This window comes from Eumetopias jubatus, unplaced genomic scaffold (assembly GCF_037043125.1).
Source record: "Eumetopias jubatus isolate StellerSeaLion01/CBP00866 unplaced genomic scaffold, mEumJub1_p1.0 scaffold_15, whole genome shotgun sequence".
In the NCBI taxonomy this organism is placed as follows: Eukaryota; Metazoa; Chordata; class Mammalia; order Carnivora; family Otariidae; genus Eumetopias; species Eumetopias jubatus.
Window position 1 is genome coordinate 28,402,956 of NW_028274821.1, and position 130,772 is coordinate 28,533,727.

The 130,772-nt window shown below is 44.0% G+C and overlaps 2 protein-coding genes across 2 annotated transcripts; both read right to left on the reverse strand.

The window, feature by feature from the left end:
• Positions 1-22,987: 22,987 nt before the first annotated feature.
• FBP2 (fructose-bisphosphatase 2) lies at positions 22,988-50,358 on the reverse strand. The gene is given in 7 exon segments (XM_028122302.2): positions 22,988-23,182; positions 26,278-26,397; positions 32,631-32,768; positions 34,931-35,071; positions 43,602-43,694; positions 45,969-46,131; positions 50,189-50,358. Coding segments are annotated over 7 exon segments (1,020 nt in total).
• Positions 50,359-60,517: 10,159 nt separating this feature from the next.
• FBP1 (fructose-bisphosphatase 1) lies at positions 60,518-86,001 on the reverse strand. Its single transcript, XM_028122281.2, has 7 exons — positions 85,703-86,001; positions 75,337-75,499; positions 73,166-73,258; positions 67,400-67,540; positions 63,920-64,057; positions 62,730-62,849; positions 60,518-60,890 (listed from the first exon to the last, which is right to left on the reverse strand). Exons 1-7 carry the CDS (start codon positions 85,870-85,872, stop codon positions 60,699-60,701), a joined length of 1,017 nt encoding a protein of 338 aa, XP_027978082.2. The 5' UTR covers positions 85,873-86,001; the 3' UTR covers positions 60,518-60,698.
• Between the last annotated feature and the right edge of the window lie 44,771 nt (positions 86,002-130,772).

Consider the following 130,772-nt stretch of genomic DNA (forward strand, 5'->3'; position numbering starts at 1 on the left):
AATGGTGGCAGCACAGTTTTGTCCTGCAGGTTTGTAACATCATAAGCATCTGTCTGTTCCTGTTGAGCAAAACATTTGTGAGGTCATGTGGCCCTGACCCTAAATGTGTGCCCTGGGGCAGGAAAGCTTCCTGGAATATGAGGCAAGGGAGTAAAAATGGAAAGATGGTGAAGGCTGTACAGGTGAACAAGGTCAGAGCCAAATAACACTGGATCCTGAAGATTCAAGACCAGATTTGTCCTGGGTATCTTATGCCTTATAAATGAATCCTGAACACTGAAAGCCTCTAGGGCAGGGCTTCTTAATCTGATGTGCACTGACCGCTTGGGTTCATGGATAGACTTCAGGCAGCCTTTATTAGTCAAGGTTCTCCCGAGAAGCAGAACCAACAGGATGTATGTAGAGAGAATGAGATTTATGATAAGGAATTGGTTCACATGATCTGAAGGCTGAGAAGTCCCAAGATCTGCAGTCAACAAGTCAACAAGCCGGAGACACAAAAGAACCCAAGGTGTAGGTCAGTCCAGCTGGGAAGACCTAAATACCAGGTGTTGGACCTGGAGAGCCAATGGTCCAAGTTTCAGGCAAGCTCCAGGCCCAAGATGAGTCCAAGTTTCAGTTCCAGTCGAAGGTCAGGAAAAGACCAATATCCCAACTAGAAGTCAGGCTGGCAGCAGGAGTTCCCATTACTCAGGAGAGAGTCAGTGGTTTTGTATTGCTTTGTATTCTTTTGTTTTGTTTTTATCTATTCAGGCCTTCAACTGGCTGGATGAGAGTTGCCCACATTAGGGAGGACAAGCTGCCTTACTTAGTATACCTGTTCAAATGTTAATCTCACTCCAAATCCCTCTCACAGATCACTGAGAATGTCTGAATGTATGTTCGAGTATTTTCTGACCTGGTCAAATTGACAAATAAATTTAACCATCACAATTCAACTCCTTGTCCACTTGGCATATATACACATCCTCTCAAACCATAATTTCTAATTAAAGACAATAACAAGGTCAGAATTCTGCCTAACATGATCCAACTAAGCTGACACAACCAAAAATGCCCTAAGGCCTTTCCCCGAAGAGGAAATAAGGTTCTTGAGTGATATTTATTCTTCTCCTTGATACCCCATAACTAAAATATTATGACATAAAATCAACAATACCTAAATACTATGACACAAAGTCAATACATCTTATGTTAGGCAGTAAAAGAATAAGAGAGGGGAAAAGACAAAGATATTTTATGCACACATACACATACGTATTCATGAGAAAATAGGAAGGAAATGCTCATGAAAATGACAATCCTCATTTCTGGAACTGGTTATGTGGTCCTACATATCTGGTATTTATAACTACTTTCTTCCACAAGTTCCGTCCCCTTCCCCGATACTAGAGATGGATCTTTCTATATTCCCTTGGCCCTCAGCAAACACCTCAGCTGGTCGTGATTCTTTACCTGGTGTGGTGACCCAAAACTTCATCCCTGAAGGGTCTTGGGCCATAACCAGCCTGCTGCTGGAGTGGGTTGCTGTAATTTTCTGTTGGCTTTAATCATAGGGCAGCCTAAGGTATCTCTTGTATTCCAGACATACTCTCCCTCACTTTCATTGTGGAGTAGCCGTCCATTTCTCCTAGGTAGTGAGGATCATTCACCACAGCCAGCACCAGCACCGTAACTCCCTTCTTTGCGTGTTGACTCAAGGTGTGAAGAACCTAAGTGGCTGGGCAGGAGTCTTAACTTCCAGTTCAATGGAATCATTGTGTATATTCCGGTGGAAGCCTTTCTCCCTCTGGAACTAGGACATCTAGGGCAGAAGAAAATAAGGTGGTAAGAACAGGAAGCATAAATTTTATCAGTGGATTACTAGGGGCAGTAGTGAGCAGTGCCACTCCCATCCCTTAATTCTTGGACCTTTGAATTCTGGTTATTGGAGAAATACCACCATACTAGATGCTGATTCAGTTCACATACAGCCTCCTAGAGAAACTTGCCTCAGTCCTGCGAGATATTGCCACCAAACTGGTGCTGTACCTGAGTCTTCAAAAGTCCATTCCACCATTCTGTCAAGCCAGGTGTTTTGCATGTTAGGGAACATGATAAGACCAGTGAATTCCATGAGCATGGGACAATTGTTGCACTTCATTGGCTGTGAAGTGAAAGTCCTTGAACATAGCAATGCTGTATAGAATAGCATAATGGTGGACAAAGCATTCTGTAGTAAACGGATGGTAGTTTTGGCAAAAGCATTGTATGCAGGGAAGGCTAATCTATACCCAGACTGTCTATTTCAGGAAGAACAAAAAGCTTCCCCTTCCAAGATGGAAGTGGTCCAATATAATCAACCTGCCACCACGTAGCTTGCTGATCACTCTGGAGAATGGTGTCAGAGACTCAGTGTCCATCTTTGCTGCTCTCAGATGGGGCTCTCAAGAGTGGCCATTGCCAGTTACCCTTGTAATAGAAGTCCATGTTGCTGAGTCCATGCATAACCTCCATCCCTACCACCATGGCCACTTTGTCCATGAACCCATCAGGAAATGGGAGGGGTGGCTGTGGAAAGAGGCTGACTGTTTATGCACAAAATGGGTCATCCTACCCACTTGATTACTAAAATCTTCCTCTTCTGAGCTCACCCTTTGTTGAGCATTCACACAATACACAAATATCTTCACACTTTCTACCCATTCCAAAAGGTTTTTTCCACATACTTTCCCACCAAATTTCCTTGGAGTCACTCATCCAGTGATGATCCTTCCAAGTCTCTAGTCATACTACTAAACCATGGGACACAACTCATAAATCAAAATATAATAACACGTTTGGCCATAACTCCTTCCAAGCAAAATGAACCACCAGGTGTATAACTAGAAGTTCTGTCCCTGGGGAGAAGCTCCCTTTTCCACTGTCTTTTAGAGATGCCCCAGATAGGACTGTAGGGCTGCAGCTATCCACTTTCAGGTGAACCCTGTCCACTGTGCAGAACCACCTGTAAACCAGGCCTGAGTCTTATCTTTCTCTGTCAATAGGACTGTAGAGAACTCCCAGTGAGGCCATAGGAGCAGGCTGGGTGAGAGAAGGGAAGAGTGGGGGCCTTGGGCATTTGGGCTGCTCCCTAAGGTAAATTACTCATGCCTTCAGGGCCTGCATGGACCTAATTATGCACATACCACTTCCATTTGTTGAAGGAGTGTTGCTGTGCATGTCCACAACTTTATGGCTTGCTGTATCAGATAACATCCATGCATGATGGGCAGCCCAGGTCTCACTGTAACATGTTGACCTGGGGTTAAATGTTCAGTCTCTACTAAGGCTCAGAGCAGGCCAAGACCTCTTTCTCAAAAGCGTATAGAGCTTTCCTCCGACATCCTCAGTGTCTGTGCTGTGACTCATCTATGGGGGCCTGCCAAGGGCTCCACTCTGCCACGGCCACGTCAAGCATCACTGAATGAGACCCAAGTGTCAGGGCAACCACACAGTTATTGCACCTGTTGCAGAGCTCCTCTTGTTTCTGAACCTCACTCAAAACCAGGCTATTTTGGGTTACTCAGTAAACAGGCAGGACATGACATCCACAGGAAGAATAGGTTGTTTCCAAAATCCAAAGATGTCAAAACCCAAAGGAAACCTTGCACCTCTCTTTTGGTTTGTGGGGAGACCAGACGCAATACCACATCCCTCTCCTTAGGAGAGATCTCTCCTCCAGCCCCACACCATTGGGTCCCTAGAAATTTCGCAGAAATTGAAGGTCCTTGAATTTTTGTCGGACTTATTTCTCACCTTCTAGCACAAAAATGTCTTACCAACAAGTGTAGAGTTGTTGCTATTTCTTCCTCACTAGATCCAATCAGTAGAATACCCTCAGTGTAATAAACCACAGTGATATCTTCTGGAAGGGAGAACAATCATGATCCTTGTGAACTAAATTATGACATAGGGCTGGAGAGTTGATATATCCCTGACATAGACCAGGGAAGGTGTGCTGCTGGCCTTGCCCGCTGAAAGCAAGCTGCTTCTGGTTGGTCTTATGGCAGAGATGGAAAAAGAGACATTTGGAGACACCAAAGCTATACACCTGTACCAGGGGGTATGTTAATTTGCTTAAGCAATGCAACCACATCTGCTTCAACACTGTGATTGAAGGGACCACCTGCTTAAGCTTATGATGATCCACTATCATTCTCCAGGATCGATCTGTCCACAGGCCAAATGGGAGAGGTGAATGGGGATGTGGTGACAATCACCACTCCTGTGTCTTTCAGGGCCTTGATGGTGGCACTGACCTCTGCAACCTCTCCAGGAATGCGGCATTGCTTCTGGATTACTACTTTCCTGGGTAGAGGCAGTGCTAGCGGCTTCTGCTTGGCTTTCCCACCATAATATCCCTCACTTCATAGGTCAGGGAACCAATATGAGGATTCTGCCAAACACAGGGCTCAGTTTATCTATTCCAATTATGCATTCCAGAACTGGGGAAATAACCACAGGATGGGTTTGGGGACCCACTAAGGAGACGGATTTGTGCTCAAACTCCATTGATCACTTGATTTCCATAAGCCTACACTCTGGTGGACTACAGTGACATATTGGGTCCCTTGGAATTAGTGTTGATTAGGAGTGAGGGTCCAGTAGTCCCTGAAATATCTGATTATTTCCAATGTAGTTACCCTGGTCAAAGCCAAAGTTACCTTTAGGAAAGGCTGGAGAAAGATTAACAGGAAAAATCTTTGCTAGTGTATCAGGATCCTTCCTCAAAGGGAACTGGACTTCATTCAAGGGTCCTGGGTCTATAAACTAGCTCAGGTCTGGGAATTGATTAAGGGATGCAGTTCTCTTTTATGATTCAGGTTAGACTTTTGTTCACTCTACCTGGAACTTTTATGCTTAGTTAAAATTTATTTCACATCTAGGAACACATCTAGGTGATCAGCTAGCCCACGCCACAGGTCTGCATGAGTCAGACTATTCTGACTGCTGCTTTGAATGCTGTCCATTACAGTGACCACGCCCACCCTGCTTCGGGCTGTTGAGTGCTGCCACTTGGACCCTCACAAATTCATTTCTCACAGAGTGGTACAAAGTATGTCTTCTGCATCCTCCCAGTGTGGGTGAGAATGTCTTCAGTGACAAGTCCAATCTAACATTCCCATCAGCCTCACCTATAAATCCCTTCCTCTACATTAAACGAGGGCAGGACTGGCATTTCCAGCTCACTCTTTATGGGCCACCTTTTGGTCCATGTTTTGCAACCAACCAAACACACTGTGAGACCCTTTCTGAGTCCCCAGGTTGCAACATTAAATGCAGAACCTCTTCTTAGGGAGCCCATATCAACCAATCCATCCTAATCCAAGTTCATGTTCTTCTCCCCACTGTCTCACACCGTTGATATCCATCCTCATACATGTTTCCCAGAACTGTTTGTATAAGATAGAAAAGTCAAGTAGTTCCTTTAGGAGTGTAGTGCACCTCTGCATGGGTCCCACTTTGAACCTCGCCTCTAGGGGCCTCTGCTGAGAGCTGAGTTTAGCTATAGTAAAGAGGGGAGGTAGAGTTATATCCTGTTTTTGTCTGCCTGGGCTGCCATAACAAAATACCATAGACTGGGTGGCTTAAGGAACAGAAATTCATTTCTTGCAGTTCTGGAGGTTGGAAGTTCAAAATCAACGTGATGGTTGATTAGGTTTCTGGTGAGAGATCCCTTCCTGTCTTGCACATGGCCACCTTCCTGTCGTGTCCTCAGAATGGACTTTCCTTGTGTGCATATGGAGAGAGAGATCAGGTTCTCTATATCTTCTTATAATGCCACCAATCTTATTAGATTAGATCCCCACCTGATGATCTCATTTAACACTAATTACCTCTTAAATGCTCTATATCCAAACACATTCACACTGAGGGTTAGACCTTGAACACTGAATTGGGGGTGGTACACCATTCATGGCAGAGGCTATGAATCTATAAAAGGGAAAAGAACATCTTTATTTTTTTCCTAAACTTTAACCAAAACTTTGTATTCCCTTCAAGCATGTATGTCACCAACAGACCGGGATACTAGCAGTACTCATGACTTTGTCATCATGAGAAATGAGATGTTTCGTATCACATTACAGTTGGTCCATACATCTTAGGAAATTGCTTATGCTTGTCATTATTTCAAAATTACACCACTTAGAGGATCTTCCACTGCAGGCACACATATTATCATGTTACCAACGTATTTGTATTTTGGTAAATGTATCTCAATGTCTGATCACCTTGTAAATTCACGTACTTTATTACAAAGATTTAAAAGCATTATCATGAGACAGGATCTGTGGGCATCTTCAGATTGCCAGAGGAGCTAGGGCTGAACGTCTCCTATACAGGGAAACCTGTATATTTAGGTTTTTTGACGTGGGGTTGTGATCCACTGGTTCCTAGTTATTCAGGATCACCCAGGTTTGTCTCAGAAGTGAGGAGTGGAACATTGAGCTGACATTTAAACCAGGAGGTCCTTTTGACAAGAAAGGAGTTTAGCGACCAGGCTTCTAAATACAGACTTGTAGGGCACTGTGCGTGGTGGCCAGTACAGCACAATCATGGCCAAGAACTCTGCAACTACGTTGAGGATTATTGAAGCCTTGAAAATAAGGGTAAGATTGACCAATCTTTAGCTAGAATTATTAGCAACCACCTTTCCTAATAGAACTCTGCTTTGTGGCATTGTTTTATACTGATCTCACATTAATGGAAATTTCTCTAAAATAAACAAGTGGTTATTTTCTGGACTGTGAATCAAAGGTTACAAAGTTTCCTCTTCTGAACAGATACTTCTCAAAAGTGGCCACTAAACACATGAAAAGGTGCCCAACATCATTAGTCATTAAAGAAATACAGACTAAAACCACACTGAGATCCCTCATTCTACCTACTAAGATAGCTAACATTAAAATTACTGACAAGACCAGATGGTGAAGATACAGAGAAACTGGAAATCTTACATTGCTAGTGGGAGTTAAAAATGATACGTCCACTTTGGAAAACTGGCTGTGTCTTAGAAAATTAAACTACAGGTCTCCATCATAGTTGAGCGATTCACTCCTAGGTATTTCCCCAAGAGAAATGAAAGCAGGTGTGCACGGAACTGCTTGCACTAGATTGTTAATAGCAGCTTTATTTGTGATAGCCAAAAGGAGGAAAGAATCCCAATGGCCATCGACAGGAGAATGCCCGGATGAGTGCGGATATCCGTGCCTTGGAGTACTATCCAGCCATGGGAAGAGAGACCTACTGACGGGAGCAACACCGTGGATGAATCTCACTGACAGTATGTTCAGTGAAAGAGCAAGACACACACAAGAGTGCCTACAATGTGACCCCACTGATATGAATGAACAAACATGCACCAGTGACCTGTGGTGAGAGAGATCAGAACACTGCTCGCCTCAGAAGGTGCAGTGGGTGGACATTGCCCGCAAGACTAGCACAGTGGATGGTCCTGTTTGGATTGGATGTTCTACCTTCTGAGGTTGATTTTGTTCACGCAAGTGAATATGTTTACCAAGACTCATCCACGTGTAACATAGAAGCACTTTACCTCAATTAAACATATACCAAAATTAAAACAAAATGAGACCTGGATTCTCCCATATGGTAAACATAGGAGAACATTTCTCATGCCGAATTTTTTTCTCTCTGTAAAGTAGAATTAATACACATGCATAATAGAAGACGTGTGTATCTGGTCAGTGTGGCCAGAGTGTCAGCCTGGAAAATGTGCCTGATGGACACAAGCGGAAAAGACAAGAGTTGGGTGGAGGGAGGAAGGAATGCAGGTGGAAGGGGCATTCTCCAGGACACCTGCCCCAACTTAGGAGAAAGGATCAAAGAGGACACATGCTGATGTACGAGAGGTTGTTGAGATGTGTCAGAAAAGTTGCTCTATGTCGCTGAAAATGAGAACTGACATTAATTTTCTGTAGGGGAGATAGTGCTAGTCATATTTTTCAGACTTATATTTTGCCCAAGAAATTTCCCTTTGAGGCGAGAGTTATTTTTCCCTACAGAAATATGGTTTATTCATCTTTTCTTCTTAATTTAGTCTCCCCAGCTTTAGAACAACTAAAGCTGATTGATTTCACATGTAAAATATTTTTAAAAGAATAATGGAATCCTATAAAAGGCTCCACATGAAGTATTTCTGGAATGCAATGAGACATTCACACTTCTGCACCAGGGAGCCACAGAGTTGGCTGGGGCCACAGGCAACTGTGATAGTTCAATAAACTACAAAACAAAACAATGACCTGCCATTCCACCATTAGGCCCCTGTTCCTTGGGTGTGAACGGGAGATAGCATTCATTCATTCAACAAACACTTATTTAGGACCTATCATAAGCCAGGTGAGTGGTGGACACAATGATTGCCAGGCAAAAGCAGACAATAGTCAAATGAACAAATATGTAGTAATTCAGGCCACTGATTGTGGAATTAAATAATTCTGGGTTCAAATCTTCATCTGCTTCTTAACAGCCATATAACCTTAGGCAAGACCCTTTACCTCCCAGAGACTCCATTTTTTCCGCTGTCACAGGAGATTAAAAATGTCTACTTCTGGGAATGCAAGCCGGTGTAGCCACTCTGGAAAACAGTATGGAGGTTCCTTAAAAAGTTGAAAATAGAGCTACCCCATGACCCAGCAATTCCACTACTGGTATTTACCCCAAAGATACAAATGTAGTGATCTGAAGGGGCACCTGCCCCCAATGTTTATAGCAGCAATGTCCACAATAACCAAACTATGGAAAGAGCCCAGATGTCCATTGATAGATGAATGGATAAAAAGATATAGTGTGTGTGTGTGTGTGTGTGTGTGTGTGTGTGTGTGTGTGTGTGTGAATATTGTGCAGTCATCAAAAAGATGAAATTTTGCATTTGCAACAACATGGATGGGTCTAGAGGGTATTATGCTAAGCGAAATAACTCAATCAGAAAAAGACAATTATCATATGATCTTACCGATATGTAGAATTTAAGAAACAAGGCAGAGGATCATAGGGGAAGAGAGGAAAAAGGGAAACAAGACAAAACCAGAGAGGGAGACAAACCATAAGAAACGCTTAATCAAAGGAAACAAACTGAGGGTTGCTGGAGGGGAGGGGGGGTGGGCAGGTGGGATGACTGAGTGACGGACATTGGGGAGGGTATGTATTATAATGACACCGGGTAATATTTAAGACTGATGAAAAAAATGCCTACTTCTGAGGGTATCGTGAGGATTATAGAGGATACGTTACATAGTGGTTAGCGTACAGTCCCTAGCATGTAGCTACTACTGTTATTCTTAATGATGCTCTGGAATCTGGATCTGGAGGGCCTTTAAACCATCAAAACACCCTTGTTGGGGTCATACTTTTAGATATATCGCTGAAGATTATAGAATTCTCAGACAACACAGAAAAATAATAGAACATGTGACAAGGCCCTGAGGTCTAGGGAGGGCTGAGCACCTGAGGTCATAGCAGAGATGGACAGAGGATTAGGAAAATGAGACCACAACTCTCAGCTGGAGCCATTCCAACACGTTGCCTCAGGGGTGCTCTGTGCTCCAGGTTGGATGGAGAGTCAAGGACTAAGGTGATCTTGGAGTCTCTCAACCAAACCAGCTTCCATCATCATGGCATTCGCCCCTGGCTCCCCCTGCTTGTTGAGCTCCCGAATGCACACGGTACACTGAAATAGGGCATCTGTGGGCAGAATGTTGGCAAAATGCAATGCTGTGTTCAGGCCTGGCTTTGGTGAACTTTGCTAATCCATGATCCATCCGGGAAGCTGGAGTTCTTCCCCCTCTTCTCTTGCATGCTCTCAGAAAACCAAGACAAAAACAACTTTAGAGATTTCCAGTGGGTTCACTCTCCAAATGCTCCTGGCAAATTGGAATTGTCAGAAGACATGACTAAATGATTACCTTAAAATTTCAGTCTCTATGTCCTGGACCTATCCATAATCTAATGGAAATGCAGGGATTTGTTGTTAAAGTAAAAAGTGTGAATGTTTCACTACCAAGGGGAAAAATTAACCAAACCAGTTACCTGGCACATGAACAACAGTGTCACACAGTCCCATGCCGTGCTCCCGGGCATGGGACAATAATGCATCATTGCCCTGGCTTGTCTCCCGTTAGAGCGTTAATGAACCACTTAGTAGTGGCTGTGTTCAAGGATTCTCAGGGGGATGTTGGGCATTATCCTTCCAGCAGCTTCTTCTGTTGCTTTTTCTTATTTTTTTAGTTAAAAAACAAAACAAGTAATCATTGTGAAAACTCTAGGGAGTGTACTTTCTAAAAAATGAAATGAAATGAAATGAAATGAAATGAAAGCAAAATGGAAAAAACATGTAACCAAAATCCCAGTCAACCTCCTTGTGGGCTCTTGACGCCCGTGGACAACTGGGATACACTCACAGACGCTCTGCTTTGGATGATGGCCTTTGTGCACCATCACACTCCTTATCCCATGTTCCAGATGAAGGAACTGAAGCTTGGAGAAGTCTGGCAGCTTCCCTGGTAAGCAGGGAGCCAGCATTGGATTTCAGGAGCTGTTTACTCCAGACAAGGCAGCACGCAGGGCTGGGCCAGACCAGACCCGAGATTGAAGGTTGGCCGTCGGTAAAGATCATTAAAGAGAATTGCAGAGGACAACAGTTAATGCTTCATGCTACCGTCCTGGGCAATAGCAACCAAAGGACCACACTCCTCCCTGGGCCCCACGTCATTACCCCAGGCACAGTCCCCAACCCTCCGCCATTGGGTCCACTGAAACATTTCTGGAAAGTGTCTCCTGTGCTCTGTGGTTGTGCACTGACTTCTGGGGAGATCCTCTCCTCTCCCTGCAGGAACCATCACCCTCTACCCCCAGCAGAAGATCCCCCACTCCTGAGTTATTTCCTCTAGAGCAGGTTGGGGTGCAGTTGGCAGGGCTGTGGGCAGACTGTATTTAGATTCTGAGGGGGCCCTGTAGCCACCTGCGGACCTGTATGAGGCAAAGGGAGTGATACTTTCTGAATATGTCAGTGTTCTTTTCCTGTTTGTGCTCCATTTCCAGGGACATTTCCCCTCCTCCGCCAGGGACATCCTTGTTTCATGGACAATCAGGATTTCAACAGCAGGAATGCAAAGAGGAAAAAGAGAAACTGTTCGGGACTTGACATCCCAATTAGAATTCCTGAGTCCACAAGGACCCTGAAAGCCAAACTTTGAGGAAAAAAGGAAAAAAAAAAAGATTTCCTAATCCCAGGGAGAGAGAATTCCTCCTATAAAGTTGCTGTCATCAACGATGAAGTGTCCATTGCCTCGTGGAGTGGGAGGAAGAGGGGAGAAGCATCTCCCCGACCCTGGGAGAGGGTCAGGGGTTTCTCAAAGGGTCAGGGACCTAGCCTGCTCTCACTCATGCTGTGCGAGCCTGGTCTAGAGAGGGTGGGCTCCAAGCACAGCCATGGGCAAGGAGGGGCCAGATCACACATCCTGGGATGACTAAGGGCTGCAAAAACACAAATTGTTATAAAACCCCAGGACCCTCGCTCAGCCACGGGGAGAAAGAGAGGCTCCAAGAATGAAAGAACTAGATTTTGCATTGAGGGGCTCTAAATCACATTTTTTTAAGAAGAATAAAGGAATATGATAGTTCTTGATAGTGTGGAGAGTAATTATGCCCAAAGTCTGGGTTACAGTCATGGGTGACTATGAAAAAGGCTGATTAACTTATAGAAAATAGAAAGAAGTGGCAGAGGGTTGATGCATCTGGGGAACTGAGGTTTATACGTTCTGCTTAGGCTTGTCCTGTGATTCCAATGGAATCACCTTAACCTCCACTTCTACTCAGATACTAACAAGATTAAGGTTAACAAACATTAAAAGAAAATGCCAGAGTCTCTCTAATAGGTTAGGACATTTTGGTTGCATCAGCCAAGTGCGCTCAGATTGTAGTTTCTCAGTCCTGGCTGGGGAAGTCCTTCCCCATGCCCCACTCTCCTCCACCTGAGGTGTGTGCATTCCCGCAGCAAAGGACAACTGTTCTAGGCTGAGGCCCCACGATTTGCTCAGTACAGAGCTCGCTGAACTCAAAACCCAAGTCCTCTGGGCACGAATCCTACCCAGGCCGTGCCAAACGGTGTTACTAGAATGGTCAGGCATGGTGCCAACAATCTCTTGTGCAGGAGGAGAGCCCAGCCCCAGGAGCACGGGGTTTGGGTTAAACGCAGGTGAGATGTGACCCCACGGCCCCCTCCTCCAGGCACCTGAAGGCAGTCTACACAGCACCTGAGCTGCTGCAGGTAAGGTACACAGCCCGCTCCTCCCCTGCTTGCTCGGAGCGCAGGAGGGAAGACGGGGGAGGCAGACAGAGGTCCTGGCTGGCTGGTCACACTCACACACTGAGGACATGGACAACGGGAATATCCAAGGGGAGGGAAGAAAGCGGGAACACTTACTCTTGAATATACTTGTTTCTCTGATTATAAAAGTGGGACACTTGGCAAACAAATGTAAGGAAGAAAACAAAGTGACTCAACTCTCAGTGCCAATGTAGTCCACTTTTCAGTTTCTATGCAGACTGTTAGTCCAGGCTTGACAGGCTACGGGGTTTCAGAAAAACGAGTTTGTCCAGTCCCTGAGCCTGAACCCTGTGTCACAAGGGCCATGGTCAGGAGACTTACCTAGTGCACGGCGGGCTCGTGCTTGCCGAGAGCAGACCAGATTGGTACGTGACAGGTACTCCTGTACCTTACCGAGTTCTCATTGGGAGACTAAGGATTAGAATAGACTTTGTGTACAGCATCATGAAAATAATAATTTCCCGGGGAGACCGTGAAATCATAGCAGGAAATCGTGGATTTTGCTGACTGCCGACCCCTAGTGGTGACAAGCGGCAGGCCCGGTGGAGGGACCACCCCTACCCCTGAGCAGAAGACAGCGCCCCCCCAACCCGCCCCCACCCCCCGCCCCCGCTTCCTCTCTGGGGACAGCAGGCCGCCTCCCCTGCAGCGCTCCCCCTGGACACCCGCTCCCCCTCTGCTCCGGGCATGTCCTTCCTGCTGCAGCCCCACAGTGCGCCAGCCACGACCCTCCACTGGCCACAGAGCGCAGATGTGTGTGGCCGCAGGACAAGCAGTGTGGGGGGACCCCCTCCCCCGGGCCCGGAGTGGCTGCACAGGGAGGCAGCCAGCGTCCACACGGGTCCCCCGCTCCTGCGTCCTGCCCGGTGGCTCGGCCCTTCCCGTCCTGCATTTTCAGGAGAGGACAGCGCCATGGGCCTGGTGTCTAAGGCACACCCAGGACCTGCTGTCAGAGTGATAGAAACGTGCCCCTGGGGGCATCTGTCCCCGAGAAAGGAGGCAGGCCCGGCCATTCTCGCGGGGCTCAGGGGGACCAGAGCTGTGGATTAAGAGATAGCACATGACCCCCCAGGCACAGCGGAGCCTCTGGGCGCTGACAGTGCAGCTGTGTTCATAACACCTCCTTCCCCGGAGCCTATAGTCAATCCAAGGAGCCTGTCCGTCCCCTCCTCCACCCCGGTCTCCCCCGGGGTGGCCCTCCTACCCTGCCCATCTCGCTCTCCCTTGGGGTCCCCAGATGTCTCCAAGGGGGCAGGGGAGGGCTTCTAGTTTGCTCTGGGGAGAATCAGGGATCTTGTCAGACACCACACCCAACCAGGGATTCATGCCAAACTGCCTGGATCCTTACTGGCATGGTAAGAAAAGGCCTCAGGTTAGCCGTTCCCAAACCTCCTCGCACACTGGAACCCCGGGGTCTCTAAGATCTCCCGCAGGCTGCACGCGCCCACTCCCTTCCGGATGCTCTGCTGAGTCTGGGCGTGGCCTGGACACTGCGGTTGTAAGCGCTCCCGGTGATTCCGGCATGCAGCCAAGTTTGGGGACCACTGTCCTGGTTGGAAGAAATCTGAGCCTTGACTAAAGTGTCTGTCTTTTGGGGTCTTCTGGCCACAGCATTTCTCTCGGAGACCCGGGATCAGCACGTTACACGGGCAGAGGACCCTCAGTGACAAAGGTTACTGTCCATCATAGAGCCTTTCAAATGACAGGAAAACCACCATCAACCAAATGTCCTACAGTTATGCAGCGCTTTACAGTTTGCAAAACACTTGGCCCTAAGAGACACTACTCAGGCTCCCAAAAGAAAGGCCTGCCAGTGTCATGGAAAGTTTGACCTTTGGAATCAGAAGGACGAGGTTTATGTGCTGAATCTGCCCCTCACCAGCTGTGTGGTCAGTCACTGGGCCTCCTGGAACCTGGGCTTCATCTGTAAAGGTGGAAACCGGGACCCTCACCACACAGGAACTTGAAGCAGATTAGGGAACACCAAATGAAAAGAACCAACAGTGTACTGGTCATGGAAAAAGGTAGCAGCAATAATTACTAATAAAAGAGCTAAGAATTTCCCCAAACTCCCTGCCTTTCTAGGAGGGAACAGGGTGGGAGCTGGATGTTTGCATTCTGGCCTTGCCCTACGCTGTGCCCCTGAGCCAGGTGCTAATGCCCTGGTAGCTTGTCACAAGGAGCAGGCAGGACCTGCAGAGAAGGCCAAGACAATGGATTTATGGGTAATTATAACTCATGTCATCTGGAGGAAACCACCAAGAGTAAAATTCATGTTATGGGGTGGGTAGGACTTCCTGTCCTTGGAGACATGAGGACCCCAAGCAGCTCATGTCATTGCCTCCCCTCCCCCATTCATTGTGAAATAAAAAAAGTCACCTCTACCCATTTCTTGACATGTCCTGTGGGGAGCCACCCTCTGTAAGACCCTCTCATGTGGATCCTAAACACATCCCTGGTGAGAAGTCTGTATATGCAGAGCAGGGGGGTGGCCTCACGCTAACTCTCTCTCTCAAATAAATAAATTTAAAAAAATAATAATAAATAAATACAAGTAACATAATTAACACATAGTGTATTAGTAGTTTCAGAGGTACAGTTCATTAGCTCATCCATTGTATGTAACACCCAGTGCTCATCACATCACGTGCCCTCCTTAATGCCCATCACCCAGTTACCCCATCCCTCCACCTCTCTCCCCTCCAGCAACCCATAGTTTGTTTCCTATGATTAAGAGTCTCTTGTGGTTTGTCTCCTTCCCTGATTTCATCATGTTTCATTTTTTTTCCTTCCTTCCCCTATGGTCCTCTGTTTCGTTTCTTGAATTCCTCATATCAGTGAGATCATATGATAATTGTCTTTCTCTGATTGACTTATTTCACTTGGCATAATACCCTCTAGTTCCATCCACATCCTGGCAAATGGCAAGATTTCATTTTTTTGATGGCTGAGTAAAATTCCATTGTGTGTGTGTGTGTGTGTGTATCACATCTTTTTTTAAATAAAGATTTTATTTATTTATTTATTTATTTATTTATTTATTTATTTATTTGCCTGAGAGAGAAGGCACAAGCGGGGGTGGGGGGGGCAAAGGGAGAGGGAGAAGCAGCCTCCCCATCCAGCAGGGAACCCAATGCAGAACTTGATCCCAGGACTCTGGGATCATGACCTGAGCCAAAGGCAGATGCTTAACCAACTGAGACACCCAGGCATCCCTATACCACAACTTCTTTATCCATTCATCTGTGGATGGACATCTGGGGTCTTTCCATAGTTTGGTTATTGTGGACATTGCTGCTATAAACATTGGGGTACAGGTGCCCCTTCAGTTCACTACATTTGTATCTTTCGGGTAAATACCCAGTAGTGCAATTGCTGGGTTGTAGCGTAGCTCTATTTTCAACTTTTTGAGGAAACTCCATACTGTTTTCCAGAGTGGCTGCACCAGCTTGCATTCCCACCAACAGTGTAGGAGGGTTCCCCTTTCCCTGCATCCTCACCAATATCTGGTGTTTCCTGACTTGTTAATTTTAGCCATTCTGACTGGTATGAGGTAGTGTATCATATGGGGGTTTTGATTTGTATTTCCCTGATGCCAAGTGGTGTCTGTTGGCCATTTGGATGTCTTCTTTGGAGAAATGTCTGTTCATGTCTTCTGCCCATTTCTTGATTGGATCATTTGTTCTTTGGGCGTTGAGTTTGATAAGTTCTTTATAGATTTTGGATACGTGCCCTTTATCTGATATGTCATTTGCAAATATCTTCTCCCATTCTGTTGGTTTCCTTTTGGTTTTGTCAACTGTTCCCTTTGCTGTGCAAAAGCTTTTTATCTTGATGACGTCCCAATAGTTCATTTTTGCCTTTGTTTCCTTGCCTTTGGAGATACGTCTAGCAAGAAGTTGCTGCCAAGGTCAAAGAGGTTGCTGCCTGTGTTCTCCTCTAGGATTTTAATGGATTTGTCTCACATTTAGGTCTTTCATCCATTTTGAATCTATTTTTGTGTATGGTGTGAGAAAATGGTCCGGTTTCATACATCTGCATTTGGCTGTCCAATTTTCCCAACACCATTTGTTGAAGAGACTGTTTTTTTTTCTATTGGATATTCATTCTTGCTTTTGTCGAAGATTAGTTGACCATTCCATTTCTGGGTTCTCCAACTGTTCCACTGATCTATGTGTTTGTTTTTGTGCCAGTACCATACTGTCTTGATGATTACAGCTTTGTAATAGAGCTTGAAGTCTGCAATTGTGATGCCACCAGTTTTGGTTTTCTTTTTCAACATTCCTTTGGCTATTCAGGATCTTTTCTGATTCCATACAAATTTTAGGATTATTTGTTCCAGCTCTGTGAAAAAAGTTGATGGTGTTTTGATAGGGATTGCATTGAATGTGTAGATTGCTCTAGATAGCATAGATGTTTTCACAATATTTGTTCTTCCAATCCATGAACATTGAGCATTTTTCCATTTCCTTTTGTCTTCCTCAGTTTCTTTCATGAGTGTTCTACAGTTTTCTGAGTACAGATCCTTTGCCCCTTTGGTTAGGTTTATTCCTAGGTATCTTATGGTTTTGGGTGCAATTGTAAATGGGATCAACTCCTTAATTTCTCTTTCTTCTGTCTCATTTTTAGTGTATAGGAATGCAACTGATTTCTGTGCATTGATTTTATATCCTCCCACTTTGCTGAATTCCTGTATGAGTTTTAGAAATTTGGGGGTAGAGTTTTTTTGGGTTTTCCACATAGAGTATCATGTTATCTGCAAAGAGTGAGAGTTCAACTTACCTTTGCTGATTCGGATGTTGATTTGGATTTTATTTCTTTTTGTTGTCTGATTGCTGAAGCCAGGACTTCTAGTACTATGTTGAACAACAGTGGTGATAGTGGACATCCCTGCCGTGTTCCTGACCTTAGGGGAAAAGCTCTCAGTTTTTCCCCATTGAGAATGATATTCCCTGTGGGCTTTTCATATACGGCTTTTATGATATTGAGGTATGTTCCTTCTATCCCTACACTGTGAAGAGTTTTAATCAAGAAAGAATGCTGGTATTTTGTCAAATGCTTTTTCTGCATCTATTGAGAGTACCATATGGTTCCTGTCCTTTCCCTTATTAATGTATTGTATCACATTGATTGATTTGCAGATGTTGAACCAACCATGCATCCCAGGAATAAATCCCACTTGGTCATGGTGAATAATCCTTTTAATGTACTGTTGGATCCTATTGGCTAATACCTAGCAGCTTTAGAGGATGAGAATGAAAATGGCAGCCTCACAATCTCCAGCCCCTGAGCCAAAAGCTAGGGGCCCCACTCCTCAGTGAGCCCTCAGAGAAAAGCAGTCAATCACTCCTGTCTCCCTGGTCTCCAGCCACACTCCTTGTTCACCCAGCTTGTGACCAAGCACTTCTATCTCAAGCACACAACCCCATTTTGAGTCTCCAAACACTGCAGATCCCTGCAGTGCACTCCCGTGTCGCTCCTCCTAGGGGAGGAGGGGGGTCTCACCGGTTCTGCCACTTGTTGGGCCCCAGCTCGTAGAGCAGTGGCCCAGCTATGCCCCGGTTCACAGTTTATGGCAGCCCCGAGCTGAGAGTCTACTCCTGGACTCTCTTTAAAGCCAGCTTCCCCACTCTGATGCCTGGGAACTCTGCTGCACTCAAGCACCCCTGGTCTTCCTGTGACCCCAAGAGTCCTGAGACCACACTGTCCCAGCTAGGGTTCCACCCCTGCTTAGCAGCCTGAGCCATGTCCCTCACCAGAGCAGACTTCTAAGTTCTGATTTTGTGCTCTGCTGCTCTATCACTTGCCAGTAGCTGCTAACGGAGGCTCCCTCCACCCGCGGTCTATCTTCCCATATATCACTTCTGATTCTCTTCTCCGCACCTCCTACCTTGCAGAAAGTGGTCACTTTTCTATTTGTAGAGCTACAGCTATTCTTTTCTTAGATCTCTGGTTGAGTTCGCAGGTGGTCAGAATGATTTGATAGCTATCTAGCTGAATTCCTGGGACTAGACGAAATTAAGGTCTCCTACTCCTCCACCATCTTGGACTCTCCTCCTCAAATGCTTTTTCTACCATCAACTGAGAGGATCATATGGTTCTTGTCCTTTCTTTTATTAATGTAGTGTATCACATTCATTGATTTGCAGATGTTGAACCAACCTTGCAGCCCAGGAATAAATCCCACTTGGTCGTGGTGAATAATCCTTTTAATGTACTGTTGGATCCTATTGGCTAGTGTCTTGGTGAGAATTTTGGCACCCATGTTCATCAGGAATATTGGTCTGTAATTCTCCTTTTTGGTGGGGTCTTTGTCTGGTTTTCGGATCAAGGTAATGCTGGCCTCATAGAACAAGTTTGGAAGTTTTCTTTCCATTTCTAGTTTTTGAAACAGCTTCAGAAGAATAGGTATTAATTCTTCTTTAAATGTTTGGTAGAGTTCCCCTGGGAAGCCATCTGGCCCTGGGTTCTTGTTTGTTGGGAGATTTTTGATGACTGCTTCAATTTCCTTAGTGGTTATGGGTCTGTTCAGGTTTTCTATTTCTTCCTGTTTCAGTTTTTGTATTTTGTATGTTTCTAGTAATGCATCCATTTCTTCCAGATTGCCTAATTTGTTGGCATATAGTTGTTCATAATATGTTCTTATAATTGTTTGTATTTCTTTGGTGTTGGTTGTGATCTCTCCTCTTTCATTCATGTTTTTATTTATTTAGGTCCTTTCTCTTTTCTTTTTGATAAGTCTGGCCAGGAGTTTACCAATCTTATTCAGTCTTTCAAAGAACCAGCTCCTAGTTTCATTGATCTGTTCTACTGTTCTTTTGGTTTCGATTTCATTGATTTCTGCTCTAATCTTTATTATTTCTCTTCTCTTGCTTGGCTTAGGCTTTATTTGCTTCTCCAGCTCCTTCAGGCGTAAGGTTAGGTTGTGTATTTGAGACTTTTCTTTTTTCTTGAGAAAGACTTGTATTGCTATGTACTTACTTCTTAGGACTGTCTTTGCTGCATCCCAAACATTTTGAACAGTTATGTTTTCATTTTCATTGGTTTCCATGAATTTTTTAAATACTTCTTTAGTTTCCTGGTTGACCCATTCTTTCTTTAGTAGGATGTTTTTTAGCCTCCATGTATTTTTCTTTCCAAATTTCCTCTTGTAATTGAGTTCCAGTTTCACAGCATTGTGGTCTGAAAATATGCAGGGAATGATCCCAGTCTTTTGGTACCTGTTGAGAACTAATTTGTGACCCAGGATGTGATCTATTCTGGAGAATGTTCCATGTGCACTCGAGAAGAATGTGTATTCTGTTCCTTTAGGATGGAATACTCTGAATGTATCTGTGAAGTCCATCTGATCCAGTGTGTCATTCAAAGCCCTTGTTTCCTTGTTGATCTTTGGCTTAGATGGTCTGTCCATTGCAGTGAGGGGGGTGTTACAGTCCCCTACTATCATTGTATTAATATCGATGTGCTTCTTTAATTTTGTTATTAATTGGTTTATATAATTGGCTGCTCCCATGTCAGGGGCATAAATATTTATAACTGTTAGATCTTCTTGATAGCCTCTTTAAGTATGATATAGTGTTCTTCCTCGTGTCTTATTACAGTCTTTGGTTTAAAATCTAATTTGTCTGCTATAAGGATTGCCACCCCAGCTTTCTTTTGGTGTCCATTAGCATGATAAATAGTTTTCCACCCCCTCAGTTTCAATCTGGAGGTGTCTTTGGATCTAAAATGAGTCTCTTGCAGACAGCATATTGATGGTCTTGCTTTTTTATCCAATCTGATAGCCTGTGTCTTTTGATTGGAGCATTTAGCTCATTTACATTCAGAGTAACTGTTGAAAGATATGAATTGAGTGCCACTGTATTACCTGTAAAGTCACTGTTTCTGTATATTGTCTCTATACCTTTCTGGTCTATGTTATTTTGGGGCTCTCTCTTTGCTTACAAGATTCCCTTTAATATTCCTTGCAGGGCTGGTTTAGTGATCACAAATTGCTTTAGTTTCTGTTTGTCCTGGAAGCTCTTTATCTCTCCTTCCATTCTGAATGACAGCCTTGCTGGACAAAGTATTCTTGGCTGCATGTTTTTCTCATTTAGCACCCTGAATATACCATGTCAGTCCTTTCTGGCCTGCCATGTCTCTGTGGATAGGTCTTCTGCCAATCTAATGTTTCTACCCTTGTAGGTTAAGGACCTCTCGTCTCAAGCTTCTTTCAGGATTTTATCTTTATCTCTGAAATTTGCAAGCTTCACATTATATGTCAGGGCATTGATCTCTTTTTATTGATTTTGAGGACGGTTCTCTGGGCCTCCTGGACTTGAATGCTTGTTTCCTTCCCCAGATTAGGGAAGTTCTCAGCTATAATTTGTTCAAATAAACCTTCTGTCCCTCTCTCTCTCTCTCTCTTTCTTCATCTTCTGGGACCCCTATTATTCGAATATTATTGAACTTTAAGGTATCACTGATTTCTAGAAGCCTCCTCTCATGATTCTGTAGTTTTTTTCCCCTCTTTTTCTCAGCTTCCTTACTTTCCATCATTTTGTCTTCTATATCACTGACTCTCTCTTCTGCCTCATTTACCCTAGCAGTTAGAGCCTCCATTTTTTACTGATCTCAGTAATAACACTTTTTATTTTGACCTGATTAGATTTTAGTTCTGTTATTTCTACACTAAGGGATTCTTTAGTGTCTTTTATGCTTTTTTCAACCCCAGCTAGTATCTTTATAATCGTTATTCTGAGTTCTCCAACATCTTACTTATATCCATATCGATTAAATCTATGGCAGAGAGTATTACCTCTGCTTCTTTATTTTGTTGTGAACTTCTCCTTCTAGTAATTTTGTTCAGAAAGGAAAGGAGGAAAGAAAGAGAAAGAAAAAGAAAGGAAAAAAGGAAAAAAAAACAGCAAAAACAGCAATAATAATCAACAACAACAACAACATCTTCAGAAAGTGATTCTGGTGTATGCTCTGTACGCTCTGCTCTTGTGTTTTGGATGCTCTTTCCCACTGGTACTTCCTCTACAGAGTTCCTCCTTGTTTGTAGTGGGGGGTGTTTGTTCCTTTAAGTAGGTATGCTTTGATTTTTTTGTGAAGTTAAGCTGGAAGCTGATGGAGTTTTCTTTAATCAGTGGACTCAGTATATGCTGGGGTTTGTGTTTGTCTTCTGAGGGAAAGGCCTGCTGTGCTGGCTCACAAGCTGACTTGCCCTCAGAAAGATGCTCCTGCCAGGTCAGGGAGTAGGGTTTACTGTAGGGGATTCAAGCCTCAACCCGAGGCTCTGTGTTTCTCTCTGGAGTCTGTGCTGGTGGGCAGGAAGAGGGTGTCATGGTGGAGAAGGTAGAATATGGTGTCACCTCATCCCTTTGTCCCTGGGAGGGCAGAACTCCCAGCAGCCACTGCTCAAGAGGCCCTCCCAGAAAATTGAGCAATCTCCTGTGGCCCAGGCCCTCATCAATCTCTTGCCTTAACTTGTCTGCCTCCAGGTCATTGGCATGCCCAGAGCCACAGATCTCCTGTATTTTATCTCCGGCCAGTGGCTGGGATTCAAAACTCCAAGTTTTAAAGGGCCTGGTAAGGTGTGCATACCCACTGCTGTCCCCAGGCAGGGAGGATCAGGGTGTGCCCAGCACCGATGAGTCCATGAAAAGCCTTTGCACAGTGCGTGTGCAGAAGCTAGAGTTTATTGTAACACTGAGCGAAAAGGTGGAGCCAGGCTATCAGTCATCCGCACTTAACTCAGTCCCCTACTCCCTTTGCCCTAGAAAAGCCATCACAGAGACTTGTTTCTGTGATGATTGTGGCTGACAGCAAAAAGCAGCAGCAATGTTATCCAAGATGTTATCCCTGGCTGTCCCTTTGTCTCTGGCGAGGACAAATAATGCTCCTCAAATGCCCTCTGGAAAGAAGAGCAATCTTTCCCTGAGTGACCCAGGAATTCACTTGCCACAGCTAATTATGGGGTCACAAACCGCTGCAACCTTTCTGATTTCCTCCCTCTTCCTGACTTTGCCCTGCAAACCGGGCTTACTCCTCTTCCCCACCCCATGGCTTCCCAATCCCCCAATTCAGGGCTGTGAACCATGCTTCCGCCAAATTCACTCATTCAAAATGTGGAGATTGTTTCCATACTCCTCCGACCCTGTTCCTAGTTTTTCAAAATAGTTCAAAGTTAGTCTAATTATATTCAAAACAAAGCAAGTTCAGGGTCCCCCTAGTACTCTGCTCTCTTGGGAACAGTCTCCACTAAGTTCAAATTTTAAGCCAACCAAGACAAATTTTTAACTGTTCTCTAAACTTTTTGTTTAGTCCGTAGCTGCGGATTCCCTGGCTGAGAGACTTGGAACTCTAACCCTGTTAGCTGCTGCTCATGAGAGAAGACAGATCAAAGTTGTTCTTTTCCCACGTGAGTTTTTAATTTTGAGCCCTTCGCACGGAGCACAGAATCGCCTCTGGCTTCTAGAGCTGTGCGGAGCACGTCACTGCTGCTCTTCTGGGGGGGACTCAGGGGGGCTTTGCCTTTTGTTACTCATCACCAGTGTTTACAATGATCGTTCCCTTAGGGCCCTTAATAGAAGGGACAAGACAAAGAAAAGGCAGCATTCAGGGTGAAACCCACTACCTGCCTGCCTAGCTTTTCTGTACACAGGTGAGGTATTCCTTCACATCATCCGGGGACCCCAGAATGAGGGGGACTCGTTGGTGAATGGACTCCGGCTTCACATCCAGCACAGGCTGGGTGCCTGTGGTCGCCAGGCCTCCAGCCTGCTCTATGATATAGGCCACAGGATTGCACTCATACAAGAGCCGGAGCTGTGGAAGAAAGAGAGTCAGGTGGACAAGCTTGGCAAGGGGCCAAAAATCCCGAAGCCACACCCCTAAACCTTGCTGGGGAATTCCAGGAGGTGAACTTCTGTGTCTTCTTAGCATGAATACACTGGGTTCATCACCTTGTCTTTGGGACACTGCTGGTCAGTCTCTACCTGTCTTGTGACCTTTGTGTTTATGAGAGGCCTGCCTCCTCCCTTAGGAGTATGAGATCGAGACACTTGTTTGTTGTTGGTTCAGCAGTGAGGCAAACTGACGCTGAGGCCTGGTCAGGAGCCTCTGTATGTGAGGCCTTATGGCTAGTGAGGAGTCCAGCTTAGATGAGACGGAAGGTCACCTGGAGAGTACTAGGTGGCCTCTCAGGATAACCTCAGTGTTTGAGATCATGTGGCAGAACCCCACATCTCAAGTGTCAACGTGACCAGGTAGTTTGCTGGGGTTTAGACGGCCTTTTCTCTTGGCCCCCAAGACTGAGTTAATGTCCACTGCTTGCACTGCTGTAGCATCCTGCACGGCCCTCTTCAGTTTGTCACACTGAGGTTTGCTTCATATCCTTACACGCTCACCCTTGAGGGCAGGGACAGAGTCTGTCTGGGTTGGCCACTGTGGCATCTCCCTTCCCAGTAATGTCTGACACAAGGAAAGTGTCCCAACAAGGCTACTGTGTCCCTTGCCCCAGGGCTCCCAGTGGAAGGCAGAAATGGGCAGTGTGGGGAGGGTAAGGTCAGCCTGTGCCCTGCTTTTCAGGTTGTGCCTGTGGACCCAGGGCTGAGCCTCTCCTGAGGAAGGCCTTCTTTTTCTACCAGGCACTATGGGAACTAGCAGGCATCTGCCCTGCATCCGGGGAGTGGCTGGGGAATTAAATTGAAATGGGCTGAACCCAATGCCTTTTTAAGGCCTATTTCAGTGATTATGCTGTGATTCCCTCCTGACCACCCCAACCCCCACCAGACACACACGCACATCACATTAGATTCAGGGTGACAGTCGGCTGCATGTTCTAACTCAGTATCATACTATCTTCCCCTTCCTTCCCAATAGGAGTAAAATCTGTATTTAAGAGAAAACAAGTTCCTCTCTAATCAGCTTACAAAGTGGTTGAGCCAGCTTTCTGTAGCCTTTTCTTTCCCATTCTTTTCTTCAAATCCATTCTGAAGATCATTTGAAACTCTTCGAGAAGCAGTCATATCTTGTGCTAATTTTTGAATCATTGTTATTTCATGGTGAGAAACAAAATATCTCTGGTCTAGGTTAGAGAGCCAGGCATTCAGGAGAGAGTAAGTTAAGACTCCAGGGGGCATACTGCCATTTTGGTAAAACAGTATACACTGCCCTCACCTTAGACCTCCAGCTCTTGGAGCAGTGGGTACCCTGGCAGGGTGCAAAGAAGCCCCAGTGGGTATGGACACACTTGGATCTGCTAGTTTTGTCCCTGATCATCCACAGGAGGGACACTGGAGGCCAATCAGTCCTGGACAGCTACCTGTCAGCTTCTAGAACTCAGCTCTTTCTTCCCCTTTTCCTTGCTCTGGGTGCTTGAAGATGAGGGGTTTGGGATGTCAGACAAAGTCTCAGACTGTAATTAAGTAGCCTTTGTTTGTACTATGTTGATTCAGATACTTAAAAGAAAAAGAAAAAAGCACAACATCCTCACATAAAATTTGCCTTTGAGCCAAGGCTGCCTTTCACCTAAAGTTGCCCTTGTAGTAAATTCATCTCAAAACACAATGTACAGGTCTTCATGTTGCTTTGACCTGCAGTCCATGTGATCTACTTTTTTTCTGCAGTTAAAATCTAAACAGATATACAGAGACAAGCACACATAGGTGAAAAGGCATACACACCTACCGCACCCCCAAAACACACACCAATGCGCTCACAGAGACCACAAAAGCTAAAACACAGAGTTCAGGAGCCAATGATACTTTCAATAGGGCTGGTGGTGATGGTGCTATGAATATATAGATCTATACATGGAATTACATGTACTTATGGAAATGTCTCTATAGTTACATGGGCATATTTTCTGGCTCATTGTAAATCATTTTAACAATTATTAAGAAATAACCTAACATTTTCTGTGTTGGAACTGAGTAGGCAGCAAGAGTGGTTCTATGTAGGCATTCTCTCATTTTCTAGATCTCATTTACTACCCCGTGCCAGCACCCATCATGAAGACTTGGCTGTGATTCTTACTTCCAAAAGTTATAATATACCTAAGCTCAACACTCACATGAAGAGAAATTCCTGACACAAAAATCTTCCCTCTGGTCTCATGTGCTCTTAGATTTCTTATCATGGCTTTGAATCTGGCATTCCAATAATTCAAACTGCACACGCTGGGAGACAAATATACATGTGGCCAGTTGTTGGTGTGTCTGAGAATACAGTAGATTTTTGTTTTGATTTGTCTACTTACCTACGACTTCTGTGATTGGCTAAAAATCAGACAGGTTTCCATGGGAGGGTCTATTCAAGATAGATGCATTTGGATCATAAGATTCCCATCTGATCATATAAGTATTTTGGGGTTTGTGTCATAAAGTTGCAGTATGATCACCCAGGAGCTACCTTTCCAGAAGTACGAAATAAGTTCTGACCAGAAGCTCTTATTCTGGAGTTTGGGAACTCTCTAGAGGATTCATGGGTAGACTTCAGATCATCTGTGAACCCCCTAAAAACGTGTGTAAAATATATGTTTATGTGCATTTTTTTTCCTGGGAAGTAGATCCATACCTTTCATTAGATTCTCAAAGGGTCTATCATCCAGAATCAGGTGATGCTGAAGCTACAAGTCAGGCACAGGATATAGAAAACAGTAGATGAACACAGCTGACTTATGGTGAATGATGGGCATGAGGCCTGGGAATTCCAAGGCCAGTGTAAATTGCCAATAACAACTTCAGCTTCTACCACAGCCTCAAAATTCATTAATGGGAAATACACCTCTTTTCTCTTCCACTGCCCACTCACAAACAGATGTGAAAAGGACAGAGCAGTAGCCAAAAAGCAGGCATGAAGGGAAAGGGAACTCCAACCAGCTTACTGAGTGATATAGCCAGGGGACAAATGAGAATTACCTTGCCCTTAGGACTTTTCTGATTCGCCGGGTACAGGAAGATCCCTCCATAGACCAGGGTGCGGTGCACATCGGCTACCATAGAGCCCACATACCTGGCCCCATAGGGAGCACTGCCATCCTAGAAGGCAGAGAGAGAAGAGACAAGATGTTCACCTGGATTACATACTCCCTTACCCCACATATCCTGCCTTAGGAGGTTTGCAAAGCAAAGAAAAGTAACTATTAAAGGCTTTTAAGGAAAGAAGGAGACATCAGCAGCATGTAGGTTTGGATTAAACAAGCAAGAGATATTCACACACACACCCCAAAAAAAGGATTAAATTGCAATAAAAGCAGGCAGTGTAGGTGATTCCAAACCCTGAATATTAGGTGGAATGCCAAAGTAGTACTGTTCACAAATCATGTGTAAACTCAGCTCAATAAATAATTTTTTTTAGCATTTTATTTATGCCTGGCACCAGGTTGGGCCCTGAGGATGCCAAAAATAGGAAGACAGTCTCTGCCCCCAAGGAACTCACCAACTGAAGGGGGAGACTAGCATACATAAATGAATAAAAATAAATGAATTTACTCCCCACCACTCGGGGGTGGGAGGGATGGGGTGGCTGGGTGATAGACATCGGGGAGGGTGTGTGCTATGGTGAGCACTGTGAATTGTGTAAGACTGTTGAATCACAGTTCTGTACCTCTGAAACAAATAATATATTATATGTTAAAAAAAGAAGAAGAAGAAGATAGCAAGAAGGGGAAAATGAAGGGGGTGGAAATCGGAGGGGGAGACAAACCATGATAGACTATGGACTCTGAGAAACAAACTGAGGGTTCTAGAGGGGAGGGAGGGTGGGGGGATGGGTTAGCCTGGTGATGGGTATTAAAGAGGGCACATTCTGCATGGAGCACTGGGTGTTATACACAAACAGTGAATCATGGAACACTACATCAGAAACTAATGATGCAATGTATGGTGATTAACATAACATAATAAAAAAATGAATTTACAATTTTATGATAAAAAGATGAATAACCCAATTTTAAAAATAGACAAAAACCTACCTTACACCACATGACAAATTAATTCAAAGTGGATGGAAGACCTACATATTAAGAGCTAAGACTATAAAAGTCTTAGAAAATATCAACAGACTTTTTGGGGAAGAAACTTGAAAGAACTGGTATCAAAATTTTCTAGCAAAGAAAACAGGAATATTTGTGAAAATGAAGAACAAGGAAAAGAGTATCTCTACCAAATCTAAGAGCATACACTGAACTAACAATATTTGCATATGCAAAGAAGAAATGCAAACACTGACCAGTAGATCAGAATAGAGACCAGTCCTGAGCCTAAAGATAGATGAGAATTTCGTTTATGCTGAACAGGACCTTGCAATCAGTGTGGGAGAGGACGATTAGCGAACAGCGCTGGGCTAGCTGCTTGGAGAAGAGGATCCCAACCTCATTCTTTACAGCCAAATTATTTCAAGATGGAGAGAGTTAAAAGGAGAAAATCAAAAATAATTTAGAATAAGGCTGTCCAGTGAAGTTCTCTGTGGTGATGAAAACAGTTTTTAGCACCATTGTCCCATATAGCAGCCCCTGACCACGTGTGACTGTTGAGCTCTGGTAACGAGACAGGTGTAGATGAAAACAGAATTTTACATGTTATTTACTGGCAAGTATTTTAAATTTAAATAGCCACATATGGCTAATAACTATTGTATTGGACAGCACAGAAGAAGAAAATATGAGTACATTAATTTATAATTTGGTACACAACACCCATTAGATAGAAAGAAAGATAAATTTGATAACATAAAATTGTAAACACCTCTATGGAATCAAAAGCTGAAAGGCTACACATATTTCTAACATGAATAACAGATAAAAGGCTAGTTTCCTTCATTTACTAAGTGCTTATACAAGGCAACAAGAAAAAGATAAATAATACTAATTAAATATTTGCTAAGAACAGAAATAGGCAATTTACTAAGACAAAAGTAGGTGCTCAATAAATACAAGGAAACAACAAAAACCATAATTAAACATGTGCAAGTCAAGCCACAAGGTTCACCTTTTTACCATCAGATGGACAAAAATTTAAAAAGATTCACCATATCTGCACTGGCAGGGACACAAGGAAATGGGTACTCTTCCATATCATGCCAGAGGGTATAAACTGATGCAACTTTTCTGGAAGAATATTTGGCAACATGAGCACATGAAATGCTCATACCCTCTGACCCAGCAACTTCAGCAAGATATGTGCCCTACAGATATACTTGCAAAGGTAATGAGCGTACACTTTTGGGATCTCCATTGCAGCTCTGTGTCTCCTGATGGAAAATCAGAGACAAGCAAAGCTGCTTTCCATAAGCAATTAGCTCGATGTGTCCCGTCAACACAAGGCTGGGCAGCCCTTTCAGTCAATGCCACAAATCTGTATGTACTTGTATAGAACAATCTCCAAGTCATGAAAGAGAAAATCAGATGAAGCTAATATGCTCTACCTGATGTTCTTAAAGGGTGGTGGGGTAGATATGGAGATGAATGTGCATTATCCCTCCCACCGTCCCAACTCAAAGAATAAAATCAACACTTGGCAGTGGTCATCCCTGGAAAGAGCAACCTGGCTGGGGGTAAAGGAGAGAGGAGACTTTCACCTTTAATTTTGTATATTTCTGTATGTTTTACATTTCCTAATCTTAGATTACTTTCTAAAATTGAAGTAAAATTCACATCAGATAAAATTAACCATTTTAAAGTATATAATTCAGTGGCATTTAATACCTTTGTCATGTTGTACAACCATGACCTCTATCTAGTTACAGAACATTTCTATTACCTAAAAGAAAACACTAAAACCATTAAATAGGCTTTGTCCTCCCCTCCCCCAGTGCTTGGCAACCATTAATCTGCCTTCTGTCTCTATGCATTGACCTTGTCCTTGCATCTGGCTCCTTTCACTCAGCATAAATGTCTTTGAGATTCATCATGCTGTGGTATTTCATCAGTACTTCATTCCTTTTCACAGCTGAATAATATTCCATTGTATGGATGTACCACATTTTTTCATCCGCTCATCAGCTGATGGACATTTGAGTTGTTCCTGCCTTTGGTTATTGTAAATAATGCTGCTATGAACATTTGTGTGCAAGTTTTTTCTGAATATATTGTTTTCAATTATTTCAGGTGTATACAGAGGACTGGAATTGCTGGGTCATACGGCAATTCTATGCTTAATTTTTTGAGATATATTTCTTTTAAAATTTTGTTAACAAGAATAGAAATTGCAGTTTCAATCAGTTGGAAGCATTATGGACTATTTAGTGTTTTCTCCCTTGGGCCTTTCTGTATTAAAAAATAGTAATTGAAAGTATTTAAAAGAGAAAGCAGCAGCTTCATGCCAACACCCGCCAGGCCATCCTCTCCTGCGTTCATCTCTGCCCTTCTCTCTTCTCAGAGAATTGCTGAGGGAAGGGGGCCCAGATTATTTTCCCTACTTTCCTTTTAATCTTTCTAAGGGATCACTGCAAACCTCCACCATAGCCAGGAGGATGCCCACCCCTCTGTTGAGGGTATCCCCATTTGTCCAAAGTCAAAATTCCTTTTTGTATCTATAGGTGGAAATCCTAGAAAGTAGCATTGGGTTTCATTGTATCTCTGTTGTCTTATCAGTTAGAATTGGACACTCCCAAGACCATCAAGCACTTCCGTCAAAATGATCATTGTTTTCATATCAAGAAGTAAGTCCCTCCCTGGACTCTCAAGCCTTGCCTGAGGAAATTATCAAGCACTCACACTGGTTTCCTGCTATTACATGTAGACTAAACTTTCTGGGCCAGAACCAACTAATATCTGGTCTTCAATTTATGGAATTGTAAGGGATTTTATGTAAAAAGCAAGCAAGAAAAACCAAAACTTCCTAGAGACAAAACAACTCCTTTTATGCTAGGGACAGATGCATATTAAATCTAGAATTTTACATTAAAAAACAACTGGAGGATTCTGGAGACTTGCCTTGTGTTGGGGAATATATGCCTTTGCTGTTGAGAAGGGTCTCATCTTTGAATCAGTAATGAAATACTGATTAATATGTTGGGCTCAAAAGTCTACAATTTCCATGATAAGTGAACACTGACTTTCTATTTTCTAAGAGATACTACTCCCCTGAACAGCTATTGCAGAGTGAGGAGGAGATCAGAATAACCTGCTGTTTAGATCCTACTGCATGAGTCCCACCCGTTCAGCATACTGGGTGCAATAATGGACAGCCAACTACGGGCTATTTGAGTGACGTTAACCTGTTCTGTATGTAATGCATACATTCCCGTTTATTTTATTTTTGTCTCACTGTCTCCATTCTAAATCTGTAGATTAATTTTATAATGTAGTAAAATGTCTAAGAAGCTGCCCAGTGCAGCGCTTTCTCAAGTGTGGATGGAAATCCATCAATGGGTTATAAAATCCATTTAATGGGTCATTACTAAACATGTTTTTTTCAAATGAAATGCAATCTAAACAAATGCAATGGAACAGAACAGAAGAGATCAGATCAGAACAGAATAGAATTGAATAGAAAAGAATGAGAAAATATCTTAGAGCACAGTAGACAGTAAGGCAGTTTACTTTTGTTTCAGTGGGGCATGTGTGAGTGTGTGTGAGCATGCTTGCACACATGTGCTCTGAATTAAACACATAAAATGCATTGTTATTAATGGTCACAGTCAAAAATTCTTCAGAACCACTGGCCTAATGGACCCTTCTTATTCCTGGGACATCTCTTGTGAAACTGTGTAGATCCTCTTAAGGAATTTACTCCATTTTGTAAAATTGCAAAATGTAGCTTTACCTTAGAACCTAGCATCTTTCTTCTAGCTGTAGTCAAACTATCTAAGCTGGCCTGTGAGAAAGGATACAAAAGAAACATCTTTTTTAAAGAGCAGAGAGCATTATTTGGGAGGAAAAATAGTTAAAATGGAATTGAGAAAGATCTTAAATATCTTCTAAGAGTTCCAGTTTTACTGCGAGGGCAAGGGATTTATGTTTCTTCCTTGACTAGCATAATCATGCTCTTTGCATGGTTTTCCATTTGGGAGCCCAGCCTGTGGTAAGATTTACAAGGGGTCCTCATGGGGTCAGCCTGTTCACCAGCTGTCGGTCACTCATGAGCTGATGCCTTTTTTCTCATTTGAAATCTCCCCTTCAGAGAGATTTATGGTATTTTTTTGTGCAGGCCTTTGATTTTTTAGTGGTAACATAAATATCTTCTTTTATGGGCTCAAGGAGAGGTACCTTTTAGCTTAGAATGAGAGCCACTATGAAACATCTCCAAGATCAGAAGCATGTAAATAATATTGACTTTATCAACCTTACAATTCACATCCTGTTACTTTTGCCCTCAAGACATTGGATGGGTTTGTGCGTGATGGCAAAATACAACCCTATGAAGGAGAGTTACAGGAAACTGCATTTTTGAGAACTTCACTTAAAAAACAAATGAAAGAAAGTAGAAAGTTCTCGATAGCTTCAGCTTGGGGCCACAAAGCAGGTCCTGGGATCCTGTTGACTGACTGCCTCTTGGTCCCATGGAATCATGAGCTCTTTTTCCTTGGAGTTTATGAGGACTTCCAGGGACAGCCAGGCAGGTACACCATACCACTGCCTTCCCACCACAGGATAAAGGGCCTCTCTTGTGACATCCCCCAGAATTTGTTGAGAGTTGGTCCCACTTGTAAACAAGCTTGCATTCCTCTTCCAATTTAGAACAGACTTTACGCTCTTGATCTGGAAATTCTTTGACTCTGCTTCCACACCTGTCTTAAAAGCTCTCTTAGTATGGTGAACATACTGAATGGATTCTTTGGGCTGCATTAACAGACACATGAAGTCCAGAACTTGGTAATCCCGTTGAGAGACAAAGACCATCCTAAAGCTTGGGGTAAACACAGAACATACGAATGGGACTTTCAAATATAATTACTACACCTAAAAGCAAATATAAGTGAGTGACCAGAATCTATATAGGTGCTCAGAATCTATATATATATTGCTCAGCAAGCAAATGACCTGGCAGGTTCTGGCCTGAACCCTGAATTTTGAAAATGTGGTCTGTCTTCTTCATAAACAATGTCTCCTGGAAAAACTAAAGTAGGGAGTATTATCTTGAGTAGGTAATTTTTAGCTGTAAAAGACGTTGCTCGTTTATGAAGAAAGGCAGAGTCTGCCATTCTCATACTGACCAGAGTCATAAACAGTGGCATCACCTCTTTCAGCCAGGCTCCCAAAGCCACCACCCAAACAGGACCCACTGAGGCAGCATTCTCCCTGCTACTGCCTTAGGCTTTCTTCACTCACCTCAGGAAATTTCTTTCTCTGCACATATTTTGAGGTGGCAGCATCAAAATACTTGGCATAGCCCTCATTGAGACTGTAGATCTTTCCTTTCTGTTTTATCTTGACATCTTTTTCCACGAGGACAAATTCACCGAGAGCCTAGAAAGATGAAAAGAAACACCTGGAAGAAGAGAGATACCAGGAAACAGAAGCCAACCGCACAGTCCCCAACAATCAGAGAGCATCGGAAGGTATGGGCCTGTTCGAGGAGCCCGGCTGTGCCATGTCCTTCGGCAGCTCCAGCGGTGCTCTAGCAAGAGATGAAATAATTCAAAGGACAGAGGGAAGGTTTCCTTGCTAATTTTCACTGCCTGACAGGTTACTCATTTATAGGGAAGCTCAAAGTATTAGTGCTCCAAGTTCTCATTCCTGGTTAATTCCTAATGTTTCCCAGAAGATTTGGGCCATCGACAATGAGAGGAAGAAGTTTCATGGACAGGATTCATCATAAAGGTGGGGGATGCAGTTGCCCTACAAATGTGTGGTCTGTTTATTCTAATGACTCAGTCCTAGAAACCATGAACGATTCCCAGTATCCCAGTGACTCTTAGACAGGGTAATGAGGAAATCCCTTCAATCAGAAACTGTATTCACTTGGCATAAGAAATAAAAAGGAGAAAAATGAAAGAAATCATCAGAATTACTAGTAAAATTGTGCCCACTGCCCCCACCATGGTTACTCTGCAGGACATTCCTCAGGTACCCATTTATCTGAGTGCTTATGGATGTGATTAGGGGGCTGCAGGTATCACCTTGAAAGGCTGGATGTCTCTTTAAGTCACAAGGAGGAAAACCAGGCTTGGAAATGTAATCAGTTTCAATGAACTTTGAAGACTAAGAAAGTGAAATCCCCCAGGATGATAGCTCACAGCTGGCAGCTAGACTAGAAGGTTCCTAATAAACATAGGAATTTATATTCCCAGAATATAAAGAGGCAAGACCATGCTGACCATGTCTGAAATAAGACAGTGGTGAGAATACTCAGCAACCACAGAAGTAACTAAGCATCCTTCCCCTCTGCTGTGAGTGATGACTTCTTCTTTACCAATGAATCTCTACCTTTAGAGTAGATCTAATCTTTAATCTTTAATCTTCCCACCTCCCAGATAAAAATTACTGATACACAATCATTAATTGAATCCACTCCCAAGCCAGAATTGACCCTCTCTTTCTTGAATCCTCCTGAGATCATCAAGCAAAAGCCCACTTGCTATAGTGTAAGTCCATCCCAACTCCCTCCTAGCATGACACTCTACTGTTCTTCTAGAGCACATCCATCCTTGTTCAGTAAACTCAACTTCTTTTTATTATAGGAAAGTTCCTGATAGTCTCTGGTTCATGAGCTTTAATAACTTGCTGTGGACATTTGTTGCTTTGGAGAAGCCCAGTGTGGAGTAACACTTTCTAAAAGCAGCCTCACTCCCTTTGAAGAATTAACTCTTCTCATTGGATGCCAGTCTAGGAAGACTGAGCCTCCTCCAGCCCAAAGTCAGGCATTTGACTTAGCTTGGCAAATTAGATATTCCTCCCTGGCACTTGAAACCTGAGTGAGAGACACAGAATCAGGGGTAGTGTCCAGACCAGACTGGCCATGCTGCAAGCCTGTTCCTGGGACTCCTGCATCCCAGTCCTCAAGACCTGCCCATCTCCACCCTGGGTCCTGAGCTTTACCACGAATATGGTAACATCCTTTACTTAACTGGGAAGAACATCTACTTTACCGGCAGTCCCACAAACCCATGCTGTCCAATAAGGTAACCACTAGTCACGTGTGGCAATTTAAGTTAATTAAAAAGACATAAAGTTTCAAAACTGAGTTTCTTAGTCACACTAACCACATTGCAAGTGTTCAATAGCCACATGAGGACAGCACAGATTACAGAACATATGCATGGTCACAGAAAGCTCTATTGGATGGTGCTGCTCTAAAAAATCCATGTTTCTGTCTAGACATTGGCAACATTGGGGTTTTTTAAATTATTGTATTTCTATAAGCCAAAGAGATTGGATGCACTTTTGTATTAGAAACTCCTTAAGGGCAGAGCCTGGTTGATATGACAGACCCCATAGAACACTTCAAACACCCTCCATTGGACACAGGTCATTAATGTTTTTTGATGTTGGTGTTGATTCCCCAACTAGCCTCTCTTGTCCCAAAAGCAAGAATTAAGAATGACCAGAAAATTACCCCAGCCGACTGGGATTAATGCACAGAGACGCACAGAGTCCTACGTACTGCTACTGCTACATTAGGTACCTACCGGGTCGAGCATGAAAAGGTCCACTCCTTGCCCAGTGGAAAGAGCCACCAGGGTTGCACTACCATAGAGGGCATAGCCTGCAGCCACGATATTTCGGCCTGGCTGCAGAGCATCCTTTTCAGAAGGCTCGTCCTCTGAGGTCTGCAGAAGAGAAAAGAGAAACAGGGGGTGTTACTGTCTCTGGACCGAACCCTTTGCCAGAGGCCTGGGCTTCAGATCTCCTTGAACCGCTGAAGGAAGTGCCGTCCTCAGAATTTTGAGCTGAAGCACATGCAGCTGGAGGGAATGCATTGCCAATGTAACAAATGGTTCTAGCTGAGCCATTGCAGAGGCCATCTTTGGACTTCTCCCTGGTTTCCGAACACATTTGTCTGCATCCTACCAAAAACCACCCCAAGATGCTAAAACCACAGCCCCTCTTAAAAATTATAAACCATGCTCCTTAACTGTTACAACAACCAAGGTCATTAAGCTTGATCTTGTGCCATATCTCGTTGTACGTACTCAATGGCCCTCTGAGGGAAATATGTTTATCATCTCCATTGTGTGGATGCAACACTCAGAGCCTGAACGTTTGGATAACTCACCTGACACCAAGAAGCCTCAGAGCTGGAGTCAAGCCCAGGCAGCCTGGCCCGGGGCTCTTCCCCGTTGCACGCGATGCACCTGGAAGGCCTTGCCCTTGCCTGCCCCCCACCTCCACCCCCACACCTCCACCCTGAGCCCACGTCTAGAGTTCTGAACGTTTTCTTGAGGAAGGTTTTCCCTTTGCCATGGCAGAAATGCCGGTGTGAGTGGGACTTCAGAGACAGGACAGGTGAGGATGCTGAGGAATGTTCTCAATGGAGGGGCAGAGCTGCAGCTGAGATTCCACTTTAAACCCACTTTCCCCAATACCTCTCGAAGGTTCCTTCCTTCCCCACCTCCTTGTGCTCTAAAAGGCAAGTGAATCAAATCTGATTAGTTTGGAAAAACGAGTAGCAAACTTCTGGGCTCGGCTGTGAGGAGCTGAGTTGGGGAGGGGGGAGGACAGGAGGCACACTCCGTTCTTTCCCCACCCTCATCTGGGGTTCTGACTTCACAGCAAAGCCTTCAGGGATGGGGGAGAATTCTGGACAAGCACTGGGGCTGGCTCTGGACCCTAACATCACTATGGACGGCAGATGTGACAGGAGCTTGGAAGGAGAGGCGAGTGGGCAGACTTCAATCAACTCTTTTCAAATCAGAAGAGCCAGATGGATGCAGCTCCACAGACCATGGCAAATAGCTATGATGAATGTGACAGGCTGAGGCTCCAAACTCACTTTCCCATAGCTGTTATACCCAAGGAGTGTGGTGCTCGGTGTGCAAGGGTTAAATGCGAACTATTGGCCTCACTGCTTCTGAGCCATTCGATTCCCCACTCTGTTTTCTAGCACAGCTACCTTGGCTGTTTAATTAGATGCTTTGTTCTCTCTAGATGCCAGTGGATTTTGGCTAAAAGTCCAGTCTAGAAATATCGCATAGAGATTCCTGCTGAGCAGAAAATTCCAGAGAATTGCAAAATGGTGGAGGTGAAGGAAATATCTTTAAAATTATGAAGACACACTGGTGATTATGTAAATAGGAATCAGAACAACAATATTGAGCCAGAATATTATACACACTTTAAAAATATGTCAATTATGCTAATTAATTCCCCTGTAGAATAACTTCTTCGGGGTAAAATAGTAATTTTTATTTATATAGGGCTTCATCTTTTTCAAAGTACTTTCATATCATCATGCTTTTGTGAAAGAATGGAGAGTCTCCCTAACCCTCATTTAAAAGTGAAGGGATGGAGGTCAGGAGAGGTACCCACACATTTTGAAACGAATGAGCGATAAAGCTGGGATGGGCCCACATCTCCCAATGCTAAGCCAGCATCCTTCTCAACACTGTCATGGAATATGGGGCCAGTCGGACCTTTGTGTGTAATATCCTAACAACTTCGCTGTAAAACCAATCTTCTTTAAGAGTGTCACGTTCCCTCTAATAATTTTTCCTTATTTTCACAATTTTGCATTTTTTTGCAACTAATTGCATTTTTATTTGACTTGGACATGTTCAATAAATTGTTCTTATTTCTAATTCCCAGCCACATAAGGATTTTGAGAACCAGGCCCTGTAGCAGACTCTCAAAGTGGACCACAGTATCAGCATCCCCCGGGAAGTTGTTAGAAGTACAAATACTTGTCTCCGCCACCGCTCCCCCAATCAGGCCTACAGAATCAGAAACTCTGGGCCTCAAGAAAGCTTCCAGGTCATTCTGAGGCATGCTAGTTTGGGAAACACAGCTCTAAAGCATGAGTTCTTAATCTTCAGAAAAGTGGAAGGTTTTTTACTAAAATCTTTAGTCTTCACCATCGAAGCTTCTGAAACACCTTCATTTGGCCACCAGAAGGACCACATTTTCTGTGTTTTAAACCAGAGGTCTGTCCTGCTGATTTCTCCCTGACCAGAGGCTGCCCTTCCTCTGAGCTGTGGTCCTGCAGCCCCCACACAGCTAGCACCCTCTCTGGGGCCCTCTGGGCTCTACGCTGGGACTTGAAAGTGAACCACTCCTTCCTTACTGGCTTCACTGGCTTCTAATAACAGGTGGAAGTCTCTGGCCTAAAGAAATAAGAAAAAATACTTTCTAGATCATAAGACTTCCCTCTAGCCACTGCCTATCTCCATCTTCATCTAGGTCCTGGAGTCTAGAATGCCTGTCTATACTAGCTATCTTTCTTCTTCTGCCCCCACTGCAGGCTGCCAGGTATGACCCCCATCTACCATCTCAGGAGCACACTGTCCCGTCCTCCTTACCCTACCTTTGGGCAATGTTGGGTCACTTGGCTGCTGTCTCCATCTTGATATGGGTCTCTCCTGAGCATCTGTCCACCTCCCTCTTTTCTGACCTCCGATATTGTGATTTATAAGTAATACCTATTTGCGCATTCAGCTGACCAAAATGCACTTCTCATATATACTTAGTTTTTGCCCACAGTTCCTGGCTCACAGCTTCCAAAACCCTCAGACTTCCCTTAGTGTTGAGAGTAATAAAGTGTCTTTGTCATGCTGATGGTGACTTTTGGACAGCAGAAAAGGAGGGTGGCTTGTTGCCAGGAGAACCAACCCCTGTGATTAGAAGGTTAGAACTTTCAGCCCCACCCCCTGACCTCCTGCGGGCATAGAAGGGATGGAGATGGACTCTCTCGCCAATGGCCAATGATTTCATCAAGTAAGCCTATGTAATGAAGCCTCCTTTAAACCTGAAAAGGACAGAGCTTGAAGAGGTTCTGGACTGGTAAACACCCAGAAGTTCAGGGAAAGTGGTATGCCTAGAGAGGGCAGGGACGCTCTGCACCCTTTCCCCATACCCTGCCCTAGGCATCTTTTCCATCTGGCTCTTCCTGAGTTATATCCTTTAATAATAAACTGGTGATCTAGCAACATGTTTCTCTGAGTTCTGTGAGCTGCTCTAGCAAATTAATCAAATTTGAGGAGGGGATCTTGGGAACCTCTGATTTCTAGTCAGTCAGTCAGAAGTACAGGTAACAACCTGGGCTTGGGACTGGCATCTGAATTGAGTTGCCAAGGAGGCGGGGGGGGGGGGGTCATTGGAACTTCCAATCTATAGCAGGTTGGTCAGAAATACAGATAATAGCCTGGGGTTGCCTTGTAGGACTGAGCCCTTCACCCCTGGATTCTGATGCTATCTCTGGGTAGATAGTGTCAGAAATGAGGTGCCCCAAAGCATTTGCTTTAATTCAACCTGATGAATATAAGAGAGCACTATCTTTTCAACTTGGCCAATTTGATGGCTAAAAAAAAATTACATTTCTTTTGTTTTAATTTCCATTTTTTTATAGTTAACAATGTAAACTTCATCGCCTTCTTGGCCAATTTTATTTCTTATTTTGTAAGTTGACCGTTTCATGTCTTTGTGTATTTCTCTCTCAGGGTATTTATCTTCTTGTTGTTTATTTTAATACCTTTTTCCATATGAGAGATAGTAATACCTTATATGTATTACATCTATTTTCCTCGAGTGCCATCTACCTTTTAATTTTATTTACAGTGTCCTTTTCTTTTGCAGTGCAATTTTTTGGTAATTAAAATTATTCGGGCACCTGGGTGGCTCAGTAGGTTAAGCGTCTGCCTTTGGCTCAGGTCACGATCCCAGAGTCCTGGGATTGAGTCCCACATCGGGCTCCCTGCTCAGCAGGGAGCCTGCTTCTCCATCTCCATCTGTCCCTCCATCCTGCTCGTGCACTCTCTCTCTCTCTCATTCAAATAAAATCTTTAAAAATAAATAAATAAATAAAATTATTCATTACAGCCCATATTATTTTCTTCTCTGTCTTTATGGTTAGATAGAATTTCTCCTATATCAAGACAAGGCCAGACAAATAGTCTTCTATGTTTTATTTCTTCTGTGTTTTATTTCTCCATGAAATTCATTAACCCATCTATAATTTATTTCAGTGCATGGAAAAAAGAAAGGCTCATTTTTTTTTCTGGTTTTGAGATTTTAAAGATCTACTTCACATTAGTCATCTCTATTGCTATGACAATCTTCTCAGAAAATCTCAGAGTAGTTTGCAAATGATTTAGTGTTATCTTTCTCCGGTCTTTTTATTTCTTCCTACCCCAATAAAACATCTAAATCTGTCATAGGTAAAGGAAGGGATGCATCCTATAGCCACTTACCAATAAAGTTAATGGCAGTTGCAAAGGCTCACTGTGTTTGGCGGTAGAGGGTATGGAAAAGTAGATCATTTTTCTTTGTATTGAGGTATAACTCACACATAGCAAAGCACACAAATCCGAATTGTACAGTTCAATGAGTTTTTACATACATGTAATATATGCTTATGTAACTACCAAGATCAATTTACAGAACATTTCTTTAAAAAAAAAAAAAGATTTTATTTATCCATTTGACAGAGAGCAAGAGAGAAAGCGAGAGAGCACACAAGCAGGGGGAGCGGCAGGCAGAGGGAGAGGGAGAAGCAGGCTCCCCACAGAGCAGGGAGCCTGATGCAGGCCCAATTCCAGGGTCCTGGAATCATGACACTCAACCGACTGAGCCACCCAGGCACCCCATTACAGAACATTTCTAACAACCTAGCAGACTCTTGTGCCCCTCCTCAATCACTATCACCTCCTCCAAAGGTAACCTCTACCCTGCCTTTTATCATGTGGACATCAAAAGGATAATTACTTTTGTCTGTTTTGGAACTTCATATAAATGAAATCACAAAGCATGTGTTCTTTTGTATCTAACTTATTTCCCAACATTATGTCTTTGCAATTTTATCTGTTATTGCACATAGAAGTTTTCTGTTCTTTTTCATTGCTATGTAGTTTTCTGTTGTATGAATACACCACAATTTATTTATCTATTCTAATGTTGATACACACTTGGGCTTTGTTTTCCACTCAGGAGCTACTATGAATCATTTGTCACATGTCTTTGGACAGACACGAGCACTCACTTATCTTGGGTGCGTATCAGGAGTGGATTTGTTGGACCATAATGTATGACTCTATGTTTATCATCAGCAGGTGCGATCCCAACTTTCCAAAGTGTTTGTGTTATTTTTTACTCCCACTAACAACGTACAATTCCCAGTTTCTTCATCAACACTGGGTATGCACTTTTCATTTTAGCCATTCTCTTGGGGTGAATGATGTCTCGTTGTTTTAATGTTCATTTCCCTGATGACCAATGATGTTGAGCATCTCTCTTGTGCTTATTATTAACCAGTTGTGGGAAAAAAAATCTCTTTAGTGAAGTGCCTGTTCGAGTCTTTGCCCATCCCTTTGATTAGATTGATGGTATTTTTTTTATTCATTTGTAGAAGTTCTTATTCTGCATAGGAGTCCCTCGTTGAAAATATGTATTGAAAATCTTTTCTTCCAGTATGTAGTTACCTTTTCACTCTCTTAATTTGTCTTCTGATAAGCAAAAGTTCTTAATTTTAATGAACAACAGTTCATTAGCCCTTTCTTTTATGGTTATTGCTTTCAATCTCTTGTTTAAGAAATATTTACCTTCCCCAAAGGCATGATGATATTCTCCTGTGGTTTTTTTTCTAGGAACATATTGGTAGTTGCCAGGGGCAGGGGTGGAAGGGTGAGGGGCAAATGGGTGAAGGTGGCCAAAAGGTACAAACTTCCAGTTATTAGATGACTAAGTTGTAAGGATGTAATGTACAGCATGGTGACTATAAGTTAAGAGTACGGATCATACATTTGAAAGTGGCTATGAGAATAGATTGTAAAAGGTCTCATGACCAGAAAAAAATATATATTTGTTTAACTATGTGAGGTGATAGATGTTAACTTACTATGGTGGTCGTCTCACAGTGTATATATATACATACACATATACATATGTACATACATATCTTAAATCATTATGTTGTTCACCTATTTTCATCCAATGCCATATGTCAACTATATCTCAATAAAATTAGAGGCAGGTGAGAAGCTATTAAGAGCTGTAATTGGTGGAGCTGGAGAGTCCGTTTGAGCCTCCGACCTGCCATGTCCTAACTGGTGATTTTAGTCGAGTCACTTCTCTGTGCTTCAATGTGTTCACCAGTAAGAAAGCGACAGCAGAATGTGCACCTGGCTCCCGGGCTGAGGCGAGGACTGACCCAGGAGCACGGTGCTTGCAGGTGGGCAGAACGTGCCCGACTCACGCTCAGCAGTCCGTAGTATTACCCATAATGTAAAAGCCAATGTTTAAAACCACCTCAAAGGTACAACGGGTGTCTTTTTCCAGAATCTCATAAAGATCACACCATCTGTCCCTTTATTTTTATCTCTATGCTATACCTCAAAGGGAGAAGCAAAGCTCCTTTATTCACCTAGCTCATTTTTGCTTGACCTCAAAACATCATCTCAATCTTTCACTCTCTCAAATACCAGAGAAAGTGTCTGGTCATTCTCACCTGCTCCCTCTGCAAAAGTCTCCTTTTCTCTCTTTGCAAGGAAAAAAAGAGAAGCACCAACTGGTAAAGCAAAATTCTCAGAGGTTCCCTCCTGTCCAGGGTGGCTTGGCTTCCAGTTGGTTCTCCAAAACAGGAGTAACAGAGCCCGCTCCTGCTCCTTGATGTTCTCCTCAGAAAGAAGCTTAGACTAATTCACATATCCTGCTAAGGTTAGTTTTCTGCTAAGCTGTTGCCCCTGAAAATCAAATTCTGGCCTCTTTCTTTGGACAACCGTCAGCGAGGCAGAAATATCTTGCAATATCAACATCTATGGACAGCACATTAGGTGAATGGGACACAGCCAATCCTCCCCCCACGTTTATCATCTAAGAGCACTAAGGAAAACACTCAGAGAAAGTCAATTACATGCACATTACAGAATTAGTGCCAAATCATAGTGTAGAAAGTCAGTGATGCCTGCAACTTGTTTGATCACTAGTTTAGTGGACAGAATGTGTGCTGTGAAGCCAGAGGCATGGGTATGGGCCTCTGCAACCAGCCTAGAGGGCAGATTACCCAACTGAACAATCCCTAAACCCATCCAGCACCCTTGGTCTCCCTTCTGCCTGAAAGCCCCCAGGGCAGAGGCCCAGCCATCCTGACTGGAGTGAGGACTGATCCTCAAATGAGATCTAATGTGGATTATGCGGCTTGACATGAAGTCTCTGGTGATACTGGATGGTCACAAACCAACCCACAAAATCCTCTGTTGTTGGGTATGTGGGGTAGGTGAAATGCCCCGAAGAGACACTAATCCCCAGAATGCTGTGACTGTGCTGCATTATATGTCACAAGGGACTTTGCAGATGTAATTAGGGTTACCAATTTAAAATAGAGAGATCATCACGGATTATCCAGATGGGCCCAATCTAATCAAATGAGCCCTTAAAATCAGAGAACTTTCTGAGGCTGAGGGCAGGAGAGATGAAGCAAAGTGGGGATATCAGAGAGATTAGAAGTCTGAGCAACACTTGGCCTGCCTTTGCTGTCTTTAAGGACATAAGAGGCACAAGCCACAGAATGTAGGAAGCTTCTAGAAGCTGAAAATGGCCCCAGCATCAGCCAGCCAAAAAAAAAAAAAAAAAACAAGGGTCTCCAACCCACAAGAGAATGGAACTGAACTCTGCCAACCACCTAAATGAGCCTGGGAGCTAATTTCCCCACCCCCAGCCTCTCAGGAGGAGGCCAGCCTGGCTGACACCCAGATTTTGGCTTTGTGAGACCCAAGCAGAGAACCCAGCCATGCCTGTCAGACTTCCAACCTACACAATGGTAGAACATAAGTGGGCATTGCTTTAAGCCTCTAAAACATGTGGCCAATTGTTACAGCAGCAATAGAAAATTAATACAGTAAGATCTGAGAAACAGCGGAGTCCTCAAATGCCACCAGGAACCTAATACCACATCTGATATTTGTGTCACATCCAGATTTTCAAAACCAGGCTCCATCAGTCCTCTGACATTACCTTCCCACCCAGGTGATGAAGAAGGCAATTGGAAAAGTACCACATCAGTTCTTCCAGTGAGGATCCAGAGACCGAGCAAGTTATGGTTTGCCTACAGTGCTGTGTCTGGTTAGTAGGAGGACAGAGACTAGAACTCCAAACCTGAACCTTCCAGAAACTACCAGAGGGAAGAGGCATTAAAGATCCAGACTGTCTACTCACCTTTCTATAGATAGCAAAGATGGTTCCAATGGAGGCCAGGCAGTCGATGTTGGAAGATCCATCCAGTGGGTCAAAGCAGACTATATACTTCCCCTAAATGCACAGAGAGAAGAACCACCTGATTGGCCCCCTTTCAAACAACACATTCTGTGTAAATGGCTGTACATGGCAGGTAACACTACATCAAAAAGTGATTTAGAGCAAAGGGCTATCCTTATCAAAAAATGCAATTACCAAGGAGAGCAAAGTATATCAGCATCTCTGAATCCTGAGCTCAGAGCCAACCTGCCCATAGACTGATGAGTTGATGCCCACATGGGGCGATCCAGGTCCCATCCACCTCCGCACCTCCTCTGGCTCTGCCCTCCCCTCCTGTATGGGCCCACTGGGGACTCAGAGCTGCCAAGGGTGTGAGAGGAAACCAGGTCCGAAATTGGCACCCGGCCCAGAAGGGGTGGAGAAGCTGAAGATGAACCCAGGCTAGCTCTATCCATATCCATGGTAAGGTCAGTTATAGATTTATTCATGATTCTTTCTGAACCTCTCTGCAGACAGGCTTTCCTCCAAGAGCATTTTTGCCAAAAAGACTTTGGAAAATCTCAGAACAATGTCCCAGAGCCTCTGGATTTATCTTATTAAGAGAGCTAGTATGCATAAGTAGTCTGGGGAATAAAAATACTGTCCTAGGTTTTGCTGCATCCAACCCACCTGTCCTATGTGAAGACCAGAAGACAGAGTGGGGGGGGGCGGATATTTCTAGCCCACCCACACTGCTGTCACAGGCTGCTCCAGCTGCCATTGCATAGAAAGAAATCACCAGATACTTTTTACAGGCCTCCTATGTGCAAGGTTCCGGGAGAGCTTTAGTGATAGGGAAAGGAGTCTCCGGGCTAATTAAACACAGATAACATAACATCAAGTAAGATGGGAGTCATTTCTCCCATCACTAAAATTACTTTTCCCTGACTTTCTGGTGAGTAATGCCCTAGCTTAAGCTGACCTTTATTTCTTTTGTATTCCTTGCTCAATGGGGGTGAGGATGGGCTAAAAAGTGGGATAATCCATAAATTTGGAAATTCCCCATTCTCCCTATAGATAATTCAACTGAGCCCATCTATTCATGCATGCATGCATTCAACAGATATCTGTTGAGCATCTAGCATATGCTGGAAAATGTTCAAGGAGCTGGCATGGAAGTAGGCATGGAATATTCAAGAACTAGCACCAAGACGTGTATAACTCAGGCCAACTGGGAAAGAAAATGATGGATTAGATTGGAGAGATGATTGGGGGCATATCAGTGGGAACTAAATGTTGAAAATAATCAGTGTAATGTAGTTTAAATTGTGTGAGACAATGAGAGTAAAGTGCTTTGCACAGTCCCTGGTATATAGCAGGTACTTAATAAATTTAGCTTTACCTCTTCCATCCTCTCAGCTAATTATGAAGAAATTGTCTCCAACACCGTGTATAAAACAAGGGCCAGTCCCAGGGTTTATTTTGCATCATAGCTGAACATGGGTTGAGTTTTTGGCCACCAGCAAACCCCTGTCTTTAAAGAACTGTTTGTGAGGGCGCCTGGGTGGCTCAGATGGTGACGCGTCTGCCTTCGGCTCAGGTCACGATCCCAGGGTCCTGGGATCGAGTCCCGCATCGGGCTCCTTGCTCAGCAGGGAGTCTGCTTCTCCCTCTCCCTCTGCCTCTCCCCCTGCTTGTGCTCTCTCTGTCTCTCTCGCAAATGAATAAATAAAATCTTTAAAAAATAAATAAATAAAAAATAAAAAGAACTGTTTGTGAAACCAGAATGACTACAGACCCTCCCCGGTCATGCCCTGACCATGTTTGCCATTGTATTAAGGCAAGAGCGCACGGTTATTATGGTTTCGAAATTCCTGTATGAGTCTAACAGTTTGTCAGGCGCGAAGAAATCTCTGCTGAAACCAGAGCCCCCTTGGAGAAGTGTGTGTTGGGGAGATGGGCCATAGAAGTGGGGATGGGAAGAGTATTGTCCTGCTCTTCCCAGGAACTCTACCTTTTATTGGACTTGATTTTGAAGCCACAAAAAAAATGCAGCCCTTGTTCCGGGCACCTGAAGTGAAAACCCATGAACCCCACCCACTGAGGCATTTTCAGTAAGTTACTGATTTATTTCCTGAATGAATCACCTCCCTGTTACGGAATTTTTTTCACGAGACACAAAAGACTTCTCGCTAAAAAAGTATGCAATCCGTTTTTTTTCAGAAAACAGAACTTAAGGAATCGAAGAAAATCCCGGAAACTAAAGAAAAAACAAGGCAAAGATTCTTCCCAACTCAGTAGTACCATCTACTGGTGAAGAGGGGAATTGCATTCCGGCCCTGCCCTCACCCTCTTCTCCTTGGTAGTGATAATCGCGTCTTTATTCTCCTCCGAAACCAGGACGCAGGTGCTGTAGGAGGACTGGAGCATGTTGATCACCAGGGAATTGGATAACACGTCCAGTTTCTTCACCTCATCCCCGGTCACGTTCACGCTTCCCGCAATTCCGTACCTAAGAAGAGGAAAGTCAATGAAATCGCTAAGGGAATCCAATCTCCAGCAAAGAAGCCGAGACGCTAAGACACCACCGTTGTATCCCGCCAATCCTCTCATGGCTGCAGAGTCTCCAAATTATACAGACCACGTACAACATGTCTCACAGCGGGGGTTCTCAACCTTGCTTCCTTTACACCTCGGGGATATTTTCGTATCCCCTTATTCACCCAGAATTCAATCTTAATAAAACACAAACCTGCATTCGGCAGTGGGAGGCAAAGGGAAAGACACATCGCCATCATTACTGACTCCAGCAAGTAAAGGCCCATGGCTTTCCAGCACTGAAGTCTCAGGTATCTCTTGATTACCCTCAAATAGTGGCCCGGTGGGCCGAATGAAAAATCGCTCTGTGGTAGCTTTGCATTCCTTAAGAAGGAAACTCGGGGTCATAATTAACTGATTTAATTTTGTTCTTCAGTACCATTTCAAGCAATGTAAGAAAAATTCTATCTAGCTTTATGTTTTGGAACGCCAAGGTCTCCCAGCTTCCACCCTCATGGGCAGGATTCTTCTAAAATGCCAACCAGATCACTCTGGTCTCACCCAGAGTTCCCAGGTTCCCCACAGTGGGCTTAAGGCCTAACCAAGGAAACCCGGTCCCACTCACCTCGCTCAGCCAGTCTAGCCTCTGGAATCCACCAGGCACACCCTTGCCTTACAGGTACCCCCGAGTTTGCCACCTTACCCCCACACTTTCCCCCAAGAGTGGCATGGCTATTACCCCACTCAAGCCTTTTTCATCTCAACAGCTACAAAGGTCCTGTGGCCACCGGTACCCAGCAAGCCGCTCCTCTCCTTTTCACCTTCACTCACTGTGTTTCCCCCACAGGAATGCTGTCTGCCAACCATCAGCTTCTCCCTACTCTCCCTTCTGATCCCTTCCGGAAGCTTCCGTGGTCCCACGACAGACCAGGCACATCCCCTGTCGTCCCTCCCACAGCATTTCACAATCTGTTCATGCGAATACCTTTCCTGCTGGATTGTCTGCTCAGGGAAGGCTAGAATGCTGGCCTACTACTGTACTGGTTTCCGTAGTGCTCAAGGAAGTAGTAGATGCTCAATACATGTTCACTGAATTATGAAAAAGGCAAGGCAGGGAAGTAATTTCCTTACTTCTCCCTTATTTAATGCCATTTATTTGTTGAAGGAATCCTCCGGTGGTTCTAACAGGTAGCCAGGGCTGAGAACCACTGACCTACCCTAAGCAGGGGACAACTCATTTCCCACCCTCTTCCTTGACTGACAGCCTTCCTCCAGGGGCCCTCTACCCTTAACCCCACCAACACCCCTCCTTCCAGAAAGAATGGAAGCTCATTCATAATGAGATCTAATTGACAACTGCTTCAAGTTAGGTCATGGATGCCAGAGAGCTTTATAACCCGCAGGAAAACATCTTTAACCATTTTAACTAATCTGAAAGCTTTACTGACAATTTTTAAATGGGATATTCTACCACTGACAGTAGAAAACCATGAAGATGTTTCCAGAAGAAGCACTCTAGCTTTCCCTTCTTCCTACAACAATGAGCGGACAAAAAAGAATAAAAAACATGAAAATTTCCGATCCCTTTTGCATTCATTAAGTTTGTGCCTAAAAATGTCTTCCCAGAAAAAGGAAGCAAAAGAATGAAGGGCTTGAGGTCCCCTGGATGGGAAGGGATAGGAGTATGTGGAAGTCCCATTTTCATAAGTAGAATTGCTCCAGGACCGAGAGCGACCTTCTAGTAATATGAGAAGCAATTCCAGGGTCCTGTTTATTAATCTCAGCATTTTGTTAGAAAGAAGGAATTTCCAGACAATGGGCCATTTTGGTGTTTCTTACTGAGGAGCCAGGGGAAGGATGTCATCTGAATTGGCAGGATGTGGGCTCCTGCCAGCCTGAGGACCTCAGCCTCTGAGAAGAAGGTGGATTCGGACATCTTGATTCGGTGGGCTGCACCTGCCACCTAGTGGACAATCGGCAGCATGGACCAGCCTGCCAGCAAATTTCCCCAGATCTGGGCTTGGAACCACTGTAATAATGAGCATTTACTGAGCATTTCTTATGGATCCGGCACTGTTGAAATCTTCATCCTATGGATTCACTAAGCCTTACAACAACCCTATAAGTTAGGGGCTGTTAGCATCCCCTCCAGTTTACAAATGGGAAACTGAGGTCCTGACAAGAGTAGACAATCACATGGAAGGAAGAGCCAAGTTCAATAAACACCCTATTATCCAATTCCTGAGTCTGCTTCATCTAGACACTCAACAGCCACAAAGTTAGAGTTCTGAAGCTGATTAGTACAACCCTACCACAGCAGCCGCTGCCTACCTAAGCAGCCTGCACAGAGGAGGAACTCATTAAAGTGGGCAGATCATACTGAAATGGCAGCAAGTGGCGAAGATGCCCAGAAAATGACTCAAGCATAGCAGGACCCATATACAGGGACAGGTAAAGTCACTATTTAGTGTCACTCAGCATGGCCCATTACCTCATAGGAGCAGGACAGACGCAAATGGCTGCACCTCGTATTCGTGAAAGTTCTTAATCATAGAGCTTGGTCATTGTTGCTGAATGAGGTAATAATAAGCAGGGAACGGAGATCACAATGCATCTTTTTTTTTTAAAGTAGGCTCCACTCCCAATGTGGAGCCCAATGCTTAACTAACTGAGCCACCCAGGTACCCCATAACACTATCAAATTTTTTGTATTAAAAGTACTAAATTGTTAAGAATTAATATTTTAAGTTATTAGATTTTGTTATTTCTTTTTGTTATTTCATTTTTGGAGGAATAATAATAATGGGTCCCTTCAACTTTTGAGAAGACCGCCACTGGAATTGCTACTAAGAAAATGGAATCCCAGAGAAAGCCAGCTTCTTTTTACCGCAGACTTAAACTGGACACTTGGCTGTGTGAAAATTAATAAAGGGAAACCTCACTAAAATTGAGTCGGGAGGCCAGAAGGGGGAGCCCTCACACAGTGCTGCTGGAGGTCATTCCGGAAGTGTTGTCAATTCCAAACCCCAACCGAAGAATCCTCCGGGAAATCATCAATTACAGGCCCCCACAGGGAAAGATGCACATCGCATCTCCTACAAGAAATGGACTACCCCGGCAACTCAGCCAGTCAGAAATCATTATGGCCCTGAACTCTTGCTTTTGTTCAAAACAACAATTTCCAATTTCCTCCTCCATAAAATAACCTTCTCCTTTGTTAGACCAGCCTATGGTTTTTGACATAGCTTGCTTGTCCTAGATTGCAATTCTCTGCTATTCCCCAATAAACTCATTTTTGCTGGTAAGATAAGTGACTTATTTTTTAAGGTCAGCAGCTGTGACAGCAGCTGTAGCATGAACTTGGCTTCGTTCTGTGCTTGGACAGAGTACAGAAGAAAACAAAGTGGAAGAACGCTCTGCATTCCCTCCTCCTAAATCCAGAACTTCCCAGCTTCCTGCACACCAAGTAGAGAAGAAGATAAAGAGTCACAGAGAAGAAACAAAAAATTGTTTTTAAAGCAAAAACTCCTTTCCAAAGTAAGACTGGAGTTTCAGGGCAGAAAGTTATTTTGTAAATGATTCCTAGCTCCTAGCAGGTTGACAAAGTTCATGGCAAGAAAATGCTCCTATCTGCTAAAGAGCATAAAGCGAAATAAGTCTTCCTCGCTCTTTCTTTGTGCCACAAGAAACAAGTCACCATAATTCAACCTATATTTTTAATGCAACAAGCCCCTGAGCTTATATTACATGGCCACTGGAAAAATTATATATTAAGAAAAGGAAAAAGAAAAATTTTATCTTTTTTTCTCCATACCATGTCTCCACGTATTTTGTTCCTTTCTTGAAACAAGTCAAAAGCCCTTTACCAAAGACAGAAACTTTTTAAAAAGCGCCTTCCCTCCAGGGCACAGAGGCAAATAGCTCTCGACACGGCAGGCAGCTGGCCCAAGCACCTGCAGCTTTGCCCATGCCCCACCTGGGCCTGAATCCCTGCGTGTCTGAGCACCCGCACCTGCTCCCCCCGGACTCACAGGTGAGCCAGGCCAGCCTTGCGCACAGCCGAGGATATGGCTTTGATGGCCGTCAGCATGGAGTTCAGTAGCTGTGTGAGCTCCCCGGTTCCTTTGGCCTGACGCCCCTTTTCCATAACGAAGCGAGTGAGGGTGAGCATGTCTGTTTCGAAGGGGCTTCTGTCTGACATCGTGGCAGGTAACTTTTCAAATCCTTCTTTTCTCCCAGGAAGCCCTGTTTATCTCTAAAGGCTGTAGCTCCTCAGTATCAGAGCTGGTTCCTGCGGGCCCTGCTAGGACCTTTAAGGAAAAAGTGCCCCAACCCACGTGGTTAAGATAACTGGGCAAGTTGCCCTCAAGGAAATCTCTCTGGCAGGCTGATTGGTAGGCTGCCAAAGCACCATAAACAAGCTGTAAATAGAAATCAGGCAGCCCAGAAACACAAAAGATCCTTCCTAGGATCTTTTAAAGATCCTAAAGATACTAAAAGGTATCCTTTAGTAACTAGTGGGAGATGAGAAATCCAGCCACTAAAGAATGATCCATAAAACCCTCTCATTCAAGGACTCAGGATTCTTCGAATAGATCTACTGCAGAACCCAATTCACCAGTGCCTATGGGAGGCAGACTGGCAGGTAGCTTATCTGGGGTGTAGGTCACGTAGTAAGATAATGTCAATCCTGGGACCACTTAGCCAGGGGGTCTTTCATAAACGTTTGAAAGGGTGCTTCTTATTTCCAAAAAGCATGTATGACTGAGTGGGTATCCATGATAGATAACCAAATCTAGAAGAAGAAAATTATATTCCTAGCGCAGTGCCTCACATCAAGGTTGTTTTATCAGTTCCTAATTCAAAAATACTACTTGCTTACTGACAGGAAACACTAAGGAAATATATAAAGAAAAGTGAGGGGCGCCTGGGTGGCTCAGTTGGTTAAGCATCTGCCTTCGGCTCAGGTCATGGTCCTAGGGTGCTTGGGATGGAGTCCTGGGATCAAATCCCCCATGGGGCTCCCTGCTCAGCGGGAAGTCTGCTTCTCCCTCTCCCTCTGCCCCTCCCCCTGCTTGTGCTCTCTCTCTCTCTCTCTCTCTCTCTCAAATAAATAAAATCTTTAAAAAAAATTAGAAAGAAAAGTGAGAGTCCTCACCACCAGCCCAGTCCCCAACCCACTCTCTAGGACTAACTGAGCTGGGGGGGCCTGCATAGGGTGGACCAAGAACCTTCTGCAGGAGCACACAGACCCGGCACTGAGTCCCAAGCTAATTATCTGCTAGTTATCCTGGGAAAGTTTCAGAAGCCTCAGTTTCCTCTCTTATAAATGGGAAGAGCAGTAAAACATCTACCTTATAGAGTGGTTGTCAGGATTAAAAGTGATAAGATGAGCCGGTCACATAGTAGGTGTTCAGTATCTCAACTATTATAGACATATATAACTATTTTTGATGTATATATTTTAGATGTATAATTATTATGTGTACTTATAGTTTAGATGTATAACTATTGTTATAGTTTTTAGATGTATATGTAACTATTTTAGATGTATATATAACTATTTTTTAAAGATTTTATTTATTTTCACAGAGAGAGAGAGCATAACAGGTTGAGTGGCAGAGGGAGAGGGAGAAGCAGGCTTCCCGCTGAATAGGGAGCCCGATGTGGGGCTCGATCCCAGGACCCTGGGATCATGACCTGAGCTGAAGGCAGATGCTTAATGACTGAGCCACCCAGGCGCCCCAGATGTATATATATTATGTGTACATATATAATTCCATTTTGCAAAATAGAGGAATATACACATGAATCTGCAATAGGATTTTTTCTTCTGACAGTTATTTCAATCAAAATGTGTTTAGCTGCAAGTAAGAGAAAACTCAGATGATTTAGATATGCGAGGGTTTGTTTTTCTCGTATTTTCTCATGAGTTCACTAGGAGGTGGCTGCTGGCATTTATTTAGCTATTCAAAGGTTCCATTAGGGGCCCCTCTGTCTCTTCTGTTATCCTTGGTCAGCTGGCTTCTGCCTCCCAGCTAAGACCTCTCAAGAGCACAAAAAAGGCAACCACCATTCTGAATGTCTTAGCCCACATTGAAGACCCAAAGGGGGAGAAGGGAGCTCCAATCACATTAGTTCCCTTTTACTAGAAAAGAAATATTTCCCCAGAACACACACACACACACACACACACACACACACACACACACACACACACACACCAGTGGACTTCCTACATAGCTTTGGCCAGATTTGTGTGATATGGGGACCCCTTGCTACAAAGGTTGGGCACTGGTATCCATGGGTCAACCAATCTCATGTGGCTGCCATAGCAAAACATCTTGGAAATATACATCCATGTCAGTACACAGAGATACACTGCATGTGCGGACTGTTCAATGATTTTGGAAATGTTTGCTCTTGAAACCGTGCTTCAACAAGCTTCCATATCCTTGTGCACGTGTTTGTGTGAGCCTTCAGTAAGATACATCTGTGGAAGGGCACCTGCTCTGCCAGAACACTTAATTTTGACACCACCAGGATCTAGACCAGAAGCCCTCTTTCTCTTCCGAGAGCTTTGGTAAGAACTGTAGAGGGAGGCTTCTACGTGACCTTGTCGTGTCATGTTGCTATTAACAAATAACTAAGTTTTGTCTTTCCAGTGGGACATCAACCATGATTCTTCTGACATAATTATCGGAAGAGCCGTGGCTGGATGTTGGGAGTTCTGGGCGTAAGGGAATACAAGAGAAAAGAGTGTTCTGGTTCTTGGTTTCCAGGTTTGCTGTGAAGTACAACATTGTCATCAAAGGATTTCCCACATGATGGTGCAAAACAATGCCAGTTCAGTGGGCCTTCACGTCTCCCCTAGAGAAATGAGTATGTCCATTCACAAACACCCTTTCATGAATATTTATAGCAGCTCTATTTATCATGTCAGAGACTGCAAACCCAAATGCTCTCCAGTGAATGTTTAAACAAACTGGGGTAGATCCATAAAACGGACTAGTATTCAGCAATAAAAGGGAACAAACTTGTTGCATGCAGCCCTGGGACGAATCTCAAAGACACTGTACTAAGTGAAAGAAGCCAGTCTCAAAGATTATATATGGTATGATCCCATTTATATTTTGAAAAAACAAAATTAAAAAATATAAAGAGAACAATTCCATGGTTGGTTGCCAGGGCCTAGGGGGGTGGGGAGGGTCAGGACAAGGGAGGGGTTTTTTGCCTGATGGGACTGTTCTGTATCCTAATTATGGTGACGGCAATTTGAATCTATATGTGTGTTAAACTCAAATAACTACATTTTTTTAAAAATTCATTTTACTGTACAACAAAAGACAGAATGGATCATGGACAGTCTGCAAACTGTACCAGTCCATGACAAAGTTAGCAGAAAAATTGAAAGTATTTAGAAATTTCTGTTGCAGTTGTCCTATGTTATGTTTGCTCTGTCTATATTAAAATGTGATTTAAATCTAGCAATAAGGGGCGCCTGGGTGACTCCGTCAATTAATCACCTGCCTTCGGCTCAGGTCATGATCTCAGGGTCCTGGGATCGAGCTCCACATCGGGCTCCCTGCTCCGTGGGAAGCCTGCTTCTCCCTCCCCCTCTGTTCCTCTCCCCTGCTCTCTCTCTCCATCTCTCTCTCAAATAAAATATAAAATCTTTTTTTAAAAAAATCAATAAATCTAGAAATAAAATGTAATTTAAAGTTAAATGAAATTGAAATCTAATAATAATCAGGGACTGCATTTTGTATGTAATTGTTTTTTATTTCATTTTTCCAGGGTTTTCTTTTTGTTTTTGTTTTTGTTTTTACCATTTTAACCATTTTTAAGCACACTGTGCAGTGGCAGCAAATACATTCACAGTGTGGTGCATCCCTCACCACCATCTGTCTCCAGAACTGTTTCATCTCCCCCCAACTCTGCCTAAATGATAACTCTCTTCACTGGTCTTTCCTGTAATTCTTCATATTATGTTTTATAAAGTATCTGTTAACAAGAGATTGGAAGTGAAACCAACCAACCAGTGCTTCAGGGCAAACTACCCGGAGAAGCTCTGCACCTGGCACGCGGGATGGTGGAATAGGCAGAAGCCTGGAGAACTTGGAGACAAGGACGGAGCAGTATTGGCTAGTGCCATTTATAAGAGGTCAATGACTCATCCATAAAGGGAACAGGGGAGGGTCCGGTATTTCTGCCACCATCTGGCCCGGGGCTGACAGCTGGGTGCAGCAATCATACCACTTTGCAGCTACACTTAAATGTTAGAAGTTCAAGTTACCCAATGGTCTAAAATTGCAACGGACGACCTTTCAGCAAATGCCAAAGTTCTTTCAGGGCACACAACAGGGTAGAAACAGAATGGCCATGGTGGAAGCCGGGCGAAAGGGAGAGCAGTACCTGGCTTACATTCACTTCAATGCCACTGATACACTGGAGACCCCAAAGCCCCCTGTGTCCTCACTCTGCTTGGTGGAGGATGCTCACAGACCTGAGCCTAAGTGAGTAAGGACAAGCAGACCCTCCTGACAGTTGAGGCAAACTTGCTCTTGCATCAGGATCTGAAGACAAAGACAAGGATCTAGAAGGTGACTCTAGAGTATCAACTGAAGGACACTTCTTTGTTAGCAAAACCCCACTAAGAGGATTTACATATACTCTCCCATGTAATCCCAACGTATGGGGTTGTTTTTTAAGTTGTCAATCAGAAAAGATTTTATTATAAGAAACAATTCCATCAGGCAAAAAAGCAAAAAAAAAAAAATGCAATTGTGGCAAAATGTTTAAAAATATCCACACATTTGCCCCCATAGGACTGCAGGGTTTACTATGTACCTGAGCATGGGACACGGAGGCCATTGTAAGCTACTCCACGTGGGGAATCTGATTCCTTGGGGATCACCTTACTTTTCCTCACACACCAATGAAATCAGCTTAAGCTTCAACTTTGTAGGATAACAGAAAACAAAGATGGGAAACCAAGAATCCAATTTCTACTTTCCTATAATATACCAAGTCTGGTTTTCAGTGCATAAAAATATATATGTAGGAAAGTACTTCAAGTGGAAAACAAAATTAAAGTGGAACCAGCCCATGTTAGATCTATGTTTTAATTCTGTGGTAACTGCTGTGCTTTTTACTTTTACTCTCATCATGCTGTATGATTTAAAAAAAATTGGGCGCCTGGGTGGCTCAGTTGGTTAGGCGACTGCCTTCGGCTCAGGTCATGATCCTGGAGTCCCGGGATCGAGTCCCGCGTCGGGTTCCCTGCTCGGCAGGGAGTCTGCTTCTCTCTCTGACCCTCCCCCCTCTCATGTGCTCTCTCTCTCATTCTCTCTCTCTCAAATACATAAATAAAATATTAAAAAAAATAAAAAAATTAAGATTTTTTTTTAGAGCAGTTTAGGTTTACAATAAAATCAAGAGGAGGTACAGAGATTTCCCATTTCTCCCTGCACCCACACATGCACAGCGCCCGTCCCCCACCCCCGTTACCAACATCACTCACGAGAGTGATATATTTTTTACAAAGAATGGACCTACATTGGCACATCATAATCACCCAAAGTCCGTAGTTTGCCTTAGGGCTCACTCTTGGTGTTGTATATTTTATGGGTTTAGACAAACGTATAATGACATACATCTATCATCATAATATCATACAGAGTGTGCTCACTGCCCCAGAAATCCTCTTTGCTCTGCCCGTTCATCTCTCTTCCCCCGCTGACCTCTGCCAACCACTGATCTTTTTACTGTCTCCATTGTTTTGCTTTTTTCAGAATGTCATGTAGTTAGAATCACACACCACGTAATCTTTTCATTTCTGCTTCTTTCTCTTAGAAATATACATCTAAGTTTCTTCCATGTCCTTTCATGGCTTAATAGTTCATTCCTTTTAAGCACTGAATAATATTCCATTGTCTGGATGGACCACAGTGTATTTCTCCATTCACCCACTGAAGGGTATCTTGGTTGCTTCCAAGTTTTGGCAGTGATGAACTGCTATTAATGACTTTCTGCAGATTTTTGTATGATGTAAGTTTTCAGCTCCTTTGGGTAAGTATCAAGTCCTATGATGGCTGAATCATATAGTGAGTGTGGTTAGTTTTATAAGAAAACCGCCAAGCTGTCTTTCAGAGTGGCTGCACCACTTGGCATTCCCACCAGCAATGAATGAGAGTTTCTGTTTCTTCACATCCTCATCAGCATTTGGTGTTGTCCGTGTTCCGGATTTTGGCTATTCTAAAAAGTGTGTAGGGGTGTTGCTTTAATTTGCATTTCCCTGATGACATATGATGTGGAGCATCTTTTCATATGCTTATTTTCTATCTGAGTATCTTCTTTGGTGAGGTGTCTGTTAAGGTCTTTGGCCCCTTTCTTAAGCAGTTGTTTTGTTGTTTTTTTTTAAAGATTTTATTTATTTACTTATTTGAGAGAGTGAGAATGAGAGAGAGAGAGAGAGAGAGCATATGAGAGGGGGAAGGGTCAGAGGGAGAAGCAGACTCCCTGCCGAGCAGGGAGCCCGATGCGGGACCCGATCCCGGGACTCCAGGATCATGACCTGAGCCGAAGGCAGTCGCTTAACCAACTGAGCCACCCAGGCGCCCAAGAAGTTGTTTTCTTATTGTCAAATTTTCAAGAGTTCTTTGTATATTTTGGATAACAGTCCTTTATCAGATGTGTCTTTTGCAAATATTTTCTCCCAGACTGTGGCCTGTCTTCTCATCCTCTTGATGCTGTCTTCCCAGAGCAGTTTTTCATCTTCATGAAGCCCCAGCTTATCAATTATTTCTTTCATGGATCGTGTCTTTGGTGTTGTATCTAAAAAGTCAGTACCATACTCAAGCTTATCTAGGTTTTCTCCTATATTATCTTCTAGGAGTTTTATGGTTTATATTTAGGCTTATGATTCATTTTGAGTTAATTTTTGTGCGAGGTATAAGGTCTATGTCTAGATCCATTTTGTGCTCGTGGAGGTCTGGTTGGTCCAGCACCATTTGTTCAAGAGACTATCTTTGCTGCATTGTATTCCCTTTGCTCCTTTGTCAAAGACCAATTGACTACATTTATGGGGGTCTGTTTCTGGGCTTTCTATCCTGTTCCATTGATCTATTTGTCTGTTCTTTCCCCAATACCACACTGTCTTAATTACTCTAGATTTTTAAAAATATCTTATTTATTTATTTATTTGAGAGAGAGAGCAAACATGAGCAGGGAAAGGAGCAAAGGGAGAGGGAGAAGCAGACTCCACACTGAGCGTGGAGCCCAATGCAGGGTTCGATCCTACAACCCCAAGACCATGACCTGAGCTGAAATCAAGTTGGCCACCCAATTGACTGAGGTACCCAGGCACCCTTAATTACTGTAGATTTATAGTGAGTCTTATCATTGGGTAGCATCAGTCCTCCAGTTATGTTCTTCTCCTTCAATATTGGCTATTCTGGGTCTTTTGCCTGTCCATATAAACTTTAGAATTAGTTTGTCAATATCCATAAAATAACTTACTGGAATTTTGGTTGGGATCACACTGAATCTATAAATCAAGTTGGGAAGAACTGACATCTTGACAATATTGAGTCTTCCTATCCATGAACATGGAATAACTCTCTATTGATTTAGTTCTTCTTTGATTTCATGCATCAGAGTTTTGTAGATCTTACACATATTTTGTTAGATTTTTTTTAAAGATTTTATTTATTTGTCAGAGAGAAAGAGAGAGCACAAGTAGGAAGAGTGGCAGGCAAAGGGAGAAGCAGGCTCCCTGCTGAGCTGGGAGCCTGATGCAGGACTCGATCCCAGGACCCTGGGATCATGACCTGAGCCGAAGGCAGCTGCTTAACCAAATGAGCCACCCAGGCGTCCCTGTTAGATTTATATGTAAGTATTTCATTTTGTTGGATGCTCCCTCAGGAGCTGTAGGGATGAATCCTTCCTTGGCTCCTCCAGCTTCTGGTGGCTGTTGGCCTTCCTTGGTTTCTTTGACTTGTGGACACATCAGTCTAGTCTCGGCTTCCATCTTCATATTGCATTCTCTGTGTGTCTCTTATAAAAATGCATATCATTAGATTTTGGACCCACCCAGGTAATTCAGGATAATCTCATCTCAAATTCCTTAATTTAATTAAATCTGCAAAGATCCTCTTTCTACATAAGGTCATGTTCACAGGCTCCAGGGATTTGGATGTGGACATATCATTGGCTGGGGCGGGGGGAAAGGGGGGGGCACTAGAGTCATCCTGAAATTATTTCCAGTTCTAAAGCTGGAGACCAGGGACCACAGTCACTCTGAGAACTTTGAGAACAATGATGCTCATCTGGAGTTTCTACCCCCTTCCTGGTCACAGGGTGTCCCATCAAAGGCCCAATGACATAGTTTGGTGGCAAAGCCAGGACAGACAGGTGCTTCAAGTCAAACTGGACTTAGCTTTTGGTGAAAGACACAAAACAGCAAGCATGCCATTGTGGAGAAACCCCTCTACTGATATACTTTAAAATATTTAGAATCTAGGCTTACATCCAGGCATGATTTTAACTTGGAACATGAGGAATATGGCTATGGAAACTCTAGGAACCAAAATCAGACCTGTAGGTGGCAGCAGGGAGGCATGGGGACCTCTACAAATCCTGCGAATGCTATTACTGAGGAACCTATTAGAAAATCCCTAGCAGCCAAATATTTGAGTGGCTAAAGGGGGTGTTTTCCTTTGCAAAGAGAACATTATGTGTTTTGATTAGGAGTAGGAGGGAGCTTCCATTTTAGGGACAGCATGACACGTGGAGCCTGAGAACCAACAGACCTGAGTTCCTGCCAGGCCTCCACACAATGCTCAGCAAGCACCGTCCCTTCGTCCTCACCAGTGAAGGGCAGCTCAGGATTTCCAAGGTCAAATCCAACTTTGAGATTCCACAAATCATCAGAAGAGAATCACTGTTCGTGCTGCTGATTCTCTAAGTCTATGACTGTCTTCCTTTCTCAGCATAAAATAGAAAGACTGGATGCTTCCACAGCAGAGCACAAGTACCAGTTGAAAACTCTTAGTTAAATAAACCAATGGCCTCATCAAAAGACACCACACAGAACATACAAACAAAAGCAGAGCAAAGTTATCTTTTTGTGATTTTGTTTGGTTTCATCATGGCACTGGGTGAGGGAATATCATTTCCCATCCAGCTCTCTTAAGAGTAAGAAATGGCTCCCAGACCACCCCGTCTCCTTCAGTGCTTTGAGAGCCAGGCGTTACGAAAACTAAGCTACAAAAAGGTTAAAAATCAAGAGGTGCTTTGTGAGTTCGGGAGACTTTCCTGAGAGGTCTAGCCACAGCTGGAGTGGGAAAAATATTGGCTTTGGGTCCAGTCAGTGGACAATAGCAGATCCAATGCTTAAGATTAAACTAAGTTTCCTATTAGAAAACACAAAATTAGCAGAGATTGTTTGGAGGGAAAGAGCAGGATTTACACAAACACATATTTAAGCTCATAAGTAAATATATAATCTGTATTTTAACATATTAATACATTAAAATACTTGAATATTTAAAATATTAAATATTATTAAACATCTGATTTAATATATTAATTTATATTATATATCTATATAGCAAATAATGTATTTATTATATATGATCATATTTGCCTAAATCTAGAGCTCAAGAAAGTCCACAGATGTTTAACAGATAACTTGCTATGATCTTGGAATACTAGTCCACGGTCAGCTAAGGGAGAAACTGCTTCTACAGAGAGCCTAGTGAGAAATATACTTGCTGGCAACAAATTGTATTTCCTTAAATCTTGTGTTTATGATGAATCTTTTTCCTTATGGTAATTAGACCTTAGGAATGACTAGGCTTTGTTGTTCAATAGTGTTATGGTTTTTATAGAAAAGTCATCACTGAGTAGTAAGCCTTCATTCGTGACTCAGAGGGTTACACCCACATGTGAGGCCAACAGGTCATACATGGGTAGTCCAGTACCCAGGAAGGTGTAAAGAGCTCTGCCCAGGTTAGTTCTGTGTGCTCAGACCTGAACGGACAACACGCAGGAGAAGCGATACATTAACTGTTTCCTGGCCAGACTACCTGGGTTCATATCCCTGCGCAGCCGCTCACTGGCTGGAAACTTGGGAAAATGACATCCCCTCTCCGTTCTCCAGTCTATCATCTGTGAAAGGGGGTGTTTGTATAGACTACCTAATTCATAAGGTTGTGAAAATTGAATGAGTTATCTATTGAGATATGCATTCACTGCTATTATTATTACTACTACTATTATTTGACACAAACCAAGGAAGACTCTTTTTTAGAAGGGATATGTTTATTTCTCCCCCACCCACTCAAAATATGCCCTCAGTGGCATTACTGAGATAGAACGTCAGCACCAGGTACTATACGGCAGCATCTGATGGTGAAAATAGTCATGCTTTTTATTTCTGCTGTCTAGAAATGTGTGGAGCCAGAAAGGGGCAGCACCGTGGGAGGCAAAAGGTCCAGATAAATGGCAATTCTTTTTGGTGTGGGCAAGGCCAGTTCTTCATTTGGCAGCGTGCTTCTTGTAGATCTCCAAGAACTCCTTCACGTCATCAGGCGACCCCAAGATGACTGGCGCCCTCTGGTGGATGTCAGTGGGAACAACGTCCAGTACAGCTTCCTTCCCAGTGGTAGCCAAGCCTCCGGCCTTCTCCATGATGTAGGCCATTGGGTTACATTCGTATAACAGTCTCAACTGGAAAAAAGAGCCACAAGCAGCATGCTCACACCAGCAAATATTACAAAGAAAAGGGATGCGTTCTATAGCAAACTAGTACAGAGCTGGTGGGACTTTCCAAGGTAACCGATACTCTCCCTTTCCTTCTGTGAGGTTGTAATAGTCCTCACCCCCAAGGCTGCCTCTTAAGACCTACCAGTTAATTTAACCATTTGGTTAAATTAAGCCATTCATCAAGCCACAGTCAGCAATAGAGTGCCTGATGCGAATGTGAGACAGACCACCTGGACTCAGGACTGAATGACATTTTGGCAGAACCGATGGTTCCCTTCTCTTTATAGCACGGAACCTGGATCTAATGAGTGACTCTGTGTGTTTTGGATGGAGCTTTGCCTATTCTAAAAGCATTAAACATCCATGGTAGTGTCTGGCTGCAGACATCTGGAAAGCAGACCGGCTCCTCCAAACAGTATAATATTGTTTGCAACCCTGTACACATTCCTTTTATAATTCTCTGAAGGCTTCGGGGGTTGGGATTGAGTGTGTTATACATCTTGGCATATACTTTTAAATATTAACTTTTTTGTTGTCTGCATTTTCATGCAGTCTGCCTATTGAGCAGACAGCTTCTTGCAGGTGTTTCCTGGCTGTATTTGCATACAGGTGTCATGGCCAGATTTGCAAAACAGAAAATAAACAAGGAGGAACCTCAATATTCATGTTAAGAAACAATTTTTTGAGGCATTAAAGAAAAGTGCTACAGAGTAGGCTAATCACATAGGTTGGGGATGCCTGATGTGGCGATGGCAAGAGTGGTGTTTTAAGTAAGTAAGAATGCCTTCAATGAACAGGACACCACTGGCTGTAAACAGACATCTGAATATATCTGGAACATACACATTTTTAACTATCTTAAGGGGATTCTTGTTGCCATTCCTTCTCTCACATTTGAAAAAAAAAAAGAATCTGTCTATTGGGGAAAGCAAAGGGACAATATTTGGGAAGGAAAGACATTGTCACGGTGTAGAAGAGAAGTGGGCTGTCCCTTAGCCGGCGTAAGAAATCACAGCACCCCCACCCCCAAACCCCACGGGCTCGGGACACTGTGGGCATCAGACCAGTGCATTCGGTGGTGACAGCTCACCTGAAAGCTCTAGGTTTCCCCAGAGATTCTTTCCTTCCCTAGGAAGGTATCATTTTCCAAGCAGCCAGAGTCAGCTCATTAGTTATTTCTACTTTATGCCTTTTGAAAGCAATCAAAGGAAACCTCTATTTGGATACATATTTGATTTTCTGCCTTGGTAATGAAGCTGAACTGTTTCATTTCACATTGTGAATGGCATTCATTTTGCCCAGGCCACCCACTGGAAGCGCCCATCCTGACCGTAACACTGTTACTTATCTTTAGCAATGGAAAGGCTCTCACGAGACCATTTCGAGCCACTATCACCCGGCTTTAACTAAGACAGCCTCCAATCTAGAAAAGAATATCCCACAGATATCCTCAGCATCGTACTACAGAGCATAACAGCAATATAACAACTACTGTAATCTCTTTCTTCCTAAATCAAATCCCCTGGGCTGCAAATGGAATCCACTGCTTCTCAACCACGTTTTTTTGTTTTGTTTCATTTTGTTTTTTAAAGATTTTATTTATTTGACAGAGAGAGAGAGACAGTGAGAGAGGGAACACAAGCAGGGGGAGTGGGAGAGGGAGAAGCAGGCTTCCCGTGGAGCAGGGAGCCCGACGCGGGGCTCAATGCCAGGACCCTGGGACCATGACCTGAGCTGAAGGCAGACGCTTAAAGACTGAGCCACCCAGGCGCCCCTCAACAACTTTTCAGGGGATTTGATTACCTTTCCATTGGGGCTCTTCTTGTTCGCAGGGTACAGAAAGATCCCGCCATAGACCAGGGTGCGGTGCACATCAGCCACCATGGAGCCCACGTACCTGGCACCATAAGGGGCTGTGTTATCCTGCAAGGTTAAGACCAACAATAATTAAGGTCATGGAAAAGAGAGTTCTGTGTCCTTTCTGCCCATCTGGTTCAATGATCATTTATGTAATGAGCACCTACAAGGTGCATGTTTGGAGCTGCGCTAGGAAACGTGATGAAAATCCTGAGCCCCAGGAGCAGAAACAGACTGCCTCTTACACCTCTCATAATAGGGTCAAATTACCTGCAGAAGCCCCCAGGAGGGTGTCGTTGATTCTGACTACAGGGTTGGAACAGACATCACAAAATCGTACCTTTCAGCAGGACCTTGCAGGCTGAGAAGGACTTTGCCAAGCCAAGGAGCCAGGCAAGGGGGGTGGCACCTGCCCGAGCAAAGCACAGCAACCCAGAGGCAGATGCCATCTACCTGGGGCCTGGGGAGGAAGCCAGTGCACTTGTGTGTGCAGGGAACAGTGGGTGGGAAGGCAATGCAGGGTAAGGTGGAAGGAGAGATAAGCTGGAAAGAGAGCCTGGGCGCGGCCTGGAGGCCCTGAACGTCATCCTAAGAAGGTCTGGGCTTCCTCCTAATCACATAGCAGCTTTCAAAGGCATTGAAGAGGATGACAAAATTGGATATTCCTACATAAAACTAGCTCTGTAAACAGCCATTTCTTCTCTTTGTATTCAGTGACTTGATACCTCTTCAGAAAGGTACCAAGATGGACACTCGTAATCTTGAGATGGCGAACAAAAATCCACTGGCCACCCCAGGGCAGGCACCTGGGTACGAGAACTGTGTTCTGTACCATCCGAGATCGGGGACCACAAAAGCGAAATGTTTTACTGCCATGGACTCACTCATCTGGCCGACTTTATTGTCCTGATTTTCTCCTCCCAGCAGAAAGTGGCAGAGGCTGAAATTGACCCTCGGACTTTGACATCCGAGGGCAGCAGTTCCAGTCCCCAATACGAGGTGGGAACCTCGCCATGGGGTCGGTGCACACGGGAGTCCAAGCCCCTGCCATCCCTGCCACCTTTAGCCTCCAGGGTAAATCATGAACCAACAGATCTGTGCGTAACTCGGGGACCTCCCACAGAGCCCTCACTTACCGGGGGGAACTTCTTCCTCTGGACATACTCGGTGACAGCAGGGTCGAACTCCCTGGCATAGCCCTCGTTGAGGCTATAGATTTTTCCTTTCTTTTTGATTTTCACATCTTTATCCACCAAAATGAACTCTCCAATGGCCTGGAAAAGGAGAAGGAGACGGACAGGTGATGAGCTGCTTCCTCCCGGGCCGGGCTGTGCTGCACCGGGGGTCCTGAGGCTGGGGGCACAAGGTGCCTCTCCCAGCCCTGGGACACCCTGTCCCCGACCTGCCACTCCAGGAATTGTGAACAGGGCCGGGGAAGAGTCAGTGGGTGAAAAGCAAACAGGAGGAGAGAAGAGGCTGCTGCAGATGTTGTCAGCGGATCGAAACTCTTCACTGGACTTTCAAATGGTTTCAGTAAAACAAGAAGGAAAACAGACAAAAGTAGGGAGGGCAGAAATGCCTAACACAGCAGCAAAACCTGAGGGAGAATAAGAACTGTGTATCCACTCATGTGGGATTTAAGAAACAAATGAGCAAGGAAAAAAAAAGAGAGAGACAAACCAAGAAACAGACTCTTTATAGAGAACGAACTGCTGGTTACCAGACGGGAAGGGGCGCAGGGGGGTGGGAAAGCGGGGGATGGGGATTAAAGAGTACATTTATCAGGAAGAGAAAATAATAATAAAATAAGATAACAAAAAATAAACAGCTGTCCCCCCCGGGGGGCAGGGGAAATGTACGTCCAAAGCAATATACAATTTTGCAAAAAAAAAAAAAAAAATTCTGCTGGTGCAGCCAGGAGGTGGGGTATGAGGAGAGGTGGGCACTGAGTCACACCAGTGTGCTCAGGGGCACTCTCGGCTTTCCATTTCTGCCGTGATGACGTGTCCCTTCTCTGTGCTGCCGCAGAAAAGAAGAGAATCCTGAGTCTGGACTCCCAGCCTCTGTAACTCTGGGTGCTTTTGCTCACTGATCTGCAAAACATTTCTCAGAACTCGGTCCTGCCACCAAGTTCCGGTGCTGAGTTGATGCCTCTGGGCCTGAGGTGCTTTAGAGGAGACTGCTATCTGGAAAATGTCACCTAGCTCCTGTTGCTCGGGACTGAGGACTGTTTGGAGCTCCCACGTGTCCTGAGAAGAGGCTGACTGAAGCTCTGCCCTGGTCGGGAGGGGGCTGCTCCCCGGAGGCAAGAGCTAAGAAGAAAGGAGGTGCCCCAGCCATTCACCCCCATCGCAGAGATTCCTTCCTGCAGGTAGAGAGTGTGACCTAGAAAGGAAGGAAGGGAGGGAGGGATGGACCTAGGAGAGCAGGAAGGAGGATGGAGGAGGGGAAGGAGAAAGACTAGAATTAACAGTGGTCACTGCAAGGTCTAACCTGAGTGATTCTTTTTTTCTTTTATGGTTTTGTTTGTTTTTTGTTTTTTGTTTTTTTGTATTTCCAAAAATTCTGGCCACAATTCTGTAGAAACGTTCTTTTATAATCAGAAAAGTAACTCACTAGCTAGGTATCTTTACAAAAGAAGACCTGAAAGCAAGCCATCGCACAGTGGGTGCTGCAGAGCTCCTGCAGCCATGCTTCGCCGACGCCCTGCCCTGGCACCTGGCCAGAGCATCCAAGATGTGAAGGAGGAAAGTCTCCTGCACGCGCACACAAGAGCCTGAAAGCCTTCTGAGGGTTCAAGCCTGCTGGAAACGCACATATAGCTGTCTCCGTCTTTTGAGCAGAAACTGCCAGCCAAAATGAATATAAAGTGCTGAGGGGGTCCTGAGGTTCGCCCTGCAGGCGCGGGGGGGGGGGACGTGGGAGGGAGGAGCAGTGGCCCCAGCAGGGGACTATGACAGCGGACCTGCGCTGTTCTTCCAAACACTGAGGGGCCATTAGGACTCGGGGTGGCAAAAGCCTATCACATACACAGAAACTGACTCCCAGAGACACCAGTCTATGACCTGGAGACAAGAAAAGATTCCGTTTTTTTCTACACATCCATCAGCTCAAAGGTAACAGAGAAGTCACTAGAAGAATGTCTGGGGAAGCAGTAAATCTCTGGCAAAGCCATACATCTGCAGACTTCAGTGATTCCAGAAACTGTGCACTGGGCTTGGGTGAACTTTGCTCCGGTTCTGCCACTATGTTCCCCTGAGGTCGCCCCATTTGGAGGCTTAATCTAGTGTTGTTCTCCTATTTTTGTTTATTCATTAAGTGCTGGTACTTCCAAGGAGCCAAAGTCCAGTTGTGCAAGAGTACAGGGGGCCAAGGCCTATGTTCTCATTGCCACGACCTGCCACGCACACAAAGCCCAGGGCCTCACCAGGAGCTATACCTGTCTCCCGCCCGATTCCAGCCAGCCGTGTGTCCCCTGTGTTCCGTGTGTCCACAAAAAGCACCGAATTAATAAAGTTTCATTACCGTCATAGGAGGACATGTCTAAAACTAAAAGGTATTTATAAACCCAATTCTTTTCCCTTTGGGGCACTGGATCGAGTGTATGATGAACATGCCCACCTACTGAATTCCATATTCAACGGTAGGTTGAGTTGGGCCAAAGAGCGAAAGAGACTTCTTTCCACAATTCATAGCCTCCACTGAAACTGTCATCTACCTGAATAAATAACTCCAAGTAATAGACATGTGGAAGAAAGCATTCACAAATTCAAGCTGTTAATGACTATTTTTCATGGCACCTTGGGCTCCTCTCCACTAAGTAGCTTTTCTCTCTAAGGTGGAATGAGGACTTATCTTCATTTTATTCTTTATATTCTCTTCCTTGAGTTTATCAAAGCCTTATCAAAACTGCAAGCATTCACAGAGCATTCATCTGCGTATGCACAATGTCAAATGGATTTGGTAGCTATGTCTGAAGAAACAAGGGAATCCACTACATCAGCTGGGACACCCGTTCACCTCTGCAAAACAAGCTAGTCATGGACATAGTGGGTGGCAAAGAGACCATCTACAGGCCCCATCTGGTCCATAAATGTGTTTTAGTTGGCTAGCACATATGTTTTACAAATCTAGAAATATTACATTTTTTTTAATCCACCGTTTCTTGAGACACTGGAAGCCTTGGCAAGACTGCTCCCCTATTCCCAAATAGTAACAACTGCTAGACCTCTCTAGCTTACCCCTGCCCCCACCATTGCCCTTGGCCTTCCTTCCCCAGCACACCTCACTCATTTATATGGCCTGCCTGGACTCAGTGGGCATGAGTCAGTTGAATAATGTCTGTTCTACAGAATTAATCTTGGAACAAAGACCCCCCCCTTATGCTCTGGAATATTATTATTCCATATTATTATATTATTTCTCACCTCAGTAATCTTCTTGTGATGTACACATGGTTCCTCCATCTCCCCCACCCCTTCGCCCACTCCCTCATCTCTGGCTCTCTGTGGGCCTCATTTCCCACCTCTACATACCCCCTCTCACCCCCCACACAAATAATAGACCTTTGCAAACAGTCACCAGCCAAGCACCCAACCTCCCACAGGGTCTCTCACCGGGTCCAGCATGAAGCAGTTGACGCCATTCACCATGGCCAGGACCAACATGGTGGCACTGCCGTACAGGGCATAGCCAGCAGCTACCAGGTTCCTGCCTGGCTGCAAAGCATCCTTCTCAGAAGGCTCATCAGTTGAACTCTAGGACAAGAGAGAAAAGAAAACAACATGTTTTTTTGTTTTGTTTTCTGTTGTGTTTCTTTTTTCCAGTTCAGTCATTAGCAAGATGCATTATCAAGGTGCGCTCTCCTAATGCAACTGGCTATCTTCCCAGCGGGGCCTTCCTCCACACATCAGTAATATCCTGATTATATTACCACGGCAGCCTCCCCGCCCCCATACTACAGATTTCCTGCATCTGGATCCTTCTTTCCAATCAGGGTCCTCCCCCAATTTTACTAATTTGATATTCCCTCATTTCTCCATTATCACTTTCAAAAAAGAGCATGCCTTCTTGCCAGCTCCCACTAATTTAATCGTATTACAGGCATCAATGTCTTCCACCTGCCTACTCCATCTTTGTTTAAACATATTAAGACTGGGCTGCAGGACTGCTAGTCTGGCGAGGAAATCAATTTTATGAGTTCTTGCCAGTTGCGGCACGTGCCTCAGTGGACACTCTCGCATCCAAGCAATTCTCAGAAATGCAGGGACTTGGAATATCTCTCCAGTATCAGTACAGAGTAGGGCAGTTGCTTTCCATTTTTTTGACCACACCCACAGTAAAAAATACATTTACGCCACAAACCAGTACCAACACACACACACACACAACTACACAAACAAAGCAACGCTTACACTTAGAACATGCACTCTAATCTTTCCTATTTTGTTTCATTAAAAACACAGTCCAGTGGGTCATGTGACCACAGTTTGATACTAAGGAAGGGGACACCTTAAGGGCATATCTCCTAGTCAAAGGTTGATAATGATAAGAAGATAATGATCTTCTTTATTAACACTTGATTGGCTTCTTTGGTCCTCAAAACAACCCCAAACAAATCTTTCAGCTTGAATCCTCTCTACTTGAATTTAAACAGAAATGAAAATGGGCAATTTCTGCCAATTTCATTTATTCCTTCCCCAACCAGAGATTCCTGTAGCTAAAAACAAGTATGAGCATCCATATCACAATGCTGGAAATGGAGGTCATCCCAGCAAAAACATTCCTGGTAATTTTTTTTCTGGAACTTTTTGAAAGTGTGGTCCAGAGACCACGTGCATCATAATCACCTGGGACACTTATTAAAAATGCATATCCTGGGGGTGCAGCCTAGGCTTACTAAGCCAGACTTTCTAAGGGGGGGGTGTTCCTGAGAATCTGCATTTTATTGTGCACCATACGTGACTCTGACACCGAAGTTTATGTAAAAGGCAGAGTCATAAGGACATTTCTCTCCTTTTCCCCCTCATCCCCACTCCTTGTGTTTAATAAACGGTTTTCACATAGGTGGCTCGTTGGTTGGTCAGTTGGTTGGGTTAGGTCAAGTTACTTGATTTAGTTTGCTTTGTGTTCACAGAATAGTGCATTGCATCTAAACACAACACTAAACATACTATCAAAAATTTGAGTTGTTTACCCAAACTCCAAATAAAAAAAGAACCAGCTTCCTTCAAAGCCAGTGACATAGGGGAGGATCCGGGCCTCCAACTACCCTCTGTCACAACTACTTAACCCTGCTAGGGCCGTGAGAAGTCAGACCGGCAATACGTAGACAAAAGAGTTGGCTGGGAGCCCCTAAAGGTTGGGAATCATCACTTCTCCCCTAAGAAAAATCCCTCAGAGATCCACCTCACCCAGAACCATCCACACCTGCCCGTGCCAAAGGTGCAAGAGTAAACAGCCTTTCCTGAAATGTTGTCACCTAATAATCTTACTCTCTGACTGCCACAGAGTAAGAAATGGTAACACCGTCTATGATCCACACACTCAAAGAAAAAATAATGCCATGGAATCATGCATGAGGAGAAATCCTTTCCTATCCTGATCTTTCTAATGCGTGAATTCCTTCCTTCAAACCCCAGCAGGGAAGGCCTTTGGTCCAGGGATCCATCACATTCTCACGCAGGTGCTCATGGACCCACCAAGTCACATAAAGCCCTTGGCAAAATGAGAAAGCTCCTAGACCCTACCTTTCTCTGCCTATCCCGGGCCACAACCTCTTGGAGGTATTGGTTTGTGGGAGGACACCATGGATTCTGGAGACTTGGGGTGGTAGAGGAGAAAAACTGGTCGATGTGGGTATCCCCCTTGTCTTGTCACAAGGGCTCACAGAGCATTCTGAGAGTCCCCCATAACTCAGCCAATATTATTCACCTACTATCGCGCTAGGCTACTAGCCTGCAAAACATACGTTAAGACGATGTCCTGCCCTCAAGGAGTTTATAATCGGCCGTGAAGATGGGCTGGTTTTGCCTGGCCGCATCCACCACCCTTCCGCTGGTAACTGCACGTTCATCTCCTTAAGATACCGCCTCCCTTGCCCTCAGCTCTCGGGAGGGGCACATGACCCGGCCGGGCCAACTAAATCATCGCATGCCTCAGGCCATAGTGATTGGCTACGGCACGGCCACGTGACCTAAGCCAAGCCAATCAGATCCAATGAGATGACATTCCTGTTGGAATTGTTGGAAGAGAGGGTTGCATCTTTCGCTTGACTTATTGAGAGGGCTGGGTGTGAGCCTGGACTTGCTGGCCACCGTTCGCCCACGAGAGTGGAGGAACGTAGTAGAGAGAGAGAGAGAGAGGAAGTGTCTCCTGATGGCATGGTCTGAGGCCCTCAATGCAGCAGCACCTGAAGCAAATCTATCCATTGGGCTTTCTAGTTATGAAAACCAGTAATTTTCTTCTCCCTTCCTTCTTTTCCTTCCTCCCTCCCTCCTTTTTTTCATTCCTTCCTTAAGTTAGAGTTCTGATACTGTCCACTGAATATTAATACACAAAACAAGTAATATTAATAGCTAATACTTATCAAGCACTTTTTATGTGCCAGGTACTATTTTCAGGGCATTATTCCTAATTTTCAGTACCTCCCCTTTACAGATAAGGAAACAAGAGGCTCACAGCTACCTTGCCCGAGATTCCATAGAACTGCAAGTGTCAATGTCTGGAAGCTACATTCCATATGGTTATTAATTAATAAGTCTTTAAGTCTCGCTGTGCTCAGAGGACTTGAACTGGATTCTGAAACTGCTAGAGCACTTTTGAAACTCTGTGTTTAGTTGTGGGGACTGGATATTTTTTTAAAGGATGTTGCAAATTAGATTATGTCCAGTATAGGGTGACCACACTAGAGAGAGGTCTAAAATCTTCTCATACGAAAGATGTTTAGCTTAAAAAAAATATTTTTTAAAAAGAAGGGAGGACAGAGCAGGAAAGCCATTTCCAAACACGCTAAAACAAAAACAAAACAAAACAAAAAAAACCTTATTTTCGGATGCTCTAAAAGGCCAAATGAGCAATAGGGAAATATGTTGATTCAATATGTGGGCAAACGTTCTAAAGATGATAGTCACTCAACCTCAGGAGAATTCTACCCCTTCTGAGTGTCTCCTCGGCAGGAACTCTCTGGGACTGGACCATGTGCCCTTTGAGATACCTCTGGAACCTGTTTCCAGGCATCATGTGGGCAAGGCCTGATCACTGTTGCCAGATTCAGTTACCAATGCTGTGGCCTAAGGAGATGACTTCGAGCCCAGAACCATCAATGCAGAAAGCAAGAAATGTGTCATTTGAAGCATCAGTCACATCAATGTTTACGCCCCATAAGCCTTCAAATGGTTTCAAACAATCAATAAGATGTTTAAAAACTGCAATGGCGGGGCGCCTGGGTGGCTCAGATAGTTAATGTTTTTGCCTTCAGCTCAGGTCATGATTCCAGGGTCCTGGAATCGAGCCCCACGTCAGGCTCCTGGCTCAGCAGGGAGCCTGCTTCTCCCTCTCCCTCTGTCTCCGCCCCTGCTCATGCTCGCTCTCTCTGTATCTGTGTGTCTCAAATGAATAAATAAAATCTAAAATAAAATAAAATAATAAAAAAACTGCAATGGCATAAAGGTGGGTGTCACACTCATTTTTTTTTCCCCAGTCTTTTCAGAGAGCCACTTCAGGTTTCTTAAGAAGAGCATGGAGACTTGAGTTTTAGCATTCATGACTCAAGCTGCTATTGCAAGCTGGTTTGATTTTTTTTTAGGTGATAGCTAGTTTTCTGGCTCTCAGTTTTCTAGGGATTTTTCTTTCCTTAAAAGTCTTTCCTGAGGGGGCTGAGGTGGAGACTGGGGGAGGCAAACATCAGCACCCCTGTAGTTTTGGTTAAGTCATTAAGCAGGAGGCTTCCCTTACAGGAAGAATTTTGCTAGGAACCTCTCTTGCACTACTATAGATTTGATACTTTGTAGGGAAAATTACCTCCCTCCATGTTTATAACAGGAATGGTATGTTTCACGGTCTGACCTGGAAAATAGCAGAGCTGTTGCCTTTGCCTTTTTGTTACAAGCATTAAAACCTTCTATTACTCAAATTGATCTCCATGTGGATCTGCCTCTAGGCCAAGACAAAAGAGCAAAATCCATTCCAGTGATGAAAGAAAACCATCCGGTGGTGGCCATGTGTTTGGAAGGAGATTACGTATAATACTAGACAAGTCACTCTGAGAAATAAGGTATGAATTGTGGTCTTGCATCTCAAGCTGTGGCCTCTGTCTGCTGGAACAAGAGAGCTGGGAGGAAGCTCAGAGACCAGCTGAACTAAGCTGCCTCATCCACTGAGATGAAGAAACGGGCTCAGGCTCAACCACGTCTGTGAGGTTTTATTTCTAAAATAACACAAGAAGGGCTGAAGCCAAGATGACGTATTTTAGATTTCATAATGTTTACGATGGGCCCATGGGTATACATTCTGTTTTTCACTTGTCTGTGTACTTGAGTTGTTCCAACACCCACACGCGCGTGTGCACACCCACACATGCACACACGCACACACGCAAAGGAAAAGAAGGAGAGGCTCACACAGGTGAGAAAGACCCAGGGCAGGAGTCCGGGTCCCATGCTGCACCAGTGCGCAGCAAACTTTCCACAAAGGGACAGACAGTAAACATTCGAGGCTTTACCATCACCGTCTCTATCACAACTGCTTTACCCTGCCGGTGTGGCTCAAAATCAGCCAAGGGCAGTATGTGAACAAATGAGTTGACCATATGCCATTAAAACTTTATTTATGGACAGTGAAAATTAAATTTTATATGAATGACACGGGTCATAAAATATTAGTCTTTAGACTCTTTTTCAGCCATTTAAAAATGAAAAGAGGGCATTTTCTGCTCCCAGGCCATACAAATCAGACAACAAGCTGGATTTAGCCCCAGGGAGTCTTGGTTTGCAGACCCCGATTCAGACAATTTAAAGGACAGTTTTGACATAAATAATCTCTTGTTATACTCATAATTCTCAGTTCACACAGTATGATCACCGTAACTAATCTATATTTTCTCTTATTTTTACTCTCATTTTCCATCGTAAGAAAGATATAGTTACAAAAGTGAAATATCTTTCTCTCCCCCCCGTGTTTTACTATATTTTCTTTTAAACCACTTAATGGATCATCAGCAAGCAGTTAAGGCTGGAAAAGTCAGAACCTGAGATATAAACCTATTTCAAACCTCAGAGAGTTTCATGACCTACATTCTGCCCGCTCCACCAAAAGTGAAATAGTACTGGATGTCAACCTTAACTTTTTATCTCAAACCAGGGGCTCGATATATTACATTTTACCTTTTTGTAGATGCCAAAAATTGTTCCAATGGACGCAAGGCAGTCAATATTGGAAGATCCATCCAGGGGATCAAAACAGACCACATACTTACCCTGAGCAAAAAAAAAAAAAAAAAAAAAAGAAATACAACTTTACTTTTAAAATTATAACAAAACAAAGAGCATACACAAAGGGGATAAAACAAGGGAATCTAGGAGAAAGTTCAAGAAATGTGAATCTGATTTGTCTGTCATAGAAGGTATGAGGTGGCATACAGAACAAAAACAACAAAACATCTGTCCCAAAGGATCACTAGGCAGAGAAAACATAACTTAGAATAGCAGGTCTAGATGAAGATGATGATACAGAAAAATAAGTCAGTTTCCTACACTGCTGATATAGATGAATCATAATTTTGATTTGAGTTTCCTGGCAGCCAAAGGAAAAAAAGAAACGAGGCTAGTCACTAATTTCTCTTTATTCACAACGGAAAGGGAAAAAAAGTAACAATTCCTTAGCTGAAGCAAAGATAACATTAAGATCTATTTGAAAAAACTTCTCATGCACGTCCTATAGATGACATGTGGTTGCAGTGCACAGAGTTCCCAACAACAACCCTACTGTGATTCCCAAAGGGCATAACCCTCTGTCGTGGTGGGACTACCAAAATTTCATTCTGTGGACCAGATTTTCAGTGGTGTGCTGGGGCTGGTCGCTATATGTGCCCAAGACCTAATTGTGCACATCTCTTCCCAAACTCTGCTTTCAGTGATGTCATGCTGATAGCTTGAAATAAACTATGGGGCATATTTACACAGTTGCAATTGGTATGTGCTACAAATCAGAGATTTTTTTGTTTTTTTTTTTAGAAAGAGTGCATGCGTGGGATCGGGCAGGAGGGGCAAAAGGAGAAGGAGAGGATCTTAAGCAGGCTCCACACTCAGCGCAGCCAAATGCGGGGCTCCATCTCACAACCCTGAGATCATGACCTGAGCAGAAATCAGGAGTCCGATGCTTAACTGACTGAGCCACCCTGGTGTCCCAGAGATTTTTTTTTAAGAGAGAGTTAACCTGAATACCACTGGGGATTTTCCATCTCCAGATTGGCCACTTTAAGATGTGGTTTTTAAATGATCTGCATCAAATTAAGAGGTTTCTCTGATTCCCTGACCTATTGCTCTTAACAAATCACCCTGGCCCACGCAGAGCAATCTGTCATCTGGAAAACAGAAGCATGCCTATTATCAAGGCACATTATAGTCAGGGAAGTTTGGGGTAACTGATAGAGGATATTAAACACAAAATTCAGTCCACATGCCTAAAACTGCCAACTACCTTGAGAAGCCCAGCAGAGAAAAACATGAACTTTGAATCATTAAGTGGTATTTTAGGAATAATATAAAACAAGCTAATCAGATGTGGCTCCCCACCCTTCTTATAAAGGTCAAAACTGGGTGTCAGGCAACCTCTTTAACTTCATCTTCCAATTGCTTTTTTCTAATGCTACTCGTTCCGGTCCCCAATTCATCTCAAACAGGGAAAGATGGTAAGCGCATCAAACTTCACATCACATCTCAAACTTTTTTTTTTTTAATCCTATGATTGTTGTTCTTCTTCAAAAGCTGGCTATACGCTTTCATTCACTTTTTCAACAACAATTTCTTGTTGAGCAAGGTACTGTGCTAGATGCTGGGATACAGAAAAGAATATAATCCATCTCTGCCTTCAAAGAGCAATCAAATTAATGGGATCCCCATGGGTTATAATGCATAAATCAATGATAGGAACTGAGAGCAGTTTAGATTGGCAAGAAAGGTGAATGGGAAGGTTGGCGATTTGGTGGGTAGAGATGAAGAACAAAGAGGTAGTTAACAGAAGCCAGACTTTGAAAAACCTTGAACATGAAAACAAAAATGTAGGGGTGGGGATGAGTATGAGGACATATGAGTCTCTCTAATGCGTGAGTACGTGGGGGGGCGGGTAATAATGGCACGAACGATGGTGGTAGCATGGGCAGTGGAGGATAGATGGAAGGTATGGTAGTAAGGTAGAATCTGTGAAATGGTAACTGATGGGGAGGAATATGGGATGATTCTAGGACTCCAGCCTGGCTGAGCAAGTGGGGCCATTTATAAAGCCAGGATGATGGTTACACTGAACACCACCCCCCACAGTAGAAATGCAGACCCACCCTTTTCTCGGGCTCTACTATAATGGCGTGCTTATCTTCTTCTGACACAAGAACGCAGGTGGCAAAGGATGACTTTAACATGTTAATAACCAGGTCATTGGAGAGGACATCCAGCTTCTTCACTTGATCACCGGTCACGTTGGTAGAGCCAGCGATTCCATAACTAGAAGGAAGAAAAGTCACAAAAATATAAGCCATGACCACCAGGATGTGCCATGCACCCATAAACCCACTGAAAGCAGGTGTTTAGTAGGATTTAGAAGACAGAAAAGACGACACGTGGTTTGGGAGAAACAAAACAAGAAGAATGGTCATCCCCACCCCAGACTGACTCCTAACAAGGAGTCACCTTTCCAGTGTGTCACGTACCCAGCACACCTTTGTGGGTAAATCCGTGTTTCTCAACCTTTCTTTAATGGCCTCTAAGAAGACTTTTTAGCTTTTTTTCCCTAATCACACTCCTCCATGAAACTTTACCACCACAAATATAGTGTGTATCTGTACCTCATATATTATAAAGATTGATTTTTCTTCACCTCCCCCCAAAACCAGTTTTTACCCTTGAATGCACAGGTTAGCACATAATCAATCAGCGGAGAGGTACAGCAAGAAAGGAAAACTTCTGGGTTAGGAGGGAGCCTGAGATGTGAGCTAAGCCAAGGGATGCTATGATTTCAGAGGTGAAAAGTTCCTAAGAGACAATATGGACTGGCCCCACCCCCTCATTTGATAGAGAAGGAAGCTCATTCGCAGACACCGACGGGCTTGTCCAAACCCGAGAAGCAGAGCAGAGGTGAAAATCTCGCTCCGAATCCCTCGCGGGCAGGAGTCCTCCGGCTGCCGGCGTGAAAAGTCCGGAGTCTCTACTCTACTTTCAAGGTACCTGGAAGTCAGTAGCTGCAGAATTCCCAGAATTGGAGTGGCTCGTGCAAAATGCAGCCTAGTTTGTGGGAACGGAGGAAGAGGCAGGCTGTCCTAGCGGGGCTCGGACGGGAATACTGAAAGGAGGGGAACCGTTTGCGAGAAAGGAGGCACAGCCGAGAGCAGAGACAGCAGGAGATGGAAGACGCCGCCCAACCGCTGAGGGGCCCGGACGCGGGCCTTGGCTGACAAGGTCAGGAGCACTCGCCTGGGAGCCAGTGGTCACAGCGGCCCTTGCTTCAACTCCTGCAGATGCATCTTCTTTCGACAGACAGAACTCGCTTGTCTCTGGCTGAACAAAACGCAGCCGACACCAGGGACCGTCCCAACCCAGACGCCTGGCCTGGCCTGATTGGCTCCAGGAGGTAACTCTGGCTTCACAGCAAGCCCACCTCCAGGGTCGCTTCCGTGTCATTCCCTTGCCCCCCTGTAAAGAGCATCTCGTCCTCCCAGCCCGGGGCCCGCTGCTCCCCCTCCCGCCATGTCGCTCCTCGTTCATGAGTAGAAGACCAAGAGTCTGCCACACTTGCAGTTGAGGCCGATGCCGGTAGAGAAAGAAGGCAGCCAAATTCTGGGTGGAACGAGAGGGGCTTGGCAGGGCCACCAACCCAAATACATCTCCCTAGCTGGCCCCACGGGCCCTAACTGTCACTCCTTCCTCGCCTGAGATGTCCTCACTGAAAGGCACTGATAATTCAGGAAGGCGAACAGGCTGATGGAAAGGAGCCTGAGCTTCCTGACAGGAACCTGGCTCAGACCCCACCTCTGCAAGTCACTTGTCCTGTCTCCTTGGGTGCGCGTGCCCCCTGAAGGCAAGGATACTTTGGGCGGTGCTAGAGGATTCCATGAGGTGAGACATGCAAAGGGCTTAGCACAGCCCTTGGCATCTAATAGGTGAGAAAAAACGTGCATTACCTTGGTTTGCTCTCTCAAGGGAGCCCTCATTAGGGATCTGCACCTGCTGTGGGGGGCGGGGGGGGAGTCTCGGAGACTCCCAGGCTTCACCCCACATCATGTTAGCATGGTCGGTTTATCCTTCACTCCGATGGGGAAGACAGAGGGTATGTTTTCCTCCATTGTGCCCCAGCTTCCAGCACACAGTAGGCCCTCAATAAATACTTGCTGCACGAATGAATGGCATTCACTGAGGAAAGCAAAAACCTGAGTCTGAGGGAACATAGGAGCAACCGACTTTCAAAGTCATTCCACACGTTGGGAGTGCCAGGGGAAGCCATCGGCACAGTCCCCAGAGGGGTAGGCCTATGGAGACAGCGCCACAGAAGCCGGGGCAGCTGAGGCAGAGGGACAGGGTCCCAGAGACAGGCGTGGGAAAGGCCTATTTCACACTTGGGCCCATGTCCCACCTGCTCAGGTATCTCACCCAGCAAGACAGGTGAAGTCCGGCCACGGTCCTTTCTCCTCAAAGGCCTCCTAGAGGCCTGCGGGAGTTTTCCTTCAGGTCCCAGTATTTATCGTCCTGGAGGAGCTGTTCTCAGGGCTAGGGCTACAGTGTGGAGCAGCACGGATGAGGCCCTTGCCCTCACGGAGCTTATATTCTAGTAACAAGTAAGTGCTTTATATTTTATATTTATATTTATATTTATATTTATATTTATATTTATTTATATTTATATTTATATTTATATTTATTTATATTTATATATTTATATTTATTTATATTTATATTTATATTTATATATTTATATTTATATTTATATTTATATTTATTTATATTTATTTATATTTGTATTTATATATTATTTATATTTATTTATATTTATATTTATATTTATATTTATTTATATTTATATTTATTTATATTTATATTTATATTTATTTATATTTATTTATATTTGTATTTATATATTATTTATATTTATTTATATTTATATTTATATTTATATTTATTTATATTTATATTTATATTTATTTATATTTATATTTATATTTATATTTATATTTATTTACATGCTAGTAAACAAGTAAGTGCTTTGGAATGGTCGAGACCACCAGCCAGGTTCCTCACTGCTGCTCCAGGGTTCTGAGCTCCTGCTGTGGGTCACAGAGGGTGGCACCACCGGTCTGTAATGGCAGTCGAGTGCACCATGTAACACACTGCGGGATGAACACTCTGACACTCTGGGGACACTCGCTACACCTGGCACCGGAATAGCCACCTTCCCTGCCAAACTATTGCAGATCACCGGCCACTTCTCCCTTTCCAGCTCCCTCAAGGTCGGGTAGTTACCTTTCCTCCCCTCCTCTTGACCCCATGGAAGGTCCCTCCTCTGTTCTAACCAGGACCCTTTTCCAGCGATCCCCCAGGTGCTTGTGAAGCATAAAAATAAAAATAAATAAATAAAATAAATTTTTAATTTAAAAAAACACTATGGAGATAGAATATTCTGGGCCCCTCAAACTCAAAATTCAGGTACTTTATAACTTTCCCAGGACATCTGGTGGGAGGGATTCCCCTGGTGAGACGTGGTAAGACGGTCTTAAAGGCAAAGGAAAGCGATCCTAAAGTAGAATCAGGGTTCAGGAAAATGGGTTCCCAGATCACCATGTCCATAGTAATTACAACCAAGTTTATATCCCATCACTGGGTATTCCTTGCATTTTGTCTTGTCACATCAAGTTAGCCGTGACTCAGGTTTGTCACACCACCCTGCGTTACTTGCTCAGGGATGAGGAGCCAGGCTAGGCGAATGCTCAGTCAGGCTTCTCCAACACACCACAGGAGGGGCCCGCAGAAGAGCTGCAAGGTGTCCCTGAGGGAACAGGTTTCTACAGTTCAGTGAAAAGCCAGAAGCAGGCAAGACTCCTGCAATGCTGACAGAGGAGAAAAGCCTTCAGAAATACCCTCCAGGAACTAATTAGCTGAAGAGTGCATGGAGTTTATTTTCTCCCCAAGTTTTCAGAAACCCGCTTGAAACAAGAAATTTCTGCATTCTCATCAGTCATCATTACTCAAAGGCCCCAAAGGATAAATGACAAAGAGGCTTCTCTGTGTATTCTGATGGCCACAAGCAGAGAGCAGTGTCACCTGCCGGCCTACAGAACTGGTAGCAGATACGGGCCTTGGCTTCTAGGGAGGTGCCCATGCCTTTGCCTGGCCACTTGAACTAGGGCTTGCAAAACCAATCAACTGTGTTCCCTAAACTGGAATTCTAGGCAGACTCCAGGATTGCCCAGCAGAGGCCGGAAGCCTGGCCTGGTTTAGAAGCAACTTTTGTACCAGCTGTTGTGAACAGGAGGGCATGGCACCAACCACCCTCTCACACACCACCAGACTCTTTTTTAGATCGGTTCCCAATGTACTGTTCCCTGGGGCCCAAATCAGAAAGCAACTGAGGCTGCAGGGATGTGGGGAAACCATCACCCAACTGTCAAAAAAGCCTTCCAGAAGCCAACTACTCCTTACAATCAGTTGAGAAAGAGAAACGAGCCTAAGGGTGAAGAAAATGGGTGGACTCAAGCAAGTTGTAAACCTCTAGGCTAAACTCCTTCCTCCACCCCACCCAGAGAAGGACTCCGTAGCAGTTGGGCACTGATCATGCAGGGACAGAGACATTCATTTTGACTGAGCAGGTGACTTGATCTACCAAGGAAGCTTTTCCTAAATTCAAGTTACACCAGAGGGAAAGGGAATATTACTGGCTTTACTCCATGGGCTGGGACTCTAGCTCACTGGAGTTCAAATCCTAGCTCTGTCACCTGCTAAGCAAGCCTGGGAAAGTCCCTTAGCATCTCTGACCTTTGGTTCGTCTGTAAAATGGGAATAAGTATATCTACTTCATAGTATATGGGGGAGGCAGGCTTAGAACAGAGTCTGGCATATATAGGCAAGTGAGCAAGAAGTGTTATCTGTCCCATTCCCATCCCAATTTTTCTTGGCAATAATACAACCATGCTGAGAAGCAAGGTGGGTCCTAGCGAGAACACCACACGAGAGACACCTGGGTCCAAAGTCTGCCTTTCCCTCTTACTGATTATATATCAAAGTGTCTCAACTCCCTGATAGATTCTGTTTCCAGATTTTGTAAGGATGAAGGATGAGGGTTAATCCACTGATGCACCTGGTTCCCAGCGACCAAATGGCAGCCATGTTGTTCTCAACGGAGCCCCACAGACATCCGCTAAGTAAACTTTGGCTGATGCAGGGGGAGGGGGAAACCAGGACCTCTAGACCAGTTTGGCAGGCAACTTCTGGAAGTCACCCAGTGCAGAACAGTGTCACAGGTAACTGGCAACAAAGGAAAGCGCTTGAGGTTTGCATTTGACCAGAGTCCTACTGGGCAGAGTATTTCATTTGAAATGCCTAGACATTTCACTTCATTTTTATTCAAATTAGTTGGCCTGGCAGTCCAAGCAGTTCAAGGGTGGGAGCGTCCTGTGAGAGTCTGAGCCCTTTTGATTGTTCCTTTTTAAACCCCTAGAGACACAAGAGTTCTCTTTCTGGAGGTTGGGAGCAAAAATCAGTTTGAAGAGCTGCTACCTACAATATCTCTTCTTTCCTTTTACCGTAAACCTCACCAAAAATTTGAAAAAAAGCTATGTCGCTTTAATTCATATAATAGGGAACTCCTAAATGAATAATTTTTTAATTCATATAAAAGGACAGGTTAAACTTGGCCAGCATTTTAAAAGCCCTAGAAATTTGGATTAAATAGTAGCATTGTGTTTCAAATTTGCACATGATTTCTAGAATGGATGAGCCGTAAAGTTTGTCATTTATGATGATCAGGAGAAAGCTGCCTTTAGCAACATTTCTGAAGACACAGGGCTGGAGGCAGGGCTACTCCCAGGAAGAAAGCTTCCGTAGCATTTCCTCCCGGTGTCAACGGGGCAGCGGGAAGCAGGCCGCAGGCTAGACACCACACAAAAGAACGAAGTGAACGAGCTCATTTTCAGAACACCCAACTGAAGAGAAAGGAAGGCAGATTATTATTTAATTCTTATCACGAAAGTTGAAGGTAACATGACCTGTTATTGACTGATTCCAAGGTAAATGACCAAACGTTCACCCAGACAGAAAATCCAAAAGGGTCAGAGCAGAAATTCCTTGAAGAAGAGATGCCAACCAGAGCAGCTTTCAAAGGTCACAAACCCCAACCTTGGCTTGTGTTCATGCCAGCCCAAAATAGAAAGATATCTCAATTTTTAAAAATATATATAATCATAATCTTCAGCCTAGGAAAATTATGACAATATTGGCACCTGTTTAATGAACTCAGCTCATCCTCACACAACTCTCTGAGGTTGGAAAAAACAGTGGTCTCCGTCTTACCACTGGGGAAACCAAGGCTCAGAGTTATTACATCAATTGCCAACATCCTCACAGAAGCTGAACGGCAGAGCCAGGACTCTGAGCCCAGCTCCATTGCTCCCCAAAATGTGCGTGTTCCTGTTCTATGAAATTCGGTCCTGATTTTCTTCTCTTCTTCCTCTCTGCCTCAGGGCAAAGGTGCCAAAAGCCAGGGGCCAAATCTTGAGGAAGGGCTTCCTGCTCTAATTTCACAAAGCCCATCCAACTGCAGGCTGGACGACACCTCCAACTGGATAGCGCTCCAACACCTCAAGTTCAACGTTTCCAAAATGTCGGGATCATCTTGTCATCCATCCCCAGCCTCTAAAACCAGCTTCTGCTTTGGAATTCTATATTTGGTATTTGTTTTGCTTCGTGTTTTAACGGTGTGGACCTGCTCTCAATTGCTAGAACCTGTTCTTTGAGAACTTGGCTGCCGTTCTCACTCAGTCCACACTCAAGACTTCCCCCAGGCTCTCCCCTCCAATGCTTTCTTCACCCCCCAGCCTTAGTGGGTTCTCCCCATGTTTCAGCTTTCTTTCTTCCAATTCTGTACTTCCAGCCATAGCCTCCCCAGATTAGTCGCTAATCATACCACTGACCTACTCAAAAACTTGTACTCTCCCCTTTGCATACTCCCCCCAAAATATCAAGTATTCACCCCTGCTGTCAGATGCTCCCCAATGCACTTGTAATTTCACATCCACAAACACCCCTCCACATGTGCTCCATGCTTGAGTCAAACTGAATGAGCACATTTTCCAGAAATATTTTCCCACCCCTTACTTTTCTTTGCAAAACTGAATGCTCTCCAGCCATCAGGCCTTAGGACCGTTGCCCATTGCCATGCTCATCTCGATGCCCCACAATCCTTCGTGTCCATCCACATTGTATTTCTGGTACCTCTATGAAAGCACCTTTCAGGATCTCTATTGTGTTTTATAACTAATTCCATACTTGTCTAACAGCATAGGCTCTGTTGTTCTCATCTCTCAATCTCATCTAGAATTTTGTACATTGTGGGTGTTCAACACATTTTGTTGAACTAAACAGAGCCAGTGAATTATTCAAGCAGTGATTTAGAAACACGTACAAAAGAAAGTCAACTCCACATGCCTAAAGCAAAAGCCTAAGCCACTGGAGAACCACTTTCTGCCAAAGGAGTGAAAACAAAGACGTGAGCAAACACTTCAATTTGAACCATGAATTCATCAGATCCACTTATAGGCTGGTGACTGTTCTCCTGGGAGAACAAAACGCTGGTTGCTTCTTGTATGGATCGGCATCCCTTCTCTCTGGGGACTGGGTAGAGGGGAGCCAGAAGCACAGAAATAAGGCTTCAAGAACAGGTTTTCCAGAAGGCAATGGCTTCTTGAGATACAATTCTTAATTCACATCAAAAATAAAATTAATTGGTGAGATTTAGAGTTGGACGAGTTTTAACTGACTTCTGAAAAATAAAGTCCAACACATGTGGCATAAAAATCGCAGCCTGGACAACAGGCCCACTCACCTCATCTCCCCTGCCCTCAGGGCCCTCAGCTGTACAAAGAAGGGCTGGACTGGGTGACTTCTGAGTCTTTCAGCTTGAAACTCTATGATTCTATGAATGTCTTATTAACCACAAGGACACCGGCTGCAACAGCAACTGTTGGTTGATGGAGAGAAAGAGAGAGAGGCGGCTCCAGGCTCTACTCTTAAAACTCTATGACTCTATGGATGTCTTATTAACCACAAGGACACCAGCTACAACAGCAACTGTTTGTTGACAGAGGGGGGGAGGCTCCAGGCTCTACGCTTAAACTCCTAATGTGTCCCTCCCTGGCGAGACATCATGGCTGAGCTCCATAAGCCGGTTCCTGTGAGGTTCTTGCAAATCTGCAATCATCTTGTTCGTCTGGGTACATGCCCTTCGAGGTCAAGCCTTCGGCCATAGCAAGTCACTTGCAGGCACACGGGCCTTTTCATCCAGGATAGCAAAGCCAATAATGAATGTGATTTGGAGGACTGGCTTGATATATTGTCTTATTGCTGTCTGCCCAACTGACTACACGTCATACTGAGATAGCCAAATTCTTATTTTCCCACAGGAGTAAAGAAGTGTCCAGATTCTGGCTCATGCCCTGTCAACCACCCACACAAGCAGGCATCAACCCCTGCTCCACAGGTACAACACTATTTGAAACGAAGTTCTGCAAAATGGCCAAACCTAGAGGAAGAGTTAAAGAGCTCATGGAACACTACACAACACTACACAACAGTTACAAAGGGGGAGGTGGATTTATATTTATATCCTCCATTGAAGGATGTTTATTTTATATTATTGAATGATGAAAGCAAAGTGCAGAATTATATAAAGTATGCTGCCATTTGTTTGCTATTTACATAGAGGTCTATGTAAATATATATCAATTCATAAACTCGTATGAGTATAAAGGAGTAGCTGGGAAAATGACCAGTAAATTATTAACAGTCGGTACCCCTGGGAATAGATATGAGGTGGGTTTTACTTTTTCCTTTGTGTTTCTTTGAGTGGTTTGAACTTTTGCCGAGGAGTGCAACTTTTTAGGTAGCTTATGGTAACAACAACAGCAGTATCTTTTAAAAACCTGGTATACAACTATCTAGCCTAAAAATATACATATTTTATTTAGCCAAAATTAGCACCCTTTGTCCAGGTCCCTCTATGCAAGATCCCAATATCTAAGGTTACTTAAAAGGTGGGAAAGATATACCTCAGAGCAGATGTTGTGTTTCTGAGTCTTTTGAGGGGTGGTGAAAGGTACTGACACATTTTTTAAATAATACAAGGAATGCCAAGCGCTCTTTTTAACAAAGCTCACTGGTCCTCAAAGGCAAGGAAGGTGATGAGAACACCTATACTCGTAAATTAAATATGAACTAAGATTTTAACTGAGTGTATTTCCTAGGGCAAAGGCTCCATAGAAATGTATTATTAAGGGGGGTTCTAGAAGAAATAGTAAAGGAGCCACCACCTTCCTAATGTACTCGTCCCTATCCCAGCAAGGCCTGTCTCCGTTTGACATCTGAAAATAAATGTCATCAACACTCCTTTTTTTTTTTTTGCCCAACACTCCTTTCTTAAGAGTTAGCTCCACCAACCCACAGCATGGGGCTGAAGCCAAACAGCTTCCCGGAAAAGGAATTCAGGTTGTGCGGGTTATACTCTTTCAGATCAGCTATGAGCATCGTGCACATCTTTATAGTGTTCCGAAGTGCAGGAAACGTTAGGAAGCAGTGCGGGCAGTCTGAAAACCCAGGGACGCTTCAGCTAAAGTGAGGATCAGTCTAAATATAAAATACGTGTGCACACCAGAATAAACCAAAGGGAAATTTGTGTTACTTACAAAAAGTCTCATAAGAAGGTGCCCGTTGAATCCCCATGTCCCGTGATTCCTCTGCTACACACAATGTGAGCTTCAAACCTCAGCATCTGTTCCACCTACCACAGAACTTTGTAGAAATGCAGAATCTCAGGCCCCACCCCAGACCTACCGCAGCCCTTTGCACACAAGCATCTCTGCTCCTGAGAGCTCTGGGCATGCAGGCTTCCTCCCAGCCTGCCCTGGGCTTCCTTTGCTCCTAACGGGACTTGTTTAGGGTCAAGGAGATACTAAATCAGAAACCTGACTTGGGACCCCAATTCCAGAGGGAGAAAGGAGGGAAAAGGAGTGAAAGGGAAAGGAAGTACCGGTGCAGGTACTTTCCTGTGTGAGGCTAAGTTGGGTATGGTGGGTTGGCCAGGGGCTCAGCCTGGCCAGCCTGTTTCATCAGGAGGAGGCTGACAGCTGGTGCAAAGGCAGGCTGCTCAGCCCAAGGGAGAGGGCTGCTGGATGGAGGCAGGTGTGAACTGTGAGCCAGGTTCCCCCCCCACCCCCGGTGGGGGCACTCCCAAGCTCAAGGGAGGGGGAACCAGGGATTGGGCGCAGTTGGACAAGCCTTGTGAGAGAGGGGCTACCAGGGAAAGAGACAGAGAGACAGACAGACTCCCATCTGCCAGAGAGGCAGGCAGGCTGACAGCAGCTGGTCCAGGGGACCACACATCAGACTCCCAGGCAGATCCCCAACAGGACAGACAGACAGAGCGTGGCCCGATGGCCTGGAGGCCTGACTCACAGGTGCGCAATGCCCGCCTTGCGCACGGCCGTGGAAATGGCTTTGACCGCCGTGCAGAGCGAGTTGAGCAGCTGGGTCATCTCGCCCGTGCCGCGGGCCTTCCTGCCCTCCTCCATGACGAAGCGGGTCAGGGTGACGATATCCGTGTCGAAGGCCCCCTGGTCCGTCATGCTGAGGCCGGGCTGCGGTGAGCCTGGCGGCAGGTGCACGAGGCAGGTGCGGGCGGCAGGACGCGGCGGGAGGACGGAGCGACGGCACCGAGCGTCCGCACCGTTCAGAGCCTAACCGGCCAAGGCCCGGTCCCCCCTGTCCCGGGAGAGCCTATAGGCGCGGGTCGCCGCCCCCCGCCCCCGGGAACACCTCCGCGCCCAGGCCTCCTCCCCGCTCCGAGTGCGGCTCCGCCCACGCCGATCCCCTGGTGACGTCCCCGAGCCCCGCCGCAGGCTCTGCCCCCGACTCGCCGCCCCCGGTCCCTCCGCTGTCGCCCCGCCACGCCTCGGCGCCGGCTGCCGACAGCCCCCGGCTTGGCGGAGCGGCACTCAGGGCCACCTGCACGACCCCCTCCAGTCCCCGGCCCTGACCCCTCCCTCCAGTTGTCAGACGGAAGTTGGGCAGGTTAAGGCAGGGCTCCCGGCGGCGCGGGCGGTGCAGAGGCCGGCGCTCCAGCCCGCTCCGGGGCCTCCCCGCCCGCGTTTCTAGCCGCCGCCCGCCGTCCCCGCGGCCCCCAAACCCCGTCACCACCTGCCCCCTGCTCCCTGCCCTCCGGCTCTTCTCACCAACCCGGGAGAAGTGGATTCCCTGTCCCTCACTGGTCTGATGGCCCTTGGCTGGAGCGTTCATTCTGGCCTCTTCTCTAAAGGATTCCTAGAATTCCAGAACTATTGGAGACCAGAGTTTTCAGTATCTGCGTTTGGCAGAAAAAAAAAAACAGTCGCAGACACAGGGAAGTGTCCGCTGAATGCCGCACTGAGGCCAGAGACTCCGCAGACCACATCCTGATCTCTTTGTAGCCACAACACGGTTGTCTTAAGCCGGTTCATGCACTTATTTGTGGAACATTTATTGAGCACCTACTGTATGCAGGGCACTGTCCTGTGCTGCGCTGGGGACGGAGCCTGAACAGACAAAACTCCTGCCTTCTTTGACCTTACATTTTAACAGAGACAATAAAAAATAAACCAACCAGAGTTTGGTATGTTAGATAAGCCGGAAGAGCTGTAGAGGAAAATGAAATAGGAAACGGGGACAGGGATTGTTGGGGTCAAGGGTTAAAACTAGTGAAGGAAACCCTCACTGAGAAAAAAGGCTCCGAAGTGAAATATTTCCTTAACTGTAACATCCGAAATGTAATGACGGCTACTGTGACCTAGAAACCAGTCATAACAGCTCCATTCAAGAGTTTGCCGCTTTATGTGTCAGACAATTCGCGCGTAGGGAGCTCAGATGAGCTAGGACCCTGAAATCCAGCTCATCTGATCCAGTCCCCCTGAAGCGGAATCCCTTGGAAAGCAGCCCCGGTCTCGGAAGAGGTTAGGGGGTGGGGTTAGGCAGGCCTGCTGGATTCCCAGCTCCAGCCTCACGGCCCGGAGCCCTAAGCCAGTTACCCAGTCTCTCTAATTCTAGTTTGTCTGTAAAGTGAGGTGACTGTTGCAGCTGGGTGTCATGAGCATGCCAGCAGATGAGGTGGGCAGAGTGCTCAGTTCCAAGCCAGACACAGGCGACACACTGAATAGATGCCAGAGACCTCTGTCTGGCTCCCTCAGTGATCCCTGTCACCCCCAGGGATGGGAAGCTCACCACCTACAAGGCCACTTCACCTGGTGGTGGAGTACGCACTCCGGAGCCAGGTAGCCTGGGTCCCAGTCCCCGCCTTGCCGCTCACGGGTGCAAGTTGCTAACTCACAGAGGAACATTGTCTCTAACCAGGGGCTAATGACCATAGCCCCCTCACAGGATGATACACGACGCGGGTGAAGGGCTTCAGAACTGTGCCCAGCCCGCAGTAAGTCCACGCCATATGTCGGCATGCCCTTCATTAGATGGACAGTGAACAGAAGAAAGACACTTCCCTTTGCCATCACAAAGGGGCTGAAGGGACAGCCTCAGCCTAAATTTATCTATTGTGCAATAATGTTCCCCTGCATCACGTTGGTTGCCTGTGACTAGCTCTTTTCTGGGCCAAGATGCATAAACCCTGCGTCTGCCTGCATGGTAGCCAGAGGCTGAGGGAGGAAGAGGGCCAAAGGAAGGTGCGCACCTCCGCGCACGGGATTTCTCCCTCCCATCTTCACCCGCCCCCATTGCAGAGCTATTGCCAGCCAGAGGCAAGCTTTCTCCCCCTCCCTCATCACAAAACACGCCCGATTCATGCACTGGTGCAGATGGGAGTCATGTGTGCCATATTAGGACTTTCTGGAACAGCTAGAAGTCCCGTGAAGAAACGGTGACCACCGTTGCCTCACCAGGCTCCAACCCCAGGAGGTCCAGCTCTGTGTCAGCGGCAGGAGGTGGAGAAGTAACAGTCTAGAAGGTAACTCACTGCCTCCACCACCCCCTGCTCCCCCACCCTGAACCCGGGGCACTTCTTCTTGCTCCCCCTGGCCCTCAGGACAGTTAGGGTGACAGGGAATAAAACACCAACTGGTTGCTGAGAAAGAGATTGTCGCAGCATGGTCCTTCCTTAGGTGAATCCCCAGCACTCGTGGCCTCGTGCAAGTAGTGGAGGTGGGACCTGTCATCTCTGGAGCAATAGAAACTGAACAGCCAAACTACAGAGCTAACACCTAGTTACACTTGTTAGGTGCCGGGCACTCCCTGAGGGCTTTCCGAGTTTAATCACCCCAGGGCCCCTGAAGGGTGGCTTCAGCTCGTACTCCTATTCTTGCAGATGAGGGAGCTGAGGCTTTTTAAGGTCAAGGGATCTGTTGAAGGCCTGTGGCCAGCTGGGAGGTGGCAGAGCCAAGACTCACATCCTGATCTATCTGACTGTAAACCCCACATTCCCAATGGCCTGCTGGTTCCTTGCTAAGTGACATTCACCTCTGTTAGTGAGGCTTTGAGCCTGCCAACCACAGTTTCAACAATCTGCTCTACAAATTGTCCACCTATTAGCTCTGGAGCTACTTCTTAGGGCTGTGCTCATGCATTCTTTTACTCAAAGAATAGTTACCAAGCACCTGCTGTGTGCCAAAACCATACCACATGCCAGGGTTACAGTGGTGAACAGGACAGACACATCTCTTCCCATGTGGGCCTTACATTCTTTGTGAGAGATAGTCGGGAGACAGAATCACATAATAAGCAAAGATACAAAACCATTTTGAGGAGCAGAAAGTGCTATGAAGGGCATAAAACGGGGCAATGAGGTAGGAACTAGTCAAGGGAGTATTTCTTAGGAAATGACCTTTTGTTCAAGACTGAACAAAAAAAGGAATGGGGTGAGTGAAGAACTCATAGAAGAACAGGCAGCGATAGCAGCAGGTGCAAAGGCCCTGAGGTGGCAATGGGCTGGTGTATTCAAGGAATAGCAAGAAGGCCAGTGCAGCTAGAACAGTGGGTGAGGGGAAGATACATAAGAGATAAGGTGAGAAAGGGAAACAAGGACCAGATAATGAAAGACCTCCAGATCATTAACAAGACACCTGTGTTCCATAAGTAGTGTGGCGAGAAGCGACTGGAGGGTTTTAAGCTGGCGTGATATGACCTGATCTAAATGCGTGGGAATGAACTGCAGGGGATCTAGGAGGAAACTCAGCTGGAGTTTGATCCAGGCTCTACTCGATTGCCTGTCAAAGATGAAGAATGCTATCATAATCCTCGTAAATCTTTCCTTCTCCACTAAATATTTTCACTTCCTTCAACAGTTCCTCATATGGCATATCCTGCTTTGGACCCATTGACTTCTTGGAACTCCTTCCCACACCATGTTCTATTTCTATGATTCCTCCTCTACTCCATCTGCTCCACCCCATGCCCCAAAGGTCTGCCCGCTTGTATAAGAAATTAACCCTATTTTCTTACCCCTGCTGATAATATTAGCAACAGGCTGGTTATCGCAGCAGCAGGATGGGGCAGAGAGGGGAAGCTGAGCTATAGTGCAGTTGCAATAAAGAGCTCACCCAGCCCTGCTGGGAGCTCTAAGCTGGGATGACCCTTCAGAGTTGTCCTGAGTTGGGGCAAGAGGGTCAGCAATTATATCCCCACGTCAACCTGTCATTAGCCTTAGGCTGCCCTGGAAAGGGGCATGACACAGGATAGGTGGCTCTCTTCTGCCAGGGCAATCGTCCCAGGAGCGGGAGAACAAGGTTTTTGTCCTCAGTGAAGAACTAAGTGGCATATCCCAGCATCCTCTAAAATAGGCAAAGAGGACTGGAACTGGGGAGAGAGGCAGACCCCGCCTCTCTCTCCTCTGGGCATCATCACTTTCAGACATCCCTCCCCTCTGAGGAGCATGTATGACCGTGGGCATTTCCAAACCTATGTTCCACCAGCTCAGCTATCCCCCCTGGTCCCAGCAAAAACCCAGTGTTGAACTCTTACTGGCCCAGATAAATAACTTTTCCCCTGCCAGTGATTGTCGTTAGAGCAATAACACTGGATCGGCTCTAATGTATAGAAGACGTTACAGATGTTAGTACTCACCTGTTACTCTGATCCAGCGAAATCATGAGTAAAAGCACAGTGCCTGGAAATTAGTAGATGCTCAATCTACAGCTGGTGCTGCGGCTGCTGTTAGGATTTAGATAGGTATCGAGGGTTGGTAGCCAGGATGGAACATTCTGGGGCCAGGGGAACATGAATAGCACAAGAAAGCCAAAGATGAGTTTGAAGGACAGTGAGCAAACCAGGTTGACAACCTGGAGAGTTTCAATGACAGACCAATAGCCAGCAAGCCTGGAAAGTAGGTTGGCAGAGACTAAAGAGGGTTTGAACAGGAGAATAAGGAGTCTGCATATTGTCCTGTAGGCCATTGCCGCTCTTTGGCCCACAAAACACCTGACCACGAAAAATACAGAAAGTGAGAGGGAAAAAAACCTATAGCAATTGGACAGAACAAATTTATGCCTGTTGAATCTAATAATAGATATTTGGGACCTGTGTTTTTCATCTTTTCTATTTCATTTTTCTAGAAATTAATTTTTATGGGATTTTATAAAAATAATGGCCCATGATGGACTGGAAATTTTTTTAAAAAACTAGTCCTTCACCCCCAGAGAGTTTGAGAGGCACCCCTGAGGCCCACAGAGGGCCATCAAAGTTTTATGACGATGATATGTTCGGGATGCTACTTTTCCTAGATTGAAGTGGAGAGAAAATGGAGCAAGAAATACCAAGTAGGAGGCTCCCGTGACCGTCTGGGTGAGTGTCTCTACAGGTCAGTGGCCGCAGAGACCTCGGCAAGTAAGGAATCAGGGCAGGGGCTCCTTTTCCACCAGGTGCTGGACTGCACAGGGCGTCCATGTGCAAGTACTATGATCCACTATACTACGGTTCAGGTAGGTACCGATCTACCGAGAGGCCCCCACACTTCAGACACCACATGGAATCAATCTGGGACTCTAAGAGCGATATTTGGGCAACACGACATTGCCACCCATCTCATCACACAGACCCACCATCTCAGGGCAGTCTTGGCCCTGCTGCATTCCTGGGCCCCACACCCAATCAGGTCACATTGGTTCTGCTTCTGAAACAGCTCTCCCATCGCCCCACTTCTTGCCAGTCCCCTTCCTCTCATCTTCCATCTCTGCCCTGAACGCTTCATCTCCCCTGAAGGCACTCAGATTTTGTCACTCCCTCACTCCGGAACCTCTCATGGCTCCCCACTATCTGGGAAAAACACACCCAACTCTTGAGCCGGTATTTAAGACCACCACCGCATGTCACCAAACCCCACATTTCCACCAAAACTCCCTCTTCTCCCTCTCCCAGTGTTCCAGTTGCCCCCAAACAGCCCCTTGCACTTGTGCCTTTCCTCCTGCATCTCACTCTGCGGTGATGAATTAGCACCTACTACATTGAACAAACTCTCCAAGGCCACTTCCTGACCCAAAGAATGCATAGGGAAATGTGACCCTCTCACGGTCACCTGGTTGCTCACCTGAGACCTGGCTGCCCTGTGATGCCTTCTCAGAAGGCAGCCATAAGGAAGTTACCTTGGCTGCGTTTCTTGCTGGTATCCTGTCATCTAGTTTAATCCTTTCTTGAAAAGGAAAGGCTCAGGGGAGAGGCTCCTTCTCCACCCGGGGTTTGACTACCCAAGAGCCTAGATGTGTAAGGGGTATTATAATGATGTGGGTACATAGGTTCTGATCCACTCAGTAGGCGCCCACAACCTACTGAGGTGTTTAACCCCATTTATAGCAGAAGTTTAGACAGCTTCACTCAGGTATCTAATGCCAAAGAGTAGTCAGTAGCAGACTGGGAATTTGTACCCAAGCACTAGACATGTTGCTTCTTAATCGTCAGATGAGACCGAGAAAGGAAACACCTAGAAGCCAGGACCAGCTCTGCTGGAAACCAGCCCACCTGAGGAATGTCACTTAATCTCTTTTAGCAGAGTGGGGATTTGAACCCAGGCACTAAACATATTGTTTCTTTATCGTCAGATAAGACCGAGAAAGTGAACACCCAGATCCAGCACCGGCCCTTCTAGAAACCAGCTCACCTTAGGAAGGTCACTTAATCTCTTTGAAAAATGAGGTAGAACTGGATGTTTTTGCAAGATTCCTTCCTTCTCTTACATTATTTGACCCTGACTAATAACAAAGGAGGAGATTGTGGTTTGGAGAAGTTATGTAGCTCTCCCAACGTCACAGTTAATAAGCAGGGGAACAAGTTTCTAACTCAGACGAGCTGACTCCAGAGTCCACGCTCAGCCTGTCTGGCTTCCAGAATCTCCAAATCCAGGTCTTGTGTGAGGCCTGGCTCTGTCCAACCTCAAGGCTGGGTCACCAGCTGCTTCCTCACCGAAACAGTCCACCCACCTCCCCAAGCTCACTTGTCCTTGGTAATTTCTGGCCACCAGACAGGTGTCTGGAGGCTCAGCCCCCTATGCTGGGTCAACTAGCCTCCCCCAGGCCTTCCTGCTGACTGCAGCTCCTCCATCATCTCCTTATTACCCTGCTCTTTACTTTCCTAATTACTTTTCTGCCGGCACTAGAAGTCCAATGCACGATCCATTGCGCCACAGAGCCTGTGTCCTAATTACTTTTCTGCCCTTCACACTGGGCTCTAAGCTCCAAGGAGGCCGGGAACCGCCCTTGCTTCCCCAGGGCACAGAACAACACATTGCAACATGAAAGGAAAATGTGTTCACTTAGAGCAGTGATCGCAGAAGGGATATCAAACGTGAATGCTGCCTCATCTCAACTGATTCCAACCGACTGAAGCGATGCAGGTTGCTAGGCCCATCCGGGAAGTCACAGAAGACTCTTGTGACCAAAGAACAATGGGACTGTTTCTTTAAACCACCCTCTCCAGGCTGTATGTGGTCAGTCCTTAATTAGCATAGCCACCATGAAACCTGTTTTTCCTTTCCTTATTCTTAAAACACAAACCCGGAGTTTCCTCCTCCCAGAAAACATGTCAGTGAATTTCTTCCCTGGTGTATTCCGTTGCCGGGCAAATAAAAGACTCAGCATTATTATTATTATTTTATTTTATTTTATTTTAATTTTTATGAATGGCTCTGATATTCTGCTTTAGTCTTTGACAGCACATAGTAGGTTCAACAAAGTTTTGTTGAGCATCATAAATACAAACAACTGTTGCATCGGGTGAGGGATGATATGTCCATGGCTGCCTGAGAATCAGGAGGAAGGCAGAATCACTTCTCCCCAAGATAACAAGCAGAACATTCACAGAGCAAGTGAGCTCGGTTTTGGTAGTCATCTTTTACTTTTTCCTAATCCAGTGCCTTCTTTGTTCCAGCCTTCCTTTTCCAGCATAGATCCCACGAGGCATCAATTCAATGTCATTCTTTTTTTTTTAAGATTTTATTTATTTATTTGACAGAGAGAGACACAGCGAGAGAGGGAACACAAGCGGGGGAGTGGGAGAGGGAGAAGCAGGCTTCCCGCCGAGCAGGGAGCCCGATGCGGGGCTCGATCCCAGGACCCCGGGGTCATGACCTGAGCCGAAGGCAGACACTTAACAACTGAGTCACCCAGGCGCCCCTTCAATGTCATTCTTGGCAATTCTCTCAACACCTTGCCCTCCTGTCTTCCATCACCTCCCCCTGCATGTGTTCAACCATCTGCTCTCACCCCTGGACACCAATGGAGAAAGTCACACCAACTGGATACATGGGGCTCACCACAAATTCATAAAGCCATGCTTTGTTCTCAACACTGTCCGACGCTTCTCCCCTCAGTTCACTCACCTATTCTAAAACTTCCAGCCGCTCACCTCCTCCTTCACTGATTAACAGGTAGGAGCTCTGCAACTTCTGCCTCAGCTAGAAATCTAACTACACCGGCTCCAGCCAATTCTCCCTCCCTTCTCCTAAAGCCAATCCTGCATCTGAGCTTTGGAACCCATCCACTCGCCTTCTTAGCAAACTGCCCTACCTCCCCTGTGTCCTTCTTGCTCATTCTGCTACCTCCTCTCAAATGGATCAATCCCATTATCAGTGAAATATGTTCAAATCCTTCACCATCTTAAAAGGAAACCAAAATCCTTCTCTCTCTCTCTCTCTCTCTGCTTTAGCGATCTCTACACTCAACGTGGAGTTCAAACTCAAAACCCCAATATCAAGAGTCACATGCTCTACTGACTGAGCTGGTCAGGCGTCCCCCAAAATCCTTCTTTTAACCCTCTTACTCCTCTCCAGCTACAGCCTCACAGTCAAACCTCTTGAGAAGATGGAAAAAGGGTCATTGAGTATAAAAACTCCCTCCATTTCCTCACGCTACTGGAGGTTAGCTTTCACTTCCATTTGTCTTTTAAAAGAACCCTTGCCAGGGTCACTGATGACTTCCATGTTGCTAAACTTAACAGATAATTTTCAGTTCTCCTCTTGACTTCTTAGGAACACATATTTGACTGCTCCCTTTTTCTTGCAACACTCGGTTTCTTTGTCACACTCTCTCCTGCTATGCCTGTTACCTCTTACGTTCTTCATGGACCCTCTCAGTGGGTAGTCTCCCAAAACCAGCTCATGATTTTAATTACCATCTGTTTTCTAATGGCTTATAAATTCAATCTCCATCTTAAATCTCCCCTTAGGGTTCCAGACCCACATATCCAATTCTTCCTTTTTTGTTAAAACTATTTCTTAGAGCAGTTTTAGGATCATAACAAAATTGACAGGAAGGTATAGAAATTTCCCATATACCCCACGCCCCACACATGCATATCCTACCCCATTATCAACATCACTCACCATTTGTTACAAAAGCTGAACCTACATAATCACTCAAAGTCCTTAGTTTACATTAGGGTTCACTTTTGGTGTTGTACATTTCATGGGTTTGGACAAATGTTTAATGACATATATCCATCACTACAATATCAAATATCCTCTGTGCTCTGCCTATTCATCCCTCCCCCCAACCCCATCCCTGACAACAGCTGATTTTTTTAGTGTCTCCATAGTTTCGCCTTTTCCAGAATGTCATATAATTGGAGTCTACAGTATGTAGCCATTTCAGATTGGCTTCTTTACTTAGTAATATTCATCTAAGTTTCCTCCATGTCTTTTCATGACTTGGTAGCTCTTTTCTTTTTAGTGCTGAATAATATTGCATTGTCTGGAAGTAGCACAGTTTATTTATCCATTTACCTACAGAAGGACATCTTGATTGCTTCCGAGTTTTGACAATTGTGAATAAAGCTGCTATAAAGTTCTTGTGCAGATTTTTGGGTAGATGTAAATTTTCAACTCCTTTGAGTAACTACCAAGGAGCCTAACTGCTAAATTATATGGTAAGAGTATGGACCGTTTTGTGAGAAACCACTAAACTGCCCTCCAGAGTGGCTGTGACATTTTGCATTACCACTAGCTATATATGAGAGTTCCTATGGTCTCACATCTTGCCAGCATTTGCTGTTGTCAGCTACAATTGCTTCTTGACTTCCCTACTAGATGCCTCGAAAGGCATACCAAACTCAAGACTAATGGTCTCCCCACCCCCTTCACACCAATATTTTATCTTTTGGGTGATGACATCACCAACTTCACCAACCAGATGGAAACCTAAGATTCTTCTTTGATACCTTCCTCCCTCATTCTCTATATTCACCCCGCACTCAACTTTCTTGTTCATTTTATCTTTGTAATGCCTTCTGGATTGGTCCAGGTCTCTTCAGCTCCTCTGGTGCCAGTCCAGCTCAATCTATCATCTTTCACCCAGACTATGGCAAAAGCCTCTTAACTCTCCTACCTACCCTATTCCCTATGTTGTAGCCAAAGTAATGTTTCCAAAACCTTGAAATGATCATGGAGCCCCTATGCTGAAAATATTCCAGTGGCTTTGCTTCTTTGTCTGTTTTAAATAAAGAGCTGGCCTACAGAGCCCAGGCCATCTGGCACCCCCACCCACCTCTCAAGTATTGTTTACCATATTCCATCACTAGGCCCTCCTTCCTCTTCCCAGTTCAGACAAATTGTGCCCCTCCCTCCACAGGACCCTCACACATGGGGTTTCTTCTGAGTGGGATGCTCTTCTTCACCTGCTCTTTGCCTGGCTCAATCCTATTCACCCTTTTACATGAATCAATATCACGTCCTCAGCAAAGCGTTCTCTGACCCGATTCAGACCAGGTTTTAGACATTACAGAAACAAGTGTTCTTCCTTCGGAGACTTCATATCAGTTTGTAAAACATACCCACTGATGTAGATATATGATTGATGCCTCTCTCCTCCCAGTAGCTTGTCTTCTTGCTGAGAACAGGGGTGTGTCTATTTTACTCACTGTTGATCTCCAAGTATTATTAATATAGGGTCAGAAAGACTACAGACCCTTAATAAATATTTGTCAAATTATGATTGAATGTGGGGGGAAAAGCTGCTGATTGTGAGTTGTCTGAAGGAGTGGACTGTGATGAATTCACTAATGCACCTTTGTAACCTGGTAAATGACTGGCTCTGTGCCTTGTACCTTGTGGGAGCATAATAGATATTGGTAGAACTGAACTGAATTGAATTGAATTGATGCTCCATACCATCAGTCAGGGTGACATACCAGCTCCACTCTGACATATGTCTTGAGCTATCATTTACTGAGCAGAAAACTATGTGCTCATTATTATCCTGAGTGCTTTTCATGTGTTATCCCATTTAATCCTGAAGACGTCATGAGATGGATATTATTTTTTTAATTTTTATAAATGAAGGAGCCACGTTGGTTAAGATCTCTATGGGAAACAGATGACACACTCAACTCAGGATGATTTCAGAAGAATTGCATGAAGGGACTCTTTACAAGGCTTTATGCAGGGGGAAAGTCCGGAGAGTATGCAATACTCCAGAGCAAGTAAAGGCTGGGAGGACTTCATTACTATTCCTAGGCCTGAAGGTTACCAGAACCCATACACATAGAGGGCAGAGTGGAAGGGGCTGCCAGTCAGGAGCTGAAACCATGGGTGGAAGGAAGTGGCCAGCCCTGAAGGAACATGAATAAAATGCCCCGATCTCACTTTTCTCCCTCTCTCTGCAACACTGTCCTGGCCGAACCCAACCGGGAGCCAGAGAGCAAGGGAATCCTTGATGCCTAGCTTCCCAAGACCCACAGCAGCTAGAGAAGGATAGAGAATAGAGCTGGAGATGCAAACTAGAAACACCCAGCTCGAGTCCCAAGAGCACAGCTCTCAGAGGCAGAGCTGTCTTCCCCAAGGTCCAGGCTGCCCACCTCTAAAACCCTCAGAAAACATAGACTCCGAGAAGTTAAGGTTCTTCTCCCAGCCAAGTACTGATGAGACTGAGTCATTGGCTGGGACAGCATGGGTGGTGGCCCAGGGGATATTGGAAGTACAGAGAGGACATATGAGGGTGGTCACCAACCCAGCAACTTCCCATTATCCATGCCCAGGAGGATCCAGAGGAAGGGAGAGTCTGCCCTGACCTTATTCAACCACAGGGTGGAGAGAATATAAAATCCAGCCACCTTTATGACTCAAGCTATGGATCCAATCCCATACTTTAAAACAGATCATCTGAGAACAGGCTAACCCAACTAATGTTCGTTTCACCCTGATTTAAATCTGGTGGTTATGGCTCTAATGACACATCCCATGTCCTTAGACTTCCTCAGTTGGCTCAATCTCTAAAATGAGGATCAGAGAACTTGGAGACATCCCACACTTGCATAATTTTAATGACCATCTGCAAAGGAAGTACAGTGAGCTGCTATTATCTATTATGAACATTCTTTCCAACATCTTCCTCTTTCTATCTTCAACTGAAGCTTTTTAGACCAGTAGACATCTACCAGCTGAAGGAAAAATCCAAAAGTCATTAACCAAGAAGCACCAATTCTAGCAAACTTGACTCAGCTGTGACGGTTGCTCTCCCTACTTCCTTAATAATTAAATCCAACTCCTGCTGGCCAAACATTTTTTTTTTGTTATGGTGCCACAGTCTGCTTGATTTTTTTATTTCTTTGTCCAGCTCGCATATATTTGTCATCAATAAATTTTTGTTCTCTATAAAGCCCCTATTCCCACCATACATAGCAAATTATTGGAGGCATTTTTTACACAGAAATACTGAAGAAACATTTTAGGACAATATGAAAATGTCAAAATTGGTCATTGCTTTTATAACTACTCAATAGACAACTCAAACTTTGTTTTTGTTTTTGTTTTTTTAGAGAGGGAGAAAGTAGGGGGAGAGGGAGTGAGAGAATCTTAAGCAGTCTCCATGTCCTGTGCAGAGCCCAACACGGGGCTCAATCTCACAACCCTGAGCCAAAATCAAGAGTCAGACACTTAACTGACTAAGCCACCCAGGCAGCCCTCAAACTTGTTTAAGTTTGGCCAAATGTTGACATGAAAACAAAATAGAAGGACAAGAGCACTAAAGAGGACTGTAGTGAGTTGAATGGTGACCCCTTCCAAAACATATGTCCAATCAGAACCTCTGAATGTGGCCTTATTTGGAAAAAGGTTCTCTGCAGATGTAATTAAGGATGTTGAGATGAGATCACTCAAGATTACCCAGGTGGGCCCTAAATCCAAGGACAAGTGCCCTTATAAGAGAAAGGCGGAGAGAGATGTGAGACATACAGAGGGGAAGGTGATGTGAAGAAAGAGGCAAAAGCTGGAATGATGCAGCCACCAAACCAAGGACCACCCAGAGCCACCAGGAGCTGAATCCTTCAAGGAAGAATTCTTCCCTAGAGCCATCAAAGCAAGCACAGCCCTACTGACACCTTGATTTCAGGTTTGGTCTCCAGAAATGTCAGGGAATGCATTTCTGTTGGTTTAAGTCATTCAGGTCGTGGTACCTTGTGATGGCAGCCACAGGAAACTAACACAGGGACCATTAAAATCCCCTGATTGAATTCCTTCATTACAGATGAGGGAAATAATAGCATTCTCAAGTACGAAATGCTTCACATAGCTGATCGTGTTCAATCTTTATAGCAGCTCTGTGAGGTGGCTGTTACTGCTCAAGAGAAGGGAACCGACGCCCAAGGAAGTTCAGTGATTCGTGCGAGAAGAAGTAGCTGAGCAATGGTAGCAGCAGGTGGATTCTTCTTGAAAAACTGGTCTTCTCCCATAGAACCTGCCTGTCTGTGACTTAGAGAGGACCAGCAACTTGTCCACATCACACGAGGGATGAGAAACAGTCTAGAATACAGATCGTTGTTTTTTCTTTTTCTCCCCATGTCTGCTATAGGAATCTACTGGGTATAGCAGGCTGTATCGTAAGGTCAAAACTGTTGAACAGTAAGTTAAATTGATGAAACAGGATGACCTCAAAGCTCATCACCTAGATCCTGGGGCTAAATAAACATTGATGTCTCTAAACACAGGGGTAGTAAGCTGCAGGTTATTTGAATGGGTGGTACAGGTGTTCATTGGTTCATGAAATATGCTTCAAGATTCTCCAAACACTCAGAAAATCAACATAATCAACAGCTCCCCAACGCCAACCTGGTTTGGGGAACCCTCCCTTCTGGACTGTTTTGTAAAATGCTTTATTTACATGCTGCAAGGGTACCACTTCAAAGTCCCAGTGGTTCCAATGGTAATGAGTGAATAATCCAGTTGAGCAAGTAATCAAAGAACAGTAACAATTGTTCTTACCATAAAGCCCCCCAGTTTGCAATTACTTAGCAGTGTAAATTCACTTCATTTAGAAAATTTTGCCTCTGAGGCAGACTGAGGCTCTCATTCAGAGGCCAATTAGATTAAATTAGGAGTGACACATTAGCTGGGGAGACTTAATTCATTTTGGGTTATGTGCAGCTTCAATTATAATCCAGATACAGCCAGAGCCACACTTTGGAACATTTTCTTGCCTCTGCGGGTGCTGGAGGTAATTGGATCCCTGGAAGAGATGCTCCGGGTGGTGGGTGGCCAGCCAAGTGACCCAAGGCTGCTTCATCACCAGATTCTGCTCTAGACTTACTCTCCCAGCTGCTACTGAAGAGTCACAGGAAGTGACTTCAACAAGATCTTCCTTTTTAAAAAGTAGCTTTATTAAAATATAATTAAACTGCCAACACTTAAAATACACAATTTGATAAGTTTTGACATATGTATATACCTATTTAACTACCCTCACAATCAAATAATCAACATATCCATTGCTCTCCTAAATTTCCCCGTGTCCCTTTATAATCTCTTCCACCTAGACCCTACACAAACTCAGGCAATCACTCGTCTGCTTTAGTCACCATAATTTGTATTTTCTAGGATTTCATATAAACAGAATCATACAATATGTACTCTTACTCTCTCACACAGCATAATGATTTTGACATTTGTCTATGTTGTTTCTAGTATCAATAAGTAATCCCTTTTTTATTGTTCAGTAGCATTCCATTGAATGGATGTACCACAATTTGTCCATCTATTCAGATGTTGTGAACTGTGGGCTGTTCCCAGTTTGGGGTTGTAACAAATAAAGCTGCTACAAACTTTATGTGTGTGTGTTTTCATTTCTCTTGGGAAAATACCTAGGAATAGAATGGCTAGCTCATATGGTAACTGTATGGTTTGCTTTTTCAGAAACCACCAAACTGTTTTCCAAAGCAATCGTACCATTTTACATTCCCATCAGCAGTGTATGAAAGTTCCAGCTGATCTACATTCTTACCAGCACTTGATATGGTTAATTATTTTAATTTTAGTCGTTCCAATAAGTGGGTAGTGGTATCTTATTGTAATTTTAACTGGCATTTCCATTATGACAATGATATTGAGCATCTTTTCATATGCTTATTTGTCAAAGTAAGTCTTCCTCTGTGAAGTGTCTGTTCAAATCTTTTGTCCTTTTTTTTCTTCTGCCCATTTTTAAAATTTAGTTGGTTGTGTTCTTACTGAATTTTGAAAGTTCTTTATATATTATGCATATAAGTTTTTTATCAAATACATTATCTGCAAATATTTTCTCCCAGACTGTGGTTTGTCCTTGCTCTTAGTCTCTTTTGAAGAGTTGAAGTTTCTAATTTTGATGAACCTCTGTTGACCAGTTTTTTTTATGGATTACGTCTTGGTGTCATATCTAAGAAAATCTTTGCCTAGCCTAAGCTCATAAAATTTTCTCCTATGTTTTCTTCTACATGTTTTACAGTTTTAGGTTTGCCTTTAGGCCTATTATAGTGTGAGTGAATTTTTCTATGTGGTGCAAGGTATAGATCCAAGTTGAATTTTTGGCATGTAGAAATCCAGCAGTTCAGCACCTTCGTTCCTCTACTGAATTGCCTTTGCAACTTTGTCAAAAATCAATTGTCCGTATATATGTGCATCTCATTTCTGGACTCCCTATTCTGTTCCATTGATCTATTTGCTGTTACATCAATACCATATGTTTTGAATATTGTAGCTTTAAAGATTTTATTTATTTTTTTATTTGAGAGCCATCGAGAGCAGGAGCAGGGGGAGGGGAAGGGGCAGAGGGGAGAAGGGCAGAGGGGGAGGGGGAGGGAGGGGCAAAGGGAGAGGGGGAGGGAGGGGCAAAGGGAGAGGGAGAAGCAGACTCCCCACTAAGCAGGGAGCCTGACCCCGGGGCTTGATCCCAGGACTCCAGGTTCATGACCTGGCCAAAGGCAGACGCTTAACTGACTGAGCCACCCAGGTGTCCCTGAATATTGTAGCTTTAAAATAAGTCTTGAAATCAGGTAGCGTTATTCTTCTGACTTTGTTCTTCTTTTTAAAAGTTTGGGCTATTTTAGGTTCTTGCATTTCCATATGAATTTTATCAATTTCTACATAATCCTGTAAGAATTTTACTTGGCATTTTAACCCATGAATACAGCATATTTCTCAATTTATTTAGGTATTCCTTAATTTCTGCTAGCAATGTTTTGTATTTTTCAGGTGTACCTGTCTTGCTCATCTTTTGTCAGATTTAGTCCTCAGTATTTTATTATGATGTTATAATAAATAGCATTTTTTAAGTTCAACATCTGACAGTTCATTGCTAGTATATGTAGAGAGAAAAACTGTTATGATCTGTTATGATCTTATATCTGACACTTTGTTATTTTGTCCAGCTTTTTCCAGGTATTTCAGATGGGAGGGCAAACTTAGTCCCTGTTACTCTCTGTTGGCTTAGAAGTCCTAAGGCTCTCTTTGAAAATTCCTGATTAGAATTTGGATTCCTTTTTTCTCTTACATGGCTGTGTCCCTTTCCATTCCTAACACCTGACTGCCTTTTTATTATATCATAATTATTATCATTACCGTTATCATTATTAAGCTTCAAGCTGCATTGAAATTTCTCGTTTGCTATAATCACACCCCAGAGTCAGGGCAATTGGCAGGCACTTGAGAAGGAATTTTTTGGCCAGGAAAGAGGCTTGATTTTCTATTGTTTTAATTCTCCTCTTACTGAAAATTCCTATAGGATAGTTTTTCTCAAATTCTGGTGTGCATCAGAATCATCAGAGGAGCCTATTTTTAAAAGACAGATTCCCAGCATTCCCTCTACTCAGCACAAGGAAGCTGAATCCAGGAAATCTGTAGTGTATCTTTAAGCCACTACACAGGAGATTCTGTTATATACCAAGTGTAGACACCTCTGGTATATCCAAGCCTTGTGAACCACCCAGTTCAGCCACTGGGAAAATCCCTAAGCTGTAAGACTTGTCTCCCCAGTGTTCCTAGTCTTCACTTTTTTCTCTACTCAGGCTCTTAGGTTCTGCAGATCTTTCCCGAGCAAAGCAGACTTCGGCACATTATTGTCAAGTGTTGTTCCAGGGATATCATATTGACATGCCTTCTCACACTTCTTTCCAAGAGAAAGTACACAGTCAACAGCCCATCCTGCCTGGGAGGCCCTGTGATCCTGCCTCAGCCCCATCCCCCGGCAGCCACAGCTTACTGGTTCGGGGTCAAGTCCACTGGAGTGGTAAGAGCAGTGTATACGCGGGCCAGTGCAATTCTTGCATTCTCTGCCCAAATGTCAAGAATGGGTAAATCCATAGAGACAGCAATCAGATGGTGGTTGCCAGGGGCGGTGGGAGAGGGGATGGGGTGTGGCTGCTTAGCATTATGGGGTTTCTTTTGGGGCGATGAAATGTTTTGAAACTAGATGGGGGTGGTGGATGCACAACAGTATAATTGTACTAAATGTGGCCTAATTGTTCACTTTCACATAGTGAATTTCCACTAAAGAACAAAAGTCTGAGAAGAGAGCGCTGTGGTGACGTGAGGCCCTCAGAGCCCCCAGAACATCATGTTCCTTGGGAGATCGTAGGGGACACACCTTCTGTGTCAGGAATGGGCTGGTAAGGGCACACCGACATCACTCGAAGTTCTATGTGGTCACCTCTGCAGGCAGGGCCAATGGTAGAGAGAAAGTCACAGAGCTCGGCTCTGGGAGGGCAGTAGGGATTGCCTCTCGGACTGGAAGCAGGAAGTCAGACGGCGAACCCCAGGTAGATGGAAGAGGGAAATTCTCTCTCTGTGTCTTCTTTTCCTTGGCCTGGATTTTGAAGAGTTAGCCTACTTAATGACATCCCTGGATGACAAGGGAAAGGGTCCCAGCCATGTAGTGGCAAGCCAGCATCTAGGCCCAGAGGCTTCCCTGTGAGGCTACTGTGAGGTCCCGAATGTGGGGGTGGGTCCAAATCTCCTGGAAACTTTAAAATATTACACCTGCCCCGGAGCTTCACCCCCAGAAAAGTTCCATTTCAGAAGGTAGAGGAAAGGAAAGGCAGGTGGGAATCATATTTTCAAACATCAATCCAGGGGATTTTAAGGCTAACCAGATGAGAGCAACCGCAGTAGGGAATCCTCTGGTGCCATTAAAGATGAGCAAGATATAGACCAGCATGAACAGAGTCCTGGGGGCACCAATGCAGAGCCACAATAAAGGGTTTGGATTTTATCCTATTTGCAAAAGAAGGCATTGGAGCGTGATAATTGGGAAGTGATAGGGTCTGACTCGCACTTCAAAAATTATTATCTCAGAGTAATTCAAACACCATAATACTAAAGGGGTCTTCTTGTACACTTGTAGAAGAAAATCCAATTGTAAGCTTTTAGGGTCATGCAGGGTCACTTCCCTTCTTAACTCTACTGTCTTTTGAGTTTTATCTTAAAGCAAGTGTGAGTTAGTCACTCTAACATTTTCCCATGGAATTAGAAAACCACTGGCTTGGCAAAGGCCTCAAAAGAACATCCAGTCCAACCTGCAGACTTCTAGGCAGGTCCATACATAAATCATCTCAGAGAGATACAAATCCAAATCACGTGCCAGTGCTGACCCTGAGAACCCATTTCCCATCTTCTCTGGTGTGACAAGAACGCTCACCACCACGGATGAGAGGTTTGAAAATATTCTGGTTGTTCTAAAGAAGTTAGACAACACAAAAAACAGGAAACTGAAAAGGTGTGGAGTACCTTTGGATGCTCAGAATCTAGTTTCTTTATATCCGCGCCAACCCCCCCTCCGACTATTACAATCTACCATTTGACTTTTTCCACTGAATGCATCAATTCCATTCGTGTCCAGTCCTCAAATGTTGATAGAGCACCTCATAACTGCAAGGCACTCTGCAGAACACAGGGGAGTCACTGACACCCACGACAGTGCCCTAAAAAGGAAACTTAGATCTCTTAAAAATCCCATTAAAGGTGATACTTACAAGCATGGAAGCATGATCGCAGTATATTGCTAAGTGAAAATAGTAATACGCTATCTGATACTATTTTTGTAAAACAAAAAACAGAAAGAACAGGACTGGAATAATTTTCAAGTTACAAGCTTTTTTTAAAGATTTTATTTATTTACTTGAGAGAGAGAGAGAGCATGAGCAGGGGAGAGGGGCAGAGGGAGAAGGAGAAGCAGCCTCCCCACTCAGCAGGGATCCCGATGTGGGGCCCCATCCCAGGACCCCAGGACCATGACCTGAGCCAAAGGCAGCCACTTAACCGACTGAGCCACCCAGGCACCCCTCAAGTTACAAGTTTAAATGAAAAACAAATAATAAAACATACAATAGTATGCACAGCATTCTTCAATTTGTGTTTAAAGAATAGTGTATATATAGTGATTGGAAAAATCGTATCACAGGACTTCTAGTTTAAATCACTTGCTTTTTTAAAAAGATTTTATTTATTTATTAGACAGAGAGAGACAGCAAGAGGGAACACAAGCAGGGGGAGTGGGAGAGGGAGAAGCAGGCTTCCCGCCGAGCAGGGAGCCCGATGCGGGGCTCGATCCCAGGACCCTGGGATCAGGACCTGAGCTGAAGGCAGATGCTTAACGACTGAGCCACCCAAGTGCCCCTAAATCACTTGCTTTTACAAGAAAAGGCAACATAGTAAGGAGAGAACAAAATAAAACAAAAAAATAAATGAAATAAAATAGAATAGAATAAAATAAAATAAGGAAGCCTGTTTGTGGAAGAGAAAAGAAACATTGGAAAAAATGTGCCAAGATCCACATCATCCTGGTCTTCTCGGCCATTTTCAAATATCCTCCCAGTAGTTTTGCTGTCTGGGCACAAATCAACACATGCCGGTAATGGGAGCATATTAGAGCAATCGTACTCTGAGGAATCCGTCCGGCTTTTAAATGTGGTTCCATTATGGGATTATGCGGCGCCTCCAAGTCCAATAGCCACGTACAGAAGATAGGAGACGTGACCCAGGGAACCAGAACAAAATGACAAAGGAGACCATTCCGGCTGTATGGCAGCAAATAACATTTTCTTCTTCCAGGGCACCACAGAGCCTTTTTAAAAAACAAATGGAATAAAGATGTGGGCGAAAAGTACCCCTCCCTGGGATAAACAGTTGGGGAGGAAGAAAGTAGAAAGCAGGTGAATTGCCAAAGAAAAGGCAGGAAAGTGAAAAACATCAAAATTTCAGAATTAATTATATACCACTGCTCAAGAAATGAGAGATAAGAAGCCAGAAAAACACTAATTTAGGGAAGGTTGAACAAACAATTCTTTTCCCAGTGGCAAAGAAAGGGAGAAGCAAGATCTTAAACGCCAGCAATTATGCAGATGGTGGAAAGAATCAAGATGAAATCTCACTGCTGATGCAAGCCCACATAATAAGGGAGCGTATTGGGGAGACAATAGCAGTCTGAAGTGTTTACAGTGTGGCGTGCGCCAACAGCTCAGCAAGCACTTAGAAGGCATTATCTGAGTTGTGAAAAATTACCCTCAGAAATCATGGAAATTAATCAAGAAGTTAAACATTGATTAAAAACAAGATTAGAGATTACAGGCGAAAGGTCGGGTCTGAAGGGTCAAAGAAAGCTGCATCAGCTTATTTCTGCACCACCCCCACCAAGGCGGCTGTGTTTGATTTGGAGCACGAGGTCCAGATTAAGTGGAGCTTCCAGAGGCCCCATCGTCTTTGGGGGCCTCAAGTCGGCACGTAGGGAAATAGCTGGCTGTTCTTGCAAAAAGCGGACGATGCAACTGTTGAACAACAAGGAACACTGACCCCTCTGTGACGTTCGTTCCCAGGGAAGGGAAACCAGCATTTGTTTGTGTCCAGGCAACTGCTTGGCTGGAATTTTGGACAACATTCAAAACTGAACCCAGCCACTCTCGGCACCCAGTGGCCAAGGTGTAGACTCCAATGCCCAGGTGAATAAAGCACTTGGCTGTGGGTGGCAGAGCTTTGCCTCTCCCACCCTTTTTGTCAGAAACGTCAAGCAAATGGGAAAAGATCATTGGAACAGACAAGGGAGAGGATGATGTGTTTCTTGGCAAAGCGCTGGAAATGAGGGCTGTTGCAGGAATAGGCATAGAGCGACTTTGGGGGTGGAGGTGAGGAAGACGGTTTTTCTTGATGACTAATGAGTTTGTACCAGACACCCCTCTGTGTGTGAGTCCTTTTCACACCAAGAGTGAGATCCAGCTGGTGTCAGATCCTCACGAACCTTCATGAAAATATGAATGGCACAGAACCCTGAGGTAGCCAGGAGAGAGAAGCAAAAAGGAAAATTTCCTGTCCTCCTCTGGTCTAACTTATTTTCTTGCGGGTATGCATGACTGGCTCCCTTCCCTAGAACACCATGAATTAAGACAGATTTGAAAATTTTGGTGGAATCTGGTGAAAATTTTGGTCACGTAAAATTTTTCTATCTGTCTTGATCCATAGGGTTCTAGGGAAGGGAGTCAGTCATGCATACCCACAAGAAAATAAATTAGACCAGAGGAGGACGGGAATTTTCACCAGGAATGAAATTAAAAAGAAAAAAAAAAGTTTGAAATAAATTTTTTCTCTAAATGATTAACTGCAAACCTTTATATGGGCTTTAGTACATACCACCTTCTGGGCCAAATGTTCCATATGAGTAAATGCATGCTATCTGGTGACAAAGCAAGGAAGTACTCAGCATCAGAAATGTCTCATACAAATGTTAAGAAGAAAAAATAAAATGTTCCTTTCTCCAGTAACTCTTGTTGAGTCCGCTGTGTTCATTCTTGCAGCAAGCACCCGATTTTCAAATCAAATGAAACCTCTGGCATTTGTCCTGATGCCTAGAGTTTTGAGGCATGATAGCGGTTATATTCCAGTATCCCACAGTTCCAGGAAGTTCAGGTGATGACATAATATAAATAAGAATATTCCAAAATAAGAGTACATTGTGAAAAATATTTGTGTTTCAAATAATATGCATTAGTATTCGGAAAGAAAAGGAAAAAATGGCTCTTTGCAGAGCTCCTCCTGAACATGATTAATTGTAAATTTATGCCTCGCACTTAGGAGAATGAAATGTGTCAGTCAGCAGCATAAAATAGAAGTGCCTAGACACTTAATGCACAAAAGGATTTAATAGTGTGTGTTATGTGCTTACAAAGTCATCAGAAAGTTTGGAGGGATCGCCCTCCGGCCCTGCCATCAGAAAGCTGGGGAATCGATGAGGGTTCTAGAGGGGCGGGGGGTGGGGGGATGGGTTAGCCTGGTGACGGGTATTAAAGTGGGCACGTTCTGCATGGAGCACGCAAACAATGAATCATGGAACACTACATCAAAAACTAATGATGTAATGTATGGTGATTAACATAACATAATAAAAGATAAAGAAAAAAAGAGAAAGCTGGGGAATCGAGAAGCTGCCCAGGAGCACTTGCCTTCTGGGGTACCTTCCATACCGGTCAGGGATCAGAAAACCTCTCGGTCTCAACTGTTCCCACAGAACCACATCCCTCCTCTTACATCCTCACTGGCAAAAATGAGTGTCCTTTCATGCCTCCTGACTCCGGGTGGCGGTGTTGCAGACAGTCTTGCCTCCGTCCCCCAGTTTGCCAGCAGAAACATGCTTTGTGCTAACTCCCGCCTTCCAACATCTTGGGAGCACATCTAAATCAAAGTAACCCAAAGCATACCCAGAACCCAACTGTAAGAGTCTGGAAAGGAGCTTTCTTACTTCTGAAGGAGATGCAGGAAGGCACCATAGGAGGAGATGGAAGTGATGGGAGGAAAACCACCCTGGCATCGCACGTGGTGTGGAGCAGGACTGAGCCTGGAAGCTGAAGAGCCGAACAGGATCCCCGACTCTAACTGCTGTGAAAGCTCTTGGTTCCCTCACGTGCAAAACAAGGAGGTTGGACTACACCCTTTCTAAGAAACCTCTCAGTTCTTGAAATAAAAATGCACTTTGATCAAAAGGATGAGGAGAGACCATCTCCTGTCACCATCCTCCTGCCCTTACTTCCCAAATGTAGTATTGGTTTGTCTTTGCGGTTCTTGTCCTTTCTTGGAAGCTTTATAGTGGCAGCTGGAGCTGAGCTGTTTTCTGTTTCCTCTAGAAGCCCTCCAACACAGCCCACCTTGGAACTTAACAATACAGTGGAGATGGGTGTAGTTAGAAGTAGGAATAGAGCAGGGAAAAAAAGTTGACAGAGCTGAAGTTCTCTGATCCCACATCTGAATTTCCGAGAGTCCCTAGAGAGCCTCTACCATCAGCCAATATTCCTCGAGTCACTCTTGTGAACAGAACTGAGCTGGAAGACCCGTTTCATGCCCAGGGGTGCTGCACTGGGTTTATACACAGCCTGAGAAAATCCCTTCTTAAGAGACTCCCAGAGCAGTGCTTCTCAGACTTTGACATGTATGCAGAGCCCCAGGATCTGTGTGAAAATGCAGATCCTGAGTCGGTGGGTCTGAGGAGGGGTCTGGGATTCTGCGTGTATCACAAACTCAGGTCCTGCTGTCGCTGCTTGGTAGACTGCGCTTGGAGTAGCAAGGTCTGTATTTGTACACACCACACTCCCACCCAGCTTCACCCCAAATGGGTTGAATTAAATGCAAATATCTGTGACAAAAAAATCATAAATTGAGAATTATGTGAAAAACCCTGAAGATAAGTGTTTGGGGGATTTTTTTTTTCCCACTAAATATTAAATACCGATCCTGGCATAAACACCATACAACGTGTGGCTCAGAGACATATATCCCGAGGGGTCTGGTCAACACAGTTTCTCCCCTTCCTTTATCATCCCTATTTCCTTGCCCACCCTTTCTTCTGAAGCTAGCTTTCTGAGTTTGGGCCTCAGTTTCCTCATATATAAAATGGGGATAGAAATATCTATCTATAAGACTGGTCAGAGGAATAAGAGAGATACTGCTTGCCAAGAGCGCTTGGTATATTACTAGGAGCTTTGAATGTTGTTTCCTCATCATTATTGGCATCATTGCCTCAATCCTGTTCCACCTTGGTCCCTGTCTTCTCTCAGGTATAAAGAAAGATACTAGGGGTGTCTGGGTGGCTCAGTTGGTTGAGCTTCTGACTCTTGATTTCAGCTCAAGTCATGATCTCAGGGTCTTGAGAACGAGCGCCGTGTCAAGCTCCGCACTCAGCACAGAGTCTGCTTGAGATTCTTTTCCTCTCCTTGTGCCCGTCCCCGCCCCCACTCGTGCACTTTCTCTTTCTCTCTAATAAATAAATAAATAAAATCTTAAAAAGGAAGGAAGGAAGACACTACTCAGAATTGCTTCTCTCATTTTCGTAGCATGGAAAGTCTGCCAGTCACTCTTGAAGGATAAGGAGGAATATTGAATAGTATGAGATAGAGAATTACAAAAGCTTGACAATTTTTATACTAAAGTGGTACCCTGTGAATTTATAGAACTGCTTGGCATAGTAAATTATGGCAAGAAAAACAGAAAAAAGTAAGGGACAAAAAAGAAGAAATTGAGCAAATAATCAAAAAGGAGGCATACATTAAGAATATTTATGGCTGGGGCGCCTGGGTGGCTCAGTCGGTTAAGCGTCTGCCTTCAGCTCAGGTCATGATCCCAGAGTCCTGGGATCGAGCCCCGCATCGGGCTCCCTGCTCCGTAGGAAGCCTGCTTCTCCCTCTCCCACTCCCCTGCTTGTGTTCCCTCTCTCGCTGTCTCTCTCTCTGTCAAATAAATAAATAAAATCTTTTTTAAAAAGTTTATGGCTGCATAATATTCCATTGTGTGTGTGTGTGTGTGTGTGTGTGTGTGTGTGTACACCACATCTTCTTTATCCATTCATCTGTTGATGGACATCTAGGCTCTTTCCATAGTTTGGCTATTGTGGACATTGCTGTTATTGGGGTGCATGTGCCCCTTTGGATCACTACATTTGTATCTTTGGGGTAAATACCCAGTAGTGCAATTGCTGGGTCGTAGGGTAGCTCTATTTTCAACTTTTTGAGGAACCTCCCTACTGTTTTCTAGAGTGGCGGCAATGATGTGGTTGGAACTAGAGGGTATTATGCTAAGCGAAATAAGTCAATCAGAGAAAGACAAGTATCATATGATCTCACTGATATGAGGAATTTGAGAAACAAGACAGAGGATCATAGGGGAAGGGAGGGAAAAAATGAAACAAGATGAAACCAGAGAGGGAGACAAACCATAAGAGACTCTTAATCTCAGGAAACAAACTGAGAGTTGCTGGAGTGGTGGGGGGTGGGAGGTATGGGGTGGCTGGGTGATGGACATTGGGGAGGGTATGTGCTATGGTGAGCACTGTGAGTTGTGTGACACTGATGAAGTGCGGACCTGTACCCCTGAAACAAATAATACATTATATGCTAATTAAAAAAAAAAAAAGACTGTTTAGGGCATGGGCGCCTGGGTGGCTCATTCATTAAGCATCTGTCTTCAGCTTGGGTCATGATCCCAGGGTCCTGGGATGGAGCCCGGCATCGGGCTTCCTGCTCAGCAGGAAGCCTGCTTCTCCCTTTCCCCCTCTCCCTGTTTGTGTTCCCTCTCTTGCTGTCTCTCTCTCTCTGTCAAAAAATAAATTAAAAAATCTTAAAAAAAAGAATGTTTATGGCAGCTTTGTATCTAATGACAAAGAAATTAGAAACAACCTAAATGCCCAGCATTCTAGGTACAGGTGTGTAAAATATGGCACGTCTATATAGAGAATATTGTGTAGCCTTTACTGTTTTGTTTAGATTTTAGTGGCATAAAAAAGGCTTAAGCCATGATGTTTGAGTAAAAAGAAAATCAGGCTACAAACTGGTAAATTAAAACATACAGAGAAAAAAGGCAGGAAGGAAACATGCTACTGTGTAAACCTGAGCGACTGTGGTTTTGTTTGTTTCTTTGTACTTTTCATACTTCCCAAGCCCTCAGTTAGTGACAGTGTATTATGAGATGGGTTCCATAGATGGTCCTAACCTGTCACTGAATCCTGGGGTGCAGGGTCAAATTACCAAAGCTCTGTGTTGATTGGGGATTCCAAATAGAAGCGATTCACACTCCCGGTGCCCAGAAGAGCCCAGGGTCCATGTTCTCCTGTTGCCTATCAGGGCAGGGAATCAATGTTATGTTTAGGCAGACAGATCTAAGACAGACTCAACAGAGTTTCCTGCAACCCAGAGAAACTTGGGAGCTACTGAATGCTTTGTGAGTACCCAAGGGCTATAACAAGGCAGTGCAGAGAGCTAGAGATCTGAGAAGTCCAGCAGCTTGGGCCAGGAAGAACATAGCAGTGATCTGCATGAATCAAGGGCTAAACATTCGATGAAAACAAGAATGAAGATGGCACTGAGACCAGCCACTGCTCTCCCTTATTGATAACTTGATTCTGTATGAGCCGCCTAAGAAATTAGACACAAGTCCAGAAAATGTAGGGCAGATCCAAATTGATAATTATGATTCCATGGCTTGGCAAAATAGAAACTTAAGAGGAAATTATTGTTTAAAAATAAAGTAAATCCAGGGGCTCCTGGGTGGCTCAGTCTGTTAGACGCATGACTCTTGATTTCAGCTCAGGTCATGATCTCAGTGTCGTGAGATTGAACCCTGCATTGGGCTCCATGCTGAGCATGGAGCCTGCTTAAGACTCTCTCTCTCTCTCTCTCTTTCTGCCCCTTCTGCCCCATGTGTGCTCTCGCTCTCTAATTAAGAAAGAAAGAGAGAAAGGGAGAGAAAATCCAAGCCAATTAAACAAGAAAAATAAATAAAAGACATCTCCATTGGTAAAGAAGAAACAAAACCATCTGTATTCACAGATTACATGATTTTATACATAGAAAATCCTAAGGAACACACACACACAACCTAGTAGAACTAATAAACAAGAACATCAAGTTTGCATGGTACAGGATCAATATACAAAAATCAATTGTATTTCTAAACACTAGTAATGAACTATGCAAAAATTAAATTAATAAAATAAGTCCATTTATAGCAGTACCACAAAGAGTAAGACATTTAGGAATAAATTTAACAAAAGAAGTGTAAGACTTGTATTCTGAAAACTATAAAATATTGTTAAAGAAATTAAAGCAGACCTAAATAAATACAAAGACATCCTATTTTCATAGATCAGAAGACTTGATATTGTTAAAATGGCCATTTTTTTCAAAGTGTTCTACAGATTCAACACAATTCCTATTCAAACCTCAGCTTCCCTTTTTGCAGAAAGTGAAAAGTTGATCTTAAAATTTATGTAGAAATGCAAAAGATCCAAGATAGCCAAAACAAGCCTGAAAAAGAACAAAGTAGAGGAACTCACAGTTCCACTATGAAGCTACAACAATCAATGCAATATAATACTGGCATAAGGACAGATACACAGATCAATATAATAGAACTGAGAGTCCAGAAATAAAGCATGCATTTATGTCCAACTGGTTTCCAACAAATGACAATCAAATTCAATAAGGGAAGGATAATTTTTTCAACAAATGATGCTGGGACAACCTGATATCCACATGCAAAAGAATGAAGTTGGACCACTACCTCACACCACATATGAAAACTAATTCAAAATGGAAGACCTAAATATAAGAGCTAAAACTATAAAACTCTTAGAAAATGTAAGTGTAAATCTTCATGATTTTAAATTAGGCAATAGTTTCTGAGCTATTACACCAAAACATAAGCAAGTTTTTTAAAAATGACAAATTCGACTTCATCAAAATTTTAATGCTTTTTTGCTATAAAGGACACTAATTAAAAAGTAAAAATATAATGCATAGAATAGGAGAAAATATTTGCAAATCATATATTTGATAAGGGCCTTGTATCAAGAGTATATAAAAAATTCCTACAACTCAAAAGTAACAAGGTAAATACCCCTCACACACAAATAGGCAAAGGATTTGAAAAACATTTCACCAAAGACATACAAGTGGCCAATAAGTACAAGAAAAGATGCTCAGCATCATTAGTCACCAGGGAAAGGGCAACTTAAAACCACAATGAGATACCACTTTACACAAATCACAATAATTATAATAATAAAAAACAGACTGACAATAATAAGTCTTGACAAGGTTGTCTTGACAAGTAGTGTATGACAAACCTTCATACACTACTGGGGGTATGTAAAATGGTATAGCCACGTTGGAAAACAGTATGACAGCTACTCAAAAAGTTAAAGAGTTACCATATGACCCAGTAATTCCTCTCTATATATCCAAAAGAATTGAAAACATATATCCACTTAAAAACTTGTACACAAATGCTCATTGCAGCATTATTTTAACTAGTTAAGAGTACAAACAATCCAAATGTCTGTGAATTGATGAATGGTTAAACAAATGTGATGTATCTATGTAATGAAATACTATTTAGCAATAAAAAGGAATGAAGTACTGTTTATGCAACAATATGGAGAAGGCTTGGAAACTCTGCTAAGTGAAAGAAGCCAGTCACTAAAGGTCACATATTGTATGATTCTATTTAAATGAAATGCCCAGAATAGGCAAATCCATAGAGACAGAAAATGATTAATAGCTGCCAGGTGCTAGACAAAATGGAGTGACTCCTAATGAGTATAAGATTTTTCTTTGGGGTGATAAAAATGTTCAGGAATTAAATAGTGGTAATAGTTGTACAACTTTGTGAATATATTAAAAACTTCTGAATTGTACACTTTAAGAGAGTGAATTTTATTTTATGTGAATCGTATTTCAATTATTCTTCCAAAAATGTTTCTCACATTAAGCACTAATAGTAAATAAACCACAACAGCCAAAAATTAATTAATTAATTAATTAATTAATTATGTTCTGTTTCTTGCAGACCTGAGTTTGTAGCCTGAATACCATACTTGCTACAACTATTTGAGACATCCCCTATTTTAATTTTTAAATTTGCTCTCTCAGTGGTCTTAGCAGCACTGTGCATCCCCAAGGTTTGTGTGTTGACCAGGGTCTCCCCATCCATCTCCATCTCTGGGGTCCCCTAGACCATGCCAAAACACCTTTGTTGATGCCATGTGCCATGAGATTTGTGGATTGTAGTATTTTAGATAAATATAAACTCTCTATTTGTAACCCTCCTTCTGACAAAGAGCAACCCTGCACTTGCTCATCTCTCTGCCAGGATTCCTAAATCTGTGTTTCTATCCCTGACCTTGGGGTCTTCAACTCCCCACAGGAGCATTCACAGTTAGCTGTTCTTCTGTCATTTCCTCTATCCACACAGATACTTCATTCTTCATAAAACCACGTGGTGAACAGAGCTTCTCTTCCCTCCCTCTGTCACTACCAACAGCTTATGTTTCCACTTTGATGGAAGTTTAGTAGGTACTCTCACACAACCTCATTTCACTCCCACAAGACCTTTGTGAGGTTGCTCTTACTGCTATTTTCCATTTTACACACACATTTGAGTCTTGAGACTCAAAGAGGTGAAGGATGTGGCAGAGCCAGGACTCAAACCCAAGTCTAAAACGTCCAAGCCTCTGAGGAAACATTGTGTCTTCCATTTCTTCTATTCCTCCACAACTAGTCGTCACCAAGGTGCAGGCTATGTAAGCCAAGGACTGAGCTACTGGAAAGTTTAGCACTGATAAGGCTTTTCTGCTAATTCTTCCTTCATAACATATTACGAGGTGGCCCTCTCCATGCCCACCTCCACTGCTAGATGGTCCTCAGATTCCATCATTATCTGGAGGGCCTGTTAAAACACAGATTGCTGGGCCCCATCCCCGGAGTTTCTGATTCAGCAGGTCTGGGGTACAGCCTGAAAACTGGCATTTCTAATCCCATGGCTGGCCTGCATTGCCTGCTCCAGTCCATCCTGCACACCACCATTCTATTGATTGGCCATCTTGTCTTCCAATTAGATTGTGAGTCTGAGGAACGATGCTCACCCCTCCTTGTATTCTTTCTGCCTCACCCATCACCCCACACAGGCCTAGCATGCTTCTTCCAGTCTCACCTGAGCCCTCATCCTGAATTCAAATCCCTGCCTGTGGCTAATACCCTGACCTTGGGCAGTCACTCAGCCTTTTCAAAGGCAGTTTCTACCTCTCTAAATGGTCTGATGAGAATGCTCATATGTGGGGTTATTGAGAGCATTAAATGAAAATAATGTTGAAGGGCTTAACACAATCAAGTGGACAGTAGGTACCCAATAAACACTATTATTATTTCCCACTCTGCCCCTTGACCATGGCATGCACATTACCCCTCCTCACCTTTACTCCTCACTGCCCTCTAGCCTAGAATATTAGCTCCCTTCAGTCCCTTCTCTCCACCTAAGCCCCTTCCATCCTTCCAAATCTCTCTACTCTGTACCTCCATTAATTTGTCCAGCCTGTGGGGGCTCTCTCTCTTAAATTTGGAGTGCTTAGCTATCTTTATCACTCATTAGTTCTGACTCTTAAACTGCCTTATAACATCCTTTTCACAATTGTATTAGTTAATTGTCACACATCTGCAACTAAATTGTAAGAAGCTCATGCAGTGCTTGCATATTAATGTCCATAGCCCCAACCCAAATCTCAAGGAGTATTTGCCGAATGAGAAGTTCTCTTCCTAACGGACTCAACAGAGAATTAAGGTATTGAGTCATATGCCATGTAAAGGAGTAACAAGGAACATGAGAATACCGATTTTTAAACGTCTTGGCTTCGGGGTTTAATTTGGCTATGTTAACACTGGATCTGTTTTCATCAGGGCTTGGAATATTGTTTCTTAAATGTGAGTTTCCTGGCTAAAATACAGTGGGTTGCCACTCTGTAGTGAAACTTGTAACCATTCAAAATAAGCGAATACCATGTGGGGGAAGTCAAGAGCCAGCTCTGGGAACTTTGATTTTCTTACCTCCCAGTTTTAAAGGAACATCTCTGCCCAGTCAGACAACAGATGGAGATGCAAACTCTTGCTCTCGGTCTACATAATATTAAAAAAAAAGAAAAGGTAGAAACAAGGTGGAATAAAGATTTTCAGCATTCTCTGGATTCCTGAAATAATTGTGTTTGGCCACTACAGAGAGGGTCTTTTCCATCCAAAATTATTCAATTTTTGCTTATTATTATTCTGCAGAAATATTTTTGGATCCCATCCTTTCCCTCCACTCTCATGATATAATGAAAATAGCTGCATATCTCTGTTGGACCAGGTTCCAAGTCTGTCACCACACCCAGCTGTCTCCCGTCTCCTTGTGACCAGCTAATCGCAAGTTCCTCATCATTTCATAGATGAGTAGGAGTTTCTGGTCAATGGCTGAGCACTTAAGAGTCCCCATCACATTCTCCTTTAGCAATCATTTATTTGAATACCTGCAATTGCTAAGGTTTTAAATGCATTATCCTGTTTAAGCCTCACAAAACCTCATAAAGAGATTATATAATCTTCATCTGACCAGAGGACAGAAATGAGACCTGGAAACCACCAAAGAGCTAGAAGCCACAGCCCAGAAGTAACAGGCATTTGGCCATCTGGGGGTGCACACTGACCACCGAGATTTGGGAGGCAAGAAGGAGGTGGGCAGTGGATAGATTCCACCTTCCACTACACATGCCTGCTGTACAGTCTGCTGGTTCTCTTCGTGGGTCACTGGGACGCCATCACGTCTTCTCTTGCCTCACAGCCCCCTCTTCCTTACCTCCACTGCCCTAGGTTTTCACCTCACAAATAAGATCTCAGCACCTCAATCCTTGCCTCAGCTTCCACTTTCTTGAGGCCCTGGGCCAAGGCAATTATGTTCTATTCCCAATTTACAAAATTAGGTTATTGTTTTAAAATGGTTCACTGAGGCATGGAAAGAAAAATGAACACAGTAACATAAACTACAATACAGAAAAAGCATTCCAAATACAAGCAGTGGGTAGGATTCTCTTGTGAATATGGAATCTAAGTCTCTGTGGCTCAAACAAGTGATTACTTCACATAAGAGAAAAATAAAAGTCAAGTTGAACACGGATTGTCTTCCTTGAAGTTTTGTCAAACTTTTGCTTTATTCTCACATAAAACACTCTGAGCTCTCTAGCAGAACAACTGAGTTTTTCTAGGAGGACTATAAGACAATGCTTTCCAGTATGCAATTTTGTTGCTAAGGCCTAAGAGGAGACAAAAACCATAGAGACATCATTGGAACTCCCACTCCTTTTAGTAAAAAACAAGTAGTTTACTTTGCTGCCAAGATTCTTATAAAACCAGTCCCAAATTTACAAATGTTATGCCAGGAGAAAAAAGCAGAAAAATTTATTCACAAAATTCCTGTATAAAACATTTCTGTTGGACATCACATAAAATTCAATGGCATAAAATGTGGAAAAGCCATTACTATCATATGTGTATGAGCAGATATTGTCTTGATAGCTGGAGAAAAATGCTCATGTCCAAAGTATGAATCAACTTTTGGTCTATATACAAGACAAGTTAGGCTGGCCTACATAGCGCAACAAATAAACCCTGAAACCACGCCTTTATAAAGTCTGATGCAGCTGGGTGAGCCCCTCCCCTATTGTACCTGGGCCATGTAGAACAAGGGTCTTCCAAGATCTTTGCAGCATGGAAAGAGTTGGCAAAGGCACATCAGCTCTTAAATACGTTGGCCTGTAAGTGACACCATGGGAAATGCCGGGAGGAAACAATGTGGGGACATCATAACACTGTCCCTGCCATTGTACTTGTGGGAGGGAGAATTAATGACTTTGTCACTGCTAATTACCAAGGAGAACCCATGCTACGGGAAAATGTGTGTGTGTGTGTGTGTGTCTGTGTGTGTGTTTGATTAAATAACCTGAGCAACATCATGTGACCTGGAAGAGCAGTCATGTGATCAATACTGATGGAACTTTTGTCCACAAGAGGGGGCATTGCTAGGTAAAGAAAAGAGAAATGGATAAATTCCTAGAAACATACAATGTCCCAAAACTGAAACGAGAAGAAATACATTATTTGAACAGACCGATTATTGGCAATGAAATTGAATCAGTAATCAAAAAACTCCCAACAAACGTTAAACCCAGGATCAGATGGCTTCACAGGTGAATTCTACCAAACATTTAAAGAAGAGTTAATACCTATTCTTCTCAAACTATTCCAAAAACACAAAAGAGGATGGAGAATTTCCAAATTCATTCTATGAGGCCAGTATCACCCTGATTCTAAAGCCAGATAAAGACACCATAAACAAAGTGAACCACAGGCCAATATCTCTGATGAACACAGATGCAAAAATCCTCAACAAAATATTAGCAAACCAAATCCAACAATACATTTTAAAAATCATACACCATGATCAAGTGGGATTTATTCCCAGGACACAAGGGTGGTTTAATATTCACAAAACAATCAATGTGATACATCATATCAAAGAGAGAAAGGATAAAAACCATATGATCATATCAGTAGATGCAGAAAAAGCATTTGACAAAGTACAACACCCATTCGTGATAAAGAACCCAACCGCATTTTTCACAGACCTAGAACAAACAATTCTAAAATTTGTATGGAGCCACAAAAGACCCTGAATAGCAAAAGTAGTCTCGAAAAAGAAAAACAAAACTGGAGGCATTACAAATCTAGACTTCAAGTTAAATTACAAAGCACTAGTAATTAAAAGAGTATGGTTCTGGCATAAAAATAGACAGGTCAATGGAACAGAATAGAAAACCCAGAAACAAACCCACAATTCTATGGTCAATTAATCTTCAAGAAAGGAGGAATGAATATCCAATGGGGAAAAGACAGTCTGTTCAACAAATGGTGTTGGGAAAACTGGACAGCCACATGCCAAAGAATGAAACTGGACTATTTTCTTTCAACATACACAAAAATAAACTCAAAATGGATTAAGGACCTAAAATGAGACCTGAAATCATAAAAATCCTTGAAGAGAGTACAACCAGTAATTTCTCTGACATTGGCCATAACATTTTTCTACATCTGTCTCCTGAGGCAAGGAAAATAAAAGCAAAAATAAACTATAGCACTACATCAAAATAAAAAGCTTCTGCACAGCGAAGGAAACAATCAACAAAACTGAAAGGCGACTTATGGAATGGGAGATGATATTTGCAAATGACATATCTGATAAAGGGTTAGTATCCAAAATATATGAGAATTTATGAAACTCAACACCAAAAAACCCAAATAACCAAATTAAAAATGGGCAGAAGACATGAACCTTTTTCCAGAGAAGACATCCAGATGGCCAAGAGACCCATGAAAAGATGCTCAGTGTCACTAGTCATTAGGGAAATGAAAATCAAATCCACAATGGGATATCACCTCACACCTATCAGAATGGCTAAAATGAAAAACACAAGAAACAAGTGCTGGCAAGGATGTGGAGAAAAAGGAAACTTCATGCAGTGTTGGTGGGAATGCAAACTGGTGTAGCCACTGTGAAACACAGTATGGAGGTCCCTCAAAAAATTAAAAATAGAACTACCTTACAATCCAAGAATTACACTACTGGGTATTTACCCCCAAAATACAAAAACACCAATTCAAAGGGACATGTACCTGTGTGTTAATTGCAGCATTATTCACAATGGCCAAAATATGGAAGCAGCCTAAGTGTTCATCGGTAGATGAATGGGTAAAGAAGAGGTGGTATATATACATAATGGAATATTACTCGGCCAGGAAAAAGAACGAAATCTTGCCCTTTGCAACAACATGGATGGAGGTAGAGAGTATAATGCTTAGTGAAGTAAGTCAGTCAGAGAAAGACAAATACCATATGATCACATGTAGAATTTTAGAAACAAAACAAATGAGCAAAGGAAAAAAGAGAGAGGGAAACCAAGAAACAGACTCTTAATTATAGAGAAAAAACTGCTGGTTACCAGAGGGGCGGTGGGTGGGGGAATGGGTGAAATAGGTGTTGGGGGAAAAGAGCACACTTACCATGATGAAAAAAATAATAAAATAAAATAAAGAGGCCACATCTGAATGTCAACCCACACTCAGGGTTATCCCCAGAGAATAGCCGGTGGTCGATATAGCATATTCCTGATCTTGAATCAGTATGTAAATGGAGAAAATTGCACCTGTAACCCAAATGCATGTACTTTTTTTTTCCGTACCTGCATTTGGATTACAGGTGCAATTTTCATGGTGGTGAGAAACGAGCAACAAATACAAGACATTGCTTTTCCAAAATGAATTATGACAGCTTTCGAAGTAAAGAATGCTCACGTGGGGTTTTGAAGTGAAGAATGATAATTTCAGTAAAGATCGTTTCTGTGATTTCAGGAAGATTGTTAAAGAGACATCTGGTAGCAAAATTTTCAGTCTCTTGAAAGACCTGCAACAATAACTTCAGGCCCAAACTATAAAAAATCCTTAGCATTGAGAATAGGCTATCCAAACTTGGTGAAGATGACCAAGCTCTGTTGCAAACAGCTTAGTCCCTGAGAGTGGGACTCTTCTCAACTGTCGGTGATTTCCTTCGCTCATTGGTGGAATAGACTGATGGCATGCTGTTAGGCATACTTAAAAATTCAAGCCCAAAATTTGCAACAGAACATGAAGAAATTATTTCCAGGAATATATGCAACCCAAGAATGGATTAGACACCCATGTGTTCAGGACTACCTCCAAGAAGAAAATTCCACCTTTCAGCTTTCAAGCAGGACAAGCCCATCAATACTGCAACTGTAGGGTGCTAAGAGGTGTCCTAAGGAGAAAACTCTCCTTAGAGAAACTATTTGGCAAGGTCACCTCATGCTCGCCATTCACAATGACCTCTGCCTTCAAGGTAGGATATTCTCAAAATAAGGAATAAGAAAGTAACGAATGGGGAGTCCCATCTATGCATCAATCCATTTACTTTCTAGCCAGATACATATTTTGGTGAAATATAAAAATATCCTTGTCACTAACATGAAATATGTTATTTAAAATATTAAACAAATGTTTTTATTTAAAATTGTGATGAATCTTTTAAGTTTTCCTGAAATTGCCTGAGTATGCACTGCACATCATTAAACAGCTCATAAATGAAAAAATGTTCCAAGAACATCCTTAGCTGCCCTTGTGAACAGCCTCTGGAGAGTCAGTGGGATTGAGGGCTTGTTTCCTGGCTTCTGTTAGCTTCTAAGCCCCACGGGATGCCAGGCAGGGGGGATGTGAAGCCATAGTCCCTGAGCCACTTGTGATCACTTTACCTGCTTCTGTTCCCTTTGTCTCCTGGTCTGCAGGTCTGAGCAGGGATATCCAAACACTTAGTGTCCAGATGGTGAATTTCCTTCCAGATATGAAGAGACAGTCATTAATTAAAGGCCTGGAGAACAATAGCAACTATTGGCTGATGGAAAATGTCTCTACACAGTGACTTCCAGCTCCTGGAAGGCAGGAAGGTTTTGCTGATGTTGCAGACTGTCTAATATCATGGCGTTTCTCAATTTTTTTGCCTATATAGCTCGGTAAGAAATATATATTTATAAAGGTATGCACATAATACATAATATATTAATATATATTTTATATATAAATATATTAGATATATACATAATGGAAACAAAAGTTTCCCAGATCAGTGTTTTCCCTTCCCCTTTGAAATACACTCTGATAGGGACATCTGGGTGGCTCAGTCAGGTAAGCGGTAAGCATTTGTCTTTGGCTCAGGTCATGATCCCGGGGTCCTGGGATTGAGCCCCACGTCTGGTTCCCTCCTCAGCAGGGAGCCTGCTTTTCCCTCTCCCCACTGCTCGTGCGCACACTCTCTCTCTCAAATAAATAAATAAAATCTTTTTTAAAAAATACACTCCGATATTTTCTCTTCTCTCATTTTCCATTCTGCTCTATTCTATTTCATTTCAAAATGTTGCTCAAATGGAAAATAGGTCTGTGGTTTCCAGGGGTTATGAACAGGATGACTGGGAGGAAGACAGATGATTATAAAAAGGTAACACTGACTTGCATGGTGAGGGAGAGTTCTGTATCTTGATTATGGTGGTAGTGGTCATACAAATATATCCATATGACTCAATTATACACACACACAGAAAGGCATGCACGTAATAATTTGAAGTCTGAGTCAGGTCACTAGTCTGTAGTAGTTAAATGCATTGTGTCAGTGTCAGTTGCCTGGTTTTGATAAAGTGCTATCGTCAGGGAAGATGCTTCCACCGGCTGAAGCTGGGCGATGGGTACCTCTCTGAAGCAGCTTTGCAATTTCTTGGGCATGTCTAATTATTTCAGAGCAAAAATGTTTTATTTTTATTATTGATTTTTTTTAAAGATTTTATATATTTATTTTAGAGAGAGAGAGAGAGGGCAAGCAGGGGGAAGAGCAGAGGGAGAGGGAGAAGGAAGGGGAAAGACTCTCAAGCAGACTCCAAGCTCAGCTGGACTTGGGGCTCGATCTCACGACCCTGAGATCATGACCTGAGCCGAAACCAAGATTTGGACACCCAACTGACTGAGCCCCCCAGGGACCCCCAAAACAAAAATGTTTTCAATGTTACTCAAGACCCATTAAAGTGATATCATGAGGTCACAATCCATAGCTTAAAAATGAAGCCCTAGTTCACCAAGAGTGGATGTTGGATCAGCAAGCGGCTGTGGCCACATGAACTTGTCGGTCCGAAGCGGGGCAACAGCCTCAGCAGACCTATATGTTTGAACTGGCTGGAATTCTACAACCTCAACTCTCATGAGCCCCTGCCCTTCCCCCCCTTCCCCCCAACCCCTCGCCCCCCCGCCCCCACCCCATGGACTTGGAGACCAGGGGTTGCACTGAATAGACAGACTTTTGTTCCATTTTCTTTGTGTGTCATTCTCACCCTCTAAATGTCCCCACCCTATCCCATCCCCCTTTTTTTAAAAAAAGATACTTGCTCCTCATTCCACCGCTTGGGATATTAGAGCAGTGTTTCTGAAAGTGTGGTCCTTGGCCCCTGCCTCACAGAAGGCCACGAATTCAGATTCCTGGTACTCACTGAAACTTACTTCATTAGACTTTTGGGAGGTGGGGTCCACAAACACACAGTTTAAACAAGCTTGCCAGAGGTTTTCATGTGCGCCAAATTATTGGGAGGCTTGAGAAGTTTGCTAAAACCCAATACGCGAATATGTAGGACATCAATTACAACACTGGAAGTGAATTTGAATTAAAAAGTTCCTCTGTTGTGAAGATAGGATTTCTGAGGGTAGCTTTCTTTCCAACTTATATGATCCTTGAGCAATAAAGTTTCCAATGTTGACATAAACCGTGTTTCCTCCCTTTTTTTGACAAAAACATTACTTTAGTGACTCAGTTTCTCCAAATGTAGGGACAAAAATTCCAGTAATTGCCCTAATTCATAGCACTTCCATAGATAATGACCGTTTGTTCTCAGATGGAAGTAATTTCATTAGCATAAGTGGATGCATATTTTATAAACACAGGCCCATGTGTTTCATATTCTTCTTGTATTTATTTACACATTCTGTAAACACATGTATACACAGAGCCACATGGACATTTTAGAGAAGCACATGGAACATTTTGCACATGTAAATACCACAGTTGATGCCTTGGGGGCTTTTTTTCTCAGGTGGCAAATCAGTTACCACTTAGAGGCTCTCAGTTACTACCTTTTCCCAAGTAAGAATGTACCCTGCAGTGGGTCAGCCTCTGGGTTTTCTCAACCTCCTTCCTCCCTTCAGAATGTCCTGGTCTCTAGAGTTTCTAATTTATTGGGAAACCGATGCATCCTGAAATGGTAATGATTTCTAGTAAGTCAATATCATGGTGTTCCCACATAACATCTCCAAATGCACCCACCCTTAAAGAAGAGTTTAATCAGATCGACAAGGTGGCTACTTTTTGCTAAGTAGATCTCATAGCTCCCTTCTATAAACACCAAAGGCCTTGGACATACTTGGAGTCAGGTTAAAGTGAGCCTCGTCCTGGAAAGTCAGGCCTGCACGCAGCTGGGTGGAGGAGCCGGTGGGATGGCAAAGGTAACAAAAGTACTCTGAGATTTCAAAATATTTTCTTTCGGGGTGCCTGGCTGGCTCATTCGGAAGAACATGTGACTCTTGATTTTAGGGTTGTAAGTTTGAGCCCCATGACAGGTGTAGAGATTACTTAAAATGAATAAATGAATTAAAACTTTAAAAAGAAAGGCTGAAACAGACCCAAATGCTATCGCCTGCATTAGAAGCAATCAATTAACTACAACCCAGTGTCTCTTGAGCTAAATTTGATTCTTTACTAGGTACTAAATACAACGTGAGCAGGAAAAGAATGTTAGGTAGAGATTGTGCTCCCCAATATTCTCTTGATTTAAATGACATGTTTTGGTCCAGAGACGGTGTGATCCTTTTTCCCCACTCTCTTTAAATTTGTTAAGGTTTGGTTTTTGTTTTTGTTTTTTTTCTGATAGTGAAAGCAGAAATAATAGCTCTCTCCTGCTGAGGACTTAAGTTGCACCAGGAACATCCTAAACTCTTTTACATTCATCTTTACAAAAGGCCAATGGGGTTGGTATTCTTTTTTTTTTTTTAAGATTTATTTATTTATTTATTTGTCAGAGAGAGAGAGAGAGAGAGAGCACAAGCAGGGGGAGCGGCAGGGAGAGGGAGAAGCAGACTCCCCGCTGAGCAAGGAGCCCGACGCGGGACTTGATCCCAGGACCCTGGGATCATGACCTGAGCCAAAGGCAGATGCTCAACTGACCGAGCCACCCAGGCGCCCCTGGGGTTGGTATTCTTGTCCTCATTTTATGGATGAAAAAATGGATGCTCAGAAAGAGCCAATAGCTTGCTCAAGATTAAACAGCTAATTAGTAGCTGTGATGTGAAGCTAATGCCCATGTGCTGAGTTGAATAGGGTCCCCCCCCAAATTCATGTATTTCCCAGAACCTCAGAATGTTACCTTACTGGGAAATAGGGTCATCACAAACATAATTAGTTAAGGGCATGCTGGGTAGGAGGGGCCCCTACTCCAACATGACTGGTGTCTGTAAGAGGAGAAGAAGCGCAGAGCTCAGGGGGAATGCCACATGATGACAGAAGAGGCAGAGACTGGGGCAATGAGGATGGCCGGTAACGCCTGAAGCTCAGACAGAGCCACAGACCAGCTTCTCTCCGAGAGCCTTCAGAGAGGGCATGGCCCTCCTGGCAACTTGCTTTCAGACTCCCGGCCTCCAACGTTGTTGTTTAAAATTTTTGTTGTTTCAGGCCACCCATTGTGTGGTACCTTGTTACAGTGGCCCTAGGAGACTAATACAGCCCGTGATATACCCTACAACCTGTTTACTGAGAAATTTTGGAAAAGAAAGAAGAAATATTACAAAGTGCTCATGATCTCAAGTTCCAGAGCCGACCACTGTGGATTGTTACATTTCCAGGTCCCCTTCGCTTCCTCCCCAAGACTGTTCCATCCATCTCTACCTTTTAAAAAATGGTACCTGCATTCTTGTGTATTTTCTTCTCTTTTGTTGTTTGATCACCTGTACTCTCTATGGGATGTGTTTTTAAAATAGTGAGAACAGCTGTAAGCCCCAGCATTCTCTGTGTTTTATCATCAACCCCAACAACCTCGCCCTCATCATTTCAGCTCACTGGGATACGTCTCCTTGAGCTGATGGTCAGACCCATCTTTGACTTGGAACACGGGCACTAAAAATCTAAGAGCTGGCTATGCATGAGATTCCCAGAAGATGGCAGTGTGCATCATCAAACCACACCATCCACATAGCCACTTAGCCACCAGCCTGTGAATCCTGGTAGGTGGCAGGCGACAGGCCTTGGTCTCTGGGAAGGGCCTTTGTGAAGGATCCTGGAAATAGCGGTCACATCACTAACTAGCCTGAGGCCCCTTGGAATGAATGTTTTCCAACTTTGCGAGGTCCTTTCTTCTTGTTAAAGAGAGAAACTGAACTGCCTCTCTAAGCCTTTCACCCGAAGAAACTTCCAGGTCAGACATTGGAGTTTGTTGTCGCCGATATTGTGATGTCTCAACTATGATCTCTAATTTCTGTCCCTTACTGATCTGAGGGTTTAAGGTAGGCATCTCAGTTCCCTTATATAGAGACTGTGCATAAAAGGGAGGGCTGAGAAAGAATGAAGTAGAGAGAGCTTGGGAGGAGCAAGGAGACCGAACAGCAGAACACTATTTTATTGATGCTTACAAGCTGTGTGGTTCTGGAGTACTCACTTAAACTCTCTGAGCCTAAGTATCCTCTTGTTTTATTTGTTCTGCTTTGTTTCGTTTTGTGTTTCATGGACATAGTGTCTGCCCTGTTGATCCTGCACTGTCATAGCTCAGATCAAATGAGAAATGATTATTAAAGCTATAAAATATTTCTATTAGCAATTACTTTCATAAGTATGGTCTAGCAGTAATTCTCAAACATTATCTTGGATCAGAATCACCTGCAGAGCTTATAAAACCGTGGAATGCTGGGCCCTGCCCCGGAGTTTCTGATTCAGTAAGTCTGGGGTGAGCCAGCGAATTTGCAGCCCGGACAAATCCCGGGGTGATGCTGATGCTGCTCGCAAAGAGGACATCTCAAGAGCCACTGGCTAGAGCGAAGGTAAGAGCATTTGGTACTCTGGAGGCCTTGTACATTTCTTGGAACTTTCTCGGCTACTGCCTAATGCAAAATTAAAGAAGTTCTTTTCAAAACATCAGGAAATGCTGTCCCAGTCTTTATCCTGTGCATATCTGTGGTCAGTACCTAAATGTAGCCGAAGGTGTAACTGTCTTTTAGATTTTGTCACTTCTGCTGGTCTAGAGTTTGCAGGAGCAGGTGTTTTCTGCCTTACGGTGACTGCAAGAGCCCACTCACATGGCTGTCACCAGGAGCTGGTGGCTGCCACATGCAGAGTAGGATCAACATGGCCCAGGGAATTCCCTCAAAGGCCAGAAGAGAAACTCAGTGAGGACCAGGACATGTCTTGGGAATGCTTCAAGAAGTGGTTGGCGGTGTTTGGCTCACTGATGGCTTTGCAGCCCCTTACCCTGCTCTATTTTTGCCACAGTGCCTTCTAATGATATTTTTCTCTTATTTATTTCTTGTTTACTGTCCTTCTCTCTGCCCCCCCCAAATATAAGGAGCTGCTGTTTTTTTTACTTCAGGATGTCCCAAGAGCAGCAGCTGATGAAGAACACGCATACAAACATTGCACTGAATGAGGGAAAGATAAATGCTGGCCATTTCCTGCCTTTCCCAGCTACCCATGATTCCTCCAAGTGCACAGGAGTCTACTTACCACCTTCCAGAATGATGGAAGGCCTGCAGCACTGTTTTAGGGAACCACACACTAACCATAATGAACTATAAAACCCAGGCACTCAGTTCACCCTTAGAGCATAAGGTAGGGTTTACTGTATTTGGATTTTATGACAGTGCTTCTGCATTTTCTATACTTTACAGATGCTGAGGTCGAGACTGAGTAGCTATTCTCACCAGTTCGATGTTCTGGTTTGTTTTGGATCCTATAACTTGTGACTTGGGTTTTGGAATGAGACCAATGATAAGTTCAGAAAGGTTGGTTCAGGATGATGATTAAGGTTGTGCCTTGAGAGCCTTAATAGACTAGAAAAGTATAAAGAGAAGGCTCAGGGGAGCCGGAAACTCAGAAAAGGTGTAACCTGAAGAAAACAGAGAGGCACACCTGAATCAAAGCTCCCAGAGTCCAACCAGCTAAAAAGCAGCCTTAGTAGAACTGACATCCACTGAACACTGACAACATTGCAGGTGGTAAGCCTAGTGCTTATCTTCAGGAACATTTCATTCCCTAGCAACCTAAAAAGTATATACGAGGCTTTACCACATGGAATTGTCATCCCCGTATGTTAAAAAAGGCTGAGTGCAGCAATGTCATTTGACTCAAACTAAAAGTTATCAATCCCATTTTATAGATAAGGAAAATGAGCCTCAGAGGGAACAAATAACCTGTCATCAGTCATTTGGGTAGAAAATGTTGGAGTAAAAGATTTTGAACCCAAATCTGGTAGGCCCCAAAGACCATTCTCTTTCCACGATATTATGAGGCTCTTGAAAGAAGGTGAAGCTTAGGAAAAGCCCTAAAAAGCCAGTTTGTGTTGTACTGGTCAACATTTCTTTTAATAACTTACAGTTCTTTACTCTTCCTTCATAGTCATAAATAATGCACTTTAGGAGAACTGTAAGTACTATGTTGAAGGAGCCCTGAGTACTGAGCGAACCACAAATGGCTGTTTTCAGGTTATCAAATTTTAATAACATTATTTTGTTGCAATGCTGCATCTAGCCTTTTAAAGAGAATGTTCCAAGAACTCATTATGTGATTATAAAATAACAAGACTCTTTTCACAGAGTGATCAACAAAAAGCCAGTCCCTCCTTGTGGCAACACTCAGAATGCGCTGAAATTTTTTTAAATCCTAAGCACGTAATCCTCAAGCAAGAGTAGATAAAGTACAAAGTAAGTATAAGGGGGGAACTAAACAGAAGGTGATCAAAATTAATCTGGTACATAATAATGACACTCTTAATCATATCTCCAAATGATAACAGTCCAGCGGTTGATGATTTCTCAAGCAACTGTGATGGGAATGACTTTTACACATGACCAAGTTGAATCTTTGGGGTTTTCTCTTCTTTAGTGTTCTGGCATCATTGTTGAAAGTTTTCCCTTATTGTGGGTTATTTAATCCTAAATGCACACACTTGCATGGCACCACATAGAAGCTTAATAAATGTGGAACAAATAAATGATATTGAAAGATGAACATCTTTGTATCATTTTATCAGACAGGTGGGTAAACACTGTGCTAAACACTGAGATGAAAATAAAGCAGTGGGGGCGCCTGGATGGCTCAGTCTGTTGGGCATCTGCCTTTGGCTTGGGTCATGGTCTCAGGTCCCGGGATTGAGCCCCACATCGGGCTCCCTGCTCAGCAGGAATCTGCTTCTCCCTCTGCCTCTGCCCCTCCCCCCTGCTCCTGTGCGCTCTCTCTCTCTCTCTCTCTCTCTCTCTCTCTCTCTCTCAAATAAATAAATAAAATCTTTAAAAAAAATTAAAGCAGTGTTAGACACGTTTCTGGGGTTGCTCACATTGGATGTCTCAAGATGAAATTTCTGTGATCTTATACTCATTGGTAGATGATGTATAAACGGACCAGGAACAGTTTTGGAGTTCATGAGATTTTGACGCTACAGCGTTAAGAGGGGTAAAAACGGGAGTATGTCAGTTTAGATTTCCTCATTTACACACAGTGGGTAGGAAATACTATTTCCACAGTAGAAACAGCCACTCTCCAATAACTGGCTTTTTTCAATTGTAACAAGTGGTAACAAGACAGGGTATAGGCACACAAGTGGCTGTGCCAGAGGTTTAAATTTATAAAGAATGGGGTAAACTGGGGGTGCCTGGGTGGCTCAGTTGGTTAAGCGTCCGACTCTTCATTTCTGCTCAAGTCATGATCTCAGGGTCTTGAGACAGAGCCCTGCATCAGGCTTGGCGCTGGATGTGGAGTCTGCTTAAGATTTTCCCTCTCCCTCTTCTCTTCCCCCTTCTTGCATGCATTCTCTCTCTCTCTCTCTCTCTCTCTCTCCCTCTCAAAAAAAAAGAAGAAGAAGAAGAATGGGGTAAACTGAGTATATGGGATTCTTATGACCAACTTCACTTAATTAAGGATCTTGATGAGAATCAAATATATACGATGCTCCATGGTATCTGTGATGTCCGGCGTCACCTTGTTTAAGAGGAAACTTACTTCCTAGAATCTCCTCCCTATGTGGTTCCAGGTTAGAGTTGTCCAAAAGAGGAATTTGCATGAGGAAGTGAAGCAACAGCCATATCTTTTGGAAGG

What these genes read in the sequence shown, in the direction of transcription:
- FBP1 (XM_028122281.2), bottom strand. Translation starts at nt 85,872, where the DNA reads ATGACGGACCAGGGGGCCTTCGACACGGATATCGTCACCCTGACCCGC. An exon ending in TAGTAGAGCCCGAGAAAAGG is followed by an intron (nt 73,259 to 75,336) that starts GTGGGTCTGCAT and finishes TTTTTTGCTCAG; the next exon opens with GGTAAGTATGTGGTCTGTTT. An exon ending in AGAGGAAGAAGTTCCCCCCG is followed by an intron (nt 62,850 to 63,919) that starts GTAAGTGAGGGC and finishes TTAACCTTGCAG; the next exon opens with GATAACACAGCCCCTTATGG.